The sequence below is a fragment of the Denticeps clupeoides genome, chromosome 15, assembly GCF_900700375.1.
Source record: "Denticeps clupeoides chromosome 15, fDenClu1.1, whole genome shotgun sequence".
Classification (NCBI taxonomy): Eukaryota; Metazoa; Chordata; class Actinopteri; order Clupeiformes; family Denticipitidae; genus Denticeps; species Denticeps clupeoides.
This window is the reverse complement of record NC_041721.1, coordinates 19,782,359-19,926,537: the sequence shown is the minus strand read 5'-3', so window position 1 is coordinate 19,926,537 and position 144,179 is coordinate 19,782,359. Positions and strand designations below refer to the sequence as shown.

At 42.5% G+C, this 144,179-nt stretch overlaps 5 protein-coding genes across 12 annotated transcripts; 2 read left to right on the top strand and 3 right to left on the bottom strand.

Annotated features, from left to right (window-relative positions):
- The first annotated feature begins 12,617 nt into the window (after positions 1–12,617).
- iqcb1 (IQ motif containing B1) lies at positions 12,618–24,755 on the top strand. Of its 2 annotated transcripts, none has more exons than XM_028955564.1 (13): positions 12,618–12,769; positions 12,849–13,014; positions 15,189–15,309; positions 15,477–15,570; positions 15,749–15,848; positions 16,190–16,353; positions 17,863–17,972; positions 18,058–18,176; positions 18,471–18,613; positions 18,688–18,836; positions 21,319–21,450; positions 22,453–22,562; positions 23,412–24,755. In XM_028955564.1, the coding sequence occupies exons 1-13, from the start codon at positions 12,682–12,684 to the stop codon at positions 23,554–23,556; spliced, it is 1,641 nt and encodes a 546-aa protein (XP_028811397.1). In that variant the 5' UTR covers positions 12,618–12,681; the 3' UTR covers positions 23,557–24,755. The 2 variants fall into 2 exon arrangements, with proteins under 2 accessions (XP_028811397.1, XP_028811396.1); XM_028955563.1 differs by having other exon boundaries at positions 22,453–22,609; positions 23,412–23,733.
- Positions 24,756–25,122: 367 nt separating this feature from the next.
- On the bottom strand, positions 25,123–35,391 carry tbx19 (T-box transcription factor 19). The gene is made up of 8 exons (XM_028954847.1): positions 35,213–35,391; positions 32,976–33,240; positions 31,080–31,214; positions 30,743–30,804; positions 28,386–28,447; positions 28,116–28,292; positions 26,386–26,494; positions 25,123–26,297 (listed from the first exon to the last, which is right to left on the bottom strand). The coding sequence occupies exons 1-8, from the start codon at positions 35,389–35,391 to the stop codon at positions 26,075–26,077; spliced, it is 1,212 nt and encodes a 403-aa protein (XP_028810680.1). The 3' UTR covers positions 25,123–26,074.
- A 666-nt stretch (positions 35,392–36,057) lies between these two features.
- Positions 36,058–44,144, bottom strand: sft2d2b (SFT2 domain containing 2b). Of its 3 annotated transcripts, XM_028954924.1 has the most exons (8): positions 43,918–44,144; positions 42,408–42,497; positions 42,009–42,094; positions 41,528–41,609; positions 41,293–41,328; positions 39,319–39,377; positions 36,972–37,001; positions 36,058–36,803 (listed from the first exon to the last, which is right to left on the bottom strand). In XM_028954924.1, the coding sequence occupies exons 1-8, from the start codon at positions 43,978–43,980 to the stop codon at positions 36,764–36,766; spliced, it is 486 nt and encodes a 161-aa protein (XP_028810757.1). In that variant the 5' UTR covers positions 43,981–44,144; the 3' UTR covers positions 36,058–36,763. The 3 variants fall into 3 exon arrangements, with proteins under 3 accessions (XP_028810757.1, XP_028810758.1, XP_028810759.1); XM_028954925.1 differs by lacking the exon at positions 39,319–39,377; XM_028954926.1 differs by lacking the exon at positions 42,408–42,497.
- A 9,070-nt stretch (positions 44,145–53,214) lies between these two features.
- Positions 53,215–61,767, bottom strand: ccdc14 (coiled-coil domain containing 14). Of its 2 annotated transcripts, XM_028955007.1 has the most exons (13): positions 61,547–61,767; positions 60,152–60,201; positions 59,948–60,008; positions 59,777–59,849; positions 59,617–59,682; positions 58,844–59,038; positions 58,601–58,692; positions 58,026–58,506; positions 57,388–57,526; positions 55,366–55,448; positions 54,691–54,867; positions 54,127–54,259; positions 53,215–54,048 (listed from the first exon to the last, which is right to left on the bottom strand). In XM_028955007.1, exons 1-13 carry the CDS (start codon positions 61,574–61,576, stop codon positions 53,286–53,288), a joined length of 2,343 nt encoding a protein of 780 aa, XP_028810840.1. In that variant the 5' UTR covers positions 61,577–61,767; the 3' UTR covers positions 53,215–53,285. The 2 variants fall into 2 exon arrangements, with proteins under 2 accessions (XP_028810840.1, XP_028810841.1); XM_028955008.1 differs by lacking the exon at positions 58,844–59,038.
- A 12,032-nt stretch (positions 61,768–73,799) lies between these two features.
- kalrnb (kalirin RhoGEF kinase b) lies at positions 73,800–132,074 on the top strand. 4 transcript variants are annotated; one of them, XM_028953973.1, is made up of 48 exons: positions 74,283–74,349; positions 77,748–77,840; positions 79,977–80,091; positions 80,537–80,729; positions 81,057–81,557; positions 85,497–85,619; positions 85,986–86,177; positions 87,634–87,765; positions 88,589–88,819; positions 88,909–89,031; positions 93,427–93,618; positions 94,992–95,161; positions 95,277–95,451; positions 95,527–95,722; positions 99,038–99,204; positions 99,283–99,402; positions 99,535–99,753; positions 99,936–100,085; positions 100,430–100,538; positions 106,434–106,549; positions 107,278–107,400; positions 108,470–108,652; positions 108,803–108,927; positions 109,565–109,631; positions 109,704–109,813; positions 109,903–109,972; positions 110,264–110,353; positions 110,578–110,670; positions 110,753–110,864; positions 111,184–111,374; positions 111,946–112,047; positions 112,437–112,579; positions 112,763–112,865; positions 116,986–117,232; positions 124,041–124,318; positions 124,993–125,106; positions 125,567–125,682; positions 125,769–125,835; positions 127,439–127,542; positions 127,764–127,833; positions 128,207–128,293; positions 128,385–128,477; positions 128,569–128,619; positions 128,699–128,776; positions 128,880–129,065; positions 129,642–129,813; positions 129,919–130,091; positions 130,912–132,074. In XM_028953973.1, the coding sequence occupies exons 1-48, from the start codon at positions 74,283–74,285 to the stop codon at positions 131,119–131,121; spliced, it is 6,942 nt and encodes a 2,313-aa protein (XP_028809806.1). In that variant the 3' UTR covers positions 131,122–132,074. The 4 variants fall into 4 exon arrangements, with proteins under 4 accessions (XP_028809807.1, XP_028809806.1, XP_028809808.1 ...); XM_028953974.1 differs by lacking the exons at positions 94,992–95,161; positions 95,277–95,451 and having other exon boundaries at positions 73,800–74,349; XM_028953975.1 differs by lacking the exons at positions 74,283–74,349; positions 77,748–77,840; positions 79,977–80,091; ... (28 more) ...; positions 112,437–112,579; positions 112,763–112,865 and adding an exon at positions 113,711–113,916.
- The last annotated feature ends 12,105 nt before the right edge of the window (positions 132,075–144,179 follow it).

The following is a 144,179-nucleotide window of genomic DNA, read 5'->3' as shown; positions in this document are numbered from 1 at the left end:
TGAGTCTGGCAAAGTGTTGTACATTCCTCACAATGCAGTTCGCCACATAAGGAAAGGAACGCTTCGGGTTGTGTTTGATTGTGGAGCAACGTTTCAGGGCGCATCCTTGAATAAAGAGTTACTTCAGGGTCCTAATTTTATCAGTTCATTGCTTGGGGTCTTGCTTCACTTTAGGAAAGAACCTGTTGCATTCATGGGTGACATACAAGCCATGTTTCACCAGGTAAAGGTTGCTGAAGAGGATTGGGATTTTCTCTGTTTTCTGTGGTGGCCCAACGGAGATATTATCCTTTAGGTTTATTGGCACCTGTGACACTACCTGCAAAGGTGATGCAGCAGGAATTATGTAGAAGAAGTTGTGCATGGGACGATTCCTTGCCATTTGACTTCTTAAACCTATGGAAAACATGGTTGGAAGATTTAAACAAGCTTTCTGTTGGTAAAATACCCAGATGTGTCAAGCCCGTGGACAGTGGTGCAGGCACAATTACATCAATTTGCTGATGCCAGTGAAATTGGCTATGGATTTGTTACATACTTGAGGATGGAGAATTGGCGAGGGCACATCCAGGTAGCCTTTTTGCTTGGAAAGGCTAGAGTTACACTGCTATAACAATTCCACCACTTGAACTGACTGCGGCAGTCCTGGTTGTGAAGGTAGACTCAATGCTGAAGATGGAGATGAATTTAAGATGGGATGATTCTGTTTTTTTGGACAGATAGTACTTCAGTGTTAAAATACATCAAGAATGAGGATAAAGGGTTTCACACATTTGTAGCTAATAGAATATCAACCATCAAACCCTTGGCAATGGAGGCATGTTTGCTCCAAGGATATTCCAGCAGATGATGCTTCAAGAGGATTGAAGAAGGCAAAACTTTTTACAAACCTCTAGGTGGTGTAGAGGTCCCACGTTTCTTTGGAAGTCGAAGGAGGACTGGCCCAATGCTGTACTGGACTATTCTTTAAGGCTTGATGACCAAGAGGTGAGAAGAGAGGTTTCTACAAATGCTGTAGAAGTGTGCCCACTGACCAACTCATTGAATACTTTTCTGCCTGAGAAGGATCAAGTAGTTCGGAAAAAGATCAAACTCCTTGTTCAGTACTTTGTTTAAACTTTTGCTTAAATGCCAAAAATTAAGCGAGTCTCAACTTCATTTGGAATAAATGTATCTATAAATTAAGTATTGGTTGTGTGAATAACTGACAATATTATAAGTTAAGCATGTTATTTTTGTTGCATGACAACAATCACTTATTAAGATGCCCCCATGTGTAACCTTTGAAGTTCTTTAAAGTCTGCAGTCCTTGATTTGTGATTGTTGGTTTCCAAAATTGACCTTAATAATATTTGTTTCCATTTGAAAGTAAAAATGTCTGGTATGTAAGAAAGCAAAATAATTCTGAACGATATTGTTGTTTCTTAATCTTTTTTAACAATACAGATCACTCTTTTTAAATATTTAAACCATTCAGAAAGTAGTGTTCCCAAGGGTCATATATCTATGATTTCCTGTAATGCACGTATGTGTGACACTCACAAAATAAGTTTTGTTGAGATTTTATTTTTAGTTTACTTTCCTTCTGTTGCAACAGTATTTTATTTTATTCTGATTTTTATAATTGGATATTAATGAGAGAGTACGGAAAAGCACACAACATGTGAAAGTGAAGTGATTGTCACACATGATGCACAGCACACAGTGCACACAGTGAAATTTGTCCTCTGCATTTAACCCATCACCCTGAGTGAGAAGTGGGCAGCCATGACAGGCGCCCGGGGAGCAGTGTGTTGGGACGGTGCTTTGCTCAGTGGCACCTCAGTGGTACCTTGGCAGATCGGGATTCGAACCAGCAACCTTCTGATTACGGGGCCGCTTCCTTAACCACTAGGCCACCACTGCCCCATGTATTTCCTAAAATAGACACAGGGTGGCAGTAATCGCGAGTAGCGTTACACGAGGACATTTAGCGATGCGCAGAGCAAGATGAGCTCATTATCCAAGTTAATGTAGAATGAGCAACTGTGTTCCTGCGTCACTGATTTCTCTGTAATATTTAATATATTTCCAGGTCAGTGACTCCAGGTCAGTGACTCCAGATGTTTATAAGCTTATATGAGTTCCTAGTGAAGTGTGCTCCGTAAATTAAAAACATGAAAAATGTGTAAACAGCTTAAATTGACAGAATGTAGCTGAGGAAATGGTGGCCAACCCCCGCAGATTGTTTTATTTATTTCTTATTGCTTCGGGGCATTGGCGGGTTATTTCAGCGTGCGTAGAAAACAGCTATGTGTGTTAAAAGGGTAAAAGGTTAATGTGCATGTACAGCATAAGACCGGTTACAGCTGCGACCATGGTTAAGGGCGCATGTGTGTTATGTTACGTCCCTGGATGTATGCTCCCACATGTTCTGTGTTTCTGGCTGTGTTGTTGCGTCCTGTCTCTTTTAGGTTGACTTCGTGGGAGGAGTTGAGGCCTACCAGTTCCATCTGCCATTGGTCACCTCCACCTATTTAAACAGACTTCGAATGGTGTTCGGGAGGTCTCCAGGGTCTGCTAGGCCCTTACTCTTTCTGGAGGTCCCCAGGGTCCACGGAGATCTGCAAGGAGCTCCGTTGGGGATCTCATTCGTGTGTCTTGTTGCTTTGTGTGATAGACCCTTTGTTGTTTGCCTCGGTTAGCCTGTTATGTGCGTTTTGAGGTCCCTGTTGTTATCCCATCCCTTCCTTTAGGCTGTTTTGATGTTTATTAGCTGTGTTGAGTCCGCTGTTTATTGTAACTGGTAGCATACTGTGAATAAAAGCAGTGTTTGTATTGTTTGTTTGGTTGCATGTGTAAAGGTGGACCTCCTCCTCTCCACACCTGTGTTGCGTTTCTAAGACCCCTAGACCTAGGAACATGACAAATGGGGGCTCGTCCGGGATTTTTGGTTTGGTGTTTGATCAGAATCATATATCAGGTAAGTTAGGGTGTCTCTTGGGGTCTTTGCTGTGGCAATGCCCTCCCTGCAGAGCACCACTTTTGTTATTTTGCTTTATTTTTCCTTTCTTTCTTTTGGAGCTACTCCGGGTGGGGGTACGCTGTCACACGGACAGCCTCAGCTTGAGTCTGACCGGGGTGACATTCGGCGTTCAAAGTTGCCTCCAATCGGTACCCTCCGAAGAGCAGGTAGGTTAAGGTAGCTTGTGTTAGGCATGTTTAGGACCGGATTTACAATTTTGCTGCTGTGTTTGTGGCCTCAGGTATACGTTCGTTGGAGAGGAGTTTGTGTAGGCTTGGGTGGTTGTTAGTATTCAGTTTTTTGGCGTACCAGTTTGTGTGGGGCAATTGATCTGTTGTGTACACAGGTGTGGGTCTAATGTTAGCACAAGATTCATTTTGTGTGTGGTGGCTGTGTTTGTATCATTTATGGACATTCGTTAGTTCTCCTTCTGCATTCGTTTGGCACAGTGTTTGAAAGAGACTCTGTTTGAATTGCCGTGTGGTGTTCGCTCACTCTCAGTAGTGAGGTTCTTCAGCGGAAGGATACTGTTTCAGTTGTGGAGCGTGTTGATTAATAGGAACGTTTTTCCCAGCCCTGCCTGCTGATGTGCTCTCGTCAAGCATTTCTGCCGATCCGACGAGTGACTCTGATGCGGATGTAAAAATCCGTGAGTGCTCAATGGAGAAGCATGAGTGGCTTGATTCAGTGAGTTTGTCCAGAATGCGAATACCATAACTATGGGCTCGCAAGATGGTGCAGGAGCTTCAGCTTTTGCCAACTGGAGTGTCAGCATGAGCTTGAGCTCAGAAAGTTGGAGCAGGAGGTTGGAATGGAACGTGACCCAAGTACCAGTGTAAGCACTGAGTGTGCTTTAGTGTAAAGCTCCCGTTCGGGTTAAGTCTAAGACGGCTGTTTTATGGCGGTGCGTCTGTTTGTGGGCCTAATGTCTCTCAGGGTAATAGTCCCCAGAGCAGTGTGGAGTGCCCAGTTCGCCCTATTATTTTTCCCATCACTGACACTTTGTATTTCTGTGGAAATGGGGGAAATATTTCATTGGACCATAGTTTGCTTAAGTTTTGCCCTATTGTTCAACCACCACCATTCTTGCTTTTGAGTATACAGTTTTGTTGTCCACTGCTTGTTTTTGGACCTTCGTAATGTTTGATGTGAGATTCGTTGCATAATGCAGATATTGGATTTGAGGGGGAATGCTTTATCTTGTGCACTTTTGGATCAACTGAAGGGTTTATATTTGGTGGTGGGGGTGTTACGTCCCTGGACGTATGCTCCCACATGTTCTGTGTTTCTGGCTGTGTTTTTGCGTCCTGTCTCTTTTAGGTTGACTTCGTGGGAGGAGTTGAGGCCTACCAGCTCCATCTGCCATTGGTCACCTCCACCTATATAAACAGACTTCGGATTGTGTTCGGGAGGTCCCTAGGGTCTGCTAGGCCCTTACTCCTTCGGGAGGTCCCCAGGGTCCACGGAGATCTGCAAGGAGCTCCGTTGGGGATCTCATTCGTGTGTCTTGTTGCTTTGTGTGATAGACCCTTTGTTGTTTGCCTGTGTTAGCCTGTTAGCTGTTAGCCTGTTATGTGCCCTTTTTGTTGACTTGTGTGCGTTTTGAGATCCCTGTTATCCCATCCCTTCCTTTAGGCTGTTTTGATGTTTATTAGCTGTGTTGAGTCCGCTGTTTATTGTACCTGGTAGCATACTGTGAATAAAAGCACTGTTTGTATCATTTATTTGGTTGCATGTGTAACAGTGGACGACCTCCTCTCCACACCTTTGTTGCGTTTCTAAGACCCCTAGACCTATGAACGTGACAGTTAATATTACAATAATACTGAGTAAGCTCATAGAACTGAGTGCCAAAGTTATGAGGCAGAAATGTTTATTTTGAAGTGTGAGTTCTTATAGAGTAAATGTAACAACTTAACTGTAAATGAGAATTATCCTGTGTATGAAGTGAACACTTATAAAATGTACATTTATTACAACAATACTCTTTGATAAGAGGACGATGACAGATGTTAAAGACAAAAGTGCAGATATGATTGATCGATCAAAACGTGATTTAAATGGAAAATGTTTAGTATTGTGATAAGCTAATGCTTGTAAAATAGGTGAGCATACATTTATGTGAAAACAGACCTTTCAAGAATATATTGCTTTGTCATCCAATGGGGATATAACCTTAAATGCAAAAGCAGACAAAAATAACAGGAGACAACTCATGATTGCAGATACAAAGTTAAATTGAAGTTGAGAATAAAGATTATCCAAGTTAATGGAGAATGAGCAACTGTGTTCCTGCGTCACTGATTTCTCTGTAATATTTAATATATTTCCAGAGCACTCCTAGGAGAGGATTATATATATATATATATATCTGCCAGCGGGGACCTAGCCGGGACCCGCTACATATGTATGTGTGTGATTCCATCCACGTGACTGGGAGCAACACGGAGCAACACATATTGACAGGTCATCAATCATTTTGACATAAAGTGCATTATATATACTACTAGTGTGAATGTGTATACAACCTTTTTTTTGTAAGTACACACAAAATGTGGTATTTTATTAGGAAACATTTACATAAATGTAATTATATAAAATAATTTTGTATTTTAGAAGAACATTTGGCCCTCAGAGTGTCTGCTGAGAAAAAATTTTGCCCTTCGACAAATGTAGTTGATGACCCTAATGCAAAGTCTTAAATTTGATAAAAGTGGCCTTAAAAAAGGTGTTCAAAAGGCTTCCTTAAACCTGCAGAAACTCTGAAATACATTGTTATTTATAAATTCTAATATAAAAGCACAGTAAATGTTGACTTCCCATCTATAGTGCTCATCTAGGGTGGTAGTAGCCTAGTGGGTAACACACTCGCCTATGAACCAGAAAACCCAGGTTCGAATCCCACTTACTACCATTGTGTCCCTGAGCAAGACGCTTAACCCTATAGTTGCTCCAGGGAGACTGTCCCTGTAACTACTGATTGTAAGTCGCTCTGGATAAGGGCGTCTGATAAATGCTGTAAATGTACAAAGCTATCCACTTTTTTATTCAATTTTCATCCAAAATACCTGTATAAAACTACTATCTATGTGAGTTTGCAAATAAGTACAAAACGCATCCCACAACAACTCCCATTGTGAAAGACTACTGCCCTCACCATCAGAAACTTAAATCCCATATAGTCACCACACACTGCTCCGTAGGTGTCTTTCATGGCTGCCCACTGCTCACTAAGGTGATTGGCTAAATGCAGAGGACACATTTCATTGTGTCACTGTGTGCTGACTTGCAGTGTATCACAATGACAATAACTTCACTTTCACTAATGCCTAATGCCTTGTTGTTAAAACAATTTCTATATGATTTTAAACAATATAAAGTATATATGCACAAACCCACTTCTCAGCATGAATTAGTCTCCAAGCTAGTATTTTAATAGTTCTTTGTCCTGCATAATTTTCAACTGTAGGTCATCCTGCTATACTAAATCACTATTTTAATTGTCACGCATATATGCAACACTCATCTACTCTTACCTTTTCATCCTCCAGATGGCTTATGACTTCCTCAGGGACTCCCCGTTTGTGTAAATATTCAGAAACATGATTACCAAACATTTGAATTGGTTTTACTGTGTCCAACTCGCACAGTATGATATTTACATTTACATTTACAGGATTTATCAGACGCCCTTATCCAGAGCGACTTACAATCAGTATTACAGGGACAGTCTCCCTGGAGCAACTTAGGGTTAAGTGTCTTGCTCAGGGACACAATGGTAGTTAGTGGGATTCGAACCCGGGTCTTCTGGTTCATAGGCGAGTGTGTTACCCACTAGGCTACTACCACACTATTGATATTGTGATATACATCTTATTTTAAAAAAAAAATACTTATTATACAGTTCAAAACAATGTACAATTGAACAATATTAACATATGACTTTGCAGTAAACATCCTTGTATGGAAAATTCAATAAATCATGGATAAATTAAAAACTAGTGGTGTGATGAACACAAGGTGTAGTAAAGTGCACTGGTGGCCTGTACATCATTACGCCATAAAACATTTAAACTGGACCTGAGATGAAACTGGGTCTCTAGTTGAAGATGAAGTTGACTTTATTGTCATTTCAGCTATATACATGTTAGGCAGTACATAGTGAAACGAATTAACGTTTTTCCGGAACCTGGTGCTGCATGTCATATTTGAACAATTAAAGGTGTCTGATGACCAGTTTAAAGAAGCGAATGCAAAGTCTGTCAGTGAGGGCCATCTACCTCGCAGGTTATTTTTTGTCTCGAAGAAAGACGGAGGTTTGAGACCCTGTATTGAGTACCATGAACTGAAAAAAATTACTTCCAAAAACCGGACCCTTCTGCCACTCACCAACATCGTCCTCGATGCCCTCTCGAGTGCTGCATACAATGCAAAGCTTGACCAATGATTCGCATTTAACCTGATCTGCATCCAAGAGGGCGACGAGTGGAAAACCGCTTTAGTGGAAAACCCCCATCGGACATTATGAGTGCCTTGTAATCCCCTTTGGTCTCTGTTATGCACCCACCGTCTTCATAGGTTCATAAACAAAGCTCTTTATAATACGCTGGGTGGTGTATACCTATCTCGATGACGTTCTTATTTATTCTCTGGAAACTCACATTTAGCATCTGTGAGCAGAACTGAGAGCAGAGAAAAAAAGAGAATAGTCTGTTCGCCCAGCGGTTCAACTCAAAGCTGAAGAAATGTGCTTTATACCAGCACTCCACCACATTCCTTTGTTTCACCATCTCACCCTAGGAGGCTTTCAGGTGTGGCTCTCAACACAAGATCTCCATCTGTGCACCGAGTCGCACAAGCTGACCCCCCGGTTCATCGGGCCTTACTGAATCACCAGTCGCATTAACCCTTTCACGTACCGCCTTCAGCTCCCTCAGTCCATCCAAGTTCACCCTGTTTTTCACATCAGTCATCAGTCATACTGACACTGACCGTAGCCTCAGTCACTCTGAAACTCTAAAACAAGGTTTTGGAGATGGATCTCGGTGACCCAGGGTAATCAGCCCCTCCGGTCAGGTCCTGGCGGATTCAGGCGGATCCTGTTCGTGACGGCAATTGTGTTTTTTTTTTAACAAGATTGGAAATTATCTGTAAGTTAATAGGGCAAGAGCAAAATAAGAAAACGTAAAACAAGAGAATTGTGAGCCATTAGTGCGAGATTCAATTAGAAATTTGTTATCTGTGAGCTTTCTTAGCAAAAGCAGTTTTCGTTAGGCTGTGAATTCCCCGGGCAAGATCGTGCAAGCTGTGTGTGCAAAAAATAATAATAATATAGAAAAGAAAGAAAGAAAAAAAAAAGCTTGTGGGAATAAGACCAGTAAAATATAAGAAATGAAAATGGGAAAAGTGACACTCCTACTAGTTCTGAAAAAATGGTGGTTTATGTGTGTGTGAGAGGGCATACCTTCTCTCTCCCTCTCTCTGGCTGTGTGTGTGCAGACCTTATCCCTCTCTCTCTCTGATGTGTGTGTGTGTGTGTGTGTGTGTGTGTGAGAGAGAGAGAGAATATCAGACTTTGCTAGTTGTGAGTAAGGTGTGTGTTTTCGTGGAGGACCAGAATTCTGATAAGTTCCATCACCGGGTTGACTGCAGCGCTGTTAAGAGGCGGGGTTCACGTTTCTCTAACTTCCTGTCTCATACTCGTCATTACGCTGAACCCTGCACTGTCAGCTTTTGCCTGCTGACACTCCAGCCTCTCTCTGTGTGTGTGTGTGTGTGTGTGTGTGTGTGTGTGTGAGCGTTTGCACGCATTGGCAGACCTTATCACTCCCTCTCTCTCTGGTGTGTGTGTGTGTGGGGGGGGGACTGAACTCTTAGCAATAGATTTTACCGTCTGGGCATCAGCACAGTGATTTACAGCAGGTTTCCACTTTATTCTATTCCATTTTATACCTAAACTGTGCATTTTTAAATGAATTTTGTACTGTTGTATGTGCATTTTGCTTGTGGGTTTTGTTTAGATTTTATTTTATTTAAGAAGAGAGATTTCCCTACGGCTGCACTGTTGGCCTCTGCTCCTGTGTCTTTGAATCCACCTTTTGCAGAACTCTTGGGCCTGCAGGCCGACCGAAATCTGAAGCTCCACCTCTTCCGCCCTAAAAAATCATTGCGACCCCTGCTGGAGCAACCGTTACAGGAACAACAGAAACCACCACAGCAGATGACACAAATCCACCATCAGAGCAGCTGCCCCATTTTCTCCTCCCAAGACTTGTTCAGGTGCCACTTACGAGTTGGATCTCATTGTTGATTCTAGTGCAGCCTTGTAAAAAATGTTATGACTTGCGCTGTGACCTTTTTGTTCCCTTGAACCCAGACCAAGAGCATTTTTACATTACCTGACAGTTTATATTACCTGACAGTCACATGTTTCACTGATAAAAATCATGTTGTGATGCAACTGACTGGTCTTTGACTGACTGGACTGATTTTTTTGTTTTTGTTTTATGTCTAAGATCTGTTTATTTACAGCTTTTTCTCCATCTGACTCCCCTGAATTGGCCCATCACCCCCATGCAGTGTTTGAAGAAGAAGAAAAAAAAGAGAGAGTTATTGTCTCAGTTTTGGTTTGCATTTTTTTACTTTACTTTATTTTGCAGATGCTTTTATCCAAAGTGACTTACAGGAGGAAGACACCAGAAATTCTCATTCGCTTTCTATAGATTTTGAGTTTACAAAAACTAAGAGCCCTGATAAGGCCTAACTTGTCAGCAAAGAACATGCTAGACGAAGAAAAAACTTTTTTTTTTACATTTATTTTGTGCAGTGTGTACGCATTTCAGTTGCATTTTACCTCCAAATACGTTTTCTAGGTCACATTATTAGTGAAAAAGGACCTGTCATCCCAATACCTCACATCCATTACTGTAAATATTGGCTTTTGTTCCAAGTTTCTTTGAGTTCAGCAAGCCTTTGACTGCCCTCACTCATTCTAAATCAATGTCTTCTCAGGTTCTGTGGAACCCTGATGCAGAGAAGGCCCTCTTAGCTTTAAACAGGTAAAGATGCTACACGGGTAAGTAAAGTAAAGATGCCACACAGGTTTTTGATGCAATTTGGATGATACTATTAATTTGCAAGATATTGTAAGGTCTGCTCAATGTTACAGTCATGAAATTCGCCTCTCTTCACCTAGCGACCATTCTCCCCACAGAACATGCAGGGGAATTGTATGTCTGAACTTTCTTTGTCATGCTCTCCTAGGCCTGACCTCTTGACAGCCCACTTGATTGTCCTGATTTTTATTCTCTTTGTGGATGGATCGGCTTTCCGCCCACCTGATGGTTCTTCGTGCATTGGGTATGCATTCTGTGATGCCCACTCCACCTTGGAATCTGGGTTTTTGTATTCCAGCTTCCCTTCTAAACAAACTGTTACCATCTACACTGATTCACCACACTTATGCTTTTTATTTTGTTTATGACTTGTTTATGACTTGTGCTGTTTATGAATTTGGTACCATTTGGAAATGGTGTTTCTTAAATCTGATTTTGTTTCCAAGACAGATTTCTGTGTGTAAATGTATAACTCATACTAACAACTCTGATCCCATCTCTGTAGGAAATTCACTAGCTAATGCAGCTGCGAAGACTGCAGCATGTTCACCACTTATTATTAATTCAGGCCAGCTCTGCTTCTTGCCAATTATGTTAAATTTACCCATGGATTGGACCATGTGTCAAAAGGAGACACATGATCAAGGAGATCAAAGTGGCTAAAAGAAGCTACTCTGAGAAACTGAAAGAATGTTTCTCAGCCAATGACCCTGTGTCAGTCTGGAGAGGCCTGTGAGAGTTCACCAGCTACAGACGCACCCACCCCCTGTTGCAGCAAACAAAGACCTGGCAGAAGAACTTAACACCTTCTACTGCAGGTTTGACAGGGACAGATTCACACCCCTCACCCATCCCACCCCGGAGACAACGACCTCCATCACACCTCTCTCCCCCCTACCTTCCCCCTGAAACTCAGAATACTTGTTGAAGATGTGCGTCGGCTGTTCCAGAAGACCAGGAAAGCCGCTGGTCCAGACAGTGTCTCCACCTACCAACAGGAAGTTGAGTGCCTGGTACTATGGTGCAGTAAGCACTACCTGGAGCTGAGCATGCTTAAGACTGTGGAGATGACAGTGGACTTCAGGAGACATCCCTCAACATTGCTCCCCCTCACCATATCAGACACCCCGGTGTCTATTGTGGAGACCTTCAAGTTCCTGGGCACCACCATTTCCCAGGACCTGAAGTGGGAGACCAACATCTCCTCCATCCTCAAAAAGACCCAGCAGAGGATGTACTTCCTGAGGCAACTGGGGAAGTACAGTCATCCACATGAGCTGCTGATCCAGTTCTACACTGCGGTTATTGAGTGTCTCCTGTGCTCCTCCATCACCGCCTGGCATGGAGCAGCCACTAGAAGAGACAGGATCAGACTGCAGCGGACTGTACGGACACCAGAAAGGATCACTGGTGCCCCCCTGCCCTCCATCCAGGACCCAGGAAAAGGGCAGGGAAAATCATCTCAGACCCCTCACACCCTGGTCACAGACTTTTTGACCTGCTGCCCTCTGGCAGACTTTATAGAAGCCTGCAGACCAGGACCACCCGACACAGGAACAGTTTCTTCCCCCTTGCCATCTCCCTCCTAAACAGCTGATACTGTCACACTGCACATTGCACACTGCACTTTATGTACACTCTCTATATAGGATTTAGATTTATTGTACTGCACATTGTTCATCTCTATACACTTATAGACCTATGTACATTCTTACATATATTTATACTCAGTAGATATATTTATTGTCTAAAGTTCTTGACAAATCTATACAAAATGCCACTGTGAATGGAGTTGCCTTGTTTATGTTATTTTTTTCAAACAAGCAGGTAAATGGATGTTCATCTTTTATATTAAATATATTGTGTACATGTATTGTGTACATTTCATTGTCTATATTTACTTTTTTTTTGTAAATATAATTCATTCCTCTTGTTTCTCCTACTGCATTGAGCATGTTGTTGACAAAACAATTTCTCTCGGGATAAAAAAAGTTCTTCTTATCTTATCTCATATAGTTCTCTACAAATCCATACAAATACCTGTTGCACTGGATAAAAAAGTAAATATAAATGTATGAGTGGTAACGCTACAGGGCGTATCATAAAGACTGAAAGGGCCTTGCTGGCTTTAGTAGGAGAGAGTTTACTTTAATTTTATTTAAAATTTAAAAATACCTATATGCAGATTACATTTTGGACATTAAATTATGCTGTATTTTCAAAAAACGCATCTCTATCAATATACATATGGCTCTGTCGTAAATACATGTGTGACAAAGAAAAAAAACAAGACAATAAAACTTGCTACTCAAATTTGCCAATTTATGGTCCTGTATTATGGTTCTCTGTATTCCACCTTGGCCCTGATTGACGTTCATTCATTTAAAAGGAGCGCTACCCCAATCCAAGATGGCGGCTCTATTGACGTATTTGCTCCCAATACGACATCTAGTGGTTATATATTTAAGCTGCAGCCAGTTGGTACTTGGTCGCACGCTGATGACGTTTCTGTGTTGCTTGAGAAACTGAGCAGGTTTGGTGGGGACGCCGCTGATTTGGGCGATGCACGGACAGGATTTTCACAGCTTGGTCGCCGCTGCACGCGGTACGTGTGAGGAGAAGGTGGCAGATGTGCTGAACAGAGTTACGGGTAAGGATCGCTGGAGTTTAGGGGTGAGGGCCGAGGTCAGTATCGCATCCAGTAACACTTCAGACCCGCACGAATGCAGTGGTTTTAGGGAGGACTTCGCTGGAGGACCAGGCGGAGCTACAGAGTCTGAAGCAGGGCCTGTACGTTCACGGGGTCCTGGACTACTGCACAACCGCGCTGAGGTTCAACTACGTCAAGGCGGAGGGGGGCTACAACACCGCTGTACAGATGGCAGATATTCTCAGGTAGGAGAACCCGCGATGAAAGGTGAAGCCTTATAATAATATTGTAGTTAAGACCGCCTAAACCGAGACCAAGAAATTCCGAGACCGTAGGGTAGACCTCAAGGGAAAGTGATTGGATGTAACAGAAAGATGTTCATATTAAGTCTCTTATACCAGGGACAGAATGATCCTTTGCTTTGAATCGAAGACAATGTACATTTACATTTACGGCATTTGGCAGACGCCCTTATCCAGAGCGACTTACAACGTGGTTACAACATTGGCTCTCAAATCTTCACTGACACTCTTAAATATATTTTATCCTTGCGAATTCATCAAATTAACATTAGTAAGACAGTGCTGATTCACTGACATACAGTTAGTCCATGAATATACAATACCATCTCACTATGTGTAATAATATGCAATTCCTCCAAAAACGAGCAATATCTTTACACATCGTGCATTATTCTTAATTAATTTACAAAAGTTACAAAAACCTAAAATACACACCTCGTGATTTAGCGGATAAAATTTTATTTTAATTTTGGAATGTCATATAATGGATTTGTTTCTGCTTTTGCACATAGACACAGGATTTTAATCATTTTCTGTGCATACTGAAAGATCTGTTAGCTCTGTATGAAAACTGGGGGGGTCAAGTGTGGGAGGTGGCATGTTTAAATTTACATTTTAGAGCATTTATCAGACACCCTTATCCAGAGCGACTTACAATCAGTAGTTACAGGGACAGTCCCCCTGGAGCAACTTAGGGTTAAGTGTCTTGCTCAAGGACACAATGGTAGTAAGTGGGATTTGAACCCGGGTCTTCTGGTTCACAGGCGAGTGTGTTACCCACCCCTAAAGATGACAGGCTCAGCCTATAACTTTGGTTATTTTATTAACTTAATCCAGGAACGATTACAAGACCTGGGGAAAATTTCACACGAGACAGTACTTCTCAAAGGGATCAAAAAATACAGTGGGTACGGAAGGTATTCAGATAAATGTTGGTGGACAGACATTTTTAGGTCTCTCCAGAGATACTCAATTGGGTTTAAGTCAGGTCTTTGGCTGGGCCATTGAAGAACAGTCACAGAGTTGTTGTGAAGCAACTCATTGTTTATTTTAGCTGTGTGCTCAGGGTCATTGTCTTGTTGGAAGGTAAACATTTGGCCCAGTCTGAGGTTCTGAGCACTTTGGAGAAGGTTTTCATCCAGGATATCCCTGTACTCAGATGCATTAATCTTTCCCTCAGTTGCAACCAGGTGTCCTTCCCCATCAGCTGCAAAAAGTTGGTCTTTGGTTGCACGCTGATGACGTTTCTGTGTTGCTTGAGAATTTGAGCAGGTCTTATATAGACCTTAGAAAACCAGGCTTTCCTAATCAAGTCCAATCGATGTAATCAAACATAGCTGGACTCAAAGGAAAGTTTAGAACCATCTCAAGGATGATCAGAAGAAATGTACAGCACCTGAGTTAAGTATGAGTGTCTGAATTCTTAGGACCATGTGATATTTCAGTTTTTCTTTCTTAATAATTCTGCAAAAATGTCAACAATTCCATGTTTTTCTGTCAGTATCGGGTGCTCTGTATACATTAATGAACTTAATAATTTTAGCAAATGGCTGCAATATAACAATGAAAAATTTAAGGGCCTCTGAAAACATTACTTACCCACTGTATATTTGACTTATGTGTAGGCTTATGATGACAAGTTTATGATAAACAAGTTTAAATTAATGGCTCCTAATGAAAAATTATTTATCTGAATTCCTACAAAACAAGCCGTTTTCAACAGGACTATTTTACTAAAGCTTTAGAAATATTAAATAACTGTCCTAAACTTGTGCCTGGAGACTGTACCTTGTGTTCACATGATATATAATTTTTCTTCATTTTATTGTACTTAAAGGCCAATCTTGATGTTCTTGCAAAAAAAACTAAATATCTCCCCCTGTGCATGCAAAAATAAATAAATAAATAAAAGACTTTTTAGACAATTAAGACAAAAGACAATTTAGCCGCATAGTAAATAATGATACTGTTCTGTGAGGATGCGTATCACATCAAGACCGCTATGTCCCAGATCAAGATGAGACCAAGACCTCAAAGAATTGGTCTCGAGACCAGTCTTGAGAACTACGGCCTACCTTATAATACTACATATTTCTTATATTCTTGCTATCTTGCAGCACGTGCTGTGTAGGCATTGGTCCAGTGAAGAAAAGTGAAAAGTTCCACTGCAGATTCCTTCCGTCTGTCACCAGGAATCTCTTCTACCTTGCAGATCGGTTAATGCTGAGAGCGATGAGGGTAGGTTGGTGCAGGCTGTTCTCTTCTTATCTGGAAAGTGCAGATAGGAAGTTTGAGTAATGAAACACAGAATAATGTCCTGCCATAAATGTCCCACAAGTGGGACAATTGTAATTGTCTGTATGAATGGATGAATGACACTTTTTTTTTTTCCCTCGTTATTGAAGGATAAAGGACAGTCGCAGAAGATTCATCAGTTTAGGAAAGTCATGAACTCCATCTGTTGGTTCCTGAAGGCTCATCTCCACCTTATTCCTCAAGGTGTGCCCACTTTGATTCGACCTTAGCACTGACTGCTTAGCTTCTAAAATCTGAACATGTTTTAGGCTGACCCATGCAGCAGAGTTACTATGGAATGTGTCCAGCGATGGGACGTTAGGCTCCTCACACTGCCCTTAGTTTTGTAATCTCTCACCACTTTCTTTTTATCCCACCTCAGTTTTGGATTGTAAGCACTATGAGAACATCCAGCTGTGTGATGATGATGAGATTTCTGTGTTGCTGCTGGACATGTGGCAAGAGCTGCTGAACACAGACAGGTTAGAATGCTGTATTACTTATTATCACATATACATAAAATAAATAAATAAATGGAAATTAGGACAAAGGCTTGTTTTATTCCCAGGTGTCTAGGTGTTACTGCTGCATACAACTAAAATGCATTAAGAAATGCATTTTTGCAAAATATGAACAAGTTCAGAGACATTTTTTGGTTAATTGTTCAAGTCTAGATGATGCTACATATTTGTTGGGATGAGCCGCAATTGTCCTGCTGTTGTGTACCTGAAACGCTCACCGTTCCTGTCCTCTGAAACACTTGGAATTATAATGTTCAGCTTGCGGTATTGACTGTTTGACCCTTTCTTTTTCTCCTCATCAGAGCAGGAATTGTGAGTGAGCCACTGCTTCTCATCATGGATGACATTGTGTATAAAATGTCGAGCAGCTCAAATCCAGTGATCGGCAGTTCTGCAGTGAGATGCCTGCTCCTGCTCATTAAGCAGCACGGCTGGATTCTGGAGGTCATCCAAAGACATTACAAAGGTGGCCCACATAACTTCAAAGGCATACAGGATCCGGTCACTTTGCATCATGGCACAATGGCCTTGCATGGTCTCTGTAGGTTGATAAGCTGCTGCAGCTCCCCCAGTGTACCATAGACTGAATTTTGTAAAAGCCAAAATCCTTCTATAATGTTGTGAACTATTAATCTCTCTGAACAGTCTGTGTAGTTTAAAGGTTCCCTATTATGAATGTATTTTTTTTGCTCTTCTATAGGTCTTAGTGGTCCCCTAATACTATATCTGAAGTCTCTTTCCAAAATTCAGCCATGGTGCAGAATTCCAGGCACTTTTATCCATTCACACAATGAGATTTTCCCAGGACGTGCCATTTCATTGTGTGTAGCTTCAAATGCTGATGAGGGTTAGATAACACATTTTGTTGTGTGCTGTGCTGCCGTGTGTCACAATGACAATCACTTCAGAAAGTGAAATGAAAATTACCACCACACACACACACACACACACACGCACACACACACACACACACACACAGTTCCATAGTACTATAATACACTGCTCAAAAAAATAAAAGGAACACTTAAACACCACAATGTAACTGTCGGTGCTCTAGTCGTAGCATGAGATGGCATCTACAACCCATCCAAGTGGCTCAGGTACTGCGGCTCATCCAGGATGGCACATCAATGCGAGATGTGGCAAGAAGGTTTGCTTTGTCTGTCAGTGTAGTGTTCAGAGCATAGAGGCACCATCAGGAGACAAGCCAGTACTTCAGGAGGCATTGAGGAGGGCAACAACCCAGCAGCAGAACAGCTACATTAGTGCAAGGAGGAACAGGAGGAGCACTGCCAGAGCCCTGCAAAATGACCTCCAGCAGGGCACAAATGTGCATGTGTCTGTTCAAACAGTCAGAAACAGACTCTGTCAGTGTGGTATGAGGACCCGACATCCACAGGTGCGGTTGTACTTACAGCCCAACACCGTGCAGAACGTTTGGCATTTGCCAGAGAACATCAAGATTGGCAAATTGTGCTTTTCACAAATGAAAGCAGGTTCATTTGTGACAGACCCGACAGAGTCTGGAGATGTCGCAGAGAACGTTCTGCTGCCTGCAACATCCTCAAGCATGACCAGTTTGGCAGTTGGTCATAAATGGTGTATGATGGCATTTTTGGGGGGGACTGTACAGCCCTCCACAAGGGGTAACCTTTTTTTTAAAACATTTTGTGTGATTTTGTTGTCAGCACATTCAACTAAGAACAAAGTATTTAATAAGAATATTTCATTCAGATCTAGGATGTCTTAATTTTTTGTTCCCTTTATTTTTTTTGAGCAATGTATATGTAAAAATATGGAAATGTCTTAGCTGTTCTGTTTTATTTTGTTCTTTGTATCCAACTGCATACACACTTTGTTGCAGTTAATTCAAATGATCTCATAATCATTCTTTTAGATTCAAACGGTGGGTTTGGAATCAGGCTCGATGGTGTGTTTATATCAGTGTACCATATGATACTTTGCTGCTTTTCAGGTCTAGCTGAACTGATAATCAAGGACTGGCATGGGAGAGGCTTTAACTCCAACCTGAACACGCTCACTGCCCTCCTTAAGTCAAGGGTCTTCCAGCAAGACAGATCGCAGGTTTGTCACAGCAGAAACTACTTGGATATTTAGACATGTTCAGTTTTCAGAATCAGCTGGGCAAGTTGTGTTTTTGTGACTACAGGACCATGGTGAAAGGGTTAGAGCAGCATGTATCATCCAGGCAGCATGGCGAGCCCATCAGACCAGGAGACGACTATTGAAACTCCCACAAGCCATCCGCACCCTGCAGAGAACTTTCCGGTTCGCAGCACCTGGTCCTTTATGTCTGAAAGCCACATGTTTCTTCTTACTCCTCTTCCAGTACAGAAATACATTATAAAAATAAACTGTCAAGCTACCTCTGAGATCCCATTGAGCAAAACACCATGCCCACACTGTTCATGGCTGCCTACTGCTCATCATGTTCTGTGTGCAGCACAATGTCAAATAATAACTTTATTTTACCACTGTTTATTAAAATTTAAGTGTCGTTTCAGAGGTTATTGTTTTTATGCATATGTGTGTTTCTCTACATAATATTTATTTGTGTATCAGGGAGAGGAAGTGGCAACGGGAGGAGCAGACAGAGAGGAGGCGTGTGGAGGAGGAGCTTCGACACAATTTGCTTCTTCGAAGGCAGAGAGCCAATCGGCTCTTCTGCCAAAAACAGCTCCGTCTGCTGGAGATCCTGCCTGCTGGTAAGACCAAGGTGTAGATGGGTCATAGGCTTGTTCCTGAGTTTGGTATTGTCACGTCATGTGGTGTCTCTCAGACCAGGTGGAGCGGTACCAGGGGGAAGTGCAGTTGCGGGCAGCTTTGCTGATTCAGCGTGTGTGGAGGGGTCAACGAGAGAGGCGGAGTATCTGCCAACAAAGACATGCCCTTCAGCAGCACAAAGCTGCGCTCATTATCCAAAGAGCTGTGAGTACAAACTACACACAAGCAGGTCCTACACACGCACACACACAATACTCATGCTTTTTAAGTTTGGGTACAACATTTGTGGGTACAAAAGGTTCAATATTCACAAATAAATATTACCATTTAAAAATATATAAGTAAGTAATAAGTAGATTCACAAAAATAATTTACGACTTACAAATAAATGTAACACCATTCACAAATGCACTTCTTGATTTACATGATGCACAAATGTCAGTGCAAATACACTGCAAACCAATAAACCTGCATTTACAAACCACAGTATATATTTGTGAAAACCCCTACATTAATTTGTGGATATTTGACTCTTTCAAAAAATGTTTTTTTTTTTTTCTTTTTCCCCTTCCTTTCTTCCAAAAGGTATCCAATCACATCAACTGAAGTTCAAAGATTTGATTTAATTTTGACAACACTGCGCTACGTGTGCATTGTCTCTTGAAGTGAAATGCGAAAACACTAGTTTTATAGAAAAAATCAGGCCTAAACTCATGAATATATCACAAATCCTCCAAGGTTTTGTTGTGGTAGTAACTGTGTTTCTGCTGGTTTTAAATTAAAATTTTCCCACTTGCTCATCTCCAGTGGTGTCTGTCAGTCACATGTCAACACAGACAAGAATCTGGACATACCCTGGATACAAGAATACGGTCTTAAATTCTCTGAACAGGTTAACAGCAAAATCTTTATAACCCAATGAAAAGTGTGTGCAGCTGTCCGCAAGACATTTTAAACCATCACAGACCATTTTATATTGCGTTTATTCTCATCTGTATGTGCAGGGTGACCAGATTACAATGTAATCCAACAAAAGTTAATATGGGTGTGTTAATATGGGCTAATAACCATAACCTGCAGGTTAATTTACAGCAGGAACTGCCAACATCACAGCAATTTGCTTTATTCCTTTTCGGCAAGTCTGTGTCCCAGTGTGATACATCACAGCTTCCTGAGTGATGCTGCAATTTAGACTGTGGCCCTGTTTCAGAAAGCGGTTTTAGTGAGAACTCAAATTAAGTATTCCTCGAGTTAACAAAAACTGTTTCATAAAGCCAGCTTCAGCCAGGCAGTTTAGATTAATCTAGACAATCTATATATTATTTGATTATCAGCCCTAGCCCTTATGTTGCTCATGTGACACATTGCATACATGCTTTCAGTACGGTACAGATTATTTACTTCCTTTTTTTTTTTTTTTTTTTTTTGCAAATCTGAGCTTTCTATATAATATTGGTGATGCTGAACATCTGTCCAAGGCTGCCGTCTGTCACTACTCATTTGTGGTGTTTCCATTTCCCATTTCATCGTGTTCCCACACGATTAGTCAAAGAGGAATTCTATCAGTACTACACACATATAGTATATATTATTGTGTTTTATGGGTGGAAAACCCTAGCATATGCTGCCATTATAATTTCCACCTCAAGCGTTGTGAAATACATTCTTTCCCTCCCTCTCCATTACTAATCAGGGCTTTATGTATTCTGGTGCGCATGCTTAACTTGGGGTTAAAGCAACTCTAATTGTCATCAGCTATTGTGAAACTGAAGTTGGACAGCAAGCGTTTACTCAACCGTGAGTATCGGTTTTAACTCTTGAGTTTTTTTTTAACACATTTTCTGAAACAGGTCCTGTGTCTCAAATCCTGAGTGGAATCTTGTTTACGTGGGAGTCGATTTCTTAAGTAGACCAATCAGCTGACCTGAAGACCTGAAGTGTAACGTGAAGGACAAACATGTCCATGCGCAGGTCACCTGTTAATGTATTCACCAGTTGATTCATAACAGCTGGATCTGGATGATAATTTTCCCAACTAACTTTTTTAAATGTTCGTCTATGCTCAACTAAACAAATTAAAATACTCGTAGTTCAGTTGTATTCAGACATGACTTAGGGAGTTGACAAAAATAAACTCTCGAACTTCAGTTTATTGGATTGGCTGTAAACATTGGAGACATTTGATTGGCTACCTTTTGAAAAAATTACATTCGCACGTAGAGGGCTGTCAGGGAAGTCTCAAAAATCTACAAATAAATGTAGGGTTTATATATATAAATAACCCTATCACTCACTCTCTCACACACACACACACACACACACACACTGGTTTTTAAATGCAGGTTTATTGCTTTGTAAATAAATGTAGCTGCACAGACATTTGTGCATCATGTAAAAATTTCGAGAAATGCATTTGTGAAGGGTTTTACATTTATTGTTTGTGAGTATTGAAACTCTCCAAAGTAAATCCCCTGACGTAGACCTTATTAGATATCTGAATTATAATTAAAACTTCACCCACCACCATGTGTTTCAATGATGGTGTATCCACCCTGCAAAGGTGTTAGAAATGTGCCTTTTAGAGCCTTTTTATTTTTTATATACTCCTGATTGTGTAACTAAATGTGTCACAATTTGTGAGCACCACTCTCGATCCTGTGATGGACCAGGAAGTTGTGTGTTTCAGGTTATTTTGTTCCTGAAGCATTGCAGAACCAAAAGATCAGCTCTAACCGGGTGGACAGGCATCCAAGGGCTTACTGATGCCCGGAGGGCAGAGCTTAAGAAACAGGTGGACAAGCATATTGCTCTGTACCGGGTGAGTTTTCATGGAGCCCATGTAGATAGCCATGGCCACATCTGGAATCATTGGGAGACTTGTTGAGATGTTATAAAATATCTGTAGCAGCCCTTGGATCCCAAAATGAGTCTCGACAGATGCTTAGTTTCTTTTGCTTTATTCAAAGTCATGAAAACCCATCCAGTCTGTTTCTGTACAGCACCGTGGAAACTACATTAAAATACACAGAAACATACACATAACCATACATTTTACACATAAATAAGAATTATAAATACACATCATGAAAATAAACATACCTCGCTGGGCTCACCTGCAAACATACAGAATTGACAATCAATTCCACTATTATCTTACAAGTGGCCAAGACCAACTTCGGCAATACACATGCAGCTCATACTGGGCGACAAACTAGTCCAGTGAACAACAGAACATGGCATAGCTCACTTAACAATCAACACCTGCGGGCCACATTAATCAAACTCCTCCTAATGCGCAAACCACAGCACCACCCACTGGACAAAACACAAGACCACATGGACACACACACCACTCAATCACAAATACATAAAAGAACCACATTATAGAAAAATATCAATAAATATAATAATAATATTAATATATTTATATCAAGAAAAAAACATAAAAGGACAATTGTGGTCCTTTACAATATCAGCTCAATTATTATTTATTGGTACAGTATTTATTAATTTGTTTTCGTTTGTCAACATTTAAATATGTTCACTTTTCTATCCATTCATTTAACCTTGAGTTTTATTTAGTCTGAAATAATAGCTCTCTGTGATCACATGGGGGCAATATAAAATATATAACACACGACAATCAGGCAGCTCCATCTAGTCCATCGATCCCAAGACTGCCATATGACACTGTAAATACATGTCCATATTCTTTCATTCTTTCTGACTGGTTTGTTCCACCCAGTCACTCATCCTCCAGTTGTGATATTTTTCTTTTTTAATTAATTCAGTTATTGACCTCAGCTCTGTTACTGTGCAGTTATCTGCCGTGACTGAAGATAGCTGCCGGACGTTCCACCAGAGAACCCAGGGTCTGCTGCAGCAGCACCTCATGGGGCGGAGCCAGGCCTGGGTAGAGGAGCAGCACAGGCACGCTCTGATTGCACAGATCAACACAGACCTGGAGCTGATGCTCAGTACGGTCCTTCACACACACGCAAACACACATACTCGCACGGACGCAATGATCATACCATCATTCCATATCAAGATGAAAAAGGTTTAAAGGAATAATATTTAATTTCCCTAGACCCCTTTTATACTACAACCCAAATTCTGAAAGTTCTTGTGATTTTCTTTAAATTTGAATAAAACACTAATACTTTCAAATTATAACAGAACACAAATAACAAGTATTCAAACTGAGAAATTTTACAATTGTATGCACGAAATGACCTTTCAAATAGTTGGGAGAGGGTCATGTTTGCTATGGTGTAGCGTCTTCTTTAATTAAATAAAAAGAATGACACATTTGTTTGAGTGAAATGATTGTAATTGTGAAACACTGCATCACAGCACACATTGCACACAATGAAATGTGTCCTCTGTTTTTAATCCATCACCCTTGGTGAGCAGTGGGCAGCCATGAAAAGCACCTCAGTGGCACCTGGGCGGATTGGGATTCAATTTTGGGACCAGTAGCAGGCATCCAATTTGAAATTAGCTTATTTAGTGGATAAAGCTGTACAATTTCCCAGTTAGGACATTTGTTTTCCATGTTCTGAATTAAATATTGGCTATAGAGAAAGTCTTTTAGTCTCATTTCATTCAAATTTAAGGAATGTCTCAACTTTCCGGAATTTGGGTTGTATATACTGCACTGCCAGAGAAAAGAGCAAGGCAAACATTTCTGAAAAAGCAGAAGTGCTGTGTTTGAGTAAGATAGTGTAGCTAGATGCTGCTTTTCTCACTGTATTTCTGAAATGTTTGTCCCAATAGACTCCCCATCCCTGAAGAGCAGCACAGCACAGGACCTGGACTTGTTCAGGAGCCGCTCTGTACCATTGGCCACATGTGCCAAACAATCGCACAGTGCCCTGCTTCAGTCATTGCGCCTGCCCTGGTGGAGAATGCTGGGACCTGAGTTCTGCAGCCCAGAGAGAAAGACTTCAGACAGTGTGGATGTGGAGATTGAGACGCTGTATCTTGGTGGTCTGAAGTCACCAGATCTCTGCTGAAGTGAGGCGTTCTGTGAAAACAGTTCACCTGCACCGAATGACGCTCACTGTCAAGAGGAATAAACAAAAAGGTGTTGCTTGCGCTTTTAGTGCTTTTTTAAAATGCATATGTCCAGTACTGTTGGTGTGAAGAGGAGAACTAAACCGAAACTAAACATCGGAAGGGCTCTCATACACATAACTGGTGAGTTTTGTGTGTTAGCGTGCATACACAGAAGCATGTGTATGTGGTAGATAATTGCTGGAACTCAGCAGTGGAAAGTGTGTGTGCACCCAGGGCACTGCCGAATCATGCCAAAGCCCCAATTCACGCAGTGCAAGTCATTATTTCATTATGCACATGTGAAAACTGCAGAGTGGGCCACTCACCTTGTGCGATTAAAATAACATTTTGAAGGGGGGGGGTGCTGCTGGCGTCATTATTCTCTCTCCCTTTGGCCAGATGCGCTAACAGACATGAATAAGGCTTCATTTGGCCAGGGGAGGGGTGGGGCCACGCTGCATCTGCCAGGGATTGGCTGCATTCGACTACAGCAGAAGAGGATTTAATTGGGTAACCACAAAAAAACAATTAAGAGAGGAGCTAATGGCTTGCCTGAATAAACAAGTTCTACCACAAGTGCCACGACGATCTTTCATTCAGATTCCCAAATTCAGGCCAAAGTTAACCGGGAGCTTTTGATTAGTTTTTTTTTTTTTTTTTTTCAGTTTGTGGCATTACTATTTTCTGCATTTCATTACTTCTACTTGTTACTGCCATTTTTCTTATATCCATCACAGTCTTGTTTTATTTGCTTAGCTTTTACAGTTTTTTTTTTTTATCTTTGTTTATCTTAGTCATTCTTTCAATTTCTATTTAGGTTCGTATTCATTTGGTTTAGTAGCTAGTTTAGTCTCTGAAAATTTAATCTGATTTACATTTGACTGATCTGAAAATATGTAAATCCAGATTTCCAACCTGGTTCTGATTAATTTTAACATATCTTCAAAGGATTTTTAAATTTGTAGTTTCATTTTTCACATTACTTACTTTTTAAATTATTTTGATTCATTGTATGGCTTCCAGAAACGACTGGATTAATTCAGAATTAAAAAAAAAAAATTGTTTTCAGAGTTCTCGTTTTTATTTTCCCCTGGTTAATAAGTTAAAATGAAAATGTCTTGTTCTGTTGAAAGGGTTAAGGAAATGAATACAATATGTGAACCAAAGGACAAAGCATAGAAAGAGCAATTATGTCAGACACAACACAAATGCTTTTGTTTGTTCTTTACTTATACTTTTTGGAACTGATAAAAGAGTAGTATTAATATTAAAGAGACGCAGCATCCCAATTCATTTTTATTTCACATCAAATGGGATTTTTAAAATACAGCAGAAACTAAGACCACAAAACATTTAATTTTCAACTTCACAAATAATTTTCTCATAAATAATATTGCATTTCTGGAGCACACAACACCCATTTCCCCAGGCATAGGGTGACAGGGGCATCTTAAACAGGGTACCCGCGGGGTCTTAAAAACTTGAAGTCTTCAGTTTTGTAGACGTAATTTAAGGCCTTGAAACGTTACTGAGATTTGTTTATTGGTCTTAAATTTCGCTGTCGCGGCATGGAACCGCAATGTCACCCGGCGGGGCAGGTGTGCGGACCGTCGGCTTCCAAAGGCCATTTTCTATGGAGTCGCGCGCTGGCGATCCGACATCATTGGTCAGGCATTCGCTCTGTTCAACCGCGTTCTCAGACGCATAAACACCAGGAAGTAAAGAGTCACCAAACCCGTCCCCTTAGCGGTGAATAAGTACCAGATTTTGTGCATTTAGGTTTAACTGTATTTCCACACAAGGAAAAAACACTTACATCGTGTTTGAAATGTCAGCATAATGTCACGGTTCAACATATGATAAAGTCCTTATCAGTGCTTTAAATGGAACGTCTTGACATCCTGTTGATGAACCGTGACCGAGCTCACACTTTCTGTGAACACTTGATGGCGCTAATATTTGCCAAACTGCCAATATTTTAACTGGGGCGTCACCCGAATATGTTTGGTTAATGTTTACTGCACTAATTTTTTTTTTTAATAGACAAATTATATATTTCCTTCATATGACAGGAAAGGTGCAACGTTGGTCTTAAATTTCAATTAACATGGTCTTAAAAAGGTCTTTAAAATATTATAAATCCTGGAGGCACCCTGTTAAAGAAACATCACTTGTAGACATCAGTCAAGCCACAACACAATACTTTCTGCTCTACAAAACGCACATACACACATGTATACAGCAACAGTCCTTTCTATAAACCTACCAATGTGTGTGTCTTCAGGAACCCTCAGCAGGCTCATCTCTGTATAAAACTTGTGCATGTAACGACCTTGGACATGTTGGCCTAAAACCACTGACACCAGCACAGACAGGGGGGTTTAGAAGGAGTGGGTGGAGACTGAAGACCATCCTGGACCACCCAGTATGATGTGACTGGGTGCAATCCCTCCACCTTCTACAGTGGTTGACCTATGGCCTTGCAGTATGGAGCATGGAGATGAGGCGACAGGGACTTCGTCCTGGGAAGAGGAGTTCACAGCAGCCCCAGGTGGACTGGAGGTCACAGTGCAGCTGCTCAGAGTCCAGAGGCACGGATACTGACTTAGAGATCAGAGGTTAAACCCAGTATTAATCAACATCTTACACAAATGCACAAGCAATATAATGAAAGTCTGAAGAAGGGAATAACCTGCTGGACGGGGAGGGAGGTGGGGGTGGGACAGAAGCCACCCCTGACCAGGATTCATGGGTAGGGACCACCTGTAGACCACCAGGACTCTGACTATCAGAGAGGGGGACTAAGGAGATGAGAGGGATGAAACGAGTGATTTAGTTGTCATTTTCACAAATGATATGCATACAGTGTCAAAAGTGACAGGATTATGGTTTGCCATGTCAGCAGCAAAAATGGCACATTGATTTTTTGCTGCTGCAAACATGTCTCAAATACAAAAATCACAACAGGCTAGTGATGCTAGTGGTGTGCCTATTTTTGGTGCTTATGGTCTATTTGCTTGTAAATGTCAATTTACAACCCTTTTCACCCATTTTCACACCTGTCAAATTCTCTGGGTTCTTTAAGACATGGGGTAAATGACAGAAATGCCTCCATCCTCTTCCATTCCACTAAGGATCCTATAGGTTCACGATTCAAAGCATACCAGTGATGCAAACAGAAAAGGACATGGTTTAGTGTGATCAACTATGAAAGGGGACACAGATTTTACCAGGGAGCTGACATGGCTATTTGCATCAATATGTTTCAAAGTTTTTTTTTTTTTATGATGAAATACGTCACTACTGACTTTATATTTAATGTAGCTGCACTGTTAAAATGTATCCTGAAAAGGCCCAAAATAGCCCAAAATTCAGAACAAGACATGAACAAATATGAGAGGTTCTGACCAAAATTGTTGAAACTAAATTTTATTGAGAGCTGGCCCATGGCATTGGCAGCATAGGCAAATGCCAAAGCTACCATCCATCTATCCATCCATCCAGGGTGTGCCTTAAACAGAGGAAGAAAAAAAACATTCCACTATTCTTAAAACTACATAGCACAGTAGCACCTCAATATGCACGTCTCTGGTCCTAAGCATGCTGGAATTCTTGCCATTTTTCTGCTACATGTAACAAAATCTTCTGAAAATATTGTTTACCCCATCCATAGGAGACTCGAGCATCAGTTCAAGCACAAAGTCATATTCTGTTTTAATGTTACAACCAATTCTTAAATTGTTTGACACAAACAATGACAGACATGCTGAGTGTCTGAAGCCTGTACAGCCTGTTCACTGACAACATCTGTTCAGAGCAAGTGGGTTGAGTGACATATTCTCACATTCTAATTATCTCTCTCTGCAAAAAAAAAATATCTGTCCCATGTATCAAATATTATCTTCCACAATTTTTAGCAATAAATAACAACAATACTAATAAAAAAATGATTAATGCAACAACTCCCATCCGGTGGGCATGTGTGTGTGTGTGTGTGTGTGTGTGTGTGTGTGTGTGGGGGGGGGGGGGGGGGGGTAGTGGTGGAATGTCACTCTTATCTTTCTTCAAAACTTGAGATCCATTTAACTAATTAGCCTTTACTATTTGGAGATGGTCATTTTTTGATGTGTGAACAAACTCAAGATCATATTTTTTTGTATTTCTTTCTAGCCATTTCAAATACACTTAGCAGTTGAATTTACAGCCCTGACTTTATTGATACATCTTATAAACATATAACTCAAAACAAGACCTACCAGGTCCTTCACCTGGCCAAAGAATCTGTTGACTCCCACCCTGATAAAATTCCCACTCGGGACTTGCTGTTCTCTCAACAGGTTACCATGATGAAAGAACAATGGCCTGTGCACCTACCAGCCAATTACAACTCAATTTTTTCATCCTGTCAATGGTGTATCTTACCTGAGTTGGAAGTGCGGTGGGGGAGGTAAGTAGAGGTGTATGGTGCCGGGCGGGGCCCATTCAGTGTTGAGTAATGCTTGTAACCATGATGGGGTGCCAGAGGCAGCCCCCCAGGGTATGGGAAGTTTCCTCCCCCGGATGAACACAGAGATTCAGGATTCGAGATAAACCAGCCACCTGTAGGAGAGAACACATACACACACAAGCTCAAGTCTACAAAAACAGTAGCTATTATTGTAAAAAGTGCTGTGTTCAGTGGAAAGCACTGACAGTGTGGTATCCCAACATGCTGGTTTTCAGTTGGAGCTTCCAGAAGGTTCTTTGGGTGATTTCTGCAGACAGAGGTAGATCATAAGAATAAGGTGTTACTACTGCTGTCAGAATTAATGCTCATGATTAACCTGTTTTTTCAAGCCATGATGGTAGGTGGAGTTCCTTATTTAGGGGAGGGGTGGGAAATTCTCTGGGCGGACAAAGATCGCCCACGCCGATCGCCCACGTCGAACGCGGACGTGTCTCTGCCCAGACCAGCTAGCACCTGTGTTCACAGAGATATTCAACCTCTCTCTATCTCAGTCGGTGATCCCCACATGCTTCAAGGAGTCCATCATTGTTCCAGTCCCAAAGAAAACCCATCCTGCCTCCCTCAATGACTACCGCCCTGTAGCCCTCACCTCAATAGTGATGAAGATATTGAATGGCTGGTCAGAGACTTCATCATTTCTACATTACCAGACACATTCGACCCACTACAGTTTGCTTACCGTCCCAACCGATCCACAGATGACGCCATCTCATATCTCCTCCACACAACACTCACCCACCTGGACACTCGGAAAGGAAATTATGTTAAAATGCTTTTCATTTACTACAGTTCAGCATTTAACACAATAATCCCTTCCACACTCACCACCAAGCTAGAACACCTGGGCTCAGCTCATCTCTCTGTCAGTGGATCTCCAACTTCCTAGCCGTGAGACCACAGGCAGTAAGGATGGGCGGACATGTCTCAGCCTCAATCACTCTCAGCACTGGAGCCCCCCAGGGCTGTGTTTTGAGCCCCCTGCTGTACTCTCTGTACACATATGACTACTACTAACTCCACCACCATCAAGTTTGCTGACGACACCGTCGTCATGGGCCTGATCTCTGACAATGACGAGACGGCCTACCTGGAGGAAGTTAGAAATCTGGTGAACTGATGCCAGAGGAACAATCTCCACCTGAATGTCAGCACGACAAAGGAGTTAATAGTGGACTTCAGTACAAAGCAGGAGAGGACCTACCAGACCCCTGTCATCAACAGGAGCCCAGAGGAGAGAGTGGACTGCTTCCGTTACCTTGTCATGACACAGTACCTGTCATGGTCCTGTCACATCAACACCGTGGTGAAAAAGGCCCGGCAGCGTCTCTACCACCTCAGACGCCTGAGAGACTTCAGACTGCCCTCCAAGGTGCTCAGGAACTTCTACTCCTGCACCATAGAAAGCATCCTGACATGAAACATCTCAACCTGGTTCAGCACCATGCAGGACAGTCGAGCCCTACAGACGTTGGTTCGATCAGCCGAACGCATCAACCGTGCCAAGCTCCCTGACCTGGACCAGGGCCAGGAAGATAGTAAAGGACCTCAGCCACCCCAACAATGGACTCTTCTCTCTGCTGCAATCAGGGAAGCGCTTTTGCTCCCTGAAGTCCAACACACAGAGAATATCCAAGCTCTCAACAACAACAGTACAACTCCAATACACTCCAGCACTTTCACTTTCAATCACTCTGGATTCTTTGCACAAAATCACTTTGCACAAAATCTTTGCGCTTTTTTCTCTTTGCACAATCTCAGCTCTTTTTTTTTTGCATTAGGAGCCATAACCATCAAATACTTTAGTATAGTGAACCTGATGCAGGATCAGGTACTGCATGAAACTGTGTCTAGCAGTGACTGACCAGTTGTGACCAAGGGTGATATGTGAGGACAAACTACATTGTGTTTACATTGTGTGTTTTGCGGCATATATCAGACGCGATTATCCAGGGCGACTTGAAATCAGTAGTGACAGGGACAGTCCCCCTAGAGCAACTCAGGGTTAAGTGTCTTGGGACTCAATGGTAGTAGGTGGGATTTGAACCTGGGTCATCTGGTTCATAGGCAGGTGTGTTAACAACTAGGGTACTACCAACCTACGACCAAAAACCAATACTCCAATATAAATAGTCATGTAGCCTAACATTAAAGGGACTACATATAAAAGAAGTCAGAAGTGACGTTGGGTTGAATGTGAGTGTAGTGGTATTGTGGGAATGTTATTCTAATAGGATTCATTATGTTAATGAAATAGAGAGTTAGCACATAGTTGCGAATCACAGCTGGATACAGTCTTCCAACCCAACTGTGTGAGCTCTAACACACTCTTCTCCAGTGCAGCTCAAATTTCTCTCACACACACTTCACACCATCTCTCTAACAAGCTCCTTGCTGACATGCATTGATACAGCTGGAAAACTTTTAATAATTGGCCACTAATTGCTCCTAACTTGACTTGCCGATCACACCATCATCCCAGTCAGCGCCAGGTGCCCCCCAGACCCTCCCTTTACACTGACAACGGGTAAGGTCTGTCACTCACCTCTCTTTCGCATCCAGAAAAGCCTTTGCAAAAGGGTTGTACTTTATCTTCAGTGCAGTGATCTAAAAATGTAAAAAAATATTAGGAATAAAATTATGAATCTGAACAGATGTCATCCACGAAATGGCCACCCACTGCAGCTCACAATGTCAATGTTGAAGAACATTGACATACACATAAATATTCTTCATAAGTATGATTAACCTATAATTAAGACTCCCTAACACTTTCCTATAGCATTCCCCAACATCCCCTGTCTTGATTAAATGTGAAAGTCTTGTCATCTTTAAAGCCTGGTTCTTAAAACTGCTTTTTTAAAAAATGTGCCCCCACTGACCTCCTCGTTCTGGTATGCTGTCACAGCGATGAACTGAGTGTCGACAAAGGAAATGTTTGTAACCATGCGGTGGCTTCCCCCAACACGGACTATGTGGATCTGGGGCTCGTACTTATGAAGAGAGTTCAGCATGATCTGCAACACATTAAAAATTGGTCGATGGTTCAGCCAATACAGTGGGGTTTGTCCCCTTTGTTGTCATTGTTTGTTGTTCATTTGTTGTGCATAATTTCAGGAAATTGTGAATAGAAAATATGCATAGTGTAACTGGTATAAATTGGCATAAGGTGATTTCAGGGTCATGTTTTGCAAAGCAATAACTTGCAAAGGAAAAACCTTTTTAGGTAACATGACATTCTTGTAACATGACAAATCCATGGTGCAGTTTTTTTTTTATATAACATCACTGACGCAAAAATTTTGCATGTGTCCTATCAACAAAAATGATGACTTTAGCGCACATCAAGACATAGCTATCTTTTATTTTCACATTAATTAAATCTTACATTTAACTGATTTTGTTCAGTGTGTGCCTGTATGGTATTTAACACTCAAGAGTATTAATATCAGTACACACACTATTCTATAACTATTCTATAGAGCAGAGAGGGGTCAGGCTAGGTGACCTCTGCCTCTACTGGGCCAACGGGTGACTGCATCCTAGGTTGAGCAGATAATTGATACTTCACATTTTTATTTTGACAATAACACAACATTTTTCATCCATGTTTGATGTCCATAAGTGGCTGTCATGAAAATGATTGCAACAAAACAACAAAAGACCAATCTGTCATCTTGAAGAGAATCTAAGGGAGGTTGGAAACATACAAAAATCCTCATCTTGTGTTTTATAAAGGTAGCCCTCAACAAATTAGAAAAAATGCTGGAATTATCATTATTAAAGAATCTATTTCTCTCTAGCCTTACGGATGCTTAGATTATGAAGTACTAAGATCTGTGCTTGGGCACAGTGACCATGTTCAAGTGGAATGTGCCTAAGCACAGGTCTGCAGAGCTGAGTCCACGCCTCAGACAGGGCAGCTCCCTAATTTAACAATTAGAGAGACGGGGAGGCAGAGCCAACGAGTGAGAGAAACAAACTGTTTTTCATTCTAATTGAGAGCTTTACTTCACCTTTCACACCAGAACGACAGATGAGTGGCAGACCCTCATCTGCATGGAGGAAGGCAAATGTGGCTTTTTCCCCCTTTTTTTTTTTCAATATGTGGCTTTTTTGCGTAAGGACTGATGGCAAAATTAATTTCACATGGAAAAAAACAGGTAATTACCATAATGTACAACTAACCACTGTAATTATTTCATTTGGAGAGAGTTCCCATTCTCTAGCCTTCTGCCTGCCAAAACCACATTTAAACCGCAGAACACGAGAGACAGGAGCAGGGGTGTGTGTGTGTTTTTCTGTAAATGACAGTGATACTTGAATGGAGCGAACTGACTGTGCCCAGCAGTGCCTGACTGCACGATGCCCCCTGAATGCGCCAGCGAGCGCATGCTGCACAGCCACCATCCTCTTTAAACAGGCGGAAGTCCATTAAATGCTAAAAGTGCCAATTAAGACCTGTTTATTCCTGTTTACATGCAGGGCCCCATGAACAAAGGGCCCTATAGGTGAAGTGGCTCCAGAGGAGCTCTCTAATTGTATAAATGCACACTTGATATTTCCCTGAGCCTCCTGTCAGCTGATTAGAGACCGACCAAGGCTTCTAAAAGCCACAAGTACCTAAAGTCTGAAAGGTTATCAAAGACAATGAAGAAGCCAAGAGCAACAATCATCATCAGTAAACTAATGGAGCCAGCTAAATAAGGTCTGTAACACACAGTAGCATGCTCGGAAATGGACAGGACCGACAGAAACAAAAATTTATAGGGGGTCACCTGGCCGCCTCCGTTGAGCTTGTTGGTCAGTTTGACTTTGCTGAAGGACACTGGTGCCTTCATCCAGTGAGCGCCGAAATTGGGAGAGTCGGGATGAATGTAGACACAGCTGTGACTGTGCGGCTCAGGCTTCCCAGCTGCCACCCACTCCCCATTCACATACTTCCAGCGGTGACCATCGGCTGGCAGGAAGTCCAGCAGAAAGGAGTACATGGCGTTGGGGTCCAGACCTGAAACGCTGACCTTCAGAACAGGGAACATTCTCCTACGGAGGTAACAGAACCATATTAATCCAGATTCATCCAGCAAAGAATATGCATTTAATATGGTGCCCAAAATACTGTGATCTAACTGCGCACACAAACGATTTCTCTTGTTCTCTCCAACCAACACACTCACACATACACTGATAGTACTTTCATTACAGCATTATGCAAGTTGTTCTGTGCACATGAAAATTACATAAATAATAAAAATAAAGAAAATAACATATTTACAAAGGGATTCTATACATTGGCTTTAACAATGACACCATAATAATTCATCATAATTTTTAAATAAAAACATTTTTTAAAATGTGTTCACTAAGGTAAAGTACTTTGTCACAATTCTAGAACATAATGTTTCAAAAATATATACCAATATCCATTGAATGTATTGTCTTATTCTGTTTAGTTGCTGGGAATCTGGGACTCTTAAGACAATTTTTTGTTAAATAATGCATGTATTGCTTGCATGTATTGACTATTCTCCATTATTTCTCCAAAAAATCTCCCTGTCACTCCCCATCTTTATAGCATGGGCAATCAATACATTTCTTGCCATAGATACATTTGCATATGAAACCAAAAGATAAAACGAGAGAGCCATGGTATCTATAGCCCTACTATTTAAACTAGACTACCACTCAGTATCGGAACATGACAAACGACAGCCTTTTCTCATCACCTAGGTAATGGACAGATCAATCATTAACTATCCCTAGATATCTACTCTCAGCTTTGATGTTCGTCCATGAAGGTTGTTCACCACAATGAAGACAAGAGAGCTATCTATGGGAGTGAGTTAGAATGAAATGCAAAGAAGTTAGAAGACAGCAGTACAGAAGTTACACTTGAAGATATCAATCCGAAAAAGAGATTGGAATTTACCCAAATTCACAGCTGTTTTGGGAAAATGCTTTGTAGTCAAAGATTTAATTGTACCAAAGTGATAAAAAGGCCAATGAACAGAAAATAACAGCCTTGCTGTTGCATTACTTTTGGAGGGATTTGACAGCAATTAAAAACAAACCAAAGCTGAAATAAATAACAGGTGAGTTGTGTTTATTATGAATATTTTGATCTGTGTGATGTCCAGTCAGCTATCTGCTAATTTAAACGTGTTCACCAACCATGGAGGAGGTATTTACCACCAACAAGCAGCAATCCGAAATTCATTTTAAAGACGAATTAATTGTGCCATTGTTGTCCTAATTAACCATTTGAATACATCTGTAAGTTTGTTGCGCTAATTTGATCTTTTAAAATGAGAATTGCATCTATATCACATTTTTTTTAAGTTTGGTTTGAATTCTCAATGCATTTACTGAAGACACTGTTAGCTGATCACCACGTTTCTTACCATGCAAATGTTTGTCAATGTGGGGCTACTTTGATTTTGGTATGTAACTCTTCTCACACACACACACACAGTGTGTCTACTTGATCTGACACACACTTCTGTAGTGGGTTTTTGTTCGTTGCTGTCTGATGTTTGAAGTGCCACTGCAGGTGACATGTAAATGGCCCGACACCCACCTGTGGCTGGAGCGGTCACGACACAGTCCACATGACCGACCCATTACAGCCAATTACAGCACACATAATGCACTCATAAACAAATCAACACAGGCTGACGTGTTTATAAAAAAAAAAATAATGAAAACTTTTCAATTTCCGCATCTAAAATCATTTCACTATTCACTATTATAAAGTTACTGGCAAAACGGTCACACTGCAAAATTATGAACGTTGATGCTATGTCATATTGCATCATGTCATGTTAGTCTTACATTAAAATGTACTATAACAAAGTTACAAAAGAGCATGTAGTAAACCGTACTAATTTAAAATGATCATACATCTTATATATTAGCACGAATTAACTGCTTGTCATAATTGTTATAAATACACGTAATATTTATGTAATAGAAAAGCTAAATTTGGAAGTATTAGGTTGATAGACGCGGGACGCACCGGCCGTTCTTGGTGACGATCATCTCGTTGGTCGCCTCCTTGAACCTCTTCCAGAGCTCAGCGTCCTCCAGGCTTACCTTCAGCTGCTTCTCGGTGGGGTCGCCCTTCTCCCGACCGGCCTGCAGCTCGCTCTCCACCACGCTGAGGAGGCGATTGATGCAGCACTGGTCCGCCGCCATCCTCCCCTCCACCTTCATCAGACACCAGGTAAGAACGGCGAGTGGCTTTAATGCTAAAAATGTATTTCCGAAAAAAAAAAAAAACTTTCAATCAAGTCCAGCCTCTGCGCTGCACCCCTGCGTGCGTGCGTGCGTGCGTTGAAGCGCTGCGGGTAGAGCGCGCACTTTTACCTGCGCTCGCGTGGGCGGGAACGGGACTAATGAAGAGGAACTTTCAAAAACTTACACTTCAGAAAAACACACGCGCGCGCACGCACATGTATATAAACGTACAAAAAGACTAAATACACATGTGTGACACACATATACCATGTAAGAAATAAAAAAAAACAGTACTACAACACACACACAATATATGTTGTATATAAAACCACCAAATACGGCACCATACGCACATATAACATAAAAAAACTAAATACTACAACACAGTATTTATTAATAAATTATTTGTAATAAAGCAGAAGTGTATTTGCTTTTTGGAGTTGTGCGGCAGCAGCACCGCTTGTGCTTCACTCTTGAAACCCGATCTTTGCTCCAGTCCAGTCACGCCAAATGAGGGGATTTACAGACTTAAAGAACATAAAGAGCCCCGAACCGCACCCGCAACCAGTGACCTTTCAAATTAAAAATTAAAATCAGGACCAACATACAAACTGAACCAAAAAGTGCCATAAAAACAGTATTTTATTCAACAAACAGAACATATTCGAAATTTTTAATAAAAGTGAATGTTCTTCTGTAGTTAAAATGGGTAAAACTTGCTAAAATTGGTAAAATTGTATGAAACAGCTGGAAATTAAATTATTATGCACATATAAAACAGTCCTTCTCTAAAGGGAAAAATAGAAATATATTTTCAAGAACTTCATTACATTTGTGTGTGTGTAATATATATATATATATATATATATATTTTTTTTTTTTTTTTTTTTAAACAGGGCACTGTGGTTCATGGGGTTCATTAACGTTTTTTGCCAGACCTTGTGCCTTCAGAATAAACATTGAAATGTGACATCACAAAATGGTTCTAATAAAATTAAGCGCCTAACAAAAGCAGGTAAAAGAGCTCAGGAATGTCAGGAAACATTGAAATATCACAAACAACAGTCCATTCCTGACACAGCTCCAAGACAGATGTATAGGTGCATGTGCATGTGCATGTGCATGCAGTCGTGCCGCTGGAACAGATCCAGTTGCTGGTGAAGGAGAGGCACCTGTGATGTGTTTGTGTTTTTTGTTATGGTATGTTTAACATGTGTGTGTGTGTGAGTGTTTGGGGGTGGGGGGTGTATTCATACAACCATGTATGTGTGTGTGTGTATGTATGATTTTAGGTGGGTGAGGGGGGGGGTGTAACATGTTGTCCATGCTCTTATTTCAGACAAGCAGAGAACAGCTTAATCACCGCATCCCTGTCAACACACACATAAGTAATAATCGCATACACATGACCCAGGAGTCAGACAATGTTCCACTCATGTTAATTAAAATCACACTTATTTCTTTTTCTCCCTCACACACAGATCTCAAATGGTTTATATTGTTTTGAGTATTTAACATATTGATCTGCAATAACTCACCGTGCAAAGGGGATGTACGACAAGCCATACCTGTAAATAAACAAAATTCTTATTAATAAACAATAAGCCCACACAAATGCAGCAGACACAAAATAAAAACAGAAAAGCCAAACCGATACATACACATAGCACAACACAACTCCACAGACTCAAAGGGAGTCTGGAAGAAGCTTGCGTGTGCAAGCAAGAGTGTGTCTGTGTGTGTGTGCGTGTGTGTGTGTGAGAGAGAGAGAGAGTAAGAGAGAGAGAGCAAGACGGCATCTCCTGCCATTGTGAAAAAAGGTGCTTGAGAGAACAATGAGTGCAGCATTAGTCAGGTCACATGGCGTCTCTCTGACCCCACACAAATGAGCCTGACTAAAAGCTGTACAGTAATTGCCTTGTTTTTATTATTTTTTTATTAATTTGTTTTGTGCCAGAAAGCCATCAGGACGTGCTCTCTCAAGTCCCAAACTAACAGTGTACAGTGCTTACTACCGGCAGAATACAGGATAGCAGCGTACGGAAGATCATTTTCATTTTAAATGTAGTATTCAGTTACATGGCACAGCATAATAGCAGAGGGGTCATAATGCCAGAGGTCTTCACGCTGAAAAGGATAAGGAAGCGGGAGAAGCCATGCAGTTGCTGGTGAAGAGTACCCAGGCCTGTGATCCCTGTGTTAGGTAGCATGCAAACATTTTAGGGGCTTCAGACAGAAGGGAACTGCAGGGCCCCACATTGATCCAAACCAGGCTTGCTATTTTAGAGATATTAATTTGTGCATGTTTTGGTCTGACACCACCTGACAACATACACTGAACAAAAATATAAACTCAACACTTTTGTTTTTGCTCCCATTTTTCATGAGCTGAACTTAAAAATCTGAAACATTTTTTACATACACAAAGCCCCATTACTCTCGATTATTGTTCTTAAATTTGTCTAAATCTGTGTTTGTGAGCACCTCTCCTTTGCAGAGATAATCCATCCCACCTCACAGCTGTGGCATATCAAGGTACTGATTAAACAACATGAACATTGCACAAGAGTGTCTTAGACTGCCCACAATAAAAGGCCACTCTGAAATGTGCAGTTTGATCACACAGCAGAATGCCACAGATGTCGCAACTTTTGAAGGAGCATGCAATTGGCATGCTGACTGCAGGAATGTCTACCAGAGCTGATGCCAGTAAAATTGATGTTCATTTCTCTACCATATGCAGTCTCCAAAGGCAACCTCACAACCATAGACCATGTGAAACGATGTGAAAACAGGACCTCCACATCCAGCATGATCACCTCCATGATCATCTGAGACCAGCCACCCGTGCAACTACAGAAACAATCAGTTTGCATAACCAAAGAATTTCTGCACAAAATGTCAGAAACCGTATCAGGGAAGCTCATCTGCATGCTCATCAGGGTCTGGACTTGACCGTAGTTCGTCATCATAACCAACTTGAGTGGGCAAATGCTCACATTAGATGGCACATTGGAAAGGCATTCTGATCAAGGATGAGTCCTAGTTTTCACTGTTTTACCATAATCAGAAGGTTGCCGGTTTGAATCACTCCACCATGTGCTTCACACACTACCATGTGTTTCACAATGACAATCACTTCATTTTCACTTTCAGGTGGCAGACAGCATGTGTGTGTGTGCCAATATTCAGCAACTTTGCACAGCTATTGAAAATGAGTGGACAAACATTCCCCAGGTCACAATCAACAATCTTATCAACTCTATGTGACGGAGATGTGTTGAACTGCGTGAGGCAAATTGTAGTCACTGATACTGACTGGTTTTCTGACACCCTCTACCAAGTAAAGCAAAACTGTGAACATTTAAGAGTGGCCTTTTGATTGGGGGCAGTCTAATCAGCACATTGCTATGCCATAGCTGTGAGGTGAGAGATTATCCTGGCATATGAGAAGTGGTCACTATAAAACAGATTTAGGCAGATTTGTGAACAATATTTGAGAGTAATGGGACTTTTGTGAATGCATAAAATGTTTCAGATCTTTGAGTCCAGCTCATGAAAAATAGAAGCAAAAACACAAGTGTTTGTTCAGTGTCCTTCAAGAGAGTTATTGGGCAGTAAAATAAGCTAAATGAATATTTGTAAAAGTAATCCTCCTAGTGTGTGCTCGATAAACATATATATATAGATATAGATATATGTGTGTGCGTGTTAAATATGCAATCAACTCCCTCAAGAGCATAATTGGATGAGATTCCTTTTCTGTAAAATTGTGGCACTGCTTTGTAGACTGTCTGTTGTTTAGTAGTGCTAGGGAAGACCCAAGCTCTGACGGTGGCTGTGATCCAATCTAGGAAGTGCAAGTGTGTTTGGTTTTCGTCTTACCAAGCAAAGGCCAAGAACTGCAGCACACAGAAGAGCAGAGCGATGCCGTTCTTCTTCCACTGGGGAAATTAAGTAACGATTCAAGAGCGGTTTATTGTCAGTACAACAGTATATGTGCATTGTAATACTGTTTCACAGAGTCCCCCCCCATAGTGCAAAAGAAAGAAAATAAAACAAATATTATATATATATATATATATACACACACACACACACACACATACACACACACATACACACACACACACACACAAACTATAAAACTCACTGTACTGACTATAAATTTTTTTTACCTTCTGTATACTGAACAAACAGGACATCATGTAAGATGCTTACAGTCCCTAACAAAATTATTGTCTCTTATCTATTTTGTAGAAACACCTGCTATTAACCTGACTTTTAATTTATCAATTGGTGTTAAAATAACTCATATGAAAAACTAAAACCCTACCAAATGATGTTTAATGCATTGAAATGATTTAGTTTCACTGAAAAAAAGATTTATCATTTAATCAAGACAGAAAGGTAAAATTTTGGCAAGACAAAAGTTGTTGCCTATACAGAAATTGAACAAATTTACTGCAAATACAAAAATATGTTAGCAAATTAAGTAGTGGTTCTGTGAGATCGAAATTGAATATCTTGTATGACTTCCATAAGCTTGAAGGACTGCATCCATGCAATTTGGCAAGGATTCATACAATTTATTGATGAAGTCATCAAGAAAAGCAAAATAAGCAGTCTTGCATGCCTCCCAGAGTCAATATCAATATTCTTTGGATTTGTCTTCCGTGCTTCCTCTTTCCATCCTACCCCACACATGCTCAATTATTTTCATATCTGGTGACTAGGCTGGCCAATCCTGGAGTATCTTGATCTTCTTCTTCTGCAGAATTTGGCCTCTTTTATGGTTGGGAATATTAACATTATTAACATTAACATTAAAGTGAAGTGATTGTCACTTGTGATACACAGTAGAACAGCACACAGTGCACACAGTGAAATTTGTCCTCTGCATTTAAGCCATCACCCTGAGTGAACAGTGGGCAGCCGTGACAGAGGAGCAGTGTGTGGGGACGGTGCTTTGCTCAGTGGCACCTCAATTGCACCTTGCCGGATCGGGATTTGAACCAGCAACCTTCTGATTAACCTTAACCGCTAGGTCACCACTGCCCCAATATATAAAAAGTAGCAAAGATTTCTTTGTATTTCAGACTATAGATGTTGCCTTCCACCCTGCAGATCTCTCGCACACCCACTTACATTGCGTAACCCCAGACCACGATTTTTCCGCCACCAAACTTCACATTTTGGGGGTGAATCTCAGATCCATGCAGGCAGAAGATTCATATGAAAAATCCACCTTCTGCCACTTTTCCAACGTCCATCCTTTTATCAGGCTGTGGGCTTTGGCAAATGGCACACGGTTTTCCAATTGCCTTTTGTTTGGTGCTGGCTTCTGGACACTGATTTGACCATGGAGGCCATTTCGAAACAGAATCCGACAAACACACCTGAGACCTAATTGATCCATTATTAGTCACAGGTGAAGCTTATATGACAAAGCAACAACACTTATGTCTTCGCAAAAATTGACTCAATGGTCTTTACCAAGTTTTGAAAATTAGAATACTTTGACAGTTTTGTTTTGCACTGAAACATTATTACAAAAGCTGTAGGGAATAAAATGAGGAATAAAAAAAAAAATAAAATATTTCATCAGCACTTGAGGCCAATTTGTACACAAGGGACAAGACTTTTGTCAGGGACTGTATAAGCGGATATGATGAATATTCCAAACTGGACAAAAAAAAAAAAAAGACAATGGGCAGAAATGTGCAAAAGGAGCTAAGATGTGCAAAAATAATTGAGATGTGCAAAATGGGTAGGATGTTAGGAGGTGCATAAATATGTTAATGAGTGGAGTACAGATACAGCAAATCACCAGCAATAAAAGCACAACCACACACTCACCCAAAATGCTGCGCACAGTGTCAACACAAGGCAAACCTGAAACCATATCACCACATCAAACACAACCATCACATGCGTGTAAACTACTATGTGTGTAAACATGGTTTTCATGTTTGAAAATGAGTGCGTGTAAGAGATGTGTGTACATTAAAATTTATAAGTAAATTCAGTGATTTTGATGAAGTATGTGAATATATAATTACTTTTATGTATGTATTTGTGTGTTTATACTCACCAGCATGATGACAGTAGCCAACACCCTTGTCTTTTCACACATCCTCTTCAGTTGGTTTAGAGGCCCCATCAGGAACATTGTGCTGAAGTCAAGGAGATGCAAAATATCACAGTGGCACACGCACACTCACGCATGCATACGCACACAGCAAATACTACAAGAGACTGGTGAAGGCTGTTTCTGCTTTAATATGTACTATATGTAAGTCCAATAAGGATTCCTTTTGTAGCACAGAAGTGGGTGGGGTCTAGGTACAGGCTATAAATCACCCAATAAGAGTGCATTAACAAATTAATGAAGGTTTAATTCTAGAGCCAAATCATGAGGTTGTGAAAGCTTTTTCAATCCATTCAAAGACAAACACTGGAACCTAAGCAATAAGCAGTATTGCTTTTACTCACTTACTAACTAACTGTACATAATCATACTCCAATCCTCAGTATCAATGGACAAAAACACAGTGTCCCAACGTGTCACTCACCTGGCCAGAGAAGCAATGTTCCCAAATGTATAGAGAACTGCAAACACTGCCAGGCCAGAATGTGGGAGCCATAGTAAACAGGAGCCCTGTCACCAAAAAGCCAAATATAAACATTTACTACAACAGATGCTTAACAGATGTTCTTGTGTAGAGTGATGTACATTACTGTTCTGTAATCCATATCTGATCTTCATACCTGTATAGTTATAGAAACTGCTGTGTAACAGACTATCAGCTAAATACCAACACAAGTCATTCTAAAGTGCAAAGAACCTTACATTTAAAAAAGTAATCAAGAGAATGAACAATAAGAAAATTAAATAAACGAGACACACACAGACCAGCATGCTGCACAAACACATGCATTCATAAACAGACATCAGATATGTGAATGCTTACCAGCACTGAACAGAAAACTCCAAAAACAAAACATGCTATGAAGCACTTCACGCGAGTACCCCAGCTTAGTGTCGTTGCATCACCCACAGCCTGTACAGAGCACACAAACACACACACACAGCGTAAACATGATATTAGTTCAGGGGCAGTGGTGGCCTAGCAGTTAAGGAAGTGGCCCCGTAATCAGAAGGTTGCCCGTTTACTATGGCTCCCGATCCACCAAGGTGCCACTGAGCAAAGCACAGTCCCCACACACTGCTCCCCGGGTGCTTGTCATGGCTGTCCACTGCTCACTAAGGGTAATGGGTTAAATGCAGAGGACACATTTCACTGCGTGCACCATGTGCTGTGCTGCTGTGTATCACAATGACAATCACTTCACTTTAAGTTGTCATGTAAAGTCCCTTTGGACAGGTTGAGGAGCCTGAGGAAAAACTGAGCTACCAGAGCTACTGAAATCCAGCCTACCTCAACCTGACAGTACATAAGTGTTAAAAATATCTCATGAAACAAAGCAATAATAAAGCAATAAGGCTCCAGAGCCCATGCTTTACTGTAAGTAGACATGAGCTTTTAAGGGTTTTGGGCAACCTCTGCCAGTCACTTGAAAACCTCAGTGAAGTTAGCAGTGACTTCTGTATTCAACAGGCATTCAGATTCAAAAATCTTAGCTGTATTTTCTCTTACTCAGTAACCTTAAATCTGTGAACTTAAACACGTTTTTTCAACGGCTGCAATCTGAAGATAATAGAGTAAGGGTTAGGTTTGAGGTTAGGGTTTTATTTTGAAACGTTGCATGAGTGGAAGAGCAGCTGTATTATTTTGCATCTACAAATCAACTGCAGGAATTAAAGAAACAGTGTGTGTGTAAGTTCACAGACATACATGACTTTGTAAAAGTGAAGATTTCTTGGTTTTTGTTTAATGAGTAAGAGAAAATTCAAAGAAGTTCTAAAAATGTCTGTCGAATACAGAACTCACTGCTAACTTTACTGAGGTCACTTGACACTAACTATTGAAGGTGAGAAATGCTTCAGAGCCCTTATATCCTGCCTCTCACAGAATACAAATCCGAACTAACTGCATTTACTTATTAGAATCAGCCCTGGAATCTAAGACAATGTTGTGCATGAAGCAGACTTATGATTACAGTTCACTAAAACAACAGCCACTTCTACCTTATTCACTTTTGGTGAAGGAGTGGGTATTTGGGGCAGTGTGGCATAGCAGGAAAGGAAGCAAACCTGTAATCAGAAAGTTGCCAAGGCGCACACTGCTCCCCAGGTGCCTGTCTTGACTGCCCACTGCTCAACATGGGTGATGGGTTAAAAGCAGAGAACACATTTCACTCTGTGCACCGTGTGCTGTGCTGTGTTTCACAATGACAACCACTTCACTTTCTTGTGAGTGAAAAAGTAGTTTCTACACTAACCAGTGATCTGTTCACCTGCCACGCGTCCCCAATGTCGTTGCGAAGAGTTGTTGTTTTCTGTACTGGTGTAAACAATACCTGTAACACGTTGAGGTCGTCGTTGTTGTCCTGTCCGCTCAGAACTTTCTTCAGTTTGTCCATGAAGACGGATATACTTATTTCTGAACGCGGAAGTGGCGCTTAGTGGCGTCTTCCAAACAGCACTTTACTGGACAAAACGCACTTATAAAGCTACCGATTCTACCGATCACACCCTCTTCCTACTCGCAGAGCAACAGGTGGATCCGAGCGCTTCCGTCAGCGTGCAGCCTTGGCAACGATGCAGCGTGCAGACGTCACAGCGCAACGCGGGTGATTTAAAGAATCGCACTTTCGCCAGATGGTGTCGCTCCTTTTTTATAATTACAGTTTTGTCGAATTTAGAGATACAGTCGTGGCCAACAGTTTTGAGATTGACACAAATAAACTTTTTTATTTTAATTTGCTGCTTCCGTTTTTATTATAGCAATTTGCATATAATCCATAATATAATCCAGAATCCAGAATAACATCAAGGACAGAATGATGTTCTGCAAAAAGTCCAGGGATTGGACTGCTGAGGATGGGGTAGAGTCATTTTCTCCGATGAAGCCCCTTTCCAATTGCTTGGGGCATCCAGAGAAGAAAAGGTGAGTGCTACCATCAGTAAGATTAAGTTAAGACACAAAAATGATTTAACTCACATTTAACACCCATTAATCTACTGAAGAACACTTCTGTGTAATTTTGTATAAGTTTTTGGTTTTCTTTTGTTTTATTATAGTTTGGTTTGTATGATTATTGTAATTCTGTTGTGGCACTGCTGGCAGGAGGCCATTTTGAAAAGCTACTGATAACCATTGAAGAATCTGTTTACTCTGTGTCCCTTTTCTTTGCTTTTGAGTTATTCATCTTCTCTGTGTGTGCACATGTGGCAGCTTAATAAACGTTATTGAGAGATGCACATGCTACAACAAACTTTATTTCTTATAAAACCCAATCAAATACAGTATGTCTCGATGGGCTTTGACAGGCCTTACACTTGACTCTTCTGCACACAAGCAAAAAGTCCACACAAAAAAAAAAGAAAGGAAGAAACCTTGTGAAGGAGTCCAGGGTAGAGTGAGCCTGCAATTGGTGTCAGTGCAGGTGTTGTGATGATTTGTCCAAGAGGAGAAAAAGTCCTACATGTGCAGTGGTGGAAACGTCCAAAATGCAGTATAGAGCATTTGTCCATGTTTGGAGGTATTGAAGAGTGCAGAGTATTTGTTTAGTCCAGTGTTGTGGTTTACACTGCATGTTATTTATAATGCTACTGGTCCATTTGAAGATCCCTGAAGCTTCAGCTGTTACGGTGGCTGTGGCAACCCTCTGGTTTGTTGCATGTTAAGTTGTCTCATTAGCAGTTAATTGCTAGGGACTAGGATTTATCTGGTGGGCTCTTCACTGGAGTCTGCGGGTGGTCTGTACGCTTGATTCAGTGCCTCGGAGAGAACAAACAGAAGCAGCGGCAGACGGTGGCATTGTACAACTGGTACAGAAATATGTGGCTATAGTGGTAGTGGCCCAAATCAGTGTAGCCTAACTAGAACAGCCTAACTAAGGTGAATTTAACACTGTCTGTGCTTGACAGGGTGACTGTGTAATAAAGTTGACTTAATAATTAACACTGTGTCTGGGATTTTAGCAGAAAAGCTAGAGAAAAAATATTTAAAGTTAAGATTTAAACACTGACACTGTGTCTGAGTCCCGAACACTGACCAGCAAGACGTTCCACAGCTGCGGAGCTCTGTAGGAGAAGGATCTGCTCCCAGCTGTGACCTTCTGTATTTTGTGTACCAAACACAGGCAGCGTGGTGGGTTGTAAATAACTAAGAGTTCAATCAGGTATTGCATAGCGAGACCATTAAAAGCTTTATAGGTAATTCACCACCATTTGGAGTGTTTAGTCACAATGCCTTCCAGTTCTTCATCTGACGGTAATGCATATCTTACCGGTTTAAACTCCCAGTGTTTGCCTGAGTCTTTGACTGATTCCAAAGCAAGATGAAATAAACAAACAATGTGAAATCTGTTAAGCAGTTATGGTGTATTGGGGCCATCCTGGATAGCCAGTCAAAGTGGTTTGGGGGCAGGGACGGATTATGCGTCGTGTGGGCCCCTGGGCAAAATGTTCACAAGCCCCCGCCCCCCTCAAAAATAAAAAAATGGCAGCATTGTCTGGGATGGCTAGTTGCTATGTCACCATGCGACTTGTGGGTCCAAACTAGTGCGGTGTACCCTGTTGTAAAAGCAGAATGAGTTGACAAAATCTTTTGCCGCTTTTTACCTCGGAAAAAGTGAAAAGAAGGTGGCTTAAGTTGATACAGTAAATTGGATCTCAAATCCAATTGGATCTCAAATCCAATTTAGCACCAGGTTACCCATCTCTGTTTTAAGAGACAGGTAGCAATGTAGTACAACCAGATTGTACCACAACAAACATTATTTGTCCAGAATGTGCTAGTTCGAAATAGAAATGGAAATGTCTATAAAAGTGAACCAAAATGCCATGTACCTGTTATAATCTGCAATTGTTGCTTTGCAGCTTTTCCAAAGAAGACAATTACATCCTCGTAGCTAGGGGGCAGTCATATCATGCGCAGGGTCAAGAACAAATAAATTCAAGGACACCAACAGAATGAAATGGTAAAGTAAGTGAAATCACGAATACTACCCACCACCCGTGCCATATTTAATAAACCAATAACTTAGATAACAGCAGGTTTACACGTGGGTTGTCAGAATGTTGTGGAGATGTGCGCTCATGTAGTTGAGAGGTGGCCGGGCGTTAGCTTGCCAGATGCAAGTTGACATGTATAAATCTGTATAAGGTGCAACAAATAGACCCAACAAGAACGGTGATGCGGTTAAAATAATATGTGCTGTGAATTTCTTGCCAACTATAGCCACTGCCGGCAAATGATAAATGAAACCTATTGTCCTACCTTAAAACTTCGTAGCTACAGTTAATGTTGTCCTTTTGTCTTCTTGCTGGTTCATGGAAGTCTTTATCATTTTAAATTTGCGATTGTAGATCTACTTTTATTACATTACCTTTCGTTCTTTTACTTTATGCCATATAGATTTAGGAGGGCAAACATACTATAATACAGATTGAAACAAAAAAAACAAAACACGTTGCGCCACGACAAGAAAAACATATCCATGATTTCAACTTGGGAATGCCCACTAGAAACGTCTACCGCACGTCCATATAATTCTTTTCTTTACTTCATTTGCTTAATTTTCTGTCAAATCTGTGTGCATTTGCTATTACTGACCAATTGGGCTGAAATTAACGATACCCTTGTTTAAAAGCATGGCTTTTCTTCCCTTGGCATGGATAAACTAAATCAACTAAGCGATATGATCTATATTATTTTGCTGATAAAATCGGCAATGTATTTGGTACAATAACATGGATTAAAATAGCATTAAGACAATGTATTGTATGCAGAGTAGAATAATTCCCTAGAATCTTTGATCCGAATATTAGCAACATTCCATAACCAGTGCGAGGCAGCCATAGACTGTGTATTGGCAACAGCCGGTGGGCTGGGCTCTACACTGGCAGCCAGCATGTGTCACGCTCTTAAGGGGGAGGGAGGAAGATTTTGATTCATTTGGAAAATAAATCACCATGAACCAGTTGTGAAACTTTGGGGACTTTTTATGCAGCTAAAGGGAAAAATAACATTTTACTGTTCCTACTCCATGTCACCATTTTGTATAATATGGATAACATTTAGGTCTATTTATAGATATTTTGTGAAAAAGTAAAATGTTAAATACTAACCCTAACCCATCTGTCAATAGCCTACCTTACAAAACTTTCTTTCTACTCTTCCTTCTTGCAAAGTCATCCACTAATTCATCAAAGTTAAGCTGTCTAACCAACTCTCTTTCGATGGCCAGAAGTGATAGTGAATTCAGGCGGTTTTGGTACATCCTAATCCTGAGTTAATTTTTAATGCGAGTGAGTTTTGAAAATGAGCGCTCCCCTTCACAGTTTGTAATAGGCAGGGTCAAAAAAAGTCAAAGTGCTATGTACACATTTGGAAAGGTTGATTGCCAATCTAAATCCATCATTGTTCTGAGCATTTTACTTGGGCGTGTCTCTTTTTCTGACATGAATGACTTGTACTGCATCAGTTCATCTGCCAGGCTCATGTTCACATCTGAAGGATATGCTGCAACGAGTGAGTTAGCCTTTAAAGTGAGGTCTCTGTTGGACATATTTTCAGACAGGTAAAGAGCACCAAATAGCTCAGTTATGTGTGTATGCACTCAAACGATGGTTAAGATAATGATGGTTAAGTTTGTCGATAACAACATTGAATGTTTTAATCCGTCCCTACCATTAAGTGTAACACCTGGCTCTGCGCTTTCATCAAACATTCATGGGTGCTTCTTTGTGCGCTGGAGGTCATGCCTATAGTCCTGGGAGACAGTAGTGGTGATATTTGAAGCGTCCGTAATTTTGTATTCCAGAAGCGTGCTATGAAAACCATCTCCAGCGTATCCAATTTCCCACAAAGTGCAGAGGCTTCACTGCGAGTTTCTCGCTTCTCCTCATCTTTGGAAATATTATTCAATGCCTCTCTCAGTTGTGCATAATACCTCCACAGAGCCTGAGTTGAGTCAGCCCGTGCACTCCACCGAGTACCTGACAGCGATTTCAGTGTGAGTTTGACACCACTGTTATGGAAGACCTTCCCCCACCTGTGTGTAGATGATGCAAAGTGTACATTGTCTGTAGCAGGTCAAAGAAATGTCTAAGAAATGAGCTGCTGTCTACAGCATTGGCACCAACTAAATTCAATGAATGTGCTCGACTACATGTCCGCCCTGATTAACAAATCTGAAAATAAAAGTGAGTTGGTCCACATGAGCAAGGTCTGGAGTGGAGTCAACTATAACAGAGAAAATATCTTTTATTTCATTAACAATTGCTTGCTTTGTTCTTTCTTCCATTAGATGAATAAATTCTTCACAGACGGTTGATGACAAATAGGACACAGAGCCTTTTCCCTTGCTACCAAACCTTTGGAGGTGTTCAGCTAGGAATGGATCAAACTTGGCCAACAGTTCTATGATGCCCAAAAAATTACCATTGTTAGCTCATCGTAGCTCATCGTAGCCCAGTAGCTCATCGTCTCCCCTGAAAGTGAGTCCCCTCTCCCCCAAAAACTGGATGACGGCAACAACTCGTTTTAAAATATCCCACCAGTATTGTCTCTCTGCATCAATTTGTTTGATGATATCAGAATCAAATGTTGCTGTACCTTTGGAGCGATGGTGTAATGCTAGCATGCAAGCTCTATGCTCTGCACTCCTCTCATGCTCACCAATCTGCTCTGAATGTTTCCAGTCAGAAAATCCATGAACAAAAGTATTGTCCTTAATGCAAAACAGTTTGCAAGCAAAAGAATACACACAGCCAGTTGAAGGGGAGTAAATTAGCCACTGCCTAGTCACTGTTTGCCCATTTGGTAGACAACAACTGAGACAACTACTGATACCTTCAATGTTTCTATCCCTGACTGAGGCAGGATACTTAGCACTTCTGTTTTGAAATGTAGCTACCCCTCTACTAAGAAGAATTGACTTGGCTGGGTCGGTAATAGTACTGGGCCATAAAGCAGGGTCATTGACAGTTTCACATCAGGAGCTGGGGTCTGTGCCCTCCTCATTTGAAAACTGTACCTCAGGCAATGCAGCTGACTAGTCTAATTGTGGCTCTGACACACCTGCAACTTTCATTTGATTATCTTTCTGTTGCTGGTGGTCTGTGGTAGCCTGGCAGGGCTGTACCTGACTGGGTCTGCAAGGGTTCATAGACACTGTCAGATAACAATAATCCAGTGGTGAGCTCATCTTTATTGCTAGAACTCTGGTGACTGCTAACATTAGCAATACTCATCTCACTTTTACCCAGCGGCTTATCAAAAAAAAAGAGTTTGATATTAAAGGAACATCTTTTAGGAAAACTGCCTTTGCCTCCTTCGTTTTTTTTTTTGCTTTTCTTTTTGAAGCACCACTTTTTTGTTTGGGATCCATGTTATTTATGGAAATTGTGTCTTTATAAGGTGATCTAGAATTACTCTTGCAATACTATAGCTAAAATATAAAAGAACGACAACCTTTTAAAAAGGCTGTGAGTTGCTAGGTAGCAACTGCTACTTAGACTAGCCTTGGTGTACTGTTATTACAACTAAGAAATATAATACAGTATAAAATAATATGATAGGACTTTCAATATAAAAGGTAATGAGCCTTTTGGTTGTTAATCTTGTGACAACAAAGAAGTATAGAAGACTGTATAGAGAGTACAAAGCAAGTTCTCAAGCTGAACTGTCTGAATGAGGAGTTTTGATACTGGCAGGGGAGTTTTTTTGATACTAGCAACTGTCTACTACGGCATGCTGTCTGCTGTTCTAGCATTGAATGAGATAACCATCAGACAGAAGTCAGAAAATCTTAGAACTTGTCCAGTTTTAATCAACAATGCAAACTGATCATGCAGTTTGAACGTCATACAATTCATGCTCTAAATCAAAGCACTTTTGCTAATTATCCCATTTCTATTCAGCAGCCTGGTTATTACCATGGGAAAAAATAGGTCTCTTCCCATGATTTACGCATTGCAAGTTCTCCAATGTGAAAAAAACTGTTTGCGTTGCAAATTGCTTTGGGCTGTCCCTGGCCAGCGGCCCCGCTGGCCCGGTCCGTAATCTGTCCCTGGTTGGGGGTATAAATCTGTTTGTCACATCAGTGAATATCTGTCTCTTCTCATATTCATAAAGCAAGTTGTGAAAGCACCTATACAATGTCCTAGTAAGTTACTGACATCTGCATTATCAGGACCATATCTGGACAAAGCAACAAGAAATGAAGAGACAGTTTCATGTATGATCACTGAGCTCTCTATAAAGATGCCTCTGGTCAAAATTATTAGCCTCATTACATTGTAATGACTCAATGCATTGTAAAAGCATTGATTAAAAAAAAAAAAAGTCAGCAACATCCTCTTCATTGCCTCTCACGCGTGTCATAAAGTCCTTAATATCCTCTGATCGTAAAGTCCTGGCATTTTAAACCAAATATTTTGTTCATCACTGAGGTGAAAAAAAGCCAAATTCTTCTGTCATATGATTTTTTTTGCTTTGTGTTCATGAACTTTTGGTCTGCAGAATGAGAAGCAGAATGCCAATGATTATGTTCTCCCGAGCCTTTTCATTGTCCTGCATGAAAATCATGTTTTTCTTGAAGGATGCAGACCACTGCTTGAAGAAGGTGTATTCCAGAAACTGGCAGTAGGACTGGGAGTTCGACTCCATCCTCAACCCGAAAAGGCCCCACAAGCTCATCTTTGATGATACCAGCCCAAACCAGTACTCCACCTCCACCTTGCTGGCGTCTGAGTCAGACTGGAGCTCTCTGCCCTTTACCAATCCAGCCACGGGCCCATCCATCTGGCCCATCAAGACTCACTCATTTCTTCAGTACATAAACCTTAGAGAAATCAGTCTTGAGATATTTCTTGGCCCAGCCTTGACGTTTCAGCTTGTGTGTCTTGTTCAGTGGTGGTCGTCTTTCAGCCTTTCTTACCTTGGCCATGTCTCTGAGTATTGCACACCTTGTGCTTTTGGGCACTCCAGTGATGTTGCAGCTCCGAAATATGGCCAAACTGGTGGCAAGTGGCATCTTGGCAGCTGCACGATTGACTTTTCTCATGGGCAGTTATTTTGCGCCTTGGTTTTTCCACACGCTTTTTGCGACCCTGTTGACTATTTTGAATGAAACGCTTGATTGTTCGATGATCACGCTTCAGAAGCTTTGCAATTTTAAGAGTGCTGCATCCTTCTGAGCCTGTCAAGTCCTTCTTTTGACCCATTTTGCCAAAGGAAAGGAAGTTGCCTAATAATTATGCACACCTGATATAGGGTGTTGATGTCATTAGACCACACCCCTTCTCATTATAGAGATGCACATCACCTCATATGCTTAATTGGTAGTAGGCTTTCGAGCCTATACAGCTTGGAGTAAGACAACATGCATGAAGAGGATGATGTGGACAAAATACTCAGTTGCCTAATAATTCTGCACTCCCTGTATTTCAATTTAAATGTTCATAGCCCTCTGAAGTGCATGTTCTGATCAATTTTGATACTGTGTATAAGAGATGATTTAGTACTGTACATGCCTTTAACTTAAAACATATACCAATACAGCATTATCTGTTGAACGTCCATTTCAGTCACTTGAGACATGATAGAAGCAGTCATATGTAGACTTCTTTTATGCTTTTTATTACTAAAATTATACAATGCACTATTGCATAGCTCCAAATTACAAACAATGTTGTCTACTCACCCTCTTCATCACCACCACCTGAGCAGGTGAGCTCACCAATGAAGCTGATCCCTATATGACCTCTTGTGCTTCACATAAGGTTAGAAGTATGACTGAAGTGATTATGATAAATACTCATGAAATAGAATTTCCCAACTATACTACTATTTGATCTTTGTGTTACGATCGTAAGAACATGAGGAATAAATGAGGAGGCCATCTGGCCCATCAAGCTCTCCTTGTTACTGAAGTAAAGGTGGGCAGCCATGAACAGCACCTAGGGAGCATTGTGTGGGGACAGTACCTTGCTCAAGGGGATGGCACCTGGTTTTTATCCCGCAACCTTTTGGTAAAGGCTTCCTAACCCGGCCAACACTGCACCAAATCTGAACATTACTCGCATAGGCAAACTATTACATACTTTAAGCAAATACTTTGAAAAGATGACATTCTCAAATCCATACTCGAGTGTTTACACACTAATATTTCAAACCAGATTCATGATTAATTGAACAGATAAAACAAATACATTTCAGGCATCTTTTGGTTAAGATGGCTATTTGTTTATGGGTCATTTTTACAGAAAATACAGAACAATGACAAGGTTATGTAATAAACAAAGCTGGGGATAGTCTAGAACAGTCATGAAGGTTTATGTTGAACATGTTCTTATCATAATTAAATAGATTAATCAAAACATACTTCACTTGCGCAATCATAAAAGTATTTGGCTTAAAGGTCATGTTGGAAATTCCTATTCATGAGGACAAAATGTCCACACTATCTTAACTCTCCAATAAAAATACAGAAATTTCCCAAATTTCCCACACTTCCCAAATTTGTGCAAGAACCTAGGGTTCCAGTTCACACTGTTGTACCTGTTTTGCTCAGGATGTGCAATTTTATAAAATGAGCAGCTTTGGAAATCCCCTGTGATGTACTTATGAATAAAAATAAATGAACATTAAAAAACATTTTAATAAACAATAATAAAACACAGAATACATCTGCAGTGGTGGCTGAGGAGCAGGTTATGGCATGATTTTCAGGTCAGCCTGTAGGGTCCTCTGCAGGCTGGCGATGCTGGCGTCCAGGGCTGCCAGGCCACTGCGGAAGTTCATCTCATCACACGTGTTAAATGTTGACCACGAGTTACTGCTGCCATCAGAGGCCAGCGACTGACTGTCACATGAAGAGAAAATGGTGTCTGTGACAGAGGGCCAGCCTACCAGTGATGAAGACTTACCGTGGTCCCAGTGATGACGTGCATTTTGGGATATAATGGCAGTGGCGGGGTCACAGTCCAGCCTGACATGAGGTGTACCTTGAGAAGGCACCCTGCTTGAAACATACATTTCATCCAGGGCGTGACTCAGGGCCGTAAAGCCTTCCTGCCCCACCGCACTCTCTCTCGAAACCTCAAAGCTCTGTCCTCGAGCTGGAGAAAGTTTCTGAGTACAAGGCATCTGGCCCACAATGGTCTCTCTCAAAGGGATAAAATTTCTCCTTTGTTCCATATTGGAGATTATGCTTCCATCTACTGCATGTCTCACGGGAGACCAGACCTTCTCTGTTGGCCCAGTTGTCCCTTCATCATTCCAGGGATCATATTGTGGGCTGGAGGTTTTGTGTGGGCTGTAATTAGACTCTAATATCTGCAAGGAAGTCCTTACGGAGTCTGAAACACACCCAGACAGGTCCCTCTGTTCATCCTCATACAGGCCAAAAGTTTCCTTTGAGTGCTGAGAGTCTGGCTTAGACAAGTTGTCTAAACCTGAAGACCCCTGGAGATTTCTGTCAAGAGATGGACAGGACAAATTATTATTAGTCACAGCAACCAAACTGAGGGAGTGAAGCTACATTAATCTGCACCGTATGACATCCTGCAGTTTGCTGATCTCTGACTCCCTCTGGTGGAGAGTAAGCATCAGCGCAACATTGTCCCTCTCTGAGTCCTCCAGCTTTCTCTGACAAGTCTTCATTTCAACCAGGGCTTTACCCACATCTAAAGGGTGAAGCAAACACACACTCACATAAAAACATGTATACACAAGTGGTTCAGACAACATTTACAGACACAGAAAGACACATTTAATTCTGCGATTCATGTTACAGAAGTGGCCCTAGTAAGGAAAGATGCAATAATGAAGATAATATTAGGTAATGAAGTGGACTCATAACCATAAGGTTACAGGTTCAAATCCTGAACTGCCATGGTTCCACTGAGTTCCCCTTGATTAAGGTACTGTCCACACCAACTGCTCCCTGCTAAACTATGACTAAACTACACAATGTCAAGTCTAGTTAATTAATCTAGTAAATAATTAAAGAGAAAATGAGTACGAAGAAACCGATGAAAAGATTAACTATAAGCACGTCTATTATGTGAAACTCAAAAGTGTGAAAGGGGGAACAGCGTTGTCTACACTGCTTCACCTGTACGGATCCGGCTGCTTTCTGCTTCACTCTGCTCCCTGCTCAGCTGTAGCTCCTGCTCTTTTTTCCTTGTGGCTTGCCATAACTGTTGGTTTTCCAGCTGTGTTTCCTGCAAGTGTTTACATGTCTCCTTCAGCTGTGTCTGCAGCGACAGGTTCAGAGACTGAAGAGATGCCACTGTAGATGTGAGAGAGAGTGAGAGAGAGACACAAACACACACTCAGTCACTAAGCCTTGATCATCCTTCCCATGAGCCTTGATATTTCTTCCCATGAGGCTAAATATTTCTTAAACTGTGTACAAAGTGGACTATGTGATTAAAACAATGGGAAATACCCCCATATACTTAGAATAACAGTTCATTACTTCACGGGCGACAAGTACGATTAACAATCAGTCATTACACTCCCCTGGAGCACCAAAAAGAAGGCAGTCGTTTATTAAGTCTATACGCATTTAATTCTTGCTGTCCACATTTTTATTGTAATACAGATATTCAAATTAAGGGTCACATGTGGATGATTCTGATGGTGACTGTGCAGGGTCTTTGAATGGAGCGGACAGCAGAGACAGACATTAGTGTTGAATGGAATGTTAGTGTCTGTTCAGTCTGTAGCATGCTTGCATTATTCTGGGTATGTAAAATACACTGCATATCAAAAACATATATATTACACTCCAGTGTGCTGTCCACAGGTCTGGCCATCCACTCCACCCGCTCGCGTTCACGAAGCTGCTGGTTTAGAATCCTTAAACGTCTGGAAAACAAACACAAGCATACAGGCATGGCCAAAAGTTGAGAATGACACAAATACTGCTTTCACAAAGTTTGCTGCTTCAGTGTTTTTAGATCTGTTGGGCAGTTTTTTCTGTGGTGTATTGAAGTAAAAGGCTTTCCAAGTACAAGGTTTCAACGTCTTTTATTAACAATTACATTACAAGTTTATGCAATATTGCCTCTTTGCATAAACTTGATGTAATTGTTAATAAAAGTGTTGGCCCTCTTTTTGATTACCTCTGCCATTCGCCCTGGTATGTCACTCCCACACATGAATTGTCTCAGGATGATTTACTGTTGACGAGACACCTCTCCTTGAAGTTTTTAATGATCCAATAAATGGCTGATTTAGGTGCAATCCTAGTAGCAGCAATATCCTTGCCTGTGATGCCAATTCTATGAAACACAATGATGACTGCATGTGTTTCCTTGCAGGTAACCATGGATAATAGAGGAAGAACAATGATTTCAACCACCACCCTCCTTTTAAAGCATTCAGTCTGCTATTTTTTAACTCAGTCAGCATACCAGAATGATCTCCAGCCTTGTGCTTTTTTCAACACTCTCACTTGTGTAAAAAAGAAAAAAAAAATCACTGAATGAAAGAGAAGCCCAATTTTTCATCAATTTCAGAATCAGAATTTTGAATCTGAGGCACGCAGCTACTGGGAGCCAGTGGAGGGAATGTGCAGTGGGGTGGTGTGGGAGAATTTGGGGAGGTTGAAGATTAGTCGTGCTGCTGCATTTTGTATTAGTTGTAGTGGTTGAATGGTACATAGACGGAGTTACCGTAATCCAGTCGTGAGATTACTAATGACTGAACCAGTATCTGGGTGTCCTGTGTTGAAGGATAAGGAGGTTGTTCTGTGACAGATGAAGTGATTGTAGCTGATTGTAGCTGATGCTGCGCTCAAGGATTTTGAGCAAACTCCAAGTATTGATTATGAAGGAATGGGTCAGTAGTCAGGATTTGGCAAAGAAATTGTTTGACAGCATGCCTGGGCAATTTGCAGAGGTCTTAAAAAAAAAAGCTTTGTGAAAAACAGCAATTTGTATTTAAAACTTTTGGCGACAACTGTAAATGGAATGCAGTTGCTTGTGCCGATAGAAAACACCAACCAAAGTCCTGCCGATAGAAAACACCAAAACACTTCAAATTATCTTCTAATCAATGAGGTTTAGAGAGGGTTCCCACACCTTGATTAATAGCAAATTCAAGGACCTTTCAATGACTTTTCAGGACCAATATCCTCAAATACAAGGACCACATGCAGCGGCATTTACCTACTTCTACTGCTGAATGTGTTATTAATAAACAATTTAAAATAACATTCATATCCACAGTGCCTGGTTGAGTCCATGCTAAATACATTAAGGATATATATTATGGATATATATATTATGGATATATATATTTATGATGGAATTTTAGTTGAAAAAATGTGAAGTTCATAATGACATCAGTTTGTTTACTTTCATACTTGATTAAACAGTGTTCAAGTCTAAAAAAAAGTTGCGTTGGCATAATTTTAAATGAACTCGTGGAAAAACAATAACACATTGACAGTGGTAGTCATCCAATATATCTCAATTCCCCCAAAATATTCAAGGATGGTGTCTTTTTATGTCTGATTTCAAAACTTTCCAGGGCCTTGAACGTCAGCTTTCTTCCGATTCAGATTTCACAAACTTTCAGAGGTTTTCAAGTGGGAATCTCATTTGCATATTTTTGCCACAGCATTTACATTTAAATGGACAAAAATGCAAGATCTTTTGAGGCGTCGCCAAAAGTTGAGCAATGAAAAAACTCCATACATGGATAATCATGAAAAAAGTAAATAAGAAAAGTTGTCAGAAGCTTATTATTGTAACAAAACAATCAAAACAAGGGAAAAAATAGTGTTGTGTCTGTGTCTGACCTGCGCAGTTGGGTATTCTCGCTGCGCAGAGGCTGCAGTGCCAGGGCAATTTCAGCCTGTACATTGGTGGCACCCACCACAGCAGGGAGCAGAGCGATTATCTGCTCCACCTCTCCAATCAGCTGCACTGCTGCATTGTCTAATGGTAAGAAAGGATGATCAGTCCATGACAGGTGACAGGCCTGTTGTACACAAGCCAGTGGTTGGCCAAGCAGGTAAGGAAACAGCCCCATATTCAGAAGGTTGCCAGTTCGAAACCCAAACTACCAAGGTGCCACTGATCAAAGCACAGTCCCTACACACTGCTCCCTAGGCACCTGTCATGGCTGCCCACCGCTCACAATGGGTTATTAGTTAAAAGCAGAGGACACATTTCGTTGTGTGCACCATGTGCTGTGCTGTGTTTCACAATGACAACCACTTCACTTGCTTTTAAATGATTTCAAATGATTTCACACACCATTTTGTCAGGAATTGTGGATCAACTCAGACCAGTTAACCAGGGTGTAGGCTGTATGCTCATATAAACAAAATAGATATCAAGCTTAATTCTAAAAGGTATGTGAAAAGTACTACAACATTGTATTAACAAATAATTTTGTTTTATAGTTTTATTGAGATTTATTTATACTCTTTACCTTTGCTTGACACCAGTGTCTTGAGCTCTTCAAGCAGCTGATTGACAGTGGTGACCTTCCTGGTGGTCTTCTCTGGGCTCGTTGCTTTGACTTTGACAGGCAGTGTTTGTGTGTGTGTGACTGAGATAGGCATGCTATCCCCAGTGCCCACTTCCTCTACTTCACTGTTTTCACTGTAACATTCACTGGATGCTAACGTCGACCCTATGGATTCCGGGTGGCACCAGAAGCCCTGTACCTGCTCAGGGGTCTGGGGCATCTGTGAGCCAGGGGTATCAGAGCTTGAGCTGAGTGTAGTCTGTTGGGGAAGGACACTGGAGGTGGGGTTGGAGAGGCACTGGGCACCATGCGCCATGAGCTGAGCAGGAGACACCCCCCCTGTCTGGAGACTGGGTGCCACACCGGTGACAGCCCAGTGTTGGGTGAACTGATGATGTTGCGCGCCTGATAATCCATGGGCCTGAGTGCAGTGAGAGGCACACTGGATGGACAAATGAATAAATAAACACACTCTTCACAAGTTATTCTTATTTCCTAGTAAAACACTGAATGTGGTGCATGTGACTGGCTCTTACTGGCTGGCTGTAGGCTAAAGCTGCTCTGTCAGGGCTGAGTGCAGGAGTGGACGTTGTCAGCCGGCAGTTAAACACTGTGGCACTTGGCACACCTAATAGTAAAAGAAAAAAAAAACATGGAAAAGGTAAATAAGAAAACGTTTTTAAAAGAAGGTTCAAATTACGGTTCTGCATTTCTTTAATGTGTATTTGCGTGGTGTGACATTTGTTTCTCTATGTGTGTCCATATTTAGCGCTGTTTACCTGAGCAGGACATGCTGTAGCTGCCAGGACGTGCGGGGGGGGCATTAGCAGTGTGTGGGTGGACATGGTCCCACAGGGTTACTGAGGCCAGTTGGGGGTGAACTAGGCTACAGGAACCAAGTGCTTGTTGTCCCACAAATGCCTGCTGCCCAGTAGAACCACCTTGTGAGGACAGACTGGTCTTCTGTACCTGACCTGGCAGTATGCCGAACAAGCATCTACTTTCAAACATTCCATATCATATGGCAAAACGTATCTCTTTATACACACACTTTCAAAATATTGGGTGGCTGAATAAGTGTTTACATTGGCAACCATATGCATTCAACTGATCAGTGATAAAAAGTGAGTTTTGTGAGTTTTGGTTGCCACCGCAAGCAAATAAATTGTTACAGTAATTAATATACAGTGTTATGTACATACAGTACAGGCCAAATGTTTGGACACACCTTCTCATTCAATTTTTGAGCATCAATGCAGTCACTAAAACAGCTACCAATGTTTATTGTGGTTGTTTATTTTTGCAGTTATGCTAAAATAAACCATTGTTTATTGCCTGATTCCCTAAGACAGGTTTAAAACCAGACAATTGGCTCGATGCTCAAATACCTCAATTTAAATGAATCAAGTCCCTTTCATAGACAAAACCTATTCATGTACCACCGGTAAGACCAATAGTCACATTATGATGAGGCAGTGATTAGTCTCTGCAGAAACCAGTATATCAATTTCTTTATGACTAATGATATAAAGGATCCAGTTTTTTTTTTTACCTTGGTTGGTCTGCAAGGTTGTCCTCTTGCTTGGTTTGGGGTGAGCAGCCGCCACACGTTTAGCCTCTGGTGGTGTTGCCGGGAGCAGTGTAAATAATTCACACTCATTTGTCATGCACTAAGCAATTGTGCGTACATCAGCTTTACTAAAAACTCATACCAGCTTTCTCAGACTGAAGAATGCCAGTCAGCACTGCAGCACAGTGGTCTAGGCCTTTGTGGATGGTGACAACCTGGCCAGAAATGTTTGAATAAAATCAGTCCATTTCAGTCCACTGCTGAACTTTAAATTCAGAAGTCAGTTCAACTCTTTACAAAATGCTGTACAAACCTGGTCTTCTGAGTCTGTGGAATAGAGGGAGTAAGCAGGTTCTACTGGTCTGCTGGGGAACCTGAAACATACAAATATTATACACAATTAGCCATGCTACACAACTGTGGGTAAAAAGGTAAATTCATATCAGTGTGGGATGTCACAGAGAACTCTATTTACTAGGTACATATCGTTTATTATATAATGCAATAACAAACTCACTTCTTTCTGAGGACCTGGCCACGGCTGGTAAGCCTCCCTGACGAGATAACCTGTCACACACACAACTTTCATTTTCAGACACTACACATCAATATAAGGGATGGTATGTGTTTGGAGCAAGGGACTCCATTTAGATAGCATTTATATATAATGTTTCTATGTTGTGCTGCAGAATTTTTGTTCCGGCTAATAGTGTTTATTTGGACTAGTCTCCCCAGCTGTGGTTTCACAGAAGCAACTAGTTAAACTCAGTTTTCATTGCAAGAATAGATCATCAGTCAGTGATTATCCTTTATTCCGAAAAGGATAATCCTGATAACAGTATGTAACTAATCAACCAGTAGAATTTAGGTTTGCCCCTTGCAGACTATTACTATCAACTAGCGGCAGACCACCTCCAGAGTCCAATGATGAGACCACCAGTAGTCAAGATGTGGACATGGACATCATCACCACCCCAGGTCCTGACCAAAATGGACTCTGAGCTTCATCGGCATGGACCATATCGGAAATAATACCATATTAGAAATATCGGAATTCTTACAGTCATGACCCCTATTAACCAAATGTTAACAGTAGTAGTGATACCCATTGCATGTTCTTGCTACCCTAGAAGTGGGTCCCTCTCTGAATTACTCCTTAGCAAGGTTTCTTCCATTTTTCCTTCATCTGAGTTGTTACTTGTGTCCAGAACAGGTCTAAATATGAGGGTGTCATCTGTAGTGGTTGTTATGCCCATTGAGACATACTGCTTGTAATTGTGGGCTAAACTAAAATAAATTGCTGTTGTTGTTGTTGTTGTAGAAGAACTGGGTGTTGGTCTCTCCCAACTCTGTACACTAATGAATGATCTCATTCAAGTAAAAGCCTACAGACAGAGAACAATTTTGTCATTCTTTCATGGAAATATGGAACAAATGATTTAGATCAATCAATATTTGCTTTAGATCAATAAATGCAATCAATATGCCACAGGGGGTTTCGTTACTTGCAGCTTAGATAACCATATTTTGTTTTCACTGGTTCACTTTGGCACAGTATTATACAAAAGAAAATTTAATTAGACTCTGTATAAAGATTTATTATTAAGGCTTAGGGTTAGCTCAGTGTGCACGATCACTAGGTGACACGACCTGAAACTCGGGTCACTAGCTCTCCCCAGACAATCCACAGTCCAAAACATCCATGACCATTAATATCATAAATATACACCAAGTAACTTTCAAGTTTATAAATTGGACTTAAATTTATTTTCACGTATTTAACCGTGTATGTAACGAGTGAAAACCAATACTAATCTACTGAGACAAAACCACAAAAGGCCAGAAGAGAGTAAAAAACAACCCATCCGTCTGGTAGCCACAGACTGATAAATACAGATAATGTAAATCTTACCTTGTTTTTAGCGAGGCCTGGTCTGGTCATAGTGATTTAAACATGAGAAACAAGCGCAGTTTTAAACCAGCCCACCGTTAAAGTTAAATGGAAAAATAACTTTTACCGCGCAGGGCTACGTCAGTTAAAATTTAAAAAGTAGCAACACATTTTAAACTTTAAATAAGTGAAATAAATGTTCGGATCGCAGGTCTACTGTCCGGTTTGTTGTTTAAAACGGAAGCCGTCCATCCTGAGCCAATGAGAACTGAGGAAACGTTGGTCTAAGCGCTCATTGGATGGGCCCGACCTCTACCTTCTGCTATTTGTCAGATGAAACGTCGATCACATGGAACCGCATCATTCCGAACAAAAGAGTGGAGAAGGCGAAATCTCCGTGCTGGACGCCAATTCGTTGGTAGCCATGGAGATCCTGCATATCCGTCATCGCCAGAAAACTGCTCGCGCTTTGGCGCTGCGGTTTTCGCGCGAAGGAGTAGTTTACGCGCTATAATGTTATTTATTGTGTTTTGTAAATAATACAGTTTAAATCTTAAACTTTAATTGTCCCATTCTGTAGTAAAACATAAACGCAACTAAACATATTTCATTAATTTATTATTTAAAATTGTGTTTTTTTCTCTTAAACGAGGACAATATGTGGTTAAGTTTACCTTAATAAAACAGCATTATGTCGTTAACAAACAAACAAACCTAATGATTAAGTCAGAAACATTCGCACTGACATTTTCACCGAACAGACAGAGAAGATTAGAGAGAGGAGTAAATGGTTTGAGAGAGGAGTAAATGAAGCCATCTACGTTAAATGGGAAGACCTCAGGTTTCAGACCTCAGACAGAGGGGGAGACCTCAGGTTTCATCTTTCCAGCACTTACAATGCAGCTAAACCTGATTCCAAAACATTTTCGGTCTGATTCACAACTTTCAAATTCAAATTCAAATTTTATTTGTCACATACACAGTTATACACGGTATGATGTGCAGTGAAATGCTTTCTGCAACTGCTACAGACCACAGTATTGCAAATGTTGCAAGTAAACAGTGAACCAATATGCAAATATTGCAAACATAACCAAGTATTACACTTTTACGTCTTTAACATAAAATATGTGTAACTGGTAGGGTGAAGGTGTGCAAATGAGTTACAGTTTTTACAATGTTTAAGAAAGAAGAAAGAGCCATAAAAGAAAGAGCAGTAAGGACCTAAAAAGCGCAGAGTCATTTTGTGCAAAGTGATTATGTGCAAAGTGGTTTTGTGCAAAAGAGTCCGGAGTGATTGGAGGTGAAAGTGCATGAGTTCTATGTACTGTTGTTGAGAGCTTGGACAGCCTGCGGGAAGAAGCTCCTCCTCATTCTCTCTGTGTTGGACTTCAGGGAGCGAAAGCGCTTCCCTGATCGCAGCAGAGAGAAGAGTCCATTGTTGGGGTGGGTGAGGTCCTTCACTATCTTCCTGGCCCTGGTGCAGCACCGTTTGCTGTAGATAGATTGAAGGTCAGGGAGCTTGGTACGGATGATTCGTTCGGCTGATCGAACCACCCTCTGTAGGGCTCGCCTGTCCTTCATGGTGCTGTTCCCGAACCAGGTTGAGATATTTCCCGTCAGGATGCTCTCTATGGTGCAGGAGTAGAAGTTCCTGAGCACCTTGGAGGGCAGTCTGAAGTCTCTCAGGCGTCTGAGGTGGTAGAGACGCTGCCGGGCCTTTTTCACCACGGTGTTGATGTGACAGGACCATGACAGGTCCTGCGTGATGTTAACACCGAGGTAACGGAAGCTGTCCACTCTCTCCACTGGGCTCCTGTTGATGACAGGGGTCTGGTAGGTCCTCTCCTGCTTTTTTACTGAAGTCCACTATTAACTCCTTTGTCTTGCTGACGTTCAGGTGGAGAGTGTTCCTCTGGCACCAGTTCGCCAGATTTCCAACCTCCTCCAGGTAGGCCGTCTCATCGTTGTCAGAGATCAGGCCCACCACAACAGTGTCGTCAGCAAACTTGATGATGGTGGTGGAGTTAGTAGTGGCTGTACAGTCATGGGTGTACAGGGAGTACAGCAGGGGGCTCAAAACACAGTCCTGGGGGGCTCCAGTGCTGAGAGTGATGGAGGCTGAGACATGTCCACCCATCCTTACTGCCTGTGGTCTCCCGGTTAGGAAGTTGGAGATCCACTGACAGAGAGATGAGCTGAGTCCCAGGTGCTCCAGCTTGGTGGTGAGTGTGGAAGGGATTATTGTGTTAAATGCTGAAGTGTAGTCAATGAAGAGCATTTTAACATAATTTCCCTTCCGAGTGTCCAGGTGGGTGAGTGCAGTATGGAGGAGATGTGATATGGCGTCATCCGTGGACCGGTTGGGACGGTATGCAAACTGTAGTGGGTCGAGTGTATCTGGTAGTGAAGAATACACTGCCTCTGCCTCTAATCAAAACACCTCACAAGGGGACCAGTCAAACTCAATGATGACTTCTCAGGGGGTAGGGAGAATGGTGATTCAGAGGTAGTATCAGCTCATCATCAGCTCATTAAGCAACAACAAACAGCTACAGCTTATAAACTTGACTCTCCCATATTCCAGTTAGAATTTACAAAGCTTCTCGGATGAGAAGTGAAACATCTTGAAGGCACTAAAGGAGTCCAGTGGTCTTCATTTGAACCCTTGTTTGGATATGCCACCCCATTACTGCCTTTCCATCCTGAAATGCATTAGGTTTGCCTTAACGAAGCAGCATATTTTAATACGAGTTCCCCTAGCCTGTCCAGAAATGCCGATAGGGGTAAAGAGTGCTTTGGCAATTCTGTTTTGCTGTTCAGAGAGCGGCAGCTCAGACGGTCGGATATGGAATTTGTCCCCTTATGTCGTCAGGGGAAAGGATAACTTCTATATAACGCCTCCTCCCTGTCCCATCTCTCTCGCCTTCCTTAGCAGCTACACTTCATTAGCAGCTACACAGATGGTAAAGGGCGTGTCGTGGGGAAATCTGTTTGTGGGACTGGCTAAAAGTGGCTGTAATTCTACACCAAACACCAATTTAGATATAGTATTTAGTGACCACTAAGACCTAAAGAAGTTGGCAAAAGTTTTGAGAATGACACAATTACTGGTCTTCACAAAGTTTGCTGCTTCAGTGTTTTTAGATCTTTTTGTCAGTTTTTTCTGTCTTGTAATTGTGTATTGTGCTTGTAATTACAAGCATTTTATAAGTTTCAAAGGCATTTATTGTCAATTACATCAAATTTATGCAAAGAGTTTATGTTTGCTGTGTTGGCCTGCAATTCACCCTGGCATGCTGTCAATCAAGTTCAAGTTCAAGAGAGGTTTATTGTCAGTACAACAGTATACACCGTGTATTGAAATGCTGTTTCACAGGGGCCCCCCATACTGCAATCTCAAAAGAAAGAAATATACATTTGTATATACACATTAAACTCAACTATACAAACTAAAACTTAAATACTGTACGCGACTATAAAAGAAAAGTAAAACTTTTCTGTACACTGAACAAGGACAAACAGGACAACATCATGTAAGATGCTTGTAAGAGGTATTCTTTTGTTTTATGTTAAATACATAAAAGTGTAATATTTGGTTATATTTGCATATTGGTTCATTGTGTACTTGCAATATTTGCAATACTGTGGTCTATAGGAGTCCCTAAGAATTCCACTGCATATCATACCATGTAAGAATATGTATGTGACAAATAAAATTTGAATTTGAAATTGAGGTATGCTCAGTAAGAGAGAGAACAGGGCATGTAAAGGGTGGGGTGAGTCCTTCCCAATGTTGCCAGCTCAACGGATAAGGTGTTTGTCGCTGAGAGATGGGTAGAAGTGTACCCCTATGTTGTGTTATGCTGACTTCACTTCACTATGACAGTGCAGTTCCCATACCAGAGAGTGATGTAGCAGCAGAGAACATGGCTGCCTACTGCTCACCAAGGGAGATGGATTAAAAGAAGAGGACATTTCGTTGTGTGCACCGTTTGCTGTGCTGCAGTGTTTCACAATGACAATCACTTCACTTTCACTTATTTCCTATGGACACAGACTGAGGACTGTCTGTTGAAGTCCAAGATCCAGCTGCAGAGTGGCGAACTTATTCCCAGCATGTCCAACTTCCTCACCAGCTTCTGAGGGATGACAGTATTGAAGTCAATAAACAGCATTCTGTCTTTTTTGTCAAGGAGGGAGAGGGACGATTGTAAAAGTGTTTGTCTGTAGTTCTGATGGTCATAACCACCTTTGCACAACACCAAACACAAATATATTACAAAAAGCACACTATGTTGAGGACCAGATAGGGCCGCTGCGACCTAGCATGACACCATCAAATTCTGGCCTAAATCCTAACTGATGGCAACCCATTCCTTCATAATCAGTTCCTGGGAGTTTCCTGGCCATGGACCCAGATTTTTTTTGTTTCCCTAGCCACTTATCACCTTGGTCTTATGGCATGGTTCTTCACCAAACTGTTCTCTAATGGTGATAAGTTGCTGGGAAAAGTTGCTGGACTTTTTTTGTCACCCTGAAGCCTATTTCACAACAATTGAACCTCTCTCCTTGAAATTTTTGATGATCTGATAAATGGTTGATTTAGGTGCAATCTTAGTAGCAGCAATATCCTTGCCAGTGAAGCCCTTTTAATCAAATAATTACTGCACATGTTTCCTTGCAGTTAACCATGGTTAACAGAGGAAGAACAATTATTTCAGGAATGTCCCTCCTTTTGAAGCATCAAGTCTGCTGTTCTAACTCAGTCAGCGTGACAGAATGATCTCCAGCTTTGTGCTTGTCAACAATCTCACCTGTATTAAGTCTCACTGAAATGATTTCAGCAGGTCCTTTTGTGGCAGGGCTGAAATGTGGTGGACTTATGTTTTTTTGGGATTAAGCTCATTTTCATGTGGGGGATATTGCAATTCATCAAAACTTGCAATATTTGCATTACTGTGGTCTGTAGGAGTTGCTAAAGCATTTCACTGCATATCATACAGTGTAAGACTATGTATGTGACAAATAAAATTTGAATGTGAGTATGCTGGGTATACAGAACACATAAGACAAGACAAACATGTGCAAAATGAGCAGAAATGTGCAAAAATAACACAGATGTGCAAAATGAACAGAATAGAAGGTGCTTAATGTCTATTGTTGTTGAGTTTAACATTTTTTTGGTGATGGCAGTGCATTGAGAGCTCTGACTTGTTGGGGGAGCTCTTGCAGTGTCTTGCAGTTAGAATTCTGATGCTGCGGAACAATCTGCCAGACGATAGGAAGAGAGAGAACAGAGCATGTAAAGGGTGGTGTGAGTCCTTCCCAATGTTGCCAGCTCTACGGATAAGGTGTTTGTCGCTGAGAGATGGGTGGAAGTGGAACCCAGATGATGTGCTATGCTGTCTTCACTATCCGCTGCAGGGCCTTCTGATCAGTGCCAGTGCAGTTCCCATACCAGAGAGTGATGTAGCAGCAGAGAACATTGTCAATGGTCCCCCGGTAAAATGATGTGAGGATGGGAGGAGGAAGGTTGGCTTCTTCAGCTTTTTGGGGAAGTGCAGACATTGCTGGGCTTTCTTGGTGGTGGAGGTGGTGTTGAGGCTCCATGAGAGGTCGTCTGTCATGTGCGCACCCAGGAACTTCTCAATCTCAACAGCAAATCCAACGATGTGGTCTTCTCTTTGGTCTAGGTGACATTGAGAGTCAGGTTGTTATTCTGGCACCAATCCACCAGATGTTTTATCTCCTCTCTGTAAGCAGACTCATCGTTGTTTGTGATGAGCCCCACTACTTTTGTGTCATCTGCAAATTTGATAAGATAAGATAAGATCAACCTTTATTAGTCCCACAAGTGGGAAATTGCATTTGTCATAGTAGATGATGTGGTTGATGATGTGGTTTGAGCTTTACTGTGCAGCACAGTCGTGTGTCAGCAGAGTGAAAAGCAGTGGGTTGAGCACGCATCCCTGTGGGCCCCTCTAAGGACCTTGGAGGTGTTATTGGGGCTGGTGGTGGCCCGTAATCAGAAAGTTGCCGGTTCTTATTCTGATTAGTCAAGGTGCCACTGAGGTGCCACTGACTAAAGCACCGTCCCCACACACTGCTCCCCGGGCACTTGTCATGGCTGCCCACTGCTCACCCAGGGAGATGGGTTAACATCTGATATCTCTTCATAACATTCTGAAGTATACACAAATTGCCATAATAAAAATGGAAGCATAAAACTTTGTGAAAACAAGTATTTGTGTTTTCTGAAAATTTTTAACCATGACTGTATAAAAGCAAAAAAAATCATTTTAGGGACCATTTGCCATTTTTGATTGTCTTCTCTGTTGCAGTGTAAGTATATAGAATAAAAACTTTATGCATTTCTCACATATAATGGAGATTGTGTGCCAGTCTCTAGTTTATCAATTGTCCAAAGAGGGGAATCAGATTTTTTTCCATTTTATCCAGCTGCCAAGAGCAACGAATATAAATCTGTCAGTGCCCTCTACTGAGAAAAGGCCAGTACTGCATGAAAATGATTAAAATGATTGCCTAAAATGTGTTCAGTTCAGTAATTTAACATTATTCAGTAATTCACATAACAGTTACAGTTGTAGTTGCACTGCACTTCTGGAGGCAGAGATGGAGGAGGGAGACCAGAATTCAAGAATTAGCCTCAGTCAATGCCCTCGAAAGGCTCACCACAGAGGAAAAGAACCATGGTTGGCGCAATAGGCAGCTTGGGTGACTGCCATCTTTAAGATATGCAAGGAATCCAAAAGGAGAGGAACATTACTGAGAACACCACAGCTAGACACTGCTAATACACACACACCTGTATTGTAAAAGGTGATTTCCCAGCATCAGACCGTGACAAGGCAGGTCAACCATTCCACCACCTGAACATTTTCCACAACTGGAAGGACCGTGAGGGTCAGAAGCAGGGGGATGCCCTCAGTGAGAGAAATCTGGGGCCAGCCCAGACCCAGAGGTTGTGTGTGAGGGACATTGAATGGTTCCATACTTGGTGTCCCCAAAGTAATTCACATTAATGACCAAGAGCAAGTCACAATGCATGCAACTGTCAGGATTAATGATAAGAAATACAGGACGATTCTTATCCATCATGCAAATCAATCAAGTAAGCAGGCGTATGATTGGACCCAAATGTATTCTTTAGCAAAGACCCCAAAGATACAACCAATGTCATTAAGAACAAGGGGTCCTTGGAGTGACAGTATGGCTCCCCAGGTGCTTTGTTCTCAGCAGTTTGTCTGAGATTTTATGAAAACGAAGAATCTGTTGCTAGTTCTCCAAGGTGTTTGGACAAACCTACTAGCAAAGTCCTTCAAAAACTGAAAGTGAAGTGATTGTCATTGTGATACACAGCACAGCAAACGGTGCACACAATGAAATGTGCTGCTCGAACCTTCGCGGCTCAGGATTCAGACCTGAAACCTTGCCATTATTAGCACACAAACCCCACGCAGCTCACGCCATGTGTCCAAGAGACCTGAACCGGGTCTCAAAAACAAAATAAAAGTCTTTAGAAAATAAGAACATAAAAGACCCAAGAAAGAAGAAATATACTTATAAATCTAACCATTTAACAGAACTTACCGTTCTTTGTGCAACTTCAAATGTCGAACGAAGTTGGAAGTTGTTGCATCTCCGTCTGTAATCTTCGACCCGCATGTTTTGCATACTGCTATTCATTTTTTGTTGACCACCTCGTAGTTTTTATATCCGAACGAAACTATCTTTGGTATCATTTTGTCTAACTGGCGCGTTATTTGAGAGGTCCACTGCATTGGTGTCAGGATTGCCTGCAGCTGGGCTCCACACCTGACTCCAATCCTGACGCCCCATAAATGCCGGAAGTTTCCGCCCCTTCTAGGTCTCCGGCATTTTCGTGAACTCAGACATGAACTTGACTTCAGTGAGTGAATGTCTTTATGTTTTTGAGTTCTGGCAATTGCCACACGACTACGGGTTAGTTTATGTTCTTTATTTAAGTTAAATTGTTTTCGGCCACCGCGCCATTGTTTATTTGTATTTCTTTATTGTTTGTTATAATAAATCCCCTTCCCAGCATGTTAGACCTCTGCGCTTCCTTCCCCCGTAAGTCCGTAGTCGTGACAGAATGCCGGAGACCCCCCCAAAAGCACAGAGGAGAAGAAACGCAGCGAAGGACGCAGCCCGGCGCGGCAAACGCCAGGGGAGAGACGCGATACCCGTTCTGGTGGAGCGTTTTCTCCCCGAGAAGCCGTGGTACGCGGCACCGCGTGATGACGTCACCCCCGGGAAACTCCGCGAAACCCGGAAGCGACAACGTCGGCGGGTGAGTGGGCGGAGCGAGGACGTTGGCGTCGGCAGCAGCGAGGAAGTGACGTGGGCAGCGAGCGCAGAAGATGCGACCCCCACGATCTTCGCCATGTCGAGCCAAGAACTCTGCGCTCTGCTGGCAAGGCTCCCCGTGGACTGGGACGACACGGACGATGACGAGAGCACGGGAGACGAGAGTTGGGCTCCGCCCATCGCGCCAGTCTGCGATCGTCGCAAGGGGGGTGAGAAGCGACAACGGCGGCGTCCCTCCAGCGAGGAGGTGGGCAGGCTCCAGCCCGAATGGCCAGAGTGCTGTCCCTGGGAGTTCATCGCACCCTGGGTCCAGGATGTCCGCAGGGTGGACGACCCTTGGAGTCACAGGTGGGAGGACACGGATGACGAAAGCGACAATGACGTGGATTTTCGTTGGGCAGTCGGGGCCGGGATGGCTCCACCCAGCGCGCGCGTCCGAGATTGTCGCGACATCCGTGAAGATCCACGTGACTTCCGAGGGTATGAGGTCGACACGGACCAACACGAGGATGACGCCGATTGGGCAGTCGGTGCCGGGATGGCTCCGCCCATCGTGCCCGTCCATGATCGTTGTGAGGTCCGTGGAAACCCACGTCAGTCCCAGAGGTGCGACAACAGTGAGGAGGAGGACAGCGATGCGGGGGTAAGCTGGTGGAACAGGGCGACAGGAGGTCGCCAGCCAGCAACTGCACTGCCGGAACTGCCTCACAGGGAAGATGCCCTCCCAGCTCCAGTCGCCGACCCGCCTTCCCTCTGCTCGGACGTTCACCAGCTGAACGGCAGCGCATCACCAGCGCCCCCGCATGCTGGAGAAGACGTCCACCACCCCCCACGCCACACGCCCACCACCATCTCCAGCAACGTGCCCAGCCCCGTGTGGGACAGCCAAATGGTCCCAGGACCCTTCAGTGGGGCAGCAGACACGGATGAGATCACTACCATCCTCATGTGTCTGACTGGATCAGCATGGGGCTGGAGCACAGCCCTCTGGCAGCAGGGAGAGACCGACAGGAGTTTTCGGGACTTCCAGCAGAGACTGAGGGCGGAGTTTGATCGGCCAGAGCCTGAGCCAGGGATCGAACTCTGCCCCCCCTTGGCACCAGGGCCGTGCAGCGAGAGGGGCTGCATAGTCCCAGAAGGCACCAGCCTGGGGTGCCTGGAACAGTCGCCGGAGGTTCTGGGACAATCTCCCTGCGCGGTGCAGGGGGTGACACAAGACGTGTCAGAGGAGACGTGTGGAGACAGGGCCCACACGTACCCAGATGGATCGGCCCTGATTATTGTGTGCAGGTACGAGGGTCCGGGGCCGCCACGCGGGACCACGCCGGGGAGCCAGGCCGAGGGACCGGGGTCGCCACGCCTGACCACGCCGGGGAGCCAGGCCGAGGGACCGGGGTCGCCACACCTGACCACGCCGGGGAGCCAGGCCGAGGGACCGGGGTCGCCACGCCTGACCACGCCGGGGAGCCAGCCCGAGGGACCGGGTCCTCCAAGGGGAGGATACAGCAGGGCAGGAGCCCTGTGGTTGCCACCGTCCGCCCCGCCGCCTCCACTGATGGTACTGTTGGGGCTCCGAGGACGTAGCCCTTGGAGGGGGGGCTCTGTCAGGATTGCCTGCAGCTGGGCTCCACACCTGACTCCAATCCTGACGCCCCATAAACGCCCCTTCTAGGTCTCCGACATTTTCGTGAACTCAGACATGAACTTGACTTCAGTGAGTGAATGTCTTTATGTTTTTGAGTTCTGGCAATTGCCACACGCCTACGGGTTAGTTTATGTTCTTTATTTAAGTTAAATTGTTTTCGGCCACCGCGCCATTGTTTATTTGTATTTCTTTATTGTTTGTTATAATAAATCCCCTTCCCAGCATGTCAGACCTCTGCGCTTCCTTCCCCCGTAAGTCCGTAGTTGTGACAATTGGTTGTCCTGTAATTTGATTGGATGGATGCTGTTGGCTCAAAACAACGTGAATCTAATTTGATTGGATGTCTTGCCGACAGCAAATACGTGCACAGACGCACATATACACAGACATTGAAAGATACAGAGCGTTCGGTAATAACATACGTTTTAATATTTGGGTTTTCTGGGAAACAGAAAACCTTGTCAAGTCAAAAGGCTCAAGTCCAAGTGAAGTCACGAGTCAATGATGTCCAAGTCGAGTTGCAAGTCTCTTTACATTTTGTCAAAGTCATCAAATTAATGACTCGAGTCTGACTCGAGTCCAAGTCATGTAACTCGAGTCCACACCTCTGGTGATTGGTCTAGCGGGTACAAAAACAGACCTGTAATCAAAATGTTGCTGGTTTGAGCAACCTTTTAAACATCTTATTAAGGTCCCACACACTGCTCCCCAGGTGTCTGCCTACTGCTCAATAAGGATGATTAGTTAAATGCAGAGGACATATTTCGTTATGTGCACTGTGTGCGGTGCTGTTTTACACAATCACTTCACTTACATTACTGTGCAGAAAAAAAGTTATGGTAGTTTATTCTTAGTTTATAGCATTTTTCACACTGGCCCAAAAAGCGTACAGTAGTTCGTATTTGTGCCTGTTTAGATCACCTGTGCGTGTGTTCATAACATAGGTAATATGAATCCGAAAAAAAAATCCCCACTATTGCGTGTTTGGAAATTTGTGTAAATGGTGTGTTACCAAAATGATAACATCTCTCAATAACTTACGTAGTTTTGTATAATTGATAATATCGGATCCTACAAAAGACATTCATGACTTCCTGACTCCTACATTGTTCCAAGTGTAGCTCAATCTGATGAATGCTGTCAAACAGACCCTTGCCTTGCCCAGCTGTACACAGCCATGATCACTGAATGCCTTGGCCTTATCAAGGCATTGTAGAAACTTCAGCATTTAAAAACAGCAACATTTATTTCTTATATAGCCCATAATCACATACACATTTAAGTGGGTATATGTATATACACTCTTGATTTATCTGGATAATATAGATCTGGCTAATACAGTAATATAGAACTTGCTTTTGTAGAATTCATTTATTATTATTATTATTATTAAAAATTTATACAATCGGTCCACCCTAGAAAAGGAACAGCCTAGAAAAGAAAAGAAAGAACAACAGTTAAAAGAAACAGTTTAAAGAAATTATGAAAATAATTCTGAGGCCTACTGTAATAGCCCCCACTATCCGCTGATTCATAACTTGAATTTAAGCTGTGAAGTAACAGTTATTCATTCTCAGAAAACTACAGAAGCATAAGTACCTTGGTAACCAGTGTAAATGTCCAATGATAATGAAGATTGTTGTTGCAGGGGTGGGGGAGCCAAGGAGTTTGGACAAACGCATGTGTGTGGGGTACGGTATCGGCAGGTGGGCGGAGAACACGAATGCTGCCAGAATGCTTTTTTTTCATTTTTTATTACTAGCACAAATATGCACATAGAAGTCAATGACATGACAAATTTTTCATCACTCAAACTAAATGTAAAATCAGGCCAGACAACTGTTACATGGGGCAGTGGTGGCCTAGCGGCTAAAGAAGCGGACCCATAATCAGAAGGTTGCCACCAAGGTGCCACTGAGGAAAGCCCACTGCTCACTAAGGGTGATGGTTAAATGCAGAGGACAAATTTCGTTGTGTGCACCATGTACTTGCTGTGTATCACAATGACAAACTTCACTTTCAGATATTGACAGAAACATCTTATTATTGAGAATGATGAAATACCTGCTGGTATTAACAGTGCTGGTATTAACTGCTCACATAACTCATAGAGGTGAACAATAACCAGGTGTATTTAAAGAAAAGACCGCGCATTCTAATGTAGATACTGACCATTAATAATGATGATGATGTTCAAAATGCTCAGGAAGACTAAAAAATATCACCAATTCACAATCCTCGCCGAGTAAAATTTGGGAATCGGGTCAGGATCGGATGAAGGAGGAGGAGGCGATGCGCGTGACATTGATCAACGTTTCAAACGTTTCACGGACAGACTACCAAACCACGCGAGCAGACGGACGTGTCGTGCGCTCCGCGTGGGAGCGAACGCGTGAACAAGGGGAAAAAATCCCAGCTCTCTTTTGTGAGCCGCCGACAGCGGAAGATGCCCATTGTTGTTACATCACCACTACGGAACCTCCTCTCGCGCGGTTAGGGTGTGCTACCCTACCAGGCTGCTGGCCAGTGAGCCCCCGCGCGTAAGGACGGACGGACGGACAACTGGATGGGTGGATGACATGCGGACGTAGCCTCGGTCTCCTTTGCGGGCGTTTTTCGCGCGAGCAGGGGGCATTGTGACCGCAGCACCGGTCTGTCTGTTGGGGAACAATAGCGGCCGGTGCCGCGTCTCCGTCGCGTGGGCTTCACCGGGGCTCTCTGGGCGGAGATGGAGGATCTGTCGGCGTGAAACAGCCAAAGATGAATTCTGCCGAGGCTGCCGATGAGGCGCTGACCGAGCCGGACGCCGAGGCGTTTTTTAGAACAGGTAGGCTGCTGTAAACTCCATTTAATTTCACCCTGCTTGTGAGATTTATAGATATATACACACACACGCATGTGTTTTTATTCTTTTTTTTTCGCATGGAGCTGGGGCACACCCACTGACTGAAACCATCATTTCTCTATCAGCTCTACGACGCCATTCATCTACACACTGACTCTCACTGCACCCAGAGCCTGTTGATTCTGGTGCTGGTGGATTATTTACTCCCACTACTGACCTTTGACACTGACCCACTTATTGACCCCCACTCTACATTCATGAGACAAAGCTCCTTCATCACAAGCTACCTTCTATGTGTGTGAGAGAGATGCTCTGTATGTAGATGTGCACCCACATCACCTATGTGTGTGTGTTCATGTAGATCGGGTGACTCCGCTGTTCCTTGTTATGCAGCAGGTAGTTCCTTTCATCCCCCCACGGCGACCCCAGCTCATCACCATTGGCCACCCTACAGAACACAGTAAATACGATCTAATTCCCTGTTTACACGTCAGGATTCCACCCTGCTTGCTGTGTGCTGGATTAGCCGACTGGCGGCAGGAGGTGCAGCCTGGCACAGAGTCCACAGGACTGGTTGGTTCCTGTGGACATACTGACACAGGAGGCAAATGTGCTCACCGCTGTCAGTGTAAATGCATGTTTTCCTCTCTTTGGGCTGTGATGTGCTAGCCTGGCAGCACGGGGGTGTCTCTGCAGACTGGACCATGGTTCTGGAGTGTTGCAGAACGCTTCCATATGTGCTTGTGTCTGTTTTGTAGCATGCAGGGCAGCTGAACTCTCTGATGGCACCATGATTTAATGCGTGCTCTGCGTTGCTGTGGATACCAACTCCACCTGCCAGCCTGGCGTGTTTTTACGGCACACGTGGGAATTAATATATCAATCCTGACTAAGTCTATCAATAAAAACTTCTGAGTAACTAACTAGGCTGTCTGTCTAAAGATTTTGCACAATGTTCATAAAAATATCTGTGAAAGGAGTATCCCCCTCTCTGTCAGGAGTAGTCTGATGGAAGCACCCTGAAGGGGACAGTGCACCCCACGCCATGTCAGCAGTGTTCATAGGTTTGGAGCTGAGGCTGGGGTGATTCACAGTACTTAACAGCGTTCTCTACTTGCAGACCTTGGCACTTTTGAGGGCACCACATGTGGCACTACTTGTAGTTGAGACTACATGATTCTAAGCACAGTTTTGAAATTGTTGGTCAACAAGTGGAAGACATGGAAAATCAGAGCACTACAGACACACCATCGCCTACTTTTGTACATTATATGGTCAGTTCAAAGTGTAGATTGACCTTCCCATTCTGCTAAACAAAGACCATGTCACAACCCAGACAGACTCTGAGGCTCTGTTCCAGGGTTTGCTGGACCACTACAAACGCTGCAGATTTCAGCAGAAATTATAGTAATTTCCAAAATGACTATTGAATGGCGTGCTTCTTAGCAAAGCAGATGCAAGGTAATATTAGCATTTGTGCTCATCTGAGTAGATTACACACTGCATTAAGAGACACTGAGCAGACACAAAGAGGCTTCAGTTCTTAAAGTTGTTTTTTAATTGCATTTTTATGAATTTTGTCATTGTCTATCCACCTCAGCACCTCTTTGCTGTAAATCTCTTGAAGTATTTCTCATAAGTCACTACAGTTATAATTTGTGTGTGTATTATCCTATTCCAATGCATGTTAGAATGGAACAGAGATGGAAGAAGAAGGGCCACACCAGCATTTATTGTGTAATTGTGAGTTTCCTCATTGTGATGAATTGTGGATATTATTTGGAAGTTATGAGGTTTATTTGTTCAGCCTGGTCTGAATGCTGAATGACAGAACAGCTCTTTTCTTAGTGTCTTATAACAAAGGGATTTCAGGAGAATTGTTGCTGCCTGCCATGTCTGGAGGCTGAGGACAGATTGAAACGGAGGAGCTGGAGCTGCAGCACTGCTAGTGCTGCACAAAAAAATTAAACACTTGGCTGATGGCCTGAGAGCAATTCTTTCATTTTAATTTATATTGTGCATATCTAAAGCTTCCCTTTCTGTTAATATGGTACACCCAAACTCTGGCTGTCTACACAGGAAGTGCCAAGTGTTCAATTTCCTGCTTCTCATGTTTGAATTTGTGTGCAGCTTCCTGAGAACAAGCTCAGCATTGCCTAATGAATGATGGCAGCCTTCCCAGTGGGGCAGTGGTGGCCTAGCAGGTAAGGAAACGGACCTGTAATCAGAAGGATGGTGGTTCGAATCCTGAACCGCTAAGGTGCCACTGAGGTGTCACGCCAAGTACTGTCCCCGCACACTTCTTCCAAGGTGCCTTTCATGGCTGCCCACTGCTCCCTTGGGATGGGTTCAATGCAGAGGCCACATTTCACAGTGTGCATATGGTGGTGTGGTGTGTCACACATGACAACTAATCCCTTTCACTAATTTTTCACTCACTGTCTGAAACTGCTCCTGATTTATAACTAGCATTACCCACCTCACACTTCCAGATACATGTTGTTTAAACTGTGGATTAATTTCTTAGTAGGATTAAATTATTAGTCTATTAGCAACTAACCAACTCTCCTCATTTGAGGTGATGTGTAAAATGCTGTTTAGAGGTGTGAATCACAGATTCATGGAGATAATGAGCAGGGAAGCACAATCCATGGAATAACATTCTCCTCCAATTCCATCTGAACAAAGACAAGACAGCTCAGGGCACACTATGAACTTCTGTTAACAATTGTGTATAATTTGTGTATGATTACAGTTTTTTTATATAGCCTTTATCATAACTATTAAAATACATTACTATGCCAATCTACAAGACCACAACATAGTTGGCCTAGAAATTTAACTATATTGCAGACTGAAATTCAATAATTCAATTAATCCCATAATTCACTGCATGGATATTTTTCAGAACATTGGTGTTAAAGTTCTCTGGTGCGCTGGTATAATTTTTGATGGATCCAAACCATGAATGGAGATAAAGGGCAGTTGTGCTGAACTGAGCTTGTACCATGCTGTGGAAAGGGACATTAACAGGCAGGAAAGTTTACAGCTGTGTGATACCATAGAAATAGGAATTGTGTTCACTGGTCAAGCATGCAAAATACACATATGCACATCCCCCATGTTTGTGTAGATGTGTGTACAACACACACATTACATACATAGATAATCAGACTATAGAATGTGATCTGGTGGACATCGTGCCCTAGTAGCCAGATGTGTGAAACAGGATTACAGAGTGGAGGATTACACCACTGCAGCCCACCCAGCAGATGGATTTCATCACGGCCTGCTGCTCTGTAGTGTCAGTGTGTCACTGTGTCACGACCTGTGTGAACACCTTCAGTTAACACCATCATACACACTCTCTCTCTCTTTAGTGCCACCCATGTCACTGAGCTCCCTCAGAAACGATGGGATTAAAGCAACCGATGTGCTGAATGTACTGAGGGAGAAGGTCGCGTTTGTCTCAGGTGAGTATTAGGTGTTTCTCCTCACTCCTTGGACTAACACACCCAGAAAATGTGGTTGGGAGATGACTTTCTCATGAACACATATATTCAAGTGGAAACAATCTGGCCTAGTCTGCTGTAAGCATTTGCCATTTATTTCCCATTTAATAATTATCCATAAAATGAAGTGCGCCCTGTGGTGAGAATGACCATTATTCACAGTAGAGGAAATACTACAGAGAAAACATTCCAAACATACCTTCCAGATGACAATGTTTCAAGTTCCTTTAGCAATTGAGTTTGCATTCATTATTGGCACAATTAAACTGCATCTATGTATCTAGAGCAATCAGCATCACTGATCACTGCTGTTCAATAGATTTCTTTTAGCAAACCCGTTATATAAATATCTGCAGAGCTCACTGGGATCTCAAAGGGAAAGTATGAAATGCTCTGTTGAGCGCATGGACCACATAGATGGATCCATCTGCCAAAACCAACCCAGTTGGTGAAGCAAATGAGAAATTCTGTATAGATCTGACCATCCCATGTAACAGGACTCCATAGGCAGACATAGGCAGTGGTGAAGTGGTGGGGAAGGAAGGAAGCGGCCCCAATTTGAATCCCGATCCGCCAAGGTGCCACAGAGCAAAGCACCGTACCCACACACTGCTCCTGTCATGGCTGCCCACTTCTCACTAAGGGTGATGGGTTAAAAGTAGAGAACACATTTTGTTGTGTGCACAGTGTGCTGTGCTGTGTATCACAATGACAATCGCTTCACTTTTTTGCCACTATATGCCACACAAGCAAAGCTCAGTTCAGTAACAGGTATTGTGTCACCATTGAAATTTTGGCCTTACCCCACCTGACAAAAATCCCATTCACCAAATGATCAACGATATCAAATTTAACAAAAATTAAAGAAGAAAATTGAAATAACAATTATCATTTCAGACTGATGATTTGTTTGCCTGTTACTGAAAGGCAGCGGAGAAAGGGGACACTTTACCAGTACATTTATCACTGCATGTAATGTGTGTCTGGGTGGTTCTTCTGTACTCCTTCTGGTCTCTCTCCTGCAGGGTGGGGACTCATTCAACCCACAACACAGGCACAAAATTAGGACACCGCATTAAATAAGCAGCTCTTTATTAAGAACTGTTCCAGTCATGGTTTTATGTATTACTGGAGAGAAAGTGACTTAATTTCAATTAATCAACAAAAATTAGATTTCTTACACACAAAAAACATGTTCTTTAATTGAGGGAAAAGTTAGGACACCCAACCTGTTAATAAATAGTGCTGTGCCCATTGGCTGATATAACTACAAGTTTTCTGTTCTGGTATCCAAGTAATTCAATTTTAGACTCATTTGTTTTAAGAGTCAAAGAACATTATTCCAGAAGGCATGGTATTGGTCTACGTTTGCTCTGGCAAACTTCAGTTTGTCTCTTAGAGAGCAAAAGGTTCCACCTTGCACACCTCCCATGAAAGTCAAACTGGTGCAGCCTCTTTCTTATAGTAGAGACATGCACTTTCACACCGACAGTAGCCAGAGCATTCTGTAGTTCTTGTGATGACATTTAGGATTTTTGATGGCATCTTACGGTCAGCTCTGGGGGTGAATTTGCTTGGATGGCCAGACCTGGGCATGGTAGCAGTTGTTTTGAATGTTCTCCAATTGTAAACAATTTTCCGGATGGGAAATTGATGGCAAATTCTTTTGAGAGTCCAGTCAAGCCCTGCCCTACATGATTTCTGATTGGTTTAGAGTACATGGTCCTAATATGTGTCTGATGCGGGAACCATTGGGAGTTTACGGAGTGGACTCCGATTTTATTAGTCACAAATTAGATTGCAACAAGAGTTGGTCACACTCATATGACCTGCATGTGCTTCACCACACTTCTCTCAACAGGTGAGGATGTGTCTGTCAACAAAAACCAGCATGAATAAAGATGCTTTTTTTTGTCTCTGGCCTTTCTCAATAAAATAAACTAGTTCACATACATTTTATTACACTTAAGATGTGGGCAGGTATTTGATTCAAGACCTATTTTAATGGAAAAGTGGGTGTAAAGAGAATTTGCCTTAATATGCAGTTCTGTGTGGAGTACACACAATGGCTGTGCTTAATACATTTTTTACCTCCAGGGGGGAGAGACAAGCGAGGAGGACCCATCCTGACCTTTCCTGCCAGGAGCAACCATGATCGAATAAAACAGGAAGACCTTCGTCGGTTGGTGACCTATCTCTCCACTGTACCCAGGTAACATATAAGAAGCTGTATGGAGTTTGGATGACACTGAGGATGACCCCACTCACGCCTCACACAAAGTTGTCTAGCAAACAAGCAGATTCACAAGCAATTATTATCATAGTTACTGGGTACTAATACTGGTAACTGGGTACTGGCTGTGACTTATGTCCGGGCAGTTTTTTTTTTTTTTTTTGCATTTATTGGAGAGTTGTGTTCTCTCTGTGTAGGTCTATGTAGGCTTTTGTTCTTTGCAGTGTTCTATACTTTCTTTTATGTTCTCTGTAGCTATTTGCTTATGGAGAAGCATTCATTGTGTACTGCACCACCTGTAATGACTATAAAGCTACTGTTATAATTATTGCCCTAATTTACTAAATAAGTCATAAATTGTCACACAGAACTCCTTGTTCTGGTGCATCTCTTTTAATCTGAGTTGTTCCTGTTCACCTGACAGTGAGGATGTGAGCAAGCGAGGCTTCACTGTGATCATCGACATGCGTGGCTCCAAGTGGGATCTGATTAAGCCTTTGCTGAAGACACTGCAGGAGGCATTTCCTGCTGAGATCTGCATCGCACTCATTATCAAACCTGACAATTTCTGGCAGAAACAGAAGACCAATTTTGGCAGCGCTAAGTTTACATTTGAGGCAAGTGCAATTGAATGGGCTCTTGCCAACAGAAAACCAGTTTCCTCCTCATGCACAAACCAGTGCAGTGTGGAACCATGTGCTGAAATCACTGTATAGGCATCAGAACTGCAAGTTTTTAACCCACACACGTGATCCAACTGTGTGATTGAGGTGTTCTTGGTCTTTTAATATATTTTTGATGGTTGGTTCTCTGTTGGTGAGACTTTTCTAGAATTTTCAGTTATGGCTAGTGATCCAGAGATCATAATCACTGTAACATTCAGGATCATTAAATGTTTCATAACTTTGAAATATACATTCATGGTTCTCCTCTGTGCCCCTCAGACCAGCATGGTATCTGTTGAGGGTTTGAGTAAAGTGGTGGACCCATCACAGCTGACGGCTGACCTGGAAGGCTCGCTGGAGTACGACCATGTGGAGTGGACTGAGCTCAGGGTGTCCCTGGAGGAGTTCACCGGTGGCGCCTTGCACCTGTTGTCCCGCCTGGAGGATCTGCAGGAGGTGCTGTCTCGCCAGGACCTCCCCCCAGATGCAGAGGAGACACGGCGACTCCTGGAAGAACATGTTCGGCTCAGGAAGACCATCACAAAGGCGCCAGTTGATGAGCTGGACCAGGAGGGGCAAAAATTGCTGCAGAGGATCCGGGACGGGGGTGACGGACGTTTGTCTGGAGGACCGGATTTCCAAAGCCTTGCCCCCAAGGTCTCTGCCTTGCTGGACAGACTACAGACAACTCGGCAGCACTTGCACCAGTCTTGGCACATGCGCAAACAACAGCTGGACCAGTGCTTCCAGCTACGGCTCTATGAGCAGGATGCTGAGAAGGTGAGATTAAACACAAGTTGTGGCATTGAGGTTCTTGCTAGTGGACACACTGTGAGTCTGGTACTACTGGGAGGTCCTAGTTTGGTCGGTTTGGATTGCATTTTCAAGTGTGTAACTGGGTGTGTAAAACCTGTTGAAATGATTCCATAAGCAACTGCAGACATGTTAACCTGCCCAGACCTAATATAATCATCTTTAAGTTGGGTCATAGAAACACCTTGACTTGAATGAAAGAAGAATTTTGCTCTAGACTGACAAGTGAGAAGTGGCCATGTAGGGATCTCTATGGAGATATACTCAAACCTGGATGGATGTTTTCTGCATAAATGTATTTTTAAACGTTGTGAGTCATCAAGGTATTTTAGTAGGTAACTTTACTGAAGATTCTTAATAATGTTCCTTTATTGCTACTTTATTGTTCCTTTAATGTTCCTTTATTGTTCCTTTAATGTTCCTTTATTGCTACTTCTGGTTCATAGGCGAGTGTGTTACCCACTAGGCTATTACCACCCTAAATACTTAGAAAGAAGCACAAAAAATATGAACTCGAGCTTGTTGACACATATAAAAATGACCATTCCCACGAGTAGCAGGTAAAGGCTAATTAGATGTAGGGCTTTGGAAGACATGTAAGAGTGACATTCCACTAAACCTCACCACCACCACCCTGCTGGATGGGCCTCAGGAAACAACCTGGATGGATGTTTTCTGCATAAATTTATTTTTAAACGTTGTGAGTCATCAAGGTATTTTAGTAGGTAACTTTACTGAAGATTCTTAATAATGTTCCTTTATTGCTACTTTATTGTTTTTTTTTTGCTTGTCATTTTTTATTGTCTATTTATAATGCCATTGTTGATATAATCATATATCAGATTTTGTAAAAACCAGAACATGAAACATTTTCTGTCTGAATTCTTTCATCTTAGCGGTGCATGATGAATTGTACTTTACACTAAAAAGATTTACTGTGAACAGTGACCACAGACTGCAACAAGCGACTATGAGAATGAAGCATAAATGAGTGTGAGCAATACATGACATGGTAACTCCCCAGTTGCTTTTTTCCTTAGGTGCACCAAATTTTCAATGGCATCACATTTAACCACTCAGAATTTTTATCACTGTGCATATTGGCAATATTGATTTGATGGCACGGAGCAAGAGAGGAGACAGAGGACCCAGGTTTAGAACTGAACACACTCTTTATTTTATTTTTCACAAAATTCAAACAAAAAGATTTGGGACAAAATACTACAATTCTTAACAGGTTAGGCCAGACACTCTTAGATGGGAGAGGCTGCCATAAAAAAAAGAGGTGGAGCTTGTGATGATACCCCTGTGAGAATTCAGGTAACGCTGATCGGGGTTGATACTGTGCAGTGACAGCGCTGGTGTAGGGTGTCACAATTGAGTTGTAAATAATTAAATAACAATCTGGTTAACATAACTTTCTTTATTTGAAGCACAATTCTACAAGACAAGGTAACTTACTGAAAACGTGCTGGTTCTTTAAGTGCTGTACTGAGCTGAAATTAAAAGAAGTGCAAGGCTTGAGGGCTTGAACTTGATTATCATCTTGGCCTGATGATCTGTTTGCTGCTGCCTTTGCTGAAAGGCAGTGGGAAAGGGGACACTTGGCCAGTACATTTATCACTGCATGTAATGTGTTTTATAGATTGTGCCTTTTCAGTGTTTAATGTCTATCATTTTAATTGGGCTCGGTATAGTTGTTTTTGGCGACCTGTTTTAATTTTAGTTTCAGTATAGTCTTTGCGTCAAGCTGTCATTTTAGTTATTAATACTGAGAATTTTAATACAATTTTACTCAATGAAAATGTCATTTTACTCTCTATTTCTCTATTTAACCCAGTGGAAAAGTGGAAAAAACCCAACATAGTATAGAGCAGACAAAAGCAGCATTTTTCTTTTAGTCAAACTCATTTCATAATTAAAGGAATGTTACCTTTTTATTATATTATTCAGGGTTGGTGTACTATCGAATCATGCTCCCGAGACTTTCTACGCATGTGCAGTTCCACAGGCTTGGGATTTGTAAGGTTGATCTACACATAAAAACGATGATTTACCTTGGTTTACATACGCTAGTGCACGTTTAGACTTAGGGTTTGGGTCAGGTGGTTGATTGACGCTACTTTAGCCTAGTAGCTTGAAGTTGCTTGACTGGACAGAGCCCTTGGCAGTGGTAAATTCCACTGCTAGTGTAGATTTAATCAAAAGAAACTGAATTCTTTTATTTAAATAATCCAATTGCAAATGTAAACAAAAAATCATTTACATTCACAGCATTTATCGGACGCCCTTATCCAGAGTGACAGGGACAGTCCCCCTGGAGCAACTTAGGGTTAAGTGTCTTGCTCAGGGACACAATGGTAGTAAGTGGGATTTGAACCTGGGTCTTCTGGTTCATAGGCGAGTGTGTTACCCACTAGGCTATTACCACTTTAAATACTTGTTGACACATATAAAAATTCCCACGAGTAGCAGGTAAAGGCTAATTAGATGGAGGGCTTTTGAAGACATGTAAGAGTGACATTCCACTAAACCTCACCATCACCACCCTGCTGGATGGGCCTCAGGAATGTGGCCAATTCATTATTAGTGTTGTTATTATTAATTGCTCAGACTTGAGGAAGAAAATATTTGATACATGGTACAGATAATTCAATAAAATTATTTAGCCTATTAGGAGAGAGGGATATAATGTGAGAATACTACTGAACAGGTGTTGTCAGTGAACAGGCTGTAAAATTTTTGGCTACAGACACACAGACATTTTAGGCTACATTGATCTCAACCTTGAAATTAAAGGTCCATTTTCCTTGGCTGTTCATTGCATATACATATGCATATGCTTGTTTATTAGCCCAGCTTTAACATAATAATTCCACGGAAAGCGGCACGTCATTTGAAGCACAGAAATGACATTGACTGTCTGTCCTATGCTGGCCACATTCAGTGTACAAAAGATGTAGTGCAGATGGTTAAGGAGTATGGTGATTAACCTTACATTTACATTTAGAGCATTTATCAGACACCCTTATCAAGAGAGACTTACACTAAGTAGTTACAGGGACAGTCTTCCAGGAGCAACTTAGGGTTAATTGTCTTGCTCAGGGACACAATGGTAGTGAGTGGGATTTGAACCTGGGTCTTCTGGTTCATAGGCATGTGTGTTACCACTAGGCTACTATCACCCTGCCCAGCCTTGGCTGGTGCACTTCTCTGTAGGGACTCTCATTGTTTGTTTAGGTCCAGTGGTGTCCAGATGCCAGCTGTTAATGATGGGGTGATGAAGGGGGATTTTTGCTTTGGAGAAGATAAAAAAACATCTCAAGAAATCTACCTTGCTTACATTCACAGGGTGGCCTCTGGTGTTCAGAACACACAATGATCGACAAAATACACCAACTGGGTGGTGGGGGGCTGATAGTGGCTAGACTGCAGAACCTTTGACCCTGTGTGTGTGGATGTAAATTTGACCACCTGCACTCATGATGGCATTGACCTCTCACAGAAAGATAAAGTGCTAGAATTGTTGAGGAATTATTTTGGGTTGGCATCCCACTCTGGGTGAGTGTCCCAGGATACTCTCTAGCAGTCGCAACTCTGAATGAGGGTTTGAGGAACATTACAAATAGTTTAAATAATTTCCCCAACACTCTGTCTGACCAAGCATCTGGGGAGTGTGTTGAACAAAACAAGCTTGATCAAAGAAAGACACATCTCATGATTCACAGGAATTAAATATCATTGCATACCTCCAGAGGTTTAGTTGTGTTCATGCCTCAATGGATCAGAGCTGATGGGTCAATAAGAGGGGGGCAGAGACAATATTGTTAGGTGGTTTTAATATTGTGGCTGTTTGGTAAATGTTATCTTGATTTTATCCCTCTGTCTCTTGCTTCCACTTGCCAGATGTTTGAGTGGATCAGTCACAACAGAGAGCTTTTTCTGCAGAACCACACTGAGATTGGAATGAGCTACCAGCATGCATCGGACCTGCAAACTCAGCATGACCACTTTGCTATGAACTCAATGGTATGTTTCACCAGCACAATGCATTTAACTACTGTGTACTCTGTGAGTGCCTGCATCTGAAGAGATTTGTCCCATTTCAGCTGCATGTTTCACCTCCAATTATCAAACAGGTTATATATCTAGTACCTAGTACCTGAGGTGTTAACTTCATAGCTGCTAGACTTGTCTCTAGGTACCATGCAGTTAACAAAAAAGGACCACAAATGCAGGCCATATATTATCAAGAACCATGGAACAAATCTCACTCACCCTAACAGCTCTGGGTTGTTTTGTGTAGCACATTTAAAAATTGCTAGTATCAGATTTGCTTGTGTTATTATCCCATCAAATAGGTCTTAATGTGACGTTTTTGTATTGTCCTGTCAGAATGCATATGTAAACATAACGCGCATCATCTCTGTGGCAACGCGTCTGTGTGAGTCCGGGCATTACGCATCAGACCAAATCCAGGAAATCTCTGCCCAGCTTGACCTGGAGTGGAAAAGCTTTGCAGCTGCACTTGAGGAGCGCAGTGCCATCCTCGCCATGAGCTCCACTTTCAGGCAGATAGCAGAGCAGGTCAGTTCATCTTTTCAATAAACTGTTTTCATATTAGAGGTGGGCATCTTAATCTATATTAATCTCACTGTAATCTTGGAATTAATCTAGATTAATCTATATTTTAGATGAATCTACATTAATCTAGATTAAAATGTCTCATTTGAATTCTGCCGAAGGCATTCAGAATATGTGTGCTACCCAAATAATGACTAAAAGTAAGTCTTTGAGAACGGGTTTCTCAAGCCAGGTGGCGCATTAGACCAGGGGCTCATCTCCTGTTTCCAAAATGCATCACAAACTGCTTGAGAAAGCTGTTCTACTATGATAATTGGTGATGAAAATAAATTATGTTCAATAAGATGTACTTGTGTTTACCAACTGTTTATTCAGTTAAATAGCTGCATCCATGTTACCACGTCACGTTTGATGTGGTAATTTCACAGTTCAAAGACTCGTTCTCGCCCCCTACAGTGCAATTCGGCTAGGTATACATCCGCGCTAAAATATCAAGGTGAAAGTCATCATAGTGTAGTGGTTCTTCTTCTGCGTTGTGTAACTTTTTGATTCCGTTTCTTGAACCACAAATGATGAGCTGACACCCAAGAGATTTTCTGTGCAAAGTGTATTCTGTACAAAAAGCAAGGTCACGTCAGAACATCGCGTCACACATCACGTCTTTCTGCACCTCTCTCTACAATATACAGTATTAAAAGAACATAAAAATATTCACAAAATAACACACATGCAAAATATTCCTAAAATGTACATAAATTAAAATGAAAGAAATAACTTTTTGCACACAAACCCCACGCACTTCTCACAACTCACGCCATGTGTCCAAGAGAACTAAACCGGGTCTCAAAAACAAAATAAAAGTCTTTAGAAAATAAGAAAATAAAAGACACAAGAAAGAAGAAATATACTTATAAATCTAGTGTAACCATTTAACTCCGGCACAATAGCTTGCGTAGTATAGCCCAGCTCCCAACTCAACTTTGTGAATAGATTAACGGCGATATTTTTTTTATCACCCGATATGAGTCTCACGTTAACGCAGCACGTTAACGCTGATAACGGCCCACCACTAATTCACATACTGATCAGACATAACACTGAATAAGTCATCATTTCACCACCAAAACAGTCCTGATCCATAATCTCCACTAGACCTATGCAGATCCTGTAAACTGCAATGTGGTGCTTCCATGGTTCTTCCTTTTTTTCAGCACATCTAACTGATGCTCCCCATGAGCGTCAGTGAACACACAAACATACTCACAAACACATACATAGAAACAGTTACAACCTTTGCTTACATGCACTGCACAACCTTATGCTTCATTTATCACAAAAAAAGCAATCTTGAAAACTCATCAGATGAATCCATTTATTTAGATTAGAAAATTGCTAATCCTGCTCAACATGCTGCCTCACATGACGTGTGTGTGTGTGTGTGTGTGTGTGTGTGATCAAGTACCTGTCTAGTGGAGAAGGCTGGACTAAGACCTGTAATGAGGGTGGATTGCCTTCAACAATGCAAGAGCTTGAAGTGGCCATTCACACCCACCAGTCGCTGTGTGACCAGGTGACCACTGCTTTCTCAGAGGTAAGTCAGGAGACAATCGGTGGCTAAAAAAGGTGCACAATTTACAGCTGAGTTAGTAAAAGGAAGACACACGCTCTGTGTTGTGATAGCTGCCCTATCATGAAAATTTCAATTTGTGAGATTATTAACATCAATACCAGTTCCCCTAGCATGTCTATGGTCCTGCAGTGGCTAGAATTTGTGATAGGTGTAAATAGGTGTAAAGAGTTTTTTGCCTATTCTGCTCCGTCATTCAGAGAGTGGCAGCTCAGATGGCCGGATCTGGAATTTGGCCCCTTATGATGACCTTCCCACTTTTCTCATACTTTGGCCTCCCAGAGAATTTAGCATTTTTTTTCCCAAAAAATTAGCTCCACCAACTATCGTCATTGTTTGCAAACGAGTTGATGATGTAATTTCCGCAAATACCTCCTGACTTCACTCACTCACTCACTCTCCTCCTTGTCCCGCCTCTCTCCTCCTCTATTAGCATTTAAAGCTATACACACCGAAACTGCTATGTGCTATCTAACAATAAAGACAATGATTCATGCTTAAAATGCTTTAAAATCAATCAATAAGACAAATGAATCAAAACGTCCAAAATCCACAATGCCAGATTTAGATTGTCATTTGCATTTCAGTGGTAAATAAGTTTTGCTTAACTTGTGAAATAATATAACATATATGAGGAAAATATTCATTTTTACAATTGCATTTTCTAAATATAGGACTATAATAATGATTGTTTATTTGAATAGAACATTCAATAATGCCAGAAATTAATTGTTGTCTTCTGGTTAAAATCTCAATGACTTCATCATGTTTTTCTGTCTGACTGTAGGTCAGTCAGAAGGGAAAGACTCTGTTGGATGTGCTCCAGAGGCCACAGCCTGCAGGGGATTCGAGTTCGCTGACATCATCAGAGGACTACGCTCAGGCCATTCGCTTGGTCCTGGAGCAGGTCCATGAAGTTGTGCATCAGAACCGCCGACTGGAGGTCCTCCTACAGCACCGCAAACTCCGCCTGCACCAGAGACTACAACTGTGTGTGTTTCAACAGGATGTCCAGCAGGTAACAAAATTGCACAGAGACTCTCAGACAAAAAGACATGTGAAGTACTGACCTTTTATGCATTTCTGTGTGTGTGTGTTTGGGTGTAGGTGCTGGACTGGATAGAGAACCATGGTGAAGCGTTCCTCAGTAAACACACCGGAGTGGGTAAATCTGTACACAGAGCACGAGCACTGCAGAAACGCCATGATGACTTCCAGGAAGTAGCACAGGTGAGGAACACTTTCAAATGTGCATTTTCTCAATGTTCTAGGAAACATAGCAACTGGCATCTGTTACTGAGAATAGACAATATTTTAAAATTGATAAATATCAGCATTTTTTCAAATAAAAGTAGATAATCATAAATAAAGGAACTGTAACTGTCATTTGCAAAGAGAGTGACTAGATTGTCAGGTGATCAAAGTAACTGTCACGACTACGGGCTTACGGGGGAAGGAAGTGCAGAGGTCTGACATGCTGGGAAGGGGTTTTTATTACTACACAAACAATAAACACAAATAAACAGTGGCGCGGTGGCCGAAAACAATTTAACTATAATAAAGAACATAAACTTGCCCGCAGGTGTGTGGCGATTGCCAGAACTGAAAATACTAACACGGTTACAAAGTCAAGTTCACGAAAATGCCGGAGACCCAGAAGGGGCGGAAACTTCAGGCATTTATGGGGCGTCAGGATTGGAGTCAGATGTGGAGCCCAGCTGCAGGCAATCCTGACAGAGCCCCCCCCTCCAAGGGCTATGTCCTCGGAGCCCCAACAGTACCATCAGTGGAGGCGGCGGGGCGGACGGCGGCAACCACAGGGCTCCTGCCCTGCAGTATCCTCCCCTTGGAGGTCCCGGTCCCTCGGGCTGGCTCCCCGGCGTGGTCAGGCGTGGCGGCCCCGGTCCCTCGGCCTGGCTCCCCGGTGTGGTCAGGCGTGGCGGCCCCGGACCCTCGGCCTGGCTCCCCGGCGTGGTCAGGCGTGGCGGCCCCGGACCCTCGGCCTGGCTCCCCGGCGTGGTCAGGCGTGGCGGCCCCAGACCCTCGGCCTGGCTCCCCGGCGTGGTCCCGCGTGGCGGCCCCGGACCCTCGGCCTGGCTCCCCGGCGTGGTCCCGCATGGCGGCCCCGGACCCTCGGCCTGGCTCCCCGGCGTGGTCCCGCATGGCGGCCCCGGACTCCCGTACCTGCACACAATAATCAGGGCCGATCCATCTGGGTACGTGTGGGCCCTGTCTCCACACGTCCCCTCTGACACGTCTTGTGTCACCCCCTGCACTGCGCAGGGAGATTGTCCCAGAGCCTCCGGCGACTGTTCCAGGCACCTCAGGCTGGTGCCTTTTGGGATTATGCAGCCCCTCTCACTGCATGGCCCTGGTGCCAAGGGGGGGGCATTGCCAGACCATCCGGCTAGCCCCTTCTGCGTCCGTTGGGACAAGCAGGCCCTCTTCCTGCCTGTCCCAGCTGGGTCCTCGTGCCTACCAGGGGGCTCTATGGCGCTCCACCCCTCTGGAGGCGGACACAGACCCATGCCTGGCCCACCCTCCTCACCGGCTACTGGAGGACCCAGCTCAATCGCTTCCCCACCTACCCTCCCCTCAGGAGGAGTCCCCAACCCGAACTGCACAAAAAAAAAATTCTTTGGGGGAGCACCCCCCCCGGCTGGACTTAGGGGTACCTTGGGGCTTGTCCACCTCGCCTTGGACCAGCACATTCGGGTCAGGACCCTCCTCCCTGGGGTTCGGCTCCGCGGCTGGGTCGCCATCTGGTGGACACAAAGAGGGGAAGTGGGGGCGACATACGGACACATATGCCACGCACACACACACAGACAGAGACAGACAGAAGAGAGGGTCGTCTGGCTCCCTCTCTGGGCTCTCCGGGACCTCCTCAGGGGGCACAGCCAGGATCTCGGGAGGTGAGACCTTCTCGTCGCCCGCCAGTGCATGGTCTTCTTGCCCCGGATCCTGACTGGTACTGGATGTGGTGGAGGGTCAGAGTTCGATCCCTGGCTCAGGCTCAGGCCGATCAAACTCCGCCCTCAGTCTCTGCTGGAAGTCCCGAAAACTGCTGTCTGTCTCTCCCTGCTGCCAGAGGGCTGCGCTCCAGCCCCATGTGGACCCAAGCAGACACGCGAGGATGGTGGTGGTCTTATCAGTGTCTGCTGCCCCACTGAAGGGTCCCGGGACAATTGGGCTGTCCCACACGGGGCTGGGCTCGTGGGTGGAGATGGTGGTAGGTCTGTGGTGTGGAGGGGGGTGGACGTCTTCTCCAGCAGGTGTGGGCGCTGGTGCTGCGCTGCCATTTCGCTGGGGAACGTCCGGGCAGAGGGAAGGCGGGTCGGCGACTGGAGCAGGAATGGAGGATTCCGTGCGAGGCAGTCCCGGCAGCGCAGTTGCTGGCTGGCGACCTCCCGTCGCCCTCTTCCACCAGCTTTCCTCACACTGCTGGGAGGGACGTGGGTCTCCACGGACCTCATGACGATCCTGGATGGGCGCGATGGGTGGAGCCATCCCAGCACCGACTGCCCAAACGGCGTCATCCTGGTCGTCGTCCGTGTCAACCTCGTACCCCCGGAAGTCACATGGGTCATCACGGACGCCGCGATGATCTCGGACACGCACGCTGGGCGGAGCCATCCCGGCAACGACCGCCCACCGAAAATCCACGTCATCATCGCTTTCGTCATCCGTGTTCTCCCACCGGTGACTCCGAGGGTCGTCCACCCTGCGGACATCCTGGACCCATGGCGCGATAAGCTCCCATGGGCAGTACTCTGGCCATTCGGGCTGGAGGCTGCCCACCTCCTCGCTGTTGTTGCCGCTTCTCACCCCCCTGGAAGTGACGTGGGTCCCCACGGACCTTGCGACGATCGCAGACTGGCGCGATGGGCGGAGCCCAACTCTCGTCTCCCGTGCTCTCGTCGTCGTCCGTGTCGTCCCAGTCCACAGGGAGCCTTGCCAGCAAAGCGCAGAGTTCTTGGCTCGACATGCCGAAGATCGTGGGGGTCGCATCTTCTGCGCTCGCTGCCCACGTCACTTCCCCGCTGCTGCCGACGGCAACGTCCTCGCTCCGCCCACTCACCCGCCGACGTTGTCGCTTCCGGGTTTCGCGGAGTTTCCCGGGGGTGACGTCATCACGCGGCGCCGCGCTGGGCTGCGTCCTTCGCGGCGTTTCTTCTCCTCTGCGCTTTTGGGGAGGTCTCCGGCATTCTGTCACGACTACGGGCTTACGGGGGAAGGAAGCGCAGAGGTCTGACATGCTGGGAAGGTGTTTTTATTACTACACAAACAATAAACACAAATAAACAGTGGTGCGGTGGCCGAAAACAATTTAACTATAATAAAGAACGTAAACTTGCCCGCAGGCGTGTGGCGATTGCCAGAACTGAAAATACTAACACGGTTACAAAGTCAAGTTCACGAAAATGCCGGAGACCCAGAAGGGGCGGAAACTTCCGGCATTTATGGGGCGTCAGGATTGGAGTCAGATGTGGAGCCCAGCTGCAGGCAATCCTGACAGTAACTGTGGAGGGAGAAGAACAAAATTTACAAGCAGACAGATACAGTCTGTGAATCACATTCCTCTCTACCTCACTCAACAGCCACCCATTCCTGCCCCCCTGGTCCCCACTTACTTATCTCTTGGATCCACTAGCATGAGGATCCACTAGCAAGTAGGATGCCCCTGATGTGATGCAGCTCAAAAACACAGACAATTATGAAACTCCAGCTGGACGTAATTTTTAGACCTCTAAAAGAGAGCATGTCAGAGGAAAAAAGGACATCTGTTGACCCTAAATGGGACTTGTTTCTACTCTTGTTGCTGGCCATTATTGATTAAAACTTTGCAAAGGGGACAGCAGTGTTTTCGTGCATGGCAAATACTACCACCAGTAGGTGTTGTTGAACATTTGTGACTTAACATGAAGACTTTAACTTTTGGGAATTTTTTGTAAAAATTATCCAATAGGATGGAAAAAATGCAGTAAATTGCTGATTTTGTGGGATTTGATGAGATCTCAAAATAGCCAAAAACTAGAGCGTTATTGCGGAAGGCTGTGTAAAGGGTTCTTACAGGCTCAGAGAATTTTAGAATCCCACCACTCTCTCTTTCTATTTCACTCTCTTCCTTATGATTCTTATTGAATCAGGGCACTTACCCAATATCTCAGATTGAGCAGTAGATTATATGTATTGATCCAAGTATATATCATAGTTGCTTACTCAGCCCTTTTCATTCGTTTCCCCCCCCCATACCCCCCAAACACACACACTTTCCCACTTTACCCTGAAACACACTGTAGAAGAAGAGAGTATAATTTGTCATCTAAGCAGTACAAGTGGTCAACAAATTCTGGTCCAGACCAGTATTAAGTAGTTTGACAAGAATACATAGTCCAAAAGTAATTTTTCCTGTTATCTTTTGTATTACTATTATGCATTAATTGGTTATTCAGCTGTATCAGCTATATCGCACAATCGTTTTTTGTTTAATTTGTTAATTGTTTCATTTTTGTTGGTTTTGTTTAACCTTGTGTAAATACAAACCACACTCTTTCTTCCATGCAGTTTAAAGTAGTTCATATGTTATGTATGTATTGGTATATATTTGTGCTTCTGCTAAAGAATACCTACACCAATGCTGATAAACTGCTGGAGGCAGCGGAGCAGTTAGCCCAGACGGGTGAGTGTGACCCGGAAGAGATCTATAGCGCTGCCCACCATCTGGAGCTGCGTGTGCAGGAGTTCGTCCGCAGGGTGGAACAGAGGAAGCTACTGCTGGACATATCAGTGTCATTTCACACACATGTCAAAGAGGTAGGGTCTCATACCACTTCACATTTACATTTACAACATTTACCAAACTCCCTTATTCAGAGCAACTTACAATCAGTAGTTACAGGGACAGTCTCCCTGGAGCAACTTAGGGTTAAGTGTTTTGCTCAGGGACACAATGATAGTAACAGTTTCATTTAGTAACATTTATTAATCCCATTACATACAGTGGGTACAAAAAGTATTCAGACCCCCTTAAATTTTTCACTATTTGTTATATTGCGAAGTTTATTAAGTTAATCTTTTTCCTCATAATGTACACCCCATATTGTCAGAAAAACAAAGAATTGTTTTTTGCGGATTTATTAACAAAGATGTCATATGGCCCTAAGTATTGAGACCCTTTGACCAGTATTTAATAGAAGCACTCTTTTGATCTAATACAGCCATGAGTCTTTTTTGGGAAAATTCAACATTTTTTTCACACCTGTATTTTGGGACCCTCTTCAATTGATGGTAAACACTGGTGGACTGCCATTTTTAGGTCTCTCCGGAGATGCTCAATTGGGTTTAAGTCAGGGCTCTGGCTGGGACATTCAAGAAGAGTCACAGAGTTGTTGTTAAGCCAATCGTTCCTTATTTTAGCTGTTTGCTCAGGGTAATTGAAGGTAAACCTTCTGCCCAGTCTGAGGTCCTGTGCACTCTGGAGAAGGTTTTCATACAGGATATTCCTGTGCTTGGCTGCATTCATCTTTCCCTCAATTGCAACCAGTCGTTCTGTACTGGAAGCTGCAAAACACCCGCACCACATGATGGTGCCGCAACCCATTCTTTATGGGGAGTGTTGGTCTAATGGTTAACATGACGGACTCATAACCGGAAGGCTGCGGGTTCACTGAGTCAACCTTATGGGCACATGTGATAGAAAAAAGGGCAAATATGTACAGGTAAAAAAACAGAAGTGTGCTACAAACAAATAAACATGAAAAAAATGAAAGCACTAATTAAGGCAGGCTAACCCAACCTGGTCCTGCACCAATACAGAGTAACAAAAAGTTTGTCTCTCTGGCAGCACTGTCTCTGGCTTGGCTCAATGATCCCTCTGGCCTAATACAGGGTTACCCCACCTGTAACCCCTCCTCCTGGATCAAACAAACACTCAACAAAATATACAAATTAAACTGGAATGGTGGAAACTGTCTTCCATCATACCTTGGTAGCAGAACAGTAGCCTCCTACAGCTGACTGTCACGTGACTCTGCATTAGGAAGTGCATCATGACTGCACTCATACTTAATACATGCTGAAAGAATGACCCCCATTTTCACACACCCCTTACACACATGTTGTGAAAGCCTGACTGCCTACCTGTGAGTAATTTGGAATTTGTAGTAGACGTGTGTGTATGTGTGCAGTTGTGGACATGGATGGAAGAGCTGCAGAAGGGGCTAGTGGAGCAGGTCATGTCGGGCTCGGTAGAGGCAGTGCAGGAACTGATCCGGCAGTTTCAGCAGCAGCAGAGCAGCACCATCGAAGCTACACTCAATGTCATCAAGGAGGGGGAGGAGCTTATGCAGCACCTCAGGTAAATAGCACACCTGGTTCCTACAAAACCACATTAGATCAATGTGGTGCAACCAATCAAGAAACCCAGCCTGCTGTGTAAGATATGAATGGAGCAAGTGGATGTGTTTGTGTAGGGATTCTGCTCTGGCCAGTAACCGACTGCCTCATGCAAGCTCGGTGGCCCACATCGAGAATGTCCTTCAGCAGCTGGATGAGGCTCAGGCTCATATGGAGGAGCTGTTCCATGAGCGCCGGATCAAACTCGACATCTTCCTGCAGCTGCGTGTCTTTGAGCAGTATGCCTTGGAGGTCTGTGCATCTGTGTGTGTGAGCTGCATATGTGAGTGTGTATGTTTAACATTACCCTCTCATATCCCTCTGCAGGTGACTGGAGAACTGGATGCATGGAAGCAGGACCTCCTCCGCCAGGCCAGTGATTTCAACACAGAGGAACTGGCACTGGCTGAACAGCGCTTACACAGATACACAGAGCGCAAGCTTGCCATGAACAACATGACCTATGATGTCATCCAGCAGGGGCGAGACCTGCACCAGTACATTATGGAGGTGCAGGCTTCAGGTGTGTTTAAATTTGTGTGTCTGTCTGCTTTTATTTTGTTCTTATTGCAGAAAATCAATGATACATGGTAGGGTGGTAGTAGCCTAGTGGGTAACACACTCACCTATGAACCAGAAGACCCGGGTTCGAATCCCACTTACTACCATTGTGTCCCTGAGCAAGACACTTAACCCTAAATTGCTCCAGGGAGACTGTCCCTGTAATACTGATTGTAAGTCGCTCTGGATAAGGGCGTCTGATAAACGCTGTAAATGTAAATGTAAATACAGTTTGACTAAGTCACTTCAACAATCAACAGCTTCTGAAATGTTCCTAATAAGTTATTAATAATTCAGATGTTTTAATGGTATCTTATTTGGCCAGTAGAAAACATATAACCTACACTGGACTACCTGCAAAAAATAATGTAAGCCTTTTTACACACGAATTAACATTTGTAATCATCCACCACCTTTATCACACCACAAGTTCCAACTGGGATTTTCAGGAATATTGCAGGTCAAAGTAACAAAGAACCCAGAATGGAGAAAGGGAGGAGATAGAAAGATTGACAGATGAGCTCAAACCACTACAGGACAGTCGTGGTTTTGCTATAGAAAGCATTTTACAAGACCAAGGTTAATATGGTAATTGCCTTGTGTTACATATAGTGTCCTGTCCACATGTCTGGTTGCAATTGATCTGGGGAACTAATGGAGTGAGAGCCCTTTTGCATCATTTTGCTGTCATGCAGGGAACCCAGTACCCATGGGAACCAACTCATGTTGCATACTGTTAGGTTGCCATGGAGACTGCATTCTAGTGCCCACAGATTTGACTGTGTGTGTGCATACAGAGAAAGGCAGACACACACAGGCAGGCAGAACTGAAGCAAAGAGTCTCCTTTGTGTTTTTTGTCTCAGATGATGTGTGAATAAATCATGAGTCTGAAAGTCTGGGAATTGTGTGTGTGTGTGTGTGTGTGTCTGAGAACAGATAGAAAAGAATGAGAGTGGAGGTGGAAGATGGTTGGGTGAACATTCCACTAAGAATGTAATGTCTCCAGAATGAAACCAGAATCCCAGAAAGAGGCCAGCAAAAATTTATTCTAGAGCATCATTAATACAATGTTTGCATCTTGTGGATTTGTTTTGAAGCACATTAGCCTACTGATACAGGGCTATAATTAACATGCAATAATTATAAATTATTATGGAAAATAAGCGTTTTGAGTAATTACATTAATTAATTACAGTAATTGGACCAAAATCTTAAACACCTTGTTAACTAGTCAAGTGATCCTTGTTTTTGTTTAGATAATGTAAATCAGCAGTGGTGGCCCTGCAGTAACAACAACAACATTTATTTCTCATATAGACTCCATAATCACATAGAGTATGTCTCAATGGACTTTAACAGGCCCTACAGTTGATACCCCCACACTTGACCCTTCTTCACACAAGGAAAAACTCCACACAAAACTCTAGGAGAGAGAAAAAAGAAAGGAAGAAACCTTTGGAAGAAGTGATACAGAGAGGGACCCCCTTTCCAAGGTAGAGTGAGCCTGCAATTGGTGTCACTGCAGGGTTGGTGATGATTTGTCCAAGAAGAGAAAGTTCTGTGTAGGACTATAAGAGAAGTCCAAAGTGCAGTATAAAGCATCTGTTTGTTTGGCGATACTGAACAGTGCAGAGTAGTTGTTTAGTAAAGTGTCACAGTGTACATTGCTTGTCCATTATAATGCTACTGGTCCATTTGAAGATCCCTGAAGCGTTAGCTGTTACAGTAGTGGTGGCTGTGGTGACCTTCTGGTTCGTTTCAAGTAATTTCAATACCATTTCATTGCTAGGGACCAGGATTCACCTGGCGGTCTCTTCGCTGGAGTCTGCAGGTGGTCTGCATGCTTGATTCCGGACCTCGGATAGAAAAAACGGAAGCAGTGGGAGACTGTGGCATTGTACAACTGGTACAGAATTATGTGGCTATATTGGTATATTTGTGCACCAGTGGCGCAGTACCCTAACTAGGACAGCCTAGCTAAGGTGAATTTATCACAGTCTGTGTTTGACAGGATCACTATGTAATAAAGTGGACTTAATAATTGAAACTGTGTCTGGGATTTTAACAGAAAGCCAGTTTAAAGTTAAAGGAAAGTGATTGTGATACACAGCACAGCACTCAGTGCAAACAACGAAATGTGTCCTCTGCTTTTAACCCATCACCATTAGTGAGTAACGGGCAGCCATGAAAGGCAGTGTGTGGGGACCGGGCTTTGCTCGGGGACACCTCAGTGGCACCTTGGCGGATTGGATTCGAACCGGCAACCTTCTGATTATGGGGCAGCTTTAGAAGTCAAAAGTAGGATTTTGTAGTCAATCCTTAATTTGATTGGTAGCCAGTGCAGTGATTGTGAACCTGGGATGATGCGGTCAAATTTTCCTAGCTTATTCATGTGAGATGCGGCCCTGTTCAGAGGCCAACAGCAGGTCATTAACCACTTTAACCAGCGCTGTCTCTGTGCTATGATGAGGTCTAAATCCTGATTGATATATTCATGAATGTTGTTGCTGTCTAGTATGCACAGCTGCTGGGCTATGAATTTTCTACAATTTTTGATATAAACAGAAGGTTGGATATCGGTCTATATTTTGAAAGCTATCTGCAATCAAGATCAGGTTTTTTAATCAGTGGTCTTAATGACTGCTACCTTGAACAAACTTGGTATGTGGCTGGTGCTAAGTGAGGAATTAATAATGGATAGGATTTCAAACATCGTGTGCTACTTGTTTAAGGAAACTTGTAGGAAGTGGATCTAATATGCATGTACATTGATTTGATGATGAGATTAGTTTAATTTATTCAGGCTATTTAAGAGGATTCTAATCGGTGGTCTGCTATTTGAAGATTATTTTTTGTAGTAATATTGACAGAGCTGTTTGTTATGCTTTTAATCTTATCCATACTTGTAACAATTTTAGTATTAAAGAAATTCATAAAATCACTACTATGATTATACTGAGTGATAGCATCCATGTCTGTCTCATTCCTGGCTAGTTTGACTACAGTATTAAACAGGAATCTGGGATTATTTTTGTTCTTATCTATTAAAGAGGATATATATTGTATTTTGTTTTACTCCAACTGAATCTAGTCTAGAGAGGAGTCTTCGAATTTATCACAGTGGATTCTAAAGTCAGTATTATTGATTGCGAAATCCTTTAGAAACATGTTCTGAATTTGATATGCTAATAAAAACACCATCCGTACACCAAAAAACACCACATGCAATATTCTTTAATGTTTTGTGTGTGTGTGTATGTGTGTGTATGTGTGAAGGGATGGAGTTAACAGGAGAGAAGGATGTGGATTTGGCAACTCAGGTTCAAGAGCTGCTGGAGTTTCTGCACGAGAAACAGCAGGAGTTAGAGCTGAGCGCTGAACACACACACAAACGGCTGGAGCAGTGTCTACAGCTGCGCCACCTTCAGGCAGAGGTCAAACAGGTGTGTATATTTGTGTGTTTCTGTGTGTTTAATATGTGTATATATGTAAATGTGTAAATGTATAATATGTGTTTGCAGGTTTTGGGTTGGATCCGTAACAGTGAGTCCATGCTGACTACCAGTACAGTGAACACAGGATCTCTGACAGAGACAGAGCAGCTGCAGAGAGAACATGAACAATTTCAGATGGCTATAGAGGTATGGAATCTACCATGTGTAAAAAAAAAAAAACAGCCAACACACTTTGTAACAGTAGGCCTGTTTTGAGACACCTTGCTTGAAGGACTTTTACAAAGCTAAATGAGTAATGTCCCTCTCCAACTCTCCAAGTCCCTGCTCCAGGCAGACTCTCTACAGCGGACACACCAGAGCGCACTGCAACTGCAGCAGAGGGCAGAGCTTATGCTGCAGGCGGGACACTATGACCCGGATGCTGTGCGGTTGTGTGCCGAGACAGTGGCATTGCACTGGCAGACCCTCATGCTGAAAATGGAGGACCGGCTCAAGTTGGTCAATGCCTCTGTGGCATTCTACAAAACTTCTGAACAGGTTGGTTACAGGGCCAGTCATGGCTGCCCACTGCTCACCAAGGGGATGGGTTAAATGCAGAGGATATATTTAATTGTGTGCACCATGTGCTCTACTTCAGTGTTTCACAATGACAATCACTTCACTTTTGAATTCCTGAATTTAACGCAATAATTTTTTGTATGGGTGAATTTTATGAACAGGTGTGTAATGTCTTGGAGAGTCTGGAGCTGGAGTACAGGAGGGAGGAAGACTGGTGTGGGGGTCAGGATAAGCTAGGCTCCACCTCTGACACTGATCATGTGACCCCCCTCATCAACAAGCATCTGGAGCAAAAAGAGGCTTTTCTAAAGGTGCAACACACACAGATATTTACACATAGTCTATAAATACTGTGTATATTATGTTTTTGCTCATGGCTACAAAGATACAAAAACACTCCTCCACTGACCATACACACACTGACACGCAAAACACGCATCAAATACACTATGGTAGTTACCCATTGTGTAGATAAATACATATACAGAATGTACACACACCATTTGCTTACACACCCTTACCTACAGACATTTTGGCACTAGTAGACCTAGTACCTTTCTCCTGGAAGGGAAGCAGAAACCTGCCTTGGTGATGTGAGGCCACCATGTGGCTCTACAAGAACAACAAATTAACCAAATTATCTGTTTTGGTGTAGGCCTGTACTCTCGCTCGACGGAATGCAGAGGTTTTCCTCAAATACATCCACCGCAATAATGTCAGTATGCCTGGCATTGCCAACCGGTCCCCAGAGACGCAAGTGAAAGGTCAGCACACTTTCATGCTGACAATGGTGTCTGGTTAAATAAAAAAGCATTGTTGATTTACTGTGCAATATTTAATACATGAAACATTTAAATATTTCCAATCTAATTCTAGTTATTTAAAAAATTGTGAGAAATTACAATATACAGAGGTCTCTCTGATTTCTTTCTTTTTTCATGTTAGTCTTATTTACATGTGTCATATCATATTAAATATTAGTCAAAGACAACACAACTAAACAGAAAATGTGTTTTATAAGTGAAGGAATTTATTATTAAGTGAGAAAAATCCACACCTACATGGCCCTGTGTGACAAAGTGATTGCCCCTCCTTAACAGTGGTTCATCGCACCTGAGTTCAAAACACCCACACCCAGGCCTGGTTATTGGCTCGCCTGTTCTTAATCAGTAATCACTTAGATAAGACCTGCGTGACAAAGTGATGTAGACCATAAGAACCTCAAATGCTAGATGTCATGCCTGGAGCAAAGAGAGGCTCACAAACCAATGAGAAAGAAAATAATTGAGATCTATCTGTCAGGAAAAGATTATAAAGCCATTTTTAAAACTTTGGGGTTCCAGCAAACTACAGTGAGAGCATTTATCCACAAATGGTGAAAACATGGAACAGTTGTGAACTTTCCCAGGAGTGGCTGGCCAACCAAAATTACACCAAGAGTGCAGCAGTGACTTATCTAAGAGGCCTCAAAAGATCCCTGTGACGCCGCCAGCACCGCTGCGTCTTCACTGCAACATAAAGGCGTACGGCAAATTTTACAGTGTCTGGTTTTAAGCACTTGTGTCTGTGTTTGTGGATTCTGTGGTGTATTGTGTTGTTCTGATTCACGTTTATGTAGACAGGCGGGTGCACACACTCAGCTACACATATTCTGGAGTGCACAGTGGTGGGTAAACAATTACATCTGGAGTTCACAGTGGTGGGTAAACACATTACATTCATGTACATACACAAGAACTGCCACATGGAGGTTGAACAGCTTTTTTTTTTTTGTTAAAGACAACCAAAACCTACTTTCTGCATGGCATCGTAGTGTATCCTGAAGAAGGGGTGGTAAAGGAGTGCGCCTCCTTTCCGGGACTCATTTTGATGCGTTCACATTCTCTAGAGGCGGGTGTTATCCTTCTTAGTAATTATCTGTTTTTAGAGGGGTAATGTATGTGGTGCGACCCAGCTGTAGTAGGTCTGTTTTAAATAGGTGGAATTATAAGAAATTCTTTGTATGTCTGAAGGAATCTGCATGTACAATGATTTGTTTATGTTCATGTGAAAAGCACCCCCCGTGTAAACTTGAGTTATGGGCTGTCCATGGGGCTTCGTGACCTTTTTAAAGGAAGGTACACCTTGCAGGTGGAGGACTTTTTCTTTTTCCTTTTTTGTTTTTTATTTATTTTTTCTTTTTCCAAGTGTACCAAAACACTTTTTGGGATTTTTTTTTCTTTTTCTCCCCTCTTCCATTTTTTTGGCCGTGACCATTGGAGGAACAGTCAACATTCCCCCATGGGAACAGTTTCAGTGGTGGTTGGCAGTAAAGCACAAAAATGTCACAATGTCACAAACAGATACGATGGCAGCTCACAGAGGAGCAGACAGAGAGTTGGATGCTATCCTCCCAGTGGATCAAGCACAGAGCGATGCTGTGGATGGTCCACAAACCACACACTCCGAGGATCGCATCTTCCTGCTGGAGTCAACGATGACGTCCTTCCCGCTGTCCCAGCAGACAAGAGATCAACACTGGAGTGGAAGGCGCCACAGTACAACCAGAGGTGGCGGGCCATGCAACATCAATTCCAACAGCTGCAGGTGTTGGTGAGCAATGAGAATCTGTCACACCAGTACCCAAGGGAAGCAGTCACCTGCCGTTGTATCGATGCCTGACTCTCGAGCCGGGCCAGCACCGGAACAATCAAGGTTGGCCAGTGTTTTGTTGGAGGGAACTAGGCCAGTGATATTGGACCATTCACAGAACCCAGAGGTTGGTGCACTGTGAAAAAACGTGAGGAGAACAGAGCAAAAAACTCTCTCTCTACCCCCAAAAATGAGAGGAGTGAGCAGACTCGAAAACCGGAAAATCCGGTTTTGATGGAAAGGCAGCTGGGAAAGAAAGTAGAAGCCCCTTCCCCACATGTGAACAGAGCTTTATGCACCTGGCCTACAGGAAGTTGTCACAGACCAATCAGAACCTGTTGTTTCTGACGTCACGCCCCCCGGTGCCTCCCGTCTGGGGAAGACAAAGAGAGTAGGCGGTCCGGACGGCCGGCACGTCACACGTTTGGCTCGGGGGAGGGCCGCCAACTGTTGCAATGCCTTTCGACAAAAGCATGCAAAAACGGAGGTGTTGAATCTCCATGCACAACAAAGGCACAGAAATGTCATGGCTCCGCAACATCCCATCTTACAACACTCACTCCTGTAAGTTTCCAATTATCACCACAATTTACCTACAGCCTCCCCAAGATGTCTCTTTATAACGAAGATGTGGATAGCGAGCATTATTTGACCACTTTTGAGAGAATTGCTATGGTCAACCAGTGGCCCATGAACAGTTTTTTTCATCTTGTACCCCTGTTGTCAGGGAGAGCTGGGGACATATTAGATACTCCACGTTATGTGAAGGTAAAACAAGCCATTCTGACTAAATATGAGAGATTCAGAGGCCTACAATCAGACACTCCATTCTTTGTCTGTGGTTGCGTCCAGTAGAAAAGACTAAAGAGCAGATCGGGAATGCCATCATCCTAGAGTAGTTTCTATGATTGCTGAAGCAGCGGAACTGGCTGAAGCTTTCATTGCAGCACGCTGTTACCTGCTCGGCAATCCAGAACCATCTACTCGACGATCCCAAGGGACCCACGAGGAGACTGAAAGGAAGCCTTTGGGTAAGTCTGTGGGTAGTGGCCGTTTGTTCAGCCCCCAAGTAAAACCTAGCCCAACTGCTAAACCCAAACCTAGGATAATTTGTCATAATTGTGGTCAGCCTGGACACATTAAACCCCAATGCCCTTTAGTTCCTTCTAGTGATAGTAGACTATGCTACACCCCATTTAACAGCTCCTCTCAAACCAACCCCAGCTCTCAGGATGCTTTAGTTCCTGTTAGAATTAGGGGGAAAGTGTGGCAGGCTCTGGTAGACTCACGAAGCAGTCAGACTTTTGTCCGTGGGGCCTGTTTTGGAGCCAGTGGGGTGAAAGTGAACATCAGACATACAAGTGGAAATAGAGGGTCAGATGTACCTGTTATATTTGGGTGTAATGGATGCCTGTCCTTACCCAGTCATTTTAGGTCAAGACGTCCTTGTTTTAGCAGAGCTATTGCAGCGGCTTCGTAGTGACCAGGGCACAGGTAAGGGCAAACCCTCCTCAAGACAGGGCAGGGGAACCTAGCTCAGTTAAGTGTCAGAATAAGGTTTTAGGAACTCCACTGTAGGTGCAGGTGCTGAAACCTCCCCTAGATGACAGCGTAATGGATGATGCTGGTTTTGAGCCATTACAGAAAGAGGACCTTACCTTATGCTCTTGTTTTGATAAAGGAAGTGAAGCTGCTGAGGTAGCTAGAGTAGCTGTGTGTGGTATGGAGAGTTTTTTTGGTGAGGGAAGGAAGGCTAGTTTGAGTGAGCACAGAAGGAGAGCAGTTCACTCTAAAGTATTGCACCTGGTCCAGTCACCTAGGGCTGCAGGAGACCCTAGATAGGCTCGCTCAAAGTTTTTACTGGCCGTGCATGTACCGAGAGTAGTGGTGGGCCGTTATCGGCGTTAATGTGCTGCTTTAACGCAAGACTCTTGTCGCGCGATTAAAAACGTGCTGCGTTAACGCGAGACTCTTATTGGGCGATAAAAAAAATATCACCGTTAATCTATTCACAAAGTTGGGTTGGGAGCTGGGTCTATACTACGCAAGCTATTGTGCTGGAGTTAAATGGTTACACTAGATTTATAAGTGTATTTATTCTTTCTTGTGTCTTTTAGTTTCTTATTTCCTAAAGACTTTTATTTTGTTTTTGAGACCCGGTTCAGGTCACTTGGACACATGGCCTGAGCTGTGAGAGGTGCGTGGTGTTTGTGTGCAAAAAGTTATTTCTTTCATTTTAATTTATGTACATATGAGGAATATTTTACATGTGTGTTATTTTGTGAATATTTTTTATGTTCTTTTAATACTGTATATTGTAGAGAGAGGTGCAGAAAGACGCGTGTGATGCGACCTTTGCACAGAAAATCTCTTGGGTCTCAGCTCATCATTTGTGGTTGAAGAAACAAAATCAAAAAGTTACACAACGCAGAAGAAGATCCGGTACACTATGATGACTTTCACCTTGATATTTTAGCGCGGATGTATACCTAGCCGAATTGCACTGTAGGGGGCGAGAACGAGTCTTGGAACTGTGAAATTACCACATCAAACGTGATGTGGTAACATAGATGCAGCTATTTAACTGAATAAACATTTGGTAAACACAAGTACATCTTATTGAACATCTTATTTTAAAGGAGGGTACACCTTGCAGGTGGAGGACTGCTGGAGCTCTGTTGTGAGGGTCCATGTTGCTGCATACAGCTTTGTGCGTGGTGTCTGAAATACCCTGCACCTAAATAATAAGGCATTTGCAATACTCATGCATTGTAGATGTGATCAGTTGAGATCACATGCACTGTAGAATGCACAGGGTATGCACTTGTAAATTGGATAAATTAGATGTTAATAAAACATGGATACTGTGGTTACAAATAAGTAATTTAATGCCCTGCATACTATTACCAGCGCATCTCAATTTGGCCATAAAACATCTCAAAGGGGGAAAAGTACCACTACATTTAGGAAAAGGAACATCATACCCACAGAAAAATGTGGTGGTGGTAGTGTGATGGTCTGGATCTGTTTTGGTGCTTCAGAACCTGGAAGACTTGCTGTGATAAATGGAACCATGTTTACAAAAAAAAACCTCAAGCTTGTGATCTCAAACTGAAACAAACTTTGGTTCTGCAGCAGTACAATGATCCAATGATCCGCAAGTCCATCTGTGACTGAGTGGAATGGCCTAGTCAAAGTCCAGACCTGAATCCCATTGAGTTGGACTCTGATGCCCTCTACAGGAAAGGGCAGAGCAGGCTGAACTTGCTGCAGAGGCTCAGGTCTTTCGAGGAAAAGGGACCTTTTATGGCTCTGTGGTAGCCTCAGCCATCTTTTATGGTGTGTTCTGCTGGGGAGGTAGCATCTCTGCTGGGGACAGGAAGAGGCTGAACAGATTGATCCGGAGGGCCAGCTCTGTTCTAGGATGCCTTCTGGTCCCAGTGGAGATAGTGATTGAGAATGGTGGCTAAGCTATCATCCCTGATGGACAACATCTTCTACCTCATGCAGGAGACTCTGACAGCATTGAGCAGCCGTGATTAAAGTTTGGTCGCCCTTATTAGCAACAACTGCAGTTATTAGGTTTAGGGGCAATCATTAAACCTATTGATTGGGGCATGTAGAGTTGGATTTTTTTTCTCCCTTAATAATAAAATCCAAAAAGTGTTTACTTTTTGTGTTTATTTGTGACTAACTTTTAATATTATTTGATTATCTGAAATGTGACTAACATGGAAAAAGTAAGAAATCAGAGATGGGGCAAACACTTTTTCACAGCACTGTAAGTGCAAAATTGAAGGTGGACAACAATACTGGATTGAAGAGTTTGATAGAGCTCCAGAAAATGTTTTTAGAAGAATTTCCCCAGTGCCATTTCTTTTGTAAAATTTTATTTAGAAATTTTAAGATATTGTGTATTTGTGCACAAGTTTGATCTACATTGTTGCACAACATTAGGTTGTTTGAATTTTGTTCCTAGTTGGTGTATGTAATTGTATATGTTTCACTATTTGTGTGTTTCCCCTCAGCCATTTTGAGCGAACTGTTACAGAGAGAAAATAGAGTTCTGCACTTCTGGACACTAAAGAAACGTCGACTTGACCAGTGCCAACAGTATGTTCTGTTTGAACGGCATGTCAAGCAGGTATGTCTTTAGAGAAAAAAAGCACATCCTCAAGGAAAAATGCACACTGTTGATTGTTAAGGTCACTCTGAATGGAGTCATTTACATTTACAGCATTTATCAGACATCCTTATCCAGAGCGACTTACAATCAGTAGTTACAGGGACAGTCACCCCCTGGAGCAATGTAGGGTTAAGTGTCTTGCTCAGGGACACAATGGTAGTAAGTGGGATTTGAACCTGGGACTTCTGGTTACCCACTAGGCTATTGCCACCTAGTAGTAGTTCACCACCTAGTGGTGGTCACCATGTAGACCCCATGTAGGCCTCAGCAGTTTTACCTGCAAGGTGCAGCACCTTAAGAGCATAAAACAGCTGTCTGAGAGGTAAAACCTTATGATGTACCAGTGTAAAACACAGTTCACTCAGCCAAAGCTTTTACACCCACATGCTGGTCCACACCTTTATAGTGCTGGAGGTAATGCACCACATTTGAAGTCTCTGGTGATTAACTTGTATCATGATGTAAACTTCCTCCAATAAGGCATTTGCAATACTCATGAATTGCAGATGTGATCAGTTGAGATCACATGCACTGTAGAATGCACAGGGTATGCACTTGTAAATTGGATAAATTAGATGTTAATAAAACATGGATACTGTGGTTACAAATAAGTAATTTAATGCCCTGCATACTATTACCAACAAATCATGTCAGCAATCATAAACCTTCTGAATCTTTCCAAAAAGGCATTGCAGTGGCTGCAGGAAACCGGTGAATACTTTCTCTCAACACACACATCAGCAGGGGAGACCACTGAAAAGACCCAGGAACTCCTCAAAGAGTACAAGGAGTTCAGAGTAGCAGCCAAGGTACAGAGACAAGTTAATAACAATTGCATTCAGATGTAACCCTTATATACAGTGGCCATATATACAGTATTCAGACCCCCTTAAATTTTTCAGTCTTTGTTACATTGTAGCCATTTGCTAAAATCCTTTCTTCCTTATTAAATGTACACACAGCACCCCATATTGACAGAAAAACATAGAAATGTTGACGTTTTTGCAGATCAATTAACAAAGAAAAACTGAAATATCACATGGTCCTAAGGTTTCAGACCCTTTGCTCAGTATGTAGTAGAAACCCCCTTTTGCTATAATACAGCCATGAATCTTTTTGGGAAAGATGCAAGACGTTTTTCCAGTTGGATTGTAAACATTGGTGGACAGGCATTTTCGGTCTCTACAGAGATGCTGAATTGTGTTTAAGACAGGGCTTTGGCTGGGACATTGAACGGTCACAGAGTTGTTGTGAAGCCAATCCTTCGTTATTTTAGCTGTGAGCTTGGGGTGATTTGTCTTGTTGGAAGGTAAACCTTCGTCCATGTCTGAGGTCCTGAGCACTCTGGAGTTAATGTTGTGTGTACATTAATGAGGAAAAAATTTACTTAGCAAATGGCAAAATTTAAGGGTGTCTGAATGCTTGAGATTAGGGACAAACCCTTAGTTTAAGAATATTTTCTATTGTGATGGGAAAATTCACAATGACTTTACAAAGCAAGCTGATTTTGTCAACAAAAAAACTTTTTTATTATAGCTTCAAGCATTTTATGAAGAACTGCTTTCATACCAAAATAATGTTGCACAATTTCTGTAGATAATGTCATTATGAACATATATTTAATTTATATAAACAAAATCCAACTGACAGAGGTGACTTCTTGATGATTGAGTTGACATAGTTGACACATCACCCGTTAAGAATTGGGACAAAACTCCAAAATTAAAATAATTACATTTCAATGCTATGTTTTTGGTGAAAATAATAATTATTTACAAAATTTCTAGTCTGCTATTTATTTTCCTTACTTCTAAACTTCCCTGTGACCAGAAAACAAAATTGTTGACAAAATCGAGATAATAACTTTGTTATTTGCAGCAAACTCAGGAGAAAGTGAAGCTGTTGATACAGCTGGCAGACAGCCTGGTTGAGAAAGGTCACGTGCACATCCCTGAGCTGAAGAGGTGGGTATCCACCATAGACCGGCGCTACAGAGACTTTAGCCAGCGCATGGGCCAGTACCGCTGCAGCCTAGACCGCACCCTGGGCATCTGTTCTGAGGTCAGGATGCTAGCTTCCCCACCTCATTGTATTCTTTTGATCTCCTCTCTTTTTTATCCCCATGTCCCTTTCTGGATATGGTTCTGGATGCGTAATCATATAAAAGTCAGTTTCATCACAAACACAAAGTACTATGCTCATCTCTGATAGGATAATAAAGACCTGGAGCTGGATATCATCCCAGCCAGCCTGACCCACCCTGACCCAGAAGTAAACCTGAGTGACCCTGACCATGAGGAAAATGAAGAGAAGAGGAAGTCTGCCAGGAAGAAAGAGTGAGTGAGAGGAGACATGGTCAAACGTGGTGCTTCACTATCATAAAACTGCATTGGTGGCTCTGAGCTATAGATTAGTTTACCAGTGACAAAAATGTTCATCCAGCTGTTCTTAAACAGTATCATTCAGAAATAGCTCGTCATGTGACAATGAGACAAACATTTTTTTATAAATGCGCCTTTTTGTCAATTCCTGCAATATCAGCAATTTACCACATATTTTCAATTGTATTGCAGAAATTTAGCAAAAATTAGCCAAAAATCCATAACATAAAGTCTCTTCTAAATCACCTGCTGGTGGCAGTATTTACCATGCATGACAACACAGCTGTCATGTTTGCACCATTTAAATCAATAAAGGAAAGCATTAAGAAGAGATCTTTTCCCAGGACATATCCTCTTTTTTAGATCCAGAAATCGCATCCGGTCAGGGTTTGTCCTGGTTTTTGAGCTGATTAAGCATTTGTCAAATCATGAGCATCCTACACGACTATTCACTTTCATTCACGACAAAAGATAAATGAGTTTTTTTATTTATTCACACTAAATATGCCCAACATGATCTACCCAACAGAAAGACGTAGAATCTGATCTGTAGAACTTCAATGCAATCTATTACTACATTATGTTGATTCAGGTATATCATGGCAGAGCTGCTTCAGACTGAGAGGGCTTATGTGAGAGACCTGCAGGAGTGTCTGGAGGTGAGTTTTAACCCCTGTGTCTCCACCCCTACCCCGTTATGAAGTTTCACTTATGTGACTCTTTGTCCACAGACATTCCTGTGGGAGATGACCAGTGGGATGGAGGAAATTCCTCAGGGAATAGCCAGCAAGGAGCACGTAATCTTTGGGAACATTCAAGAGATCTATGATTTCCATAATAAGTATGGATCACCAAAAGAGAAAAACTCACCCTATACTTGTTTGCTTATATTTGAATGCATAGCATAGCCATATTCCTCTTCCTTTTTAGCATTTTCTTGAAAGAGTTGGAAAATTATGAGCAGCTTCCAGAAGATGTGGGCCACTGCTTTGTGACGTGGGTAAGGTGTTCTAGTGGTTCAGTTATTAGGATATGCCTGGAGCATGTTCTCCTAAAGTGTATGTGGGTTTCTATAGATTAGGTTTTGATGTTAAATTGACATTGGTGTGTATTTGTGTCATTTTAAAATTCATTTTTTCTTTTTTTTTTTTTATTTGTTTGTTGTTATTCACAATCTTTTCTCAACGGAGGAAGATTTTTAAATAGATTATTAAATAATTAGTTATTAATTTGAAAAATGCTGATATGAAGTATATATAATATTGAGAATATTCTTTGCTTTGTCCTCTAGGCTGATAAGTTCCACATGTATGTCAGGTACTGCAAGAACAAACCCGACTCCAGCCAGCTCATTCAGGGCCAGGCCGGCAGGTTCTTCGATGTAAGATCTTTTTTTTTTTTTTAAAGAAAAAAAGGATTGGAAGTTCTCACATTGTTCTATCACCCTTTTATAACAGATGTGTGTCTGTTTCTATGAGTGTTAAAGGTTAAAGTGTTCAGTGATTAAATAATATGTGAGCTGAGTTAATGCATAACAAGTGGAAATTGACTCATAATAAATTATAAAGGACATTGAGCTGAACTAAACATTCTGTTTATTTGCAGGAGATTCAGCGAAGACATGGCCTAGCCAACTCCATCTCCTCCTACCTCATCAAACCTGTGCAGAGGATCACCAAATACCAACTTCTGTTGAAGGTAAGGCTACTGGCTGTGCAGTCAATTTTATGGTTTGTTAGATTGTTCTCTCCTTTGGTCAGTTTTCTATGTCTGTGTGCAGGAGTTGCTGACCTGCTGTGAGGAAGGGAAAGGGGAGATTAAGGAGGGGTTGGAAGTCATGCTCAGTGTTCCCAAGAGAGCCAATGATGCCATGCATGTCAGCATGCTAGATGGTAATCATCATAAATATTAAGACTGCGGGCCTTATATTCAGTCATAAACAAGATAATGATGACTGAACAAACCAGACTCTGAAGCAGGGGTTTTGAAATCTGATCCATGGAGGGCTGTTCTGCGTACATGTTTTTGAAAAAAAACTTTCAATCAGCCAATTATCTGCCATGTTTCCAGCCCTTAGTGCATCAGTTTCCACCCCTTCTCCAGAGCCATGCACTCCATATTACACCACATCAAATGAAGGTGTGACCGCAATCTTCATTTAATAAACACACCCACAGTGTAAAGTAGATGTCTGTTTGTATTTGGCTGCAGGTTTTGATGAGAACCTGGCTGTACAGGGAGAACTTATCCTCCAGGACACTTTTCAGGTGTGGGACCCCAAGTCCTTGATCCGGAAGGGCAGAGACCGCCACCTCTTCCTGTTTGAGATTTCACTGGTCTTCAGCAAAGAGATGAAGGACTCATCTGGTCGTACCAAATACATCTACAAAAGCAAGCTGATGGTAGAGTGGAGTTTGTGAGGGAACCGTGTGATGAGAATCAATCTGCTTATGATGGGGTAGTTGTAGAGCCTTATCGGAAAATTTGTTGATTTGTCACTCAGACAGTAAAACCCCAGTAGTACTCACAGCTAATTATTACAAGAATCAAATTAAGATGGCAGCTTAAAGAATAGTAATTCCATTTTCAAGAATGCTGAGACAAGTCTTCAGTTGGTGAAATTTCACTGGTAAGACCCCACACAATGAAACATGAGGGGGTCAGACCTGATTTAATATTCTGGGCAGTGGTGGCCTAGCGGGAAAGGAAGCAGATCTGTAATCAGGAGGTTGCTGGTTCGAATCCCGAAATGCCAAGGTGCCACTGAGCAAAGCATCAAAAGCTTGGGTGCCTTTTATGGCTGTCCACTGCTTACTAAGGGTGATGGGCTAAATGCAGAGGGCACAATTCGTTGTGTGCACCTTGTGATCACTTTACTTTCACATTTTTCCTGTAGCCTTGTAAAAATGGTACTCTGTAGTTTATGTCTGGCAAATGTCTGTTTGTCAGTCATACCTGTTGTTTGTTGGCCAGACATCAGAGCTGGGGGTCACCGAGCACATTGAGGGGGACCCATGCAAGTTTGCGCTCTGGGCAGGGCGCACTCCAACATCTGACAACAAAACAGTCCTGAAGGTGAACAGCCCCAAGTGGTGCATTACAAATATATATGTGCTAACAGCTCTCCTGTGTTTTCCTCACATGCACACAAAAACACAAATTCATGTATTTTTGATCTGCAGATCTCTAAAAAGACTTGAACCACAGTTTAACTATATTTAGCAATAGTGCAAATACTATTCCGCATATTCAAACCTCAGTACATCAGCATGGGATTCCATCCAAATCATAGAGTATCACCATTGGAAGATTACAATATATAGCCTTAGGAATTTATTTTCCCACCCTATCAAGTAGATAATTACACTTCAAATCGCCTTAGAACAATCGTTTCCTGTAACTCCATCCATCATATTGTCTGTTTGTGTGTCTGAGTCTATCTGATGCAGGTTTGTGTCCTGTAGGCATCCAGCATGGAGGTGAAACAAGAGTGGATCAGGAACATTCGGGAGTTGATCCAGGAGAGAACAGTTCACTTGAAGGGGGCGTTGAAGGAACCCATCCATCTGCCAAAGACCCCCTCCCGACAGCGCAGCATCAGCAAGAGGTCAGAACGAGAGAGATGATTTTGTCTGTCTTTCTGTTGGACACTGTGTTCCTTTGCTGGTTTTCCTTCCTTCAGCTCCCACGTTCCTGTGTGTGTGGATATGATTCAGAAGAAAAGTAGAATTTCCATAAATCTGATTCCATACTGTGTATTGTGTGTGTGTATATGTGTGTGTGAGCACAGGGACACCACAGAGGATGCAGACAGCCAGGGCGATGCCAGCAGCCAGCCGGACACCATCTCCATTGCCTCCCGTACATCACAGAACACCGTGGACAGTGATAAGGTGGGAGAGGACTAGAATTTCAGACTAGCAGGGTGTGCGTGTCACAACCCTAGCAATGTAATATGTTTTAAATTAAAAGGGTGTGTCCAGAGAGAGAACTGGTCCAAAAAAGCCCCTTTTCACTCACACACAACATGAGTTGTTTTAATAATTAAATTTCCACAATGCTCAGGTTTCATGTATTGTTAATGAGGAAATGTTTATTTAGCTTTTTAAAAATGTTGTGTGGGTGTGTGTTTCCTCATACATAGCACTCAGTATTTCTCCCTTTTCTTCTGGTTTTTGTGTGTTTGGTTGCTTTTTTGGAAACTCTGTGGCTTCCTACTGTTCCCAATTTTTGCTCTTTGACCACAGAGCCTTCCTTCCATGGTACTGTGTGTTTGCCCTGTATGTGTGTATATAAGTATTATGATTCTTCCCACACTTTCATAAACATGGATGGTTACACAAAGACATAGGATTTCAAGAACTAAAACACACACACACACACATACACTATTCTCCCATGTGGACTGCATGTCAGCTCTGGTAAAGACAGCAGGGTGTTCCCTCTTTTCCCTCTCTTGCTCCCCCTCTCACTCCACTCATCCTAGGGGCAGATATTATGTGACATTGTACAATGTAATTGCTATGGGAGCTCAAGTTTACCGTGTTTTACAGCATCAGACTACATGTCTGTTAGGGCCGTGACTGTAGTTATGTTTTTTTTTTTAAAGATCCATGTCTCCTTGGGTTGTTTTGCTCTACTTTTCTGTTATGGTGGGCGTGGCATGAATTTGCCTGTCTGTATTTACTGCCCACCCACACTCTCTCTCACACCATCAGTGGGCGGTGCAGCATGTTGAGCAAGCGGAACTTAGCACTCAGAGCAGCGCACACATGATCGTGCACCCTCACAGGGCATAACGTGTCTGTGCTGGCCAATCAGTGCTCAGCGTTTGAGCGGGGCTGTGATTGAAAGCTCAGGGTGTCAGTCGTGTTGGGGCAGTGCAAGACCTAACATCACAACATGCACAAGTGGAGCTTCAGGATCAACAAGGGCAGCCGACTGGTGAGTAGAAGCAGCCCAGTGTTTGAGCATCTGGGTGTCGCTGTGATGCTTATAGACGCAAGGAGACCTTTACTGCGCGTGTGTGCAGCTATATCAGTGACTGGAGGAAGTGCAGGATTATTCTTATACCACTTGTGTCTGTGTTGTGAAGTATGTGTGTTCAATACTGTAAGAATTATATAATATGCATGTGAGTGTATGTGAGTGTATATTTGTGTATGTGTGTGATTAAGTCTCAGTCCCCTGTAATAACGCTGGTTGAGCTTAAACTACCCAACTTCCTGTTGGGGTTTGGCTCTGTCAGCATGTAGCGTGGCGTGAAGTGCCCCTCCCATACGACATGGACTCCTGACCTTTCTGCTGGCCAAGAGTCAGACCCCCACACCCTCCACCTGACTGTTTCCATATGTTTGCTCACTTTTACTCATGTTGCATCAGACAATGTGTGTGAGTAATTTTTTAAGTACTGTGTGTGTGTTTCTGATTGAATACATTTTTTTGGAGCATGTATGAGTATGTAGGAATTGTGTGTGGGTGTGTAATTCTCTCCAGGTCTGAGGTCACAGCTGGACTTTCCTATCGTGCTGTAGCCCAGTCTGGAGTTCCAGGGCTGGGTGTGGATATGGCTGCCTTGCCTGGTTCTGGAGAACAGCTGCTGTGAGACATGAGAGGAGGTTCTCTTGCTAGAATTCTGTGCACCAGGCTCTGTCAGGACTGACAGATTTTTCGAATGATTGTGTTTGTATTGTACATATGTGTACATATGTGTGTGTTATAAACAGTACAATTGTGGTGTGTGTGTGTGCATGAAAAGTAATATAGGTATGTGTTGTTATCCTGAATGGACATGACTGGATTTTAGGGTATAATTACTTCTTTAGTATCTAACAGGACTGTATGTGTGTGTACTATTTGTCAATGTGTAGAGTGTGACGGCCTGTACAGTATAGGTGAGTCCTGCATGCTCCACTCTCTGCTCACAGGGCGGTAGTATGCACTCTGTGTGAACGTTGTTATGTGATAGTGATTAGTCATCACATGTGCCACACCTAAGCACAGCACACAGTGAAGTGTGAAAAGTGGGCAGTCATGAAAGGCAGGGAAGCAGTGTGGGGATGGTACTTTGCTCAGTGGCACCTCATTTTATGTCCGCTTCCTTTCTCACTAGGCCAACCACTGCCCCCCTCTTGTGTGTGTATCAGGTGTTTGGAGTGAGTATTTTCAGAATGTGTGTGTTTTGACTAAATAGGGTGCATGTGAAGGGGATCTGATCTGGCGACCCAGCAGCAGAGCTCTGATCTGGGTGTGGTTTGTTTGGAAACTTCCCTCTGTGGATGGGAAAATTATGCTGGAAAATCTGTTCTCTATCCTGCTCTATTTCCCCGGGACAGATCAGATGGCTCTGTCATGCTGGACAGGCTGGATAGTTTATTCAGCCAGTGAAGCACTTCCTCTTGAGGTCTTAGCAGTCAGAACACGACATCATGACATCAACACACTGTCTTGCAGGTTAAGGTTAAAAAGTATTAAATGGGTCTGAAAAGTTGCTATGAAGGCAACATGAAGGAGTTAGTGCTTTAGGTGAAGTAATGTTTTCTACTAACACAGAGGGTATACTAATGTTGATTTGCTGCGGTAGCTTCTTATCCATTTAAAATTTCTATAGGGGCTAGACAGGGTGATAAAATAAAGATTATTATTAGGTCATAGACTTAGTCTAGACAATATCGAGATAACTCGTTCCAGTCATGTTAGGAATTGGTGACCTGAACCTGTGCTTGTTTTATATTCTTTCCTGCAGATAATAACAGGTTCTGACATAACTCTCCATGTGAATTAGGAATTGAAGTTTAACTCACAAATAAAAGTGAATAAAATATTGTTCTCCATTGTTCCATTTTGTTTGACAAACATTATTAACACCAAGGACACAAAGAATTAAATGGGAGGAGCGTAAAAAGGCACGTTTGACAGCTCTCATGAACCCTACTTCCTTGTTCTGGGTAGTTGAAGCCCCTTCCTGCCACCCAGGAGTAGAAAAGTGTATGTTTCCTCCCTTTTCTGTTATTTCTGTCCATCTCTACAATACTCTTTGTCCCTTTTATTTGCTGTAGGTATCTACTGACCATGCCTACCAAGACAAGCAGGCGAATTATCAGCACTTTAATTCAAGCAATATGATGGGTGAATTAGTCATTGCGATATTCATGCACCAAGTCTTGTTCAGCCAAACTGTCAAATCATCTCAGGGAAGCTCATCTCCATGCAACAGTTTGCTGACATGGTTGTGGTGGGGTTATGATATGGGCAGGCGTATGTTTTGGACAATGAACACAGGTGCATTTTATTCATGGAATTTTGACTGCACAGAGATACCGTGATCCTGAGGCCCATCTACGACCATCACCTCATGTTGCAGCATGACAATGCACAGATTGCATGGATCTGTACACAATTCCAAGAAGCTGATTCTCAGCATACTCACTGGCCATGTCACCCATTGAACATGGGATGCTCTGGAATGGCATATATGACCGTGTGTTCCAGTTCCTGCCAATATTCAGAGAGCTATTGAAGAGGAGTGAACCAACATTTCACAGCCCACAATCAACTACCTTGAACAGCACAAATTGTGGCCACACCAGACTGGTTTTCTGACTCCCAACCCGCCAGTCTAAGGCACAACTGTACATTATTCATGCTGTCTAATTAGTACTTTGATAATCCATACAACTTCATAGCTATGGCATATCTCGGCAAAGGAGAAGTGCTTACTAGCACAGCATTAGACAGATTTGTGAACAATATTTGAGAGTAATGAGTCTTTTTTGTTTGTAGAAAATGTTTCAGCTCTTTGAGTTCAGCTCATGAAAAACGAGAGCAAAAACCAAAGTGTTGCATTTATATTTTTGTTCAGTGTACTTGATGTATAGGATATTATTGTACATTATAATTACAGTAGATTACAGAGTTATATGTACTTTTTTGTGCAGCAGTGCATTATGTAATAAAGCTCAGTGAGACCAGTTCCAGACCTGATACTGTCCTCTTGTCTTTTTCTTTTCTTAGCTGTCGGGGGGCTGTGAGCAGACAGTGGTTTTGCAGGACTTTGTGGCAGGGGGCTCCGGAGAGCTGAGTGTGCAATCCGGCCAGACGGTGGAGCTGCTGGAACGTCCGGGCGAGCGGCCGGGGTGGTGCCTGGTTCGGACCACCGAGCGCTCCACCCCCCAGGAGGGGCTGGTGCCCTGCAGCACACTGTCTGTCTCCCACTCACGCAGCAGTGTGGACATGGAGAGTCTCTTCCCATCAGGGAAAGGTACACACCTTTGATAAAAGAATGACCATCACAATAAGAGTGTGTCTTTTGACCCTTTTGTGTTTGTGACTAAGAATATGAGCAATATAATTATAAAATAAATACTTTACATTATGATTCATAGCATCAGCCATCTGAATATATGTATTACAAGAGAAATAATGATGAAAATAGGCAGTCATTGTCTATTGCCTTGTTTTGGTCATATTGCTAATTTCACGTCATCTGCCACTTGCTCAATTTTATTTAACAGTATATAATTTTAACATTTAACAAGTCATAAGTCACAAGTCATGTGCATAACAAGTCCAGTTGCCAGTGAAATAACCTTTTTTGAGATAATCTTTATCAAATTAATAATTAAGTATTGATCCTAATCTGACATTATTTCCTTCTTCTGTCAGCTCCTTGTCATTATGCTTTGTAAGGCCAGAAAAGGTATTTATGCAAATGCAAATGAAATTATGCAAGTAAACATGAATGGAAAGGAAGAAGGCGAGCCTGGTATGAGATACAGGCTCACCTACAGATGATATATTCAGACTACATGTTATGCTCCTTATACAGTGGAATTTTGGATGACCCTTTATGCTATTGCAACATGTAAAGAGAGACTTCTCTCTTTGTCCACTTTCTCGTTCAAGCTGTGGAGGTTATGACCTCTGTGTTATGCTTATTTTGGGAGCAGTGAGAAATTTTGTTTTCCAGCAGCTGAAATGCCCAAGATGCAAGGTTGTTTTCCGTATGAGTTGTACTGCATTCTTACACAACTTCTGTCTAACTGAGCAACTTTTATGTATTCAGTTTTTGTGTCTATGTGTGTGTTCAGAATAATATTGGCTGGTCAGTATATATAACTATATTCCAAATTTTTGCTAGTTGAAAAAGGGTGTGTAACTCAGAAGTGGGTTACTGCGGTACAGACAGCTGCAGTGCTTCTATTAGGTCATGCGGACACACACAGACAGAGGAAAACAATTGTGATTATATTTATTAGGATGATAACACACACATTCACACAATCTGTACACACAATCACATACAATTATGAACAAACATGTCATTTAAGTTTATTATTGAAAGAGACAAAATAAATCTTTTGGTTCCTGAAGTTTATGGGTAGAGGTATGTTTCGTATTCCAAAAGACATTTTACACACTTGTATAATGTAGACAGTTCCTATTCACCAAGATATATAAATATAAAAGGATGTGATTTTGTGTGTGTGTATAAGACAGCATTTATCCCGCCCTCCTGCGGCCCCTCCCTCTGTACATTATCTATTGCTTTTCCTACCGTCTCCTGCACTCTTTTGGAATAAGGGTTTAGTTGCCGTTATGTGTAGCTGCAGGACGTTTTGCTCATGCGGAGTGTGTGTTCAGGGCATGAGGTTGATCTTGAGAAAGTGTTGCTGTTGTCAAGGTGCAGGTGCGTAACCTCTGGCTTGTTGGTTGTGAATAAGCGAGTGTTTGTGTGTCTGTATGTTTCTGATCAAACAGGGTGTGCACATGCATGCGAGTGTGTGTTTGATTTACTGAATATACTTGTTGTACTTCATTGTGCATCACATGCTGCATTACATGCTGTGCATCATATTGGGGGTGTAAATCACAGCCTGATTAGGGTTGCACTTCAAATTGTACAGTCCAGATTTCTGTGCACTTTGGAACCATCCAGTCATGGTACACCTGAAAATGAAAGGGCACATGGTAAGTCTGTTTATACTTCACCGCAAACTTGAGCATGTGTTGGAAATGTGGTTAAATCAGGCACAGGAGACACCGAACGTGCATGTAGTTACTTCATTTGCATATTCACATTGGCACACATGCACAGCTGAGCTGTGTGATGTGGCCAGTGGGCAGTGAGACTGACAGCATGGGTGCTTTGCTCTCATTAGCACTTCCCTTTTCACATGCAGGTGGGGCAGAGCCAGTGAGAACTGTTCACAAGAGCAAACACACAAGAGCAAGATAGTGTTCCAGTCTAGTGTTCTCTATTGACGAGTCTGTATTTTGTGTGGCTGGATGAGGCATGTGCAGCTGCAGCTCATTGTGAATCTCAGCTTGTAGTTCATGGGGGTGGCCATTTTGTCTAAGCATTTTTCAACAAAATAATCTTTACTTCATGTTAGTGTGCTTTTGAGATGGATTAAGGCTGTGATGCTGTAGTGTGTAATGTATAGTGAGGTTGAGAAGAGTGTGCATTTAGTGAGGCTGCTGACCCTGGAGGCCGTTCTGAAGTTGACAGTCTGATTTTGGTCAGAAAATTGTTACTCACTCACTATAGCAGGGGTTTCTGCAGATCCTTATAAAGTCTTATTATATATTTTTTAATTAATATAATTAATTCCAGAGTTACGAGTCACAAAATACTGCAGACCCAATAAATGTATTTTCTGGTAACATCTAAATAATTTGGTGAATTTCTAATATGTTTTTTGCATTTTTGTGTATGAATTAGCAGAGCTATGTTCTCGCTATATTAAAAAATGATCAGTCAGTGAAGACTGAAAACCCAGTTGCGGAGGCAGTGCAAGGGGCATGGTGAAACAACACCATTTTACTCTGCGAGCATGAAAGCAGTGTATGCTGGATGTTTCTGTGAGCGTGAAATATACCAAACAGAGGCAGGACACAAACACAAGGCAGGATGAGACAAGGAACAGTCTTACTTTGGTTTGTGAAGAGAGTTGTCGAATGTTGCAGGGAAGGCAAACAATGAGTTCCAGCTGACCAGAGACTGATTATGTAGGAAGTGCATCACCACTTGTGTTGCTCTGGGTCAAGTGAACAGTATCACGTGACATGAATCAGGAATAGTGAGGAGGGAAACATATGTTGCTATATAATTTTTTTCCTAAATAACTACATTTATTTCTTATACAGCCCTTAATCACATACAGTATCTCTCAATGGGCTTTGATAGGCTCTGCAGTTGACACCCCCCCTCACTTGACCCTTCAGGAGAGACAAAGGAGAGAGGAGAGACAAAAAAAGAAAGGACAAAATCTTGGGAAGGATTGATACAGAGATTGATACAGGGTAGAGTGAGCCTGTAAATTGTGTGCAGGGTTTGTGACGATTTGTCCAATAAGAGAAAAAGTCCTACAGTTGTAGAGGTGGAGAAGTCTACAAAGTGTAGTCCAGTGTCATTGTGTACATTACGTGTCCATTATGATGCTACTGGTCCGTTTGAAATGAGACAAGCCATCAATCTGTCAGTAATTCAATGGTCATGGCATGGTATGCACTTCTAGGTTCACAAGTGTAGTGCAATCACAAGGTCTGATTGTACAATTAAAATAAATGCAAAATTATGCAATTTATATTATGAGTAAATGGACTGAAGCAACAATATATTACGTAATTCTGTCAAACTTTACCAACTGACCAAACTGAGACCAGCTGCTCTGTCTCACCGATAATTGTGTGTTAATATTCCTGCCATGTTCGGATTGGAGTCTGTGAACTCAGGGTAGAGCTGTAATTCAATTGTAATTCAATATCTATAAGTTTTATCAGGCTGGGCTTGTGCGTTAAATGATCGGTCAGTGAATTTCCAGTCTATAGTACCTATCCTTTTCGTATGATTTGCTGCTTGTAAATTTCTTTCGGCAAAGTTTTTTGCATGTTGTAAATAAATGTATTAAATGTTTTTTTGATGAAATGTTCATTTTATTTTCAAATCTCGGCCACCATCAGGTCAGGGGATGGTGACTGCATCTCATTATTAAATGAGTATTTATTTATTTATAAAGAGTATTTATTATTGCAGGGGGCTTATTACAGGGTTTTATCCAGTACTAAAAAAAAACTGTCCAAATCATCCCCACTGAAATATATTTCTAATCAAGATTTTTTACAAGAAATTGCTCATTTTATTCCCAACAGCTTTTGTAATAATGTTTCAGTGCAAAATAAAACTGTAGAATAGTATTCTAATATTCAAAGCTTGGTGTAAAGCCCATTGAGTCAATTTTTGCAAAGACATAAGTGTTGTCGCCTTGTCATATGAGCTTCACCTGTGACTCATAATGGATGAATTAGGTGTGTCTCAGGTGTGTATAAAAAAAACCCCAGTACACTAGACCTTCACATCAACTGCAACTAGACCTCTGCAAACATGCCTTGTGCAAAGGCCAAGGGTGCAAGCCTAAACTGAATGGCCGTGATCTCTAAGCCCTCAGACGACACTGCATTAAAAACAGTCATTCATCAATAACTGATATAACTGCGTGGGCTCAGGACTACTTCAAGAAGTCACTCTCAAGCACTACAGGACGTAGTTACATTAGGAAATGCCAGCTAAAACTGTACTGTGCCAAAAGGAAGCCCTACATAAATAGTGTCCAGGAGCGCCGTCGACTTATCTGGGCTCAGAGGCATCTGGGCTGGTCCATTGTGCAGTGGAAACATGTATTGTGGTCAGATGAATCGGTTTTTTTTTTTTTTTTTTTGGAAGAAATGGACGGCGTGTGCTGCAGACCAAAGAGGAAAAGGACCATCCAGACTGTTACCAGATACAAGTCCAAAAGCCAGGGTCTGTCATGGAATGGGGTTGTGTCAGTGCCTTCGGCAAAGGTAACCTGCACTTCTGCGATGGCACCACCAATGCTGAGAAGTATATCTCAGTTTTGCAGAAACAAATGCTGCCTTCAAGACTACGTTTTTTCCAGGGACGCCCATGCTTATTTCAGCAAGACAATGCCAAACCACATACTGCGTGCATAACAAAGACATGGCTGTGTAAGAAGAAGGTGCAGATATGCTTGATTGGCCTGCCTGCAGCCCTGATTTGGCTCCTATAGAGAATGTTTGGCGCATTTTGAAACGAAAAATGCATCAACGTAGACATGTTACTGTTGCGCACCTAAAGCGTTGTTTGCGGGAAGAATGGGACAAACTAACACCTTAGTCACTTGATTTCTTCAATGCCTAAATGTCTTTTAGTGTTGTTTTCAATCGTAGTCGCACAAGCATTTCACTGTATATCATACCATGTATGACTGTGTACAAATAAAATTTGTGTACAAATGACAAATAAAATTTGAATTTGACTCAGCATTGGAAAAACTGATCCTAATTATCTGGGCAACATTCTTTAATAGCAGTCAAGTTGTTGTTTGTGTCAAATTAATTGTGAATTTGTTATAACAGTAAAACAGAAGATTACTTTCTCTGTAGTGATTTCTTATTTGAGGTGATGCTCTGAGCATTATTGTTGCAGAATAATGTGAATAATTCCTGGATACCTTTTCATTGGTTGCTGTGTTGCATTTTGCCCAGATACAATACTGCTATTTTCTCATTGGCTGTTGTGTAGGCATTTTTTTTTTTTTTGATTGGCTGGGAGTTGACCGGCTCTAGCACCCAGCGTTTGTTTCATAGTGAGGCAGAGATGTCTGCAAATATGCAATTTCCTTTAAATTCAAGTGGAATTTTCTTCTTCTGCATTTAAATTTTTTTTCTCCAATGTAGACAAGTAGAATTTGGGGGTAAAAATGAACTTGAGTAAAAGTAAAATTACCTTTTTTCAAAAACAACTTAAAAAATGACAAATTACTTACAAAAACTACTCAATTACAGTCACCCCTGCTGATAAACAATAAAACTCACCATTTTCCTGATTTGTTTTTACAACTCAACTACTGGTTTTATCCAAACACCACACCACAGTTCATATTTGGTTTTTGGTTCGCCAGTCAAAGCCACACCCAACCTGTACAACAGTGCACATTTACAAGTTGTATGTGTGACCTAACAATCACAGCCCAGGTGGGAATGGATATGGATTTGGGCGAAGGTGATAATGCAACAAAAACCTAAAATGTCCCATTTATATCCAGCAGTTCCTATATATGATTTATTTATTTTTAGAAAGCTGAAGTATTGGGAAAATAACATTTGCAGTGATGTAAAGATTTAGTAATGATTCATTTTATGTGATTTTTTTTCTTTATTGATAGGCAAGCAAGTGCCATTCATCTTATCACGATATTGAGCTCATTAATTGCAATATGACATGCAGCCCTGAAATTATAAACCGAAAAATGTTAGAAACGTAGCTATCTGCACTATATGAGTCTGGTAACACTGATAAAGGCTAAAAAAATTACTTGGAAGGAAAATTAACATAACATATAACATATTACTTAATAAAATACAATGAATACTGCATTTTAGAAGAGCATCTGGCCCTCACACTGTCTGCCAAGAAAAACTGTCCCATGGAGAGATGTAGTTTGACGATTGATTGAAGGGTCTTAAAGTTGATGAAAATGGCTTTAAAAAAGGTCTTAAAATATCTTAAATTTGGCTTCCTTCTACCTGCAGAAACCCTGTAATGAAACCCTATACACTTTATCCTTACATCCTAACTAAATCCTTATAGCACTGTTACATACTCATTAAATCCCTTCTCAAAGCCTACTCACTCACTAAAACTTTATAATACCACCTTTTCATTTAGTATACATTCTGCTTGTCCACATGTGTGAGTGTGTGTGTCTTGGGTTTCTTTAACTGCTCCTCACTCCAGACAGAAACTTGTCATAACCCTGATGGTTAAAGAGGTGCAGACAGTCTGATCTGAAGATAGATTTTGTCCTTTTGTGTAGGAACTATATGAGCTTGTGTGAGTAGATCAGGTCAGTCTGGCCTTTCCAGATTTTCCAGCTGCTCCTCATTCCTCTTGCATCTAAACAGCAGCTCATTCATGATGCAGCTTCTGATACACAGGTCATTGGTACTTATAGTCTTCTGGGCTTCATCAAAATTCTTTTTTTTCTTCCTGCCTTGTCCTGTAGAGAATTATCCAGTCTCTGGGTCAGAGGTCAAATCTGAATCATCAGCATCTCTTCAGCCCCAGTCATCTGTGAGCTCACTGCCAACTGGGTCGCCAGGTCCCAAGCGCTCTGGAACCACAGGGAATACACTAAAGAAGTGGTTGACCAGCCCAGTGCGGCGCCTCAGCCATGGCAAGGGTGATAACGTTAACACCAAGAAGCTGACAAATAAACAGCGCAAACGGGATGGACGCAAAAGTGTGGACCTGGGTCCGCAGCTCGAGGACAGTACAGAGGAGGTACACTTACCAAATACCATACCCATACTTCATCATTCAGTACATCCAACTTCCAAAAAATTACGAATTACTCACAAAATCAATTGCTTTAGTCAAACTGTCCTCCATCTTGTTTTAAGAGCCACTTCAATGCGTTGTTTTTGTTGGTCATTTATATTTATTTGGAGTGTATATATTTCTTTTTTCTGACAAATCTGTTATTTACTTTATACTGCTTTATACTGTTGACTAGCAATAGAAATTCTGTCTCCTGTCCCTTTACTTTATAATGTCATCGGTGTATCGGTGGCAGGATACTGTGCCTGGACAGTCCAGCTCCAACATTCAAACAGAACAAGTTCCATGTCAGGAATGGCAACTTGTCACAATCGTTTAACAACGTCTACTTCACAGTGACACTGACACTGAGCCCTGATTGGGTGACAAAAATACCAATCCCACAATTCCTACTACACCACTATTATTAAACATATTGTTTTTGATCTTGAACCCACTTCCCAACCCACTGTGCCTCAACTCTGCTGTACATCACTATACATTTCTAATTAGTGCAGCTCACCACTCAGTATAATGCTTCTCTTCAAACAGTCTTAGCATTATTTCACTTTATTTGAATATTTCAGATGATTTGAAAGGGGCTCACTTTTTGTCTGCTGGATCCTTTTGTTATGCAGAGGAGCAGGAGAGGCGTGAACAGTGGAGGTGAGGAGGAGCTGGAGGATGAGCCACACACACCGCTCCCCCCACCCATGGAGATCATGAAAGACCCCTCTGCTCAGGAGGACAAGGTGGGTGGGGATGTGGGAACAGTTCACAGGCCTTTTCTTGCACACATAGTTTGGGTATGTCTGGGGGGCAGTGGTGGCCTAGCGGTTATGGAAGCGGCGCCCGTAATCAGAAGCTTGCCAGTTCGAATCCCAAACCGCCATTGTGCCACACCATAACAATGGTCAAAATTATTTCACGTTAGAGAAAGCAGTGAATTTTTGTTATGGTATGATGACTTTGCCACGGCTTAACCACCATAAGTTAGACGATAGCGATGTTATTTCTTCACTCATAATAATCTTATGACTCTAACAGTGATGATGATTATAACAAAAGTGTGCTAAGCAGTCATGGTGAGTTTCCAAACTTTTGCCCCGGTTACAACAATTGGTGGCAGTGATGATCCACTTCTGACCATCAAGCTTGCCACTAAAAGTAATAACTTATACATGTTCTCTGTCTATCGCACCTATATCTCAGACCCCTGACTCCGGTACCTTTCCCGCGTTTGGCAGCATAAGCACACCAGACCAGACCTCCACCACCAGTCGAGACCCCGAGACTGAAAAGAAAAACAAGGCCATGAGAGGGCGCATGTAAGACTGAGTGACCCAAGTGTGTGTCTATGAATCTGTGTGTGAGAATTTGTGCTCTGACAGTTTTTCCATTTTGCTGTCTGTAGTTTTGTGCTCAATGAGTTGGTACAGACAGAGAGAGACTATGTGAAAGACCTGGGCATCATAGTTGAGGTGAGTTTATTTCAGCTTGCAAGCAAACAACAGCATGTGTCTGTGTAATCATTTCTTCAACCAAGGTTTAAATACCAAGTACTTTATACTTAAAATGGCATACAGATTACAATTAATGCTTATAAGCAGCAAGACTGTGACTCTTATTCACTATATTTGAAGTATTCTGAAGCATATAACATCATTGAATAAATGTATGTACATTTACTAGAGGTATGAACCTTCACTGGTCTCACGATTTAATTCGTTTAGATTACAATTATCAATACCTCGATTATTGATGCTTTATGATGCATGGGGGCAGTGGTGGCCTAGCGGTGAGGAAGCGGCCCCGTAATCAGAAGGTTGCCAGTTCGAATCCCGATCTGCTAAGGTGCCACTGAGCAAAGCATCATCCCCACACACTGCTCCCTGGGCGCCTGTCATGGCTACCCACTGCTCACCAAGGGTGATGGGTTAAAAGCATAGGACACATTTCGTTGTGTGCAGCGTGTGCTGTGCTGCAGTGTTTCACAATGACAATCCCTTCACTTTCATCCCATCAATTTTTCTACATTACTCTACATTACATTACATATGTTTTCAAATACGTCAGTCAGATGAGAGTTAAGGCCTTGTTCACACGGATGTCTGAACCAGACGTTTTTCTGCTCATTGCAGCAAATCAAAGCGGAGCAGCACCAGCATTTGGTCGGCTGCACATTCGGATGATGTCAAATAAACACTGTATACAATGTTTTTTGGGCGTCAATTCCTGCTGCAATCCTGAAGAATGTTAAACAGCGACAAGCATTAAACTGTGTCAAGCAATCTCCAGTGAAACACCAAGTGAATGCAGCTACAAAGCGCAGCAAAAATGCATATGCGTTCGATGGGCATTAATTTCGTACGTACATGTGCATGAGGCCAGACTCTTACCCAGAGTGGCACTGTACTCAGATCCACTGGCACTACTCACCGAGCAAGGTCATTATGATATTATTTGAGTATGTTGTGAACTACATCAATAAATTTCAAAAGCCCTAACGTTTACCCCACACAGATGGTTGCCTTCATTGTGAGTAGGTGACCTTGCAGACCAACAGTTTGGGTTTTGCCATCTGTTGAACAGTACAGGTTATATGTTTATTGCCACACACAGAACATTTATAAGTAACATAAGTAAAACCACTTAACAGGAATCAAGCCTTGTTATAGTGGTGTGGCAGTGACTGTGTGTCACAACAGGGGACAGAGGAACCAGGCGAAAGTGTAGAATGCAAACAGATTTATTACATTTATAAAACATGCGATTGAGGACACACACACACAAAAAAAAAAAAACGAGTCACAGGGTTCAGATTCAATGACCCTTGGCACAAGAATCAACCCTGACTTGAAAAAGTAGACTGAAGGTGTGACACCAAAATCAGCACCTGTCACCTTGTCAGTCTTACACAGTGTTGAGTGTACCCTCCCCTCACTGCTGCCACACTGTAAGTGTGCATGTGTGCAAGTGTGCAGCCTGTGCATGAGTAAGACTCACATTGATTGGTCAAACACTGACTACTAGACTAAATGAAAAGGATCAGACTCTGATCGTTCATCTTTCTCCCATCCTCAGGGATACATGAAGCGTGTGGTGGACAAAGGAGTTCCAGAGGACATGGCTGGGAAGGACAAGATTGTATTTGGCAACATCCATCAGATTTATGACTGGCACAGAGAGTGGGTTTTCCAAAGACTGCAGAATCTCTACATGGGCCATCAGGCTGATGTTTGGGTTGGGGAAAATCACATTTAGAAACAGCCTGTTCTGAGTCAGATCAGATCTTGGAGCATAAACAGGCACAGAATCACAATGAATGGGAAACACCTTATGGAAGTCAGATTGAGGTCAGACATGTGATTTATTTCCACTGAATTCATGGAAATCCTTTCCCCCCCAGATTCTTCCTTGGAGAGCTGGAGAAGTGTCTGCAGAACCACGATAGACTGGCTGAACTTTTTATTAAACATGTGAGTAGGTTGGGGGGGGTTCTCTGCACGTTTTCCTCTATGATCAGTGGCTCTAAGACAGCATTAGAAGCTAAAGGAACCTCAGTGTGTTAGAAACTCAGTTTGTTTTGAAACTGGAAAAATATCACAATGTCTATAATCAAAATTCATTTTGAAGATAAAAATCACGAAATTATTTTAGTCAGACCTAGACAAACTTCTTTGTTTGAAACAGAAAAGTTCACATTGTGAACAAACTCATGTGATTCTTCCCATCAAAAAGATTCAAGTTCCAAATTTGCTCATTTATATGCGACCCTGTGTAAGGCCGTTACAACGGCCACTGGTGTATATGAGTGATTGTCTGTTAACTGATATAAAATCTATGCTGCAGGAGAGAAGATTGCATATGTATGTAATCTATTGCCAGAACAAACCAAAGTCTGAGTTTGTGGTAGCTGAGTATGACTCTTACTTTGAGGTGAAATTTCTTTTATTATTATTTTATTATTACTTAATTCTGGTCAAAACATGAGTGGCTGATTAATATTTTATGCCTGCTGTGGTCACAGGAGGTGCAGCAGGAGATCAGCTGTCGGATGTCAATCAGTGACTATCTGATTAAACCCATCCAGAGAATAACCAAGTACCAGCTGCTGCTCAAGGTACACACACTCACAGAACATCTATCAAAATAACATAACTCTTACACTACTTAATGTTTACACATCCTGCCATGTTGAAAAATCCTTTCAGGACTTTTTAAAGTACAGTTCAAAGGCAGCCCTGGACTGTCAGGAAATTGAGGTGAGAGATGAACAGGGATGTTCTCTTTTTGTTAAATCTTGTTGAAATGTTGTTTGAATGCTTCAACTTTGTTCTGCAGAAAGCTGTAGATCTCATGTTTCTGGTGCCTAAACGCTGCAATGATATGATGAACTTGGGACGACTACAGGGCTATGAGGTGAGGTGACCTGAAGGACAGTGTATGTAGTATTTAGGTAATGAATGAAGTATTTTGAGTATACTTATTGCAGTGCTTATTGTCCCCTTGTTGTTTCTTGCAGGGGAAACTCACTGCTCAGGGGAAGCTGCTGAGGCAAGACACGTTCTTCGTAACAGAACATGACTCGGGTGTTCTATCACGCAGTAAAGAACGACGCGTCTTCCTCTTCGAGCAGATTGTAATTTTCAGTGAGCTTCTCCGCAAGGGCTCCTCCACCCCTGGGTATCAGTTCAAGAGAAGCATCAAGGTATGGCTGAAAAAAATCAACCTCATTTCATCATTAACATTATTCAGAACATACTCTTCACCCAGAACCGACAGCGTAAAAAAAAATCACAATGTTTTAACCAAAATTCTATTAAAAACAGATACACACACACAGAACCTCAAAGGCCTCCAATACTCACAAATCTCAGAAGAAGAGGGAGTAAAGGTGTGGCTCACCAACAAGCAGATGATTAAAATGCTAAACCAGCATCAGGATGTTTCCACCTGTTTTCAAATGTCAGACACTGTTTAAGCAGGCTTGTGAACAGAGCTGAGTTTAGCTGTCTCGGCTCATTAACTGCTTTATTGTTTCTAGTACAAGTGATGCTCTTGTTTTATTGTATTATTTTCATGCTTTGTTGGGCTACTTTCAAAGACAAGAGGCCACAAAGTGGTGTACAAATAGAAAGGCATTCTATAAATACATTTTAACTTGGCAACACTGGTGGGTGGAGTTAAAAAAATAAAAGTGATAAAATATCACATAATCATGCCAGTGACACAAGAAAGATACAGAGTTCATCTGCCCTTCATTGTACAAATCTTCATGTTCCAGGTAAACTACTTGAGTATGGACGAACATGTGGACAGTGACCCATGTAAATTTGCCCTGTTATCCCGTGGCTCATCTGAGAGGCTGACGCTGCAGGCGGCTAACCTGGAGGTGAAACAGGAGTGGGTGCAGAGTATCAGGGAGCTGCTGGATGCCCAGAGCAGCTTCCTTACTGGTAGGAGAGCATTTTGTTTTCGTTTAGTTTTCTTGCGTTTTTTAACTGCATAACAAAAATTTTTATTTATCCGAACTTTTGTCTTCAATCAAAATTTCCTTTCAGCTCTACAGAACCCCCAGATCTTATATAAAAAGGAGAGCAGTGGGTCCAACTCTCTCCCACGACAGCATTCCAACAATGGCCGGCCCCCCAGCCTCCCTTCCACCCCCCTTAAACCATCTACCTCCAACGGAAGCCCCACCCAGAAACCAAACAAACCCCCTGAACCTGAGATGGTGAGTCCAGACCAGTGCAGTGAAATATCTAATATTCTCAATCTTTTGTTGAATTCAATGCTACTTCACTGTAGTTGAGTCTTGTTGAGAACTGAGCTCTTTCACCATGGTCTGGATGCTGGATACTGGATTCTGATTGGCTGACAGGTATAATGCACAAATGTCAGGCATTTAATCTGTTATCATGTTTAAACTAGTTATCTCTGTTCCCAGATGAAAGAGTCTGGGTTCAGGATTCGAACTGCCAACCTTATTATTAATTACGGGCCCACTTTGTTAACCGCCAGGCCAGCACTGCCCCGATATAACATGTCATTTGATTTCACCATGTTGTTTCTGATAGTTCCTTGCATCAGTTTCTTGTGTGAAAATACATTGGATCATATACTTTAGATAAGAAAGACAAACTGCTTCTCTGGTCTGAGGTGGGCTGCTAGCCTACTTCCTAGTCTGTTCTATCTTTTGCTGTTCCCTCTCCTGCAGCTTTGTGCTACACTTGTGCCTTGATAAATTATCCTTGTCACCATATACCAGACTGCTGGAGAGCCTTGGCTGTTTTTAATTTTTAATCTTCATGTTGAGTGGTTCAGGTCTGTTCTTTACTGCGCTAGTATCAGGCCATGGTTGCAGAAATGCAGAGAGCAGCTCAGATCTGCTGAGCCCTGTTACCCCAAAACTCAGTTTAGAAACTTTTAAACTGTATAATTGTTTATGTTCATTGATTGTCTTAACAATATTATTTCTTAACAGCTGAGTGTAGATATAATGAAATCATGATTTCTTTGTGTGTGTGTGTGTGTGTGTGTGTGTTTGTACAAAGCTGGATGAGTGTAACGGGCTCTCCATGGTGCTAGTGACGCAGGACTACAACGCTGTAAAGGAGGATGAGATCTGTGTGGTCCAGGGGGAGAAAGTGCAGATTCTCGCGTCCAATCAACAAAATATGTGCCTGGTCTACCGTCCCGCAAACAGCCAGTCACCTGCCGCTGAGGGCTGGGTGCCCGGCCATGTGCTCTCGTCTGCACGATGAAGCACAAAACCCCTTACCCGATTCATACACACACACACACATACACAGTCCCATAACTGAACATAAACACCCTGCTGATCTGTCTCAGTTCTGGCACGTTGCTAAGAGCCAGCCTCGTCCATTAATTCCTATTGGATATTCAAGCACGAGACCTAACCCCTTCATTAGAAGGAACTGATGCTGCACGCTGTTTCCTGGGTATGACATCACTTCCTGTTAATATGTATGATAATAATGATAAAAATAATAATAAAATGTTGCAATGTAATATATATGATTGTTGGCTAGAGAGGAAACGGAGGTTTACTGCATTAGTGTGAACATGTATGGATGTTTGTGTTTGTCATTCCTGTGTCGGATCATCAAAATCTTCTTTCCCCCGTCCCTCCCTACACCTATTCTTCTACACCGCCTCTATGCCAAGTCTGCTAAAATTTGTGGATTGTGTTCCATTGTAGTTATTTTTATTATTATTATTTTAAGATAGTTCTATATTTGATTTGCAGTTGTGACGTTGCCTTTTTCTTCTACCAATTATTCTGCACTTTTCTGGGGAAGACATCACAATGACTTATGACAGATCATGTCTAAAGTCACAATGTTCATTGTTGTACCTGTAATCTTACAGAGTTTTAATGTATTATTCACTATGGTTTTAAAATGTATATATATTTTTGCCCGTGGCCTAACAGACAAGAGAAAGTAGAAACCAGTTTGTTAAAACAAAGCAAAGGCATACATTAAGTCATATAGTAAAGGCAGTTTAAATGGTGCTCCTACAGTTTTACTCAGCTGTAAACCACATGTCCCATAATGCTGTCACTGGGCCTGGCTGCATCCCGCCAAAATGTACATGTGAGAAGGGAACGCTGCTTTGTGGTGAACTTGGGTGCTGTACAGACGGTGGCGCCATCTGCTCGACTTGTTCATAATAAACCTGCCAGTTTTTCATCCTGGAGACTCTGCCTCACTGTTTTCCTGTTGTGTTCAGGTGAATAAATGTACTATGCAGACTCAGTCTCCAACACAACTATCTGTCTTTGCATACATTCTCATACATATACGCTCAGATAGACCTATAGCAGAAATCAACATAAGCATGCAGTTAGCCTTATCCAGAACAACTTACAATCAGTAGTTACAGGAAGTTCCCCCTGGAGAAACTCAAGTGTTTTTCAGGGACACAATGGCAGTAGTGGGGTCTAAACGTGAGTGTCTGAATGAAGTGTCTTACTCACTAGGCTACTACCCGAATTTCAACCCCCACTTACTACTATTATGTCCCTAAGCAAGACATTTAATCCTGTGTGTCTCCAGGGGCACTGTCCCTGTAACTTCTAATTGTAAGTCACTCTGGATAATGGTGTCTGATAACTGCTGTAAATATAAACATATTTACAGCAGTTAAACTCATCTGATGTTACCTGGACATAAAGAGGCATGGCACGATAGAAATGACAAGAATGAAAACGGGAAGAGAGAAGCTAGGTGAGAGTTGCCGAGCCCCTGATGGAGGAGGAAAAAAAGAATCAGTAACCATGAAGAGAACCTCTTTTATACTCTGCATTTCACTCCCAAAATGGTTGCCACTGACCAATCAGACTGTCCTTTGATGTCCCTTATCCAAACAGATGAAGGAAGACAGAAGTCATTCAAACGCGATAAAACTTTCTCATCATGACACCTAAGTCCATTTGCTGGCTTTTGACACCTCTTGCTTGGGGGAGGCCACAGTTTGATAAAGATACAAGCAGAGGCACAAAATGCCATGGACCAGGAAGTACAGACGGCCGCTTGATCCCCCATGACACTCGATCCAGGGAACCAGGAATCACAATTTGTCCATGACTGGGCATGTGCTCTAGATCACTTCATGGTTTGAGGCTGTTGTTTGTCCTGCTCTTTCCTAGTCAGTTGGGAATTCAAATTGAGCTGATGGTGGTGGTTTTGTGTCCTTTACAATCTCCAGGTGTCTGAAATCGCACTTTAATGGAGGATCCATGTTGCAGGGAACCTGCATTCTTGACAGAGATCAAACATAACAGCATACAGTTGTAGCAACTGTGCCCTCAGGTTCAGCTCGATAGGCCTATGGTTGACCATGGGTTCATATTAATCCATAGACTACTACAAACAATATCCTTTAATACAGAGTCGGGTTTAATATACAATTTAAAATGTCTAAAACACAGAGTTAAAAGAGGTTCAGTGGCAGTGATGGCAGTGATGGCCTAGCGGTTAAGGAAGCACCCCGGTAATCACAAGGTTGCCGGTTCAAATCCCGATCTGCCAAGGTGTCACTGAGGTGCCACTGAGCAAAGCACCGTCCCCACGCACTGCTCCCCGGGCGCCTGTCATGGCTGCCCACTGATCACTCAGGGTGATGGGTTAAATGCAGAGGACAAATTTCACTGTGTGCACCGTGTCCTGTGCTGCTGTGTATCACATGTGACAATCACTACACTGGGGCAGTGGTGGCCTAGCGGTTAAGGAATCTGTAATCAAAAGGTTGCCAGTTCGAATCCTGATCCGCCAAGGTGCCACTGAGGTGCCAATGAGCAAAGCAACATCTGGTGTGCGTTGGTATAGTTTGCCCCTGTCCTGCCTCCGGTTCTCGCGAACACAACTAGGAGTGAGTTGGTTAGTTGCATACATATCCCACAGTACCTGATCAAGCTGGGCCTGTTGTTTTAACACCATATTTTTTAGTTCCATCAACTCTGGGTATTTGGCAACCACAGCCTTACTACTAGCAGTCACCTGGGTTTCTAACAGGCAGGGCTTTTTGGGCGAGATGGCATCCACCCCAACTGGGCAGGCGCCACTCAGTTGTCTAAAAATTTGGCTCATAGTCTTATAACCAATATACAAAACTGAGTCGCCAGAGCCGAGACCAGGCGGCAGACAGACTGGCTAAACTGAGTGTCTGCCATTTGCGTAGAGTCGCCACCCAGCGTGTACAATATTGACACTGTGTTTTTACCTCGCTCTATTAAAACAAGACATTCTAAAAGAAACATTAATAATAAAACTTATAAATATGCTGACACTGTGTCTGTTCCCTGGGCTGGACGGGGTGCCTGTTTCAGCAATTTACTACCTGTTACGTTCCCTCTGAACGTACCACCAGCACCCCCGATATAAGAATAGGATTATTAAATGTTAGATCCCTTACACCTAAAATGCTCATTATCAATGAAATTATAACAGATCAAGGGTTTGATGTACTGTGCCTGACCAAAACTTGGTTAAAACAAAACGAATTTGTAGCATTGAACGAGTCTATCCTCAAAATTGTTAACTCGTCGCTTAGCACCGGCCATGTACCAAGTTCGTTCAAGGTAGTAGTCATTAGACCCCTGATTAAAAAGCCTGATCTTGATCGCAGTCAGCTTTCAAATTATAGACCGATATCCAACCTTCCGTCTAAATCAAAAATCTTAGAAAAGTCGTAGCCCAGCAGCTGAGCGCATACCTTGACAGCAACAATATCCATGAAGTATATCAATTGGGATTTAGACCTCATCATAGCACTGAGACAGCGCTGGTTAAAGTTGTTAATGACCTGCAGTTGGCCTCTGATCAGGGACGCATCTCGCTGCTTGTCCTGAGTGCAGCGTTTGACACTATCGATCACGCTGTTCTCCTTGCCAGGTTAGAGAATGTTATTGGGATTAAGGGAACAGCCCTTGAATGGTTCAGATCAGTTTTGACCAACCGATATCAGTTTGTGGACATCAATGGTGTTTCGTCTTCACATAGTAAAATAGAGTTTGGTGTTCCATAAGGTTCTGTCCAAGGTCCGTTACTTTTTTCCCTATACATGTTACCTTTAGGCAACATCATCCGCAAACACGGTATTAGCTTTCATTGCTACGCTGACGACACACAGCTGTATCTGTCAGCAATGCCAGATCAGAGGCAGCAGCTGAACAAAATAGAGAATTGTCTGAAGGACATTAGACAGTGGATGCTCACTGCTAGTAAACTCCAGCTAGTACAGAATGCTGCAGCCAGAGTTCTAACTAGAACAAGGAAATTTGACCACATCACCCCAGTCTTACAATCACTGCACTGGTTACCCATCAAATTTAGGATTGACTACAAAATTCTACTTTTGACCAATAAAGCTCTAAATGGTCTCGCCCCGCAATACCTGAGTGAACTTTTAGTTCTTTACGAACCGTAACGCCCCCTTCGATCAATAGATGCGGGGTCACTACTGGTACCAAAAGTACAGAACGTCAGAGCTGGGAGCAGATCCTTCTCATATAGAGCTCCGCAGTTGTGGAACGGCTTGCCTGTCAGTGTCCGGGACTCAGACACAGTCTCAGTGTTTAAATCCAATCTCAAAACTTATCAGTTTTCTCTGGCTTTTTGTTAAAATCCTAGATACTCATTTCACTTCACTTTGACACAGTGTCAATTATAAAGTCCAGTTTATCACAGAGTCCCCCTGTTAGACACAGACAGAGTTAAATTCACCCTAGTTAGGCTGTCCTAGTTAGGGTACCGGGCCACTGTAGCACCAATATACTACTATTACCACATATTTCAGTATCGGTCGTACAATGCCACCGCCTGCCGCTGCTTCTGTTTGTTTTCTCCGAGACACGGAATCAAGCGCCCAGACTACTGGCAGGCTCCAGTGAAGAGACCAGCAGATAAATCCTGGTTCCTGACAACTGCAAAACAAGGACATAGCATGAAACTAACCAGAGGGTCACCACAGCCACCACCACCATTACAACTACAGCTTCAGGGATCTTCAAGTGGACCAGTAACACCATAATGGACATGTAATGTAGACCATGACACTGGACTACATCCTGGACTTCTCCAACCCTATTATTACTTATTATTATGTTTTCGTTCTTTCCTTCCTATTGTACAAATCATCACCAACCCTCCACTGATACCATTTGCAGGCTCACTCTACCCTGGAAGGGGGTCCCTCTCTGTATCACTCCTTCCAAGGTTTCTTCCTTTTTTTTTCTCTCTCTCCTAGAGTTTTTTTTTGTGTGGAGTTTTTCCTTGTGTGCAGAAGGGTCAAGTGTGGGGGGTGTCAACTGTAGGGCTTGTCAAAGCCCATTGAGACATACTGTATGTGATTTTGGGCTATATAAGAAATAAATGTTGTTGTTGTTGTTTCACTGGACAGCACTGTCTGTCGAGGACGCTTCTCCCCACTAGGTTGTCCTTCCTCCACCCAACGATCAGCTTCACTGTGAACACCAAGAATAGAAAGACTTTTTGACGCACCAACCTCAGGAGCTCTCTACGCAGGGCCCGATTACGCACATTTTCACAGAACTGGTCCCATAATATCTCATTAGGACCAACCCCGGGAGCTCTCTGCACATGCCAGATGGTGTAATCTGTAAAATTAGTCCATAAGAGACATTAAAACATGGAAATATTCTTGAAAAGACTCACCCTCATGTTGCTTCCTACCAAAAACATGGTTTGGAAGTGTTACAAAGAACTGTGAGCACCAATATACTTATTTTAAGGCTTTAGATTTTTTCTATGGATTCTTCCTCACAATACTGGGTCTATATCTAATTTCATTGCAAGCTTCACCCTCCAAATGATCATACACAAAAAAAGCTTTATCCACCGGTGACATGTACCAGCCCCTTGTACAGATTTCAACCTCCTCCATCCACTCTTCTAGAATGGCGGATCCCCTAGCCTGAGAACCTGAAAACTTTTAACAGTTTCTTTCTCTTGGGAGATATACTGGACTCTCCCACCTAGCCTCATTATGGCAAGCTGGGGTCATGTCCTTGGTAGGAGTTATCCCTTGTTGCTGAAGTCTCTCATTTTCTACCCTGAGGGCCTGTATCTGCTCTCGAAGGGCTTGCAGTTCTTCCATTTTGAGGTTGATGATTATCTGGTATCCAATGAAGAGCACTGTGTAGCTGCTTTCCTCCTTTCTCCAGGTTCTCCTGGTTATTCCAGGGTTGCCAGCTGTTTTAAAAACACAATGAAAACTCTACTAAATACTTTAAACACTCTAACTCTAAGTGTGATCGCGTCGGTTGGAGTTTCTGCTCCCTTGTCCCATTCCCTGACCCTACCCAGGGACTTAACACACTACTATAGTTGGAAATATTTTTTTGCTCCCAACCTTATTCCACAACTGAGTGTGTTAATACATAATAAAGCACATATTTTGTATGGTTAATATGACATTTATTTGTCACTTCTCGATTAAATTCCAAAACTGCTGTCAACTTCTGCAGAATCAAACTGTCAGGATTGGCTCCAGGTGATCGCTACAGCTGAAGCCAATTCTGACTGCCTTTAAAAGTCTATAACGCCGCCCCTTCTGCAGCGGCAACATTTTAGTGAACTCTGTTGTGAACTTTGAGTGAAGGTATGCATCTTGAGTTCTGGCAATCGCCACACGAGTTGTTAAGCTCACTGGCATGACACAAACACAAGTTCGTACAGTCTCTTTTCTGCCTATCATATAGCGAGTGCAAAATTGTCCTTACACTTGAATCATTTTTACATAGGTACAAAAGTGTATGAATGTTTTACAAAAGAATTATAATAAAAAGTTTACTATAATGTAGCAATCATTTGAAATCATGGCTACAGAACACTTTATGTCCCTAGTACACCCAAATGCATCCATTTAGTTCCTCAGTTTTTTTTGGGGCATTAACGATATTGATCTGTTTTACTTGTAAGATGGGATGTCACGGAGCCATGACATTTGTTGGAGATTCAACAGCTCCGTTTTTGCATGTCTTTGTCGAACGGAATTGCAACATTTGGCGGCCCTCCCCCAAGCCAATTGTGTGAGGTGCCGGCTGTCGAGACCGCCTACTCTCTTTGTCTTCCCCAGACAAAAACAACAGGTCAAAAACAACAGGTTCTGATTGGTCTGTGACAGCTTCCTGTAGGCCAGGTGTATAAAGGATTGTTCACGTGTGGGGGAGCTCCCTTTTTTCTTTCTCAGCTGTTTTTCCATTGAAACCGGATTTTCCAGTTTTCGAGTCTCTCTCTCATTTTTCTCCTGGATCAGGTGATGTCTCTGAAGCTTGGTTACGACTGTACTGTCTTTTTATATCTTTTCCTTATGTCTCTCGTTTTGGTTTTCTCTGTAACATTGGTACCTTTTTACATAGAATATTCACATGTAACTGCAATAATAATTTACTGGTGTTAATAAATTAGAAACTGCTCATCCTTTTAACCTCTGCCTCTTTCTGCCAGGTAACATCAAGTCGGAGTGGTTTGAATACAGTGCTTTTATGTGTTCTCCCCAGTTTTACATACCTAATATAGGATCAAAGTAAATAAATGGTATAGCACACCACTAATTTATGCACAAGCTGTGTCAAGTATATCCTCTTTAACAGGATGAGTTGGATGACAGTGCAGGTTTGGAATGCACACAAAATCAGGCTATTGAAAAACCTAAATGTACCCAGTGGACAACCAAATGTGATTTACACATTACTTGAACTTTTAGGGACTAGAGACTTCCTTTCTCCTTTTGAAGAAGAACATGTTCAGCTGTGCAAGAATGAATGTGTATTTCAGCTGATCCATATGAACTATGCAACATCATTATGGCCTAGTCCAATCTGACTCCACTATCTGATATCAGGCTGTGAATTTGTATATGCATCTTAGAGAGGAAATAAATGTGTGTCTATAAGGCATACTAGAGCAGGGGTCACCAACCCTGGTCCTGGAGAGCACCGGTCCGGCACATTTTTATGTTTACCTTGAAGGTCATATCTTTTGTTTGTTTTGTCCTTTTTGGTTATTGTGTTTGCAATATACTTCTCGTAGCAATGACTCAGGTAAGTGAAAGTGAAGTGATTGTCATTTTGATACACAGCACAGCACACGGTGCACACAACGGAATGTGTCCTCTGCTTTAAACCCATCTCCCTTGGTGAGCAGTGGGCAGTCATGACAGGTGCCCAGGGAGTGTGTGGAGATGGTGGCAACCTTCTGATTACAGGGCCGCTTCCTTAAGCACTAGGCAACAACTGCCCCTGTAATGTAACAGAAGAACTTGTTAATATAAACAACACACACACATTGTATAATACAAAGGCACTAAATGTGTGTTTAGTGTTGCAAACATTAAATAATTCAACCAAGCTGTTACAACTTTGAAGTTCAGATTTTCAAGACTTATTGTCGTTGTACAGTTTCCTGATAAATGAAATTTCCTGCCAAGACCATAAAGATGCAGGAAAACAAGGTTATGCAAGAGCATCATAAATATGATAAATAAGGGGGTAATGGCTTTGGTCAATTGAATATGTAAAACTATTGTGTAAGTTGGTAATGCCAGAATATTGCACAGGCCCATAGTCAATAGCAGCAGTGAGATGACAAGAAATCTGCACACACACATACACACACACACACACACACGCACTGAGAGTTCTGATTGCTCATGGGTAGAAGCTATTCTTTAGTCTGTTGGTTTTGCACCTGATTGATCTTAACCTTTTACCAGAGGGCAGTATGTTGAATAGGTGGTGGTTAGGATGGAGGTGGTCTATTATGATCGCCCTGGCTCTGGAGAGACATCTAGAGCTGGCAATGGAATCCAGGGAGGGGAGTGGGCAGCTGATCAACTTCTCTGCTGTTCTAGTGACCCTCTGGAGTCTCTTCTTGTCGGCTACTGTACAAACAGTGTACCACACAGGGATGGCGAGCACCAGCACGAGCAAAACATCACATAACAGCCCTGGACATAACAGCTAATTAATGACCACATTAATGTCAGACTCTTAACTGGGGTCAAAATAATTACAACATAAAATAATCTGATTGTTCAACACACCGGTTGCTTCTATAATCAAAAACAAGAAAACAAAAATAAAACAAAATATCTACCAAAAGAAATAGGATTGAGCAGGTTATGGTCTGCTGTCAGAGTTTAGATTATATCCATTTCAAAGTAGTTGCTGGAGAGGAAGTGGTCAATCTCTGTGCGAAATTCAGGATAGGAACTGTAAGTGCTTGGTACTTCAAGGGTAGCTGGCAACAGGCCTTCTGTTGAGTCCAGTTTCAGCATTAAAGCTAATCAGAATTTTGTCAACACAGAGCAGAATCGCAGGATCTTGTTCAGCTTTTGTGTTGTATGAATTTAAATGTTAAATGTTGACTGTTCTCTCTGAGACATCACCACATTGCAAAATTGTGTTGCATTCTTTAACTTATAAAGGGACAACACACTTTTCTTGTCTGACAGTTTTGACTGCAAAAGTGCCATGGGTGTGGAGAAGCAATCAACCATATACTTTGGCTCCTGGAGAATGGCCTTATGCTCGATTATTTCAATGTCGGGTTCAATGTTGTTCTTTGGAGGTAGGGAATGACACCCCTCCTAGTAAAAAGGTCAAGCAGGTTTCTTCATCACTGTCCTCCAGTTTGCCCTAGAGAGCCTTGTCAACTGCTGATCTCTCAACAGGAGGGAGGTAGATGAAAAATTATGTCATCAGTGTGTCTACATCTACAGAGTCAATTCATTTACATTACATTTACAGCATTTCCGTGAACTCCATTAATGCAGGCTAAAATGAAAGCCTTTGACAGCCTTACGTGCATGACACCATTGTCCAGTAATCCTTTTACCCAGATTCAAACAATTGCTTGCCTTTCAGCTTTACAGAAATCTGGCCTCAGTTGTGAAACTCGTTCTGATTCCTGAAGAATCTGCTCCCAGAATGCTGTGTAATCCTCTCTTGACAATCCAGCATCAATAGTTCTTTCATTTACAAGTCCATCTTCAGAGTCAAATTAATTATGCTACTATCCATGGATGCAGCTGTAGCGTCTGCCTAAGATCACAGATGACCCTTTATTCTCAAAGACCCTTTTAGCCTTTGACGTTTACATATAAATTACAAACCTAGACCCTCAGCTTACACTTATATTGAAGCTGGATTTCCCAGATTGGGTTTCCAACCGCTCATTCTGGCTTCAAAGCATTCCAAAGAGACCCCCTGCCCCTGGCCCCACCTCATTCAAATTCAAATTCAAATTCAAATTTTATTTGTCACATACACAGTCATACACGGTATGATGTGCAGTGAAATGCTTTCTGCAACTGCTACAGACCACAGTATTGCAAATGTTGCAAGTAAACAGTGAACCAATATGCAAATATTGCAAACATAACCAAGTATTACACTTTTACGTCTTTAACATAAAATATGTGTAACTGGTAGGGTGAAGGTGTGCAAATGAGTTACAGTTTTTTACAATGTTTAAGGAAGAAGAAAGAGCCATAAAAGCCATAGAAGAAAGAGCAGTAAGGGCAAAGTGATTATGTGCAAAGTGGTTTTGTGCAAAGTTTTGTGCAAAAGAGTCCGGAGTGATTAGAGGTGAAGTGCATGAGTTCTATGTACTCTTGATGTTGAGAGATTGGACAGCCTGCGGGAAGAAGCTCCTCCTCATTCTCTCTGTGTTGGACTTCAGGGAGCGAAAGCGCTTCCCTGATCGCAGCAGAGAGAAGAGTCCATTGTTGGGGTGGGTGAGGTCCTTCGCTATCTTCCTGGCCCTGGTGCAGCACCGTTTGCTGTAGATAGATTGAAGGTCAGGGAGCTTGGTACGGATGATTCGTTCGGCTGATCGAACCACCCTCTGTAGGGCTCGCCTGTCCTTCATGGTGCTGTTCCCGAACCAGGTTGAGATATTTCCCGTCAGGATGCTCTCTATGGTGCAGGAGTAGAAGTTCCTGAGCACCTTGGAGGGCAGTCTGAAGTCTCTCAGGCGTCTGAGGTGGTAGAGACGCTGCCGGGCCTTTTTCACCACGGTGTTGATGTGACAGGACCATGACAGGTCCTGCGTGATGTTAACACCGAGGTAACGGAAGCTGTCCACTCTCTCCACTGGGCTCCTGTTGATGACAGGGGTCTGGTAGGTCCTCTCCTGCTTTGTACTGAAGTCCACTATTAACTCCTTTGTCTTGCTGACGTTCAGGTGGAGATTGTTCCTCTGGCACCAGTTCGCCAGATTTCCAACCTCCTCCAGGTAGGCCGTCTCATCGTTGTCAGAGATCAGGCCCACCACGACAGTGTCGTCAGCAAACTTGATGATGGTGGTGGAGTTAGTAGTGGCTGTACAGTCATGGGTGTACAGGGAGTACAGCAGGGGGCTCAAAACACAGCCCTGGGGGGCTCCAGTGCTGAGAGTGATGGAGGCTGAGACATGTCCACCCATCCTTACTGCCTGTGGTCTCCCGGTTAAGAAGTTGGAGATCCACTGACAGAGAGATGAGCTGAGTCCCAGGTGCTCCAGCTTGGTGGTGAGTGTGGAAGGGATTATTGTGTTAAATGCTGAACTGTAGTCAATGAAGAGCATTTTAACATAATTTCCCTTCCGAGTGTCCAGGTGGGTGAGTGCAGTATGGAGGAGATGTGATATGGCGTCATCCGTGGACCGGTTGGGACGGTATGCAAACTGTAGTGGGTCGAGTGTATCTGGTAGTGAAGAAATGATGAAGTCTCTGACCAGCCGTTCAAAGATCTTCATCACTACTGAGGTGAGGGCTACAGGGCGGTAGTCGTTGAGGGAGGCAGGATGGGTTTTCTTGGGGACCGGAACAATGATGGACTCCTTGAAGCATGTGGGGATCACCGACTGAGATAGAGAGAGGTTGAATATCTCTGTAAACACAGGTGCTAGCTGGTCCGCGCAGGCTCTGAGGATTCTTCCCGAGATGCCGTCTGGTCCTGCTGCCTTCCTGGTGTTCACTCTCTTGAAGGCTCTCCTCACATCATGCTCGGTGATGACGAACGCGTTCTCGGTGCTGGCAGTGTCCTCCCGTCTGCAGCTGTTGGAGCCGCTAGCCGTAGCATCGCTAGCGCCTTTAGCTGCAGCCTCGAAGCGAGCATAGAACGTATTTAGCTCGTCTGCCAGAGACACGTCCGCGTTCGTCGTACCGGATGTTGGTGCTTTATAGTCCGTTATTGTCCGTAGTCCCCGCCACAGGCTCCTAGAGTCACTCTGTTCGAGTTGTGACTCCAGTTTCTTCCCGTAGCGCTGCTTCGCCTCCTTCACCGCTTTCCTGACGCTGTATGACGCAGCCTTGTATGGTTCCATGTCCCCGAAAGTGAGCCCCGCGTTATAGGTCGCGGTGCGAGATTTCAGAGCGTCGCGGATGGTTTTATCCACCCACGGCTTCTGGTTGGGAAACGTTCTGACGATCGTTTTCTGAACGGTGTCGTCCGTTAGTTTCCCAATGACACTCACAACCGCTTCCGCAAACTCACTGATGTTTCCGGAACTACTCTGGAACATGTCCCAGTCTGCGTCCTCCAGTGCGTCCTGAAGAGCGGCCACCGATTGGTCCGTCCAGCGTGCCACCTCCCTCTGAACCGGAACTTCCTGTTTAAGCCTTTGTTTGTATTTAGGCATGAGGAAGATGGCGGCGTGGTCGGATTTTCCAAATGGTGGACGAGATTGTGCCCTGTATCCGTCCTTTATTGTTGTGTAGCAATGGTCCAGTGTCCTTTCGCCCCTGGTGGGGCAGGTGATGTGCTGATGAAAATTCGGCGCTGCGCGTTTGAGGCTGGCATTATTAAAATCTCCCGCCACAATGAGCGCAGCGTCCCGGTGCTGTGTTTGGTGCTGTGTGAGCGCCTCCTGCAGTTCGCCTAAGGCAGTGTCCGTGTCCGCTTTTGGCGGAATGTAAGCGGCGCTGATGATGACCGATGTGAACTCCCGAGGAAGGTAAAAGGGACGACACTTGATGGACAGTAGTTCCAGATTCGGCGAGCACGAGTGTGTGAGGGGAGAAATTGAATTACACCAGTTCCTATTTACCATCAAACACACTCCGCCTCCCCTTGTCTTCCCCGAGTCGCGTGTCCTGTCCATGCGGTGGACCGAGAAGAACTCGGCCGGCTGGATGGCGTGGTCCGGCACCGCTGGGTTCAGCCATGTCTCGGTGAAGCAGAGGAGGTTGCAGTCCCGGATGTCTCTCTGGAACTTTACCCTGGCCCTGAGGTCATCGAGCTTGTTCTCCAGTGACTGGACGTTGGCGAGCAGGATGCTAGGCAGAGGTG

Coding starts and splice junctions, on each gene's coding strand:
- sft2d2b (XM_028954924.1), bottom strand. CDS start 43,980: ATGGACAAACTGAAGAAAGTTCTGAGCGGACAGGACAACAACGACGAC. Junction 42,095..42,407: donor GAGTTTTCTGTTCAGTGCTG/GTAAGCATTCAC, acceptor TTTTGGTGACAG/GGCTCCTGTTTACTATGGCT. Junction 39,378..41,292: donor CACTGTGCGCAGCATTTTGG/GTGAGTGTGTGG, acceptor TAATTTCCCCAG/TGGAAGAAGAACGGCATCGC.
- ccdc14 (XM_028955007.1), bottom strand. CDS start 61,576: ATGACCAGACCAGGCCTCGCTAAAAACAAG. Junction 59,850..59,947: donor CCACAGACTCAGAAGACCAG/GTTTGTACAGCA, acceptor ATTTCTGGCCAG/GTTGTCACCATCCACAAAGG. Junction 59,039..59,616: donor AACCTTGCAGACCAACCAAG/GTAAAAAAAAAA, acceptor GCATACTGCCAG/GTCAGGTACAGAAGACCAGT.
- tbx19 (XM_028954847.1), bottom strand. CDS start 35,391: ATGGCGGCGGACCAGTGCTGCATCAATCGCCTCCTCAGCGTGGTGGAG. Junction 33,241..35,212: donor ATCGTCACCAAGAACGGCCG/GTGCGTCCCGCG, acceptor TTACCTCCGTAG/GAGAATGTTCCCTGTTCTGA. Junction 28,448..30,742: donor TTTCTGGATGCGAAAGAGAG/GTGAGTGACAGA, acceptor CTCTGTCTGCAG/AAATCACCCAAAGAACCTTC.
- iqcb1 (XM_028955563.1), top strand. CDS start 12,682: ATGCACGGACAGGATTTTCACAGCTTGGTCGCCGCTGCACGCGGTACG. Junction 16,354..17,862: donor CATCCAAAGACATTACAAAG/GTGGCCCACATA, acceptor GCTGCTTTTCAG/GTCTAGCTGAACTGATAATC. Junction 22,610..23,411: donor AGACCTGGAGCTGATGCTCA/GTACGGTCCTTC, acceptor TTGTCCCAATAG/ACTCCCCATCCCTGAAGAGC.
- kalrnb (XM_028953973.1), top strand. CDS start 74,283: ATGAATTCTGCCGAGGCTGCCGATGAGGCGCTGACCGAGCCGGACGCC. Junction 85,620..85,985: donor ACTTTGCTATGAACTCAATG/GTATGTTTCACC, acceptor TTGTCCTGTCAG/AATGCATATGTAAACATAAC. Junction 106,550..107,277: donor TTGAACGGCATGTCAAGCAG/GTATGTCTTTAG, acceptor CTTTCCAAAAAG/GCATTGCAGTGGCTGCAGGA.